At 33.4% G+C, this 113,256-nt stretch overlaps 1 protein-coding gene across 3 annotated transcripts; it reads left to right on the plus strand.

Annotated features, from left to right (window-relative positions):
- Positions 1 to 207: 207 nt before the first annotated feature.
- On the plus strand, positions 208 to 107,093 carry LOC106056136 (uncharacterized). 3 transcript variants are annotated; one of them, XM_056021501.1, is made up of 123 exons: positions 208 to 332; positions 29,852 to 29,959; positions 42,694 to 42,787; positions 43,398 to 43,527; positions 43,722 to 43,864; positions 44,381 to 44,511; positions 44,624 to 44,821; positions 45,855 to 46,072; positions 46,565 to 46,712; positions 48,517 to 48,674; positions 49,135 to 49,268; positions 49,438 to 49,571; positions 50,280 to 50,462; positions 50,826 to 51,061; positions 51,415 to 51,545; positions 51,702 to 51,811; positions 52,068 to 52,256; positions 52,770 to 53,008; positions 53,362 to 53,504; positions 53,640 to 53,767; positions 53,949 to 54,140; positions 54,350 to 54,573; positions 54,695 to 54,846; positions 55,098 to 55,234; positions 55,790 to 55,981; positions 56,153 to 56,385; positions 56,774 to 56,910; positions 57,260 to 57,375; positions 57,493 to 57,684; positions 58,055 to 58,260; positions 58,474 to 58,616; positions 58,737 to 58,858; positions 59,005 to 59,196; positions 59,346 to 59,524; positions 59,877 to 60,013; positions 60,904 to 61,019; positions 61,113 to 61,304; positions 62,381 to 62,580; positions 63,603 to 63,745; positions 63,948 to 64,069; positions 64,336 to 64,527; positions 65,010 to 65,188; positions 65,507 to 65,643; positions 66,324 to 66,442; positions 66,561 to 66,752; positions 67,270 to 67,469; positions 67,575 to 67,714; positions 68,177 to 68,298; positions 68,465 to 68,656; positions 68,953 to 69,140; positions 69,773 to 69,909; positions 70,116 to 70,234; positions 70,662 to 70,859; positions 71,136 to 71,332; positions 71,464 to 72,334; positions 73,222 to 73,425; positions 73,556 to 73,794; positions 73,958 to 74,076; positions 74,236 to 74,357; positions 75,187 to 75,378; positions 75,560 to 75,786; positions 76,115 to 76,245; positions 76,394 to 76,521; positions 76,679 to 76,879; positions 77,639 to 77,829; positions 78,000 to 78,136; positions 78,277 to 78,398; positions 78,953 to 79,174; positions 80,048 to 80,241; positions 80,612 to 80,739; positions 80,935 to 81,059; positions 81,653 to 81,847; positions 82,067 to 82,266; positions 82,414 to 82,544; positions 82,811 to 82,914; positions 83,027 to 83,211; positions 84,346 to 84,473; positions 84,610 to 84,734; positions 84,969 to 85,166; positions 85,493 to 85,695; positions 85,881 to 86,017; positions 86,193 to 86,311; positions 86,408 to 86,596; positions 87,754 to 87,934; positions 88,040 to 88,198; positions 88,505 to 88,644; positions 88,924 to 89,040; positions 89,156 to 89,414; positions 89,703 to 89,859; positions 90,407 to 90,583; positions 90,789 to 90,906; positions 91,208 to 91,398; positions 92,234 to 92,372; positions 92,756 to 92,954; positions 93,103 to 93,219; positions 93,465 to 93,636; positions 93,780 to 93,899; positions 94,065 to 94,148; positions 94,617 to 94,813; positions 95,115 to 95,287; positions 95,495 to 95,531; positions 95,741 to 95,958; positions 96,313 to 96,433; positions 96,535 to 96,793; positions 97,391 to 97,498; positions 97,680 to 97,895; positions 98,331 to 98,494; positions 98,614 to 98,674; positions 98,797 to 98,974; positions 99,201 to 99,316; positions 99,439 to 99,586; positions 99,703 to 99,821; positions 99,915 to 100,049; positions 100,168 to 100,294; positions 100,787 to 100,855; positions 100,947 to 101,053; positions 101,235 to 101,376; positions 101,603 to 101,737; positions 102,683 to 102,786; positions 103,506 to 103,598; positions 103,779 to 103,878; positions 103,963 to 104,100; positions 104,987 to 107,093. In XM_056021501.1, the coding sequence occupies exons 2-123, from the start codon at positions 29,894 to 29,896 to the stop codon at positions 105,284 to 105,286; spliced, it is 19,914 nt and encodes a 6,637-aa protein (XP_055877476.1). In that variant the 5' UTR covers positions 208 to 332; positions 29,852 to 29,893; the 3' UTR covers positions 105,287 to 107,093. The 3 variants fall into 3 exon arrangements, with proteins under 3 accessions (XP_055877476.1, XP_055877475.1, XP_055877474.1); XM_056021500.1 differs by lacking the exon at positions 208 to 332 and adding an exon at positions 16,549 to 16,636; XM_056021499.1 differs by lacking the exon at positions 208 to 332 and adding an exon at positions 23,251 to 23,625.
- Positions 107,094 to 113,256: the final 6,163 nt, after the last annotated feature.

The following is a 113,256-nucleotide window of genomic DNA, read 5'->3' on the forward strand; positions in this document are numbered from 1 at the left end:
TTTTGTATAACTGTTCGCCTCGTCTAGATATTCTTTTGACTACATGTCATTTATTCAATGATTGGAAACATATTGACATAGTTTCACACACACCCCTCCTCCCATAGCAAACACATCTAGCCATTGTTACAAAGAAAGTCCCTATTGTCAGAACAGATCTTCCGTATAAGCAAACGGATTTTACTTTTTTCATTAACCGAACTCGACATGGGGGTCAGTGCGCATGCGTGTCTTCTGCTTCTATGTTTAAGCAGATTTCCCCAAGTGTTCAATTGACCGTTTCAATATATTTTTTAAAAAATTTGGAATTTATTGCGGGCATTTTTGTAGCGGTAAGTGACAATCAAATTAAATTGAAAGTACTTTAAACTAGTGTTTCAAATGGGTTTTCAAGAATAAGACGATCATGAGACCAAAACTAAACGACATTTAGACATTTCAAAAATTCTAGACAAAATATTGTTGTAGGTAGTCTTCCGTTTTACGTGTATAAAATACATTTTCTTTTTTTGTTTGTCTTCACATTTTTTATGCCTGGACTGTTAAAATTTCAACTATATTTTAATTTTATTTTATTTTCTCTTTTTTTTTTTCCATGCTAATTTTTTTTTTAAATTTTGGTATGTAGATATTTTTAAAAATCTATATTTTGTTCATTACAGTAACACCGTGAACGCATGTGTGTTGATTTCATGTCTATCAAAGAATTGTGTTACTATTATCTGTATACCTTGGGCCGCCACACTCACACCCAAAAACTGATCACCCTTTCATGGCGACCCATTTTATAACATGGCGTGATCACAGATTAAAATATATATAGTTCCATTTTTAGACGGTGTCATTTTGCCGACGCAACGACCTACTACCTTTATTTTTCCCCAACTAATGTCAGATACCCATTATAGATGGGTGGACTCAAAGGCGTCCAAAGATCCAAAATTAAATCGCCCAGTCTTCAAGGGGATTCAAACCCGAAATCCCCGGTTTGGAAGCCAAACGCTTTACCGCCCAATCACCGCACCTCTTTCAATATATATAGGGGTTCAATAAAACCCGAAACTCATATCATTGAATCACACAAAACTACTTTCTATTTCAAACCTGTTACTCTGCATCAACTATTCACTTTAAAGCTTAAAGAATAAATGACCAAAACTTATATTTGTTGTGAACTATTTGCTAACAAATTGGTGACAATACTTCTAAAATGCTTTCTATAGATTATAAGCTAAGGCATTGGCAATGTCTTCCATTCCAAAGATTAATTTTATTTACATGATACATTTTTGTGTAATTTTTAGCAATGCAGAATCAAATATTTTGTACGCTTTCCCGTTCGTAGCTTTTTTTACATTTCGTTGGCAACATTGACAATGTAGCACCATAAAAATCCCGAAATTCTAAATCCCAGTCTTCACTGAAATTCGAACCCAAGACCCCAGATAGGTAAGTCAAACGCTTAACCACTCAGCCATCGAGTCCCTTAACATCATTTTCATTTTTTAGTTGTCATGAAATTCCAAAATCACATTAGTAAGATGCGATCAAAAACAATAACCTGTAAGTGTTTTTAGCGGCCCCCCGAAAGGACGCTATTCGTTTTGTGTGGCCTGTCCGTCCGTCCGTCCCGTTTAGATCTCAGAATTTAGAAGAGAAAATGAAAATCGGACATCATGATATTTTAGATCATTCAAAGTTCTGATGCAGCGGCAACTTTTTTCTTTTTCGATAGTGAACCATCTAATTTTTAAATTATCTATGCAGACTGGTTTCGAGATATAAATTAAAAAATAACACCACTTTTTAATGAAAAACTTCAGTGTTTTAAAAAGGTCACAGATTTCTTCATTAATAAATCAAGCTTCATTCATAGATTCGCGCTTTGGTACAAAAAATTTGCATCTAAGGTCACATTGGATAAAGTGTCAATGGATCATTATAAAATATATTTTCCATTTATTAATTAACTTATTGAATGGAATACTGATTCAAATGATGTTTAAAAAAAAAGAATTTTGATACGAACTTCGTTTTTATTTATAAGTTTTAAAAATAACAAACTACTTTTATAGCGTGCAGTTTGGACATATTCTCATTATATACTTGACAGTCTAAATAAGACTAAAGAGAGTCGAGATCTAGATATATTTATAGTATATATATATTATAAATGTATTAATAATTTGAACAAAACTTTTAATCATTAAGGCAATAACATCTTCTGACAGCTTTGAGGTGCAGATTTATTTATTATGTAAACAGTAGTATCTAATTAAGGAGTGAATCGGATACGAAACTGCATAGTCTGCCATTAGGCCTACCTGGTATTAAAAGGCCTACTGTTCCTGATTATAACATTGGCCTAAGGCTAGTAATTTTAAGATTAAACGCTTAAAATCATACGAATTCTAGTATAGATCTATTTCTGGTTCTAGATGTAGATCTAATTCTAGATATAGACTTAAATGTAATTCTAGATGTACACTTAGATCTAGACTTAAATTAGATCTAAATCTAGATCTATATCTAAAAAGAGCCAGATATTATCGCGTCACCGATCGGATATAGCCCACGGTCCGTAGTTTGTGCAACACTGTACTAGAAAACAAGTTCAATACAGAAGCATATTCTTTCTCTGTTTTTTATATACATGTAGGATAACTGTGTACGATGTTTACCTCCCTTTGTTTTCGCAAATGTTGCCCGTAGATCAAAAGGAGAAAGGGGAGGGTTGTAATTAAAACCAAACATAGTTATTGACTTTGGTAATTATATGGACAGTTCCAACTAATGTATGGGTTTTGTATCAGAAGGTGTGGTGACTTCCTTGCTAGAGCGCTTAGGAGAGGGGGAAAAAAAGGGGGGGGTCAATCTAGAATGTATGCCCATAATTCTATACCTACCACCTTAGGTTGACTCAATATTTTTAAATAGAATGCTTTGCCGGTGCTGTAAAGGATTGCGAAATTCGATTACTTGATTGAAATAAGAAACTTTTATTAGTGTTTCAGTTTTTACTTATAGGGGACCGTGTATTAAATCTTTTTTCTCTCTCTGCAAAATATTATTGACTTGAATGTCACCTCGTCTCAAAGCTCATTTAGAAAGTATACTTTTTATATAGATAATTGCTATTAGAGCATGGTATGGGTTTCCTGATTCAGCCAGGAAAACCAGTGACTTTGCAGTATTTAAGTCATTGGTTAACATGCATAACTTGATGCATGAGCGTAGGACTTAATCACCTTTTTTTTTTATTTAACCTCTGCATTATATAAGATAATAAAATGTTTTCCATAAGATACAGATAAAAGTAAATTTCTTATTCCATATGCTAGGACAAATTCAAACAATGCTTCTTCATCCATAAGAACTGGTTGCCTCAATCATCAAGAAAAACAAATGACATAGCAGAGTTGAAGTCTCTTAGAAACGTACACAACTTGATTAATTAACACTGGAATACGCGTAGGACTTATTTATCTATTTACCTTCTGTTTTGAAGGCACCTCTGTAATTTATATGATCAGATAATGATAAAGATAATGAGACGAGGACTTTTAAACTCAAATTTTCGAAATGTTCGTCACTTTCAAACTTTTACAATGCAATGTTTTTTTTATTTTCATTGAACTTGTTGTTTTGTTTTTCTGGCTCGCATGCTGAAAACATATGGCGTAGAATGTCCACCTTTGTTCGCCTAGATCCTAGTTGTATTTCTAGATCTTTGTTCACATTGAAATATCAATTCAATTGCCCAGCTTGAACAAGTCATGATGTTTTTCGTTGGATTCGTTCAAAATGTTATTTTCTTCGTGATAAAAAATCTCATTATAATATGGATATGTAGAACATGTTAACGGCTCAGAAGTCAATAGGCAGCGAATTGTATCCGTCTAAGTCACCAGGTCTTGACGTAGGGATGAACGCTCCATTGCACATCTCGGACACTGAAAACCTTTTAACGCTTTCTTTCCATCTCCTAGACTACGTCCATTGTTAAGTCAGTTCTTCTAGAACATTCGAGGATGGTCGGTGGGGGGTGGTATGGAGAGGGTTCCACCTTCAAAGTTGTTGATTGGGAAGACATTCATTTTATCAAAGATGTGTATCTCCGTAATGATTGGAGATGTGGCTGAGATAGAACTTCATAACAAGTGTCTCTGTCAGTATCTGAAGCAGATCCTTCTTTGCGGTGCTCCAAAGTACATAGGTAAACATGTTAGTGGAGCGTCTCTGTCTACTACCAATGTTGGTATAAGCCTTTGTATGTGGGCGTATTTTAGTGAGGTACAGAGTCAATGACTTTTAAACTGTTGCCTTTCAATCCAAAGTTTCTTATCAGATGGATAGTGATCAAGGCACAAAAGAAATGTTTTTGTTTGTTTGCTGCATCATATTTTTGTCATGATCAGTTCAAGAAGACGTTTTACTTGACTGAAAATTAAATTGATAGAAATAAGATTTTCTGATATCATTGGGGCTGAATCGATTAACAAATGTTTGGCTTTTTTTTTTGGCATAAATAATTTGCGAAGTTAACAATGGATTTTAGAAAACAACAAAATCTTTGCGATATACTAAAATAATGTATTTTTTTTACTGAGATTTAATAGTCATTAGTTATTACTAATTACAATTCATATAGAATAGTTTCTCGAAACATTGATAATTTTACTAAAGTTTATAATAAGAAATATATAATTGGCATTGTCTTCAGACCTTAAAAAGATATAACAATATAAATACAACGGTAATGACCCATTACCCAGACACTATACAAACACAAACCTTTAAAATTAATAACTTTCGAAAAATTAATTGTTCATACATATAATTGTATTTAGCCTAAGAGTTATGACTTAAGTCAGCTTTATCCAACTTGAGTTCCAGCAAAAGTTTTTCAGGCTACTTACGTTGAATCTCAAAGTATACTTTGTGTTACGGTCGTAGCGCAGCACGGTGTGCATGAATAATGGTGCGAATTTGTGTAATGAATGGAAAGGATGTTGAAAAGGGGAAGCCGGGAGTAATTGACAGGAAGAGGAATGAAATGTTCGGATTTACATAACTTGTTGTAATATTAAAGTATTTATAGAGTAATAACCTGAGAGTCTATTATTATTTCGAAGAGTCTTGTGTCGTAACAAGTGGCGCCCAACGGAAAAGGCAAGACCTGCGTTATAACGGTATCTAATTCCTGTCTACGGAGGTATTACTAGTACTACAAAGTGTAACAAAATCTCTAGATCTCTAGATCTATTAGGATTGAGAGAGTTAGCGTCATCTAAATCTCTAAAGCTATGTACTAGACTCACTGGTAAACATAAACCTTTAGTTGAAACTTAACTAAAAACATTATTGCTGAATTAATCAACTGGATTAACATTTAAATCTAGATTTATATCATTATAATTATTATGACGGCACATTCTCTACATTCACCAATGTGAAAACGTACATCTTCATTGGTCTGGCGGGTCATAGTTCTCAACAATAACCTTTAACATTCAATATTAATGGAAATTTGTACGATTATTAGCACTGCTGTGGGCAACACTAGTGAATTTTGACTACGGTGGAGAACAGTGCCCATTTAGAACCAACGGATATACACTGACCACGGCATATAGACAAACAACGAAAGATTCATATCACCGGCGGAGAATATACACTAGCATTGGAAGTTATACCAGCAGGAAGAAGAGTATTACGGGAAGTAGATACATATTTGTATTCGAGTAACATTAAACGTTTGGTTCATTACATTACATTTAGATATGAACATTGTTTCCAGGCATTAAGTATAGGAGAATCAAATATATTTAATGGATATGGCCAGATAACTCGATAAAGAAAAATTACAAATGGCGGATAAAGCTGAAATAGTTGCTTTGAAAGAAGAAGGGAGACTATTGGAATTAGAAGGAGCAGAGCTGAGAAAATATGTACAAAAAAGATTAATAGAAAGAGAGAAACTAGGCAAGGAAAAGGAAATAGAGAAAGAGAAGTTAGCCATGGAAAAGGAAATAGAGAAAGAGAAGTTAGCCATGGAAAAAGAAAGAGAGAAAGAGAAGTTAGTCATGGAAAAGGAAATAGAGAAAGAGAAGTTGGCTATCAGTAAAGAGAAATTATTTACGGATAAAGAAATTGAGAAAGAGAAGCTAGCTATTGAGAAAGAAAGGTTAGCCATAGAGAAAGAAAAGTTGGAAATAAAAAAAGGAAAAGCTGAAGAGCAAGGTACTGGAAAGAAAAATGACGTGTCTGGAAATAAATTGTCAAAATATAAAGGTACAATGTTTGATGAGAATAAAATAGACATAGATATTTTCTTAAAGAAGTTTGAAATTGAAATGAAAGAATTGGCTTTTCCTGAAGATAAATGGACATTTTTGTTATCGAAGTCATTTGCAGCGGAGGTACCGTCAAAGATCTGCATGAATCAGAATAATTACCAAATAGTAAAGGAGCAATTACTACGAACATTTGGAAAAACTGAGGCGTTTTATCGTCAACAATATGTTAATTGCACCATTGAAACCAACGAGGATCCCCAAACATTTTTAGACAAGATGAATAGCTACTTTGACAATTGGACAGAGTCATCAAAAATAGAGAAGACGTTTGATGGACTAAAGGTATTTCTTATGCTGGATAAAGTCATTTATGAGAGTCAGGACGAACTAAAAATATTCCTGCTGGAGAGAAAGCCAAAATCTGTAGATGAGATTGTAAAATTAATAAGGGCTTACAAAGTGGCACATCCTGAAAAAAAGTTAAACAGAGGTAGCGATATTGAAGAAATAGTAGCATTTAATAGAGCTAGAGAAACACAAGACAGTTATAGCAACAATAGAAGATTTAGATATGAAGGACAGAATAGGTTTAGAGGACAAGGAAGGAGCCAAATAGATAGTAGACAAGGCCAGTATAATAGCTACAGAGGGAGATATCAAGGAAACAGACAGGGAAGATATGATGGCAGAAGAAATGGAAGAGATCAAAGTTTGTCGTTATTGTCGAGTTCGGGAAGTCTAGATTGTTTTCAAACATTTGTAGGAAATAAGGCTGCAAGAACGATAAGGGACACTGGAAGCACTATTGTTGGAATAAACCGAAAATTGGTTGAAGATCATGAATATACTGGAAAAAACAAAGCATGTATTATGTTTGATGGTAAAACAGTTCGATTACCCGTAGCCCGAGTGAACATTAAAACACCGTATTATACCGGGAGCGTAGAGGCATGTGTTATAGACCATGATCAAATTGATTTGATTATTGGCAATATACCAAACATAAAGAAGTGCACGGAAAATGAGATAGCAGTTTGGAAAAATTGTTGTGGAATGGCCACTACTCGATCCTGTAGTAAAGATGTAGAGGAAGGAGATTTGGCAAAGTTGTTCGAGTTATCAACTATGGAAAAAGAGCAAGATGAAGAACAAGATGAAAACACAGAAACAATTGAAATCAAAGACATAGGATTTAACAAAGAAAAATTTATCACAAAACAAAAAAATGATCCAGAGTTACTCCAATTAGCAAAGAAAGGAGGTAGAGGAGGAAGATTCTATGTAGAAAGAGGAACTCTTGTTAGAGAGATTGAATGGCATGGAAAAAAAGTAATCCAGTTTGTGGTACCCAGAGAATTCAGGCAGCTTGTAATGGAAAATGGGCACGATATAGCACACACAGAACATCTGGGATTACACAAAACGAAACAAAGAATATTTCAGAATTATTATTGGCCATCAATTAATAAGGACATAAAAAGTTATGTGACTTCGTGCCAACTATGTTCTAGAAAAGGAGCAAGAAACATAAAAGTACCATTACAAAGGATGGATTTACCAGATAGACCATTTAGTAAAATAGCGATTGATTTAATCGGTCCAATGCCAGTGGTATCAAATAGGGGTCACCGTTATATCCTAACTGTGATAGACGTGTGCTCCAGATGGCCGGAAGCTATCCCACTCAAACGAATTGAAGCCAGAGATATAGTACAAGCATTATATACGTTATTTACAAGATTTGGATTTCCTAGAGAAATATTGTCAGATAGGGACACTCAATTCAACTGTCAATTGGCTACAACATTCTTGAACATGTTTGGGATACAGCAAAGGTTTACAACCTCGTATTATCCACAGAGCACTTGTGAACGTTTTAATGTCAATCTAAAGAAATCATTATATAAAGTAATGGATGATAAACCCAAAGAGTGGGATATGGCAATACCGTCAATACTATTTGCATACAGGGAGAGTCGTAATGAAATAACAGGGTTTTCACCATTTCAAATGATTTATGGAGGAAATCCACGAGGTCCAATGACAATATTGAAAGATTTGATAATCCCACAGGATCATGTAGTAACTAATGACAGTTATGATATTGTGACAGAAACTAGAAATCAGATTATAAAGGCATGTGAAGAAGCGGATAGACAGATGCTAGAGAGAAATGAATTAGCACATTCCAGAGTGAATGAACATAGAAAAATGACGGAATTAGAGGTAGGACAAGATGTTTTGGTCTTACATAAGGATAACAATAATGCTTCGGGCACAAATTGGCTGGGACCATACAAAGTAGCAAGGAAAATTAGCGATATGGATTATGAAATAGACATTGATTCGATGTTAAAAATATTTCATGTGGATTTGTTAAAAGAATTTACACCAAGACAAAGAAGTGAAGAAAGGAGTAAGGATGAGTCAATGACAATGAGTGCCTGTGTGACGGAAGAAATGGAGACAGAGGAAAGGTTTAGACCAATAGAGACAGTGGCAACAGAAAGTAGGCAAACATGGAAGGATGTCATGGTGGATGGAGTTTCTCTTGATAGAGCTAAAGAAATCAAGGCACTAATTGAGGAGTATAAGAATATTTTTACGGATTTACCTGGGAAAACAAGTATTATAGAACATGATATCAAGTTAACTGGCAAAGTACCGAATAAACTGCCACAATATACGATCCCATTACACCATAGAGAAACATTACAGAAGGAAATTGATGAGCTACTAACACTTGGAGTGATAGAACCATCTAGTTCACCATGGGCTGCACCAGTCGTGCTTGTTAAAAAAAAGTGTGGCAACTTAAGATTGTGTGTGGATTATCGACAGTTGAATAAAGTCACACAATTTGATCCATTTCCAATGCCACAAGCAGAAGAAATGTTTACTAAGCTAAAAAATGCAAAGATTTTTAGCACGTTGGATCTGTCAAGAGGATACTGGCAAGTACCTCTAAAACAAGAAGCTAAACCATTATCGGCATTTAAGACACCTTCGGGCATATATCAATGGAATGTGATGAGCTTTGGCTTGGTAAATGCTCCAGCCACGTTTAACAGAATGATGGCCAAATTATTGAGCCATAGAAGAGACACAATTTGTTATTTAGATGATATATGCATTTTTAGTGAGCAATGGGATGAGCATATACAAAGCCTTGGAGAGGTTTTTAAAATTATCAAAGAAAACAATTTAACATTGAAACCAACAAAGATAAAAATTGGCCTAAGTGAAATTTCATTTTTGGGGTATAAGATTAAAAATGAGTACATTACACCATTGGAAGAAACTGTATCAAAAATATTGGACATTAAGGTACCAAAGACAAAGAAGCAAATTAGAAGCCTTTTGGGGTTATGCAACTTTTATAGAAAATTTATCGCAAATTTTTCAGAAATAATTGAACCACTAACAAATCTAACAAAGAAAGGAAAACCTAACAATATAGTGTGGACGGAGGAATGTCAAGAAGCACTGGACATAATTAAAACTTTCTTTTCTGGGGCACCGATTTTGAAATTACCTGACAATACTAAGGAATTTATTTTGGCTACAGATGCATCAGCCATTGCAATAGGAGGCTGTCTAATGCAAAAATGGAATGGTGTCCCACATCCTGTTTTATATGTGAGTAGAAAACTGACAACATCTGAGTTGAAATATGCTACCATTGAAAAGGAAGGACTAGCCATTGTATGGGGTATAACAAAATTAGGGTTCTACCTAATGGGAGCTAAATTTGAACTATGGACGGATCACGCTCCCTTGGCCTTCATTAATACAAATAAACTAGGGAACAACAGAATAGCCAGATGGGCATTGCAACTTATGGATTATAACTTTGAGGTCAGGACAATACCAGGGAAAGACAATGTGATAGCGGACACATTATCACGGTGTACCTAAGACGGAAAAGAAATGGAAGTAAGGAAAGGAGCTTGGCCACGTCAATTTTGTTTCTGTTGGTTGGTCAAAATAATAATGTCAGTAAAATCATTTCGGTGAGAACACAATGAATAGCAGTGTAATGAATAGACATCTATGACAGATTGGAACATTTTGTAAATATACACATATTACATGTATATGTAATCGAAGACTGTATGGATTGACGAAGCTTTGTTACATGTGTGAGGTGTCGAGATATTAATATATGGTGTTATATTGAGAATTTGATGAAACCATTGTTAGAAATGTAAAATATAGTATTACAGTTACCAAGTTAATTATAGTTATAATTGTGAATTATGAGATTTACTCTGATTGATTCGTTGGGGAAGTCTGGACATTATACATTGAGATGGATATAAGTAATTTTGAACCTAAAATAATAATGTAAAGAATGATGATATTTAATTTTGCTGTTGGAGGGTTTTGTTGTCGTTGGTTTTTACCTGGTTTAAAAGAATGAGAATTAATGAAGATAATATAATTATATTGAACAGTGATTTATAATTGTATTTGATATTTAAAAGACGTTCGATGTACATCGAACTTAGCAAACAAGGGGGGTGTTACGGTCGTAGCGCAGCACGGTGTGCATGAATAATGGTGCGAATTTGTGTAATGAATGGAAAGGATGTTGAAAAGGGGAAGCCGGGAGTAATTGACAGGAAGAGGAATGAAATGTTCGGATTTACATAACTTGTTGTAATATTAAAGTATTTATAGAGTAATAACCTGAGAGTCTATTATTATTTCGAAGAGTCTTGTGTCGTAACACTTTGCTTAGATCTAGATTGTTCATACATATAATTGTATTTAGATCTAGATTGTTCATACATATAATTGTATTTAGATCTAGATTGTTCACTCGTACTGAACGTCCTGAACATGAACACACGTCAATAGTGCTCGACTTCATCAAAATAGCGACAAAAACATGAACACATGAACAGTTTATGGAAGAGATAATTTATGTTTTAACTTTGGCTAGTGTAGTGTTTGTTTCGTTATAACAGTTCAATTCTATGAGCTATACTTTTCAACAATACGTTCATGACTTCAATCCAGATGTGGGTGACAAAAACAAACCCAGACAGAGTTGTTGTGTTTCTCTTTGTGTAAACGTGTGAAATGTTTTGGAGTGAAGAAGTTGGAGTGTCCAGGGAGTGTCCAGGGCCGGCCTTGGGCATAAGCAAACTAGGCAGCCGCCTTGCACCTTCGATTAGTTTGGGCCTCGCACAGAACTCTAAACATATGTTTAGAGAAGAAATAGAGAAACGTTTGCCCAGTGTTATTGTTGAAGTACACAAGGTTTTAAAGAAATTGTGTCATTTTATCTTGTCGATGTACATTTTTTTATTTTTCTATTTCATTTGTGGCCGCCAATTTCACTTCGCCAAGGGCCTCCGATTATCATACGCCGGCCCTGCGGTGTCAAGGAATGACTCATTTCTAGACTTCGAGGTCTAATTCTAGAATGGTGGTCAGTGTTGATCCTATAGCTACAAGCTTGAGCATTATTTTATTAGAAGCTATGGATCTGGAGCTGAATCTTCTCTAAATAGAATACGAAAGAACAAATCTTATTCGGTGCATCCTTGAGAAAGTAGTGCAATAAAAAATAACATTAATTATAATGCATTTCATCTCCATCTTATGATAGGTGCCGCTGCATTAACATATTTCACCAGGCAATTTTTCTGGAAAAAGTATAAAAATGAATGAGAAATGTACAATTAGTTACAATTTCAATAATAGTAATCAAAGGTATATTGCGCTATTAATGACAAGGACTTTAATAATAAATGGAAAAGTTTGTCTTTTAGTCCCATTGCTACGCAGCCCCAACTGCGACCTACATATTCTTACACATTCAGAGCAGACATAACCATTGTCCTCCGGTGGTCGATTTAGATTCTCCATTCGCTGTGTACGTCTGAACTAGGCAGTGGATTTTCTTTTGGTCTCAAATTTGCATCCCGCGGTCTTCGTAAGTGATCTCCAGCTTTTTCGTTCCAAAGCCGCATGCCGCCAAGCGCTCTGTTTTATGTCAGTTAAAGTTAGCGCTAGTCTTTACAACCTTTCGGTGTAGCCCCTCTGTTACGACATTTCAGCTTTCCGTAAAAGACTGACTTTGGCATACGTTCGTCCCCAATACAGGATACGTGTCCTGCCCAGCGTAACTGTCGGACTATAAGAAGTCCCTCTATACTGTCCATACCGGCATTCGCAAGAACATCGCTGTTTGAACTGCGGTCTTGCCACCGTATGTCCATGTTGGAGCGCAAACCACTTTGGCGAAAGCGTTCAAGAAGTCTTTACTGCATAGGGCCCATGTCGCAGATCCATATAGAAGGGTTGAGAGAACCACTGCTTGGTAGTAACTGCTTTGCTTTGGCATGCGGGGCGATTTATTCCACCACACTCTCGCCTGTAGGCGTTTAAGAGCACTACTTGCCTTATCAAAACAGTTATCCAACTCCATCATTGGATACTAACCTTGCCAGATATGTGAACTGGTCTACCACGTTAACTGGGTGTCCATTCCCGATGATCTTTCTGGCTAAATAGATTTCAATCGGGTGACTTCTGGGATATGACTTCTGTTTTTCCGAGTTTTATAGTTAGACCAAAACAGGCGGCATCCTAAGAAACTTCGTTGACCGCGAGCTGGAGATGATGTTCAGTGTGAGCAAGACATAGAGGTGAGCCAGACGTAGAGGTGAGCCAGACATAGAGGTGAGCCAGACGTAGAGGTGAGCCAGACATAGAGGTGAGCCAGACGTAGAGGTGAGCCAGACGTAGAGGTGAGCCAGACATAGAGGTGAGCCAGACGTAGAGGTGAGCCAGACATAGAGGTGAGCCAGACGTAGAGGTGAGCCAGACGTAGAGGTGAGCCAGACATAGAGGTGAGCCAGACGTAGAGATGAGCCAGACATAGAGCTGAGCTAGACGTAGAGCTGAGCCAGACATAGAGCTCAGTTTCGACCATTTCCTTTGTTTAGAAAGTCAAAGATAATAGAATCTCAGTGCGCTTTGTAAACAGACATATAAACACCAAAATAACGAAGTAGGTGTTGAGATAGTAGTCCAGCGCTAATGCAGCAGGAATCTAATGAGGCCTGTACTCAGAAAGAATACGAAAAACAAGTTGTTAGAAAAGGTTATGTCAATCTTGTATCAGGGCCGGCCTTATGCATAGGTAAACTAGGCAACCGACTAGGGCCTCCAATTATCCAAGGCCGGCCCTGTTTGTATGCATTACGCATCACAACAGCAAGAGAATTGTTTGTAAGGGTGTTTATTGCTCATGTGTTGTACAAGTTTGACTGAAATAAAATTCTAGAGACTGAAATAAAATTCTAGAGACTGAAATAAAATTCTAGAGACTGAAATAAAATTCTAGAGACTGAAATAAAATTCTAGAATGCTACTTGGTAGCAAGTAACAAAACAAACAAAAAAATAAAGCTACAATTTATTTGCGACGAACAAGCAAAAAAAAAAGTGTATGGTATGTTTACATTTGATTGATTATGTAAAAAAAACTGTTAGTGATTTCAATGCGCCCCATGGAGAAGATGATATAAAGATCATCTTTTATTAAGACATACGTTTGACGAGAATGCTGTGTGGCCAGCACAAACCAACTTGACCATTCGCCAACTCAAGTCGGAATTAGATGTACGTTCTAGTCTTCACTGGGACTCAAGCTTGAGGTCCAGAAAGTTTTCGCTCTGCCACTCAGCCGTCAACCTCAACCATTGCTCGTGCATTGTATCTCTCCGTATGATTCCAGGCAGATCTAGGTTCACCTGAAGAGAAGAGTTGAAGAACAAGGAAGAGGACGTAGCGAAGATTTACCAGGATACTTGACTCTCATGTTCTTCATCCCACGCACCTACTTGTGTATGCCTCGATGTTAAAGTCGAGTATTTCATTAACAATATATAGCAGTGTTTACGCATGAAAGAATTCAAGTGTCTCCCCTGGAAAACATCCATTGCCTGTTCCTGAACTTGATCAGGCTAGTGACAAGGCGTAATGTCTTTTTTTTTTTACAAAGGTAGGGTTTTATAAAGGGAAACAATGAATTTTTTTACATGTTCAAATTACCTCCCATATATGTAATACACACGTGTACAGAAGATATATTAAGTTTGTAACATTATGGGCCGGGCTAGAGACAGGTAGGATATGTATGAGGGATTAGGAGACTCTAAAGATTACATGAGACGGACAGCGAGTAGCAAACATGAAACTGAGTTTAAATTATCCCCACATCGTGTGACATCTTTTTAAAAATTGGTGTCAAGGATTTTGTAAAAAAAAAATGTTTGTTATTTTCTATCTTATTTGTCAACAACGCCCTTTCAATTATTTAATTGTCTGCCTGGTCGTGCGGTTTGCTCGCTGGACTGTAGTTCCGATTTATCAATGGTCCAGGGTTCAAACCCTACCCGCTCCCATCCCCCGTCGTCCTGCGGGAGGTTTGGACTAGGAAGTAATTATCTTCAACTCTGAAGGAACATCCGAAACATGTAAAACAAACAAACAAACATTTTAATTTGGATCCTTTCAACCAAAGGTTCAAACAACATAGCGACTCATTTCATTAGATATAATTGTTGCATACCATTTTCGGATGTATCTTAAAAAGAGACACATCGTCTTTTATAAAGTACTTCTTAAAATCTACCACAATCATATTTGTGTTGAAGTAATAGGCAAGTGATCAAGAGCGATTCTATTACAAACTAGTGGGTGATCCCAATAGGTCAATGGATTGGTACCGAGTCCACCCGTTACAGAAGGCCTTAACACTGACTTTTGAAGTCGCAACTTGTGGACAATATAGACCAATAGCTTGTTGCCATGGCACAGGTCAGACGTCACGAACTGTGACGTGGCGACGAGCTATTGATCTAAACTGCCTACAGGTTTCAAATTATAGAAATAAATAAATACAAATTTGGCTAGAGAACTTGAAAATATGTATATTGGGTATTTTTATATATGGCATTCATATTTAACAGATAAAGAAATTAATGTTCAGGAACAGTTTACGCATCTTTTTTCTAGGCCTAGATCTGAAGGTCTATCATCAGAATATTATAAAGTGTAGTAGATTTATACATTCGCTATCAGGATTTTTTCTCGGGGAAAAGGTGGGCGGTGGGGATAGGTCGGGGTAGAAACAATTTCTTTTCATTACATCTAACTTTATGACATCTTTAGTTATGAAGAGCAAAATAACCGCTTGATCAGTTGTATAATAGAGGTATTGTCTTCTTTGTTTAAAGTATTTTTGTTATTGTTTTTCTTGTTAGCGTCATTTATTTCGCATGTATAAACTTTTAATATCAATAAGTTATAGATGAAAACAATTAGCATACAATTCTTTTTTCTGCTATTTATTTTTCACACGCTAAGGTGTTATGAAATGATAAGATCAACATATTATCTCTCACGCTATCAGTCTTTCATTCTCTTTCTTTCTTTCTCTCTCTCTCTCTCTCTCTCTCTGTATCTGTGTGTGCGTGTAAAAGCCTCTCATCTTTTCTTTGTTCAGACCACTGCCACATTTGTCTATTTTGTTTACTACAAAGTGGTGTAATCAAATCTCAAGTAGATAAGGGAAGCCACTTGTAGAAAGTAATTTATTCTCTTCTTATAATATGTCTATGCCCCAAGGAGATTATCTACTCCGTAGTTTCGAACCTAATAAAATAACGTCTGTCATACAAATACATCTAGTACGGTATAACGGTTCTAACTTTCACTATTATCGGTATTCTATTTTGCTTAATACACAGGAGAATAAAGTTTTGATTTTTTTAAATATAACTTTTGGAAGTTCCATCAGAAATGAAGATAATAACATCCTAGTCCAGACCTCTGCAGGACATGGCAGGGCTCAAACTCGGGACCACCGTGACGAGAGACAAAGCGTTTACCTCACAACCAGGCAGCCATCTTTATAAGTGTACATAATATAGGCCTACATCGAAATCTGATATGGAGGTCGACAAAAACGCGGGATAGAACTAAAATGTAAAACAAATGGTACACTATAATTTTAAATGTCTCTGGAGGCTTTGTGGAGACTATCGCTGGTCCAGTTTACCTTTAGACAAGAGTTAGACATCCAGTGACCAGCATTGGTTTAACCCAAACTTATCAAATCCCATATCAGCATCAAGCCAAATCTCCCAGCGCTAATATCTGTCAGACCCATTTGTCTGATTTCATTATCCATTCTGACTAGATTGTAAAATACCCACTTCAAACTTTGGTCCTGATAGTCAGTACTTGGTCGGGTCTATAACTTAGTCAGTTCTGTTCAACCCCAATGTTTACCTGGACATTTCATTCTGCTTGGTGAGTTACACGCTTTGAGCTCTATACTTTTTAAACATACGCTAGTTTTGATTTTTCAATAATATGGTAAGATGGTTACCTTGAGGGCTGGGAAAAGAAGTTACAGGTTTGAATTCAGTCCTAGCCTTCCAGTATGGACAGCTTTACGTATCCAAAAGTAAACCCTCCGTGAAAATACTTTCGTATTTTATTTTGGTTTATCAGTAGAGGTTTAGGTTAAGGGCTGGCGATAAGAAGCTAATAGTTTAAATCCAATTATGGCCTTTCGGTTTGGAAAAATGTTTATTTTTGTCTTACTCTTGTGAAAATACAAGGCTTATATCAACTCTGTCTGTCTGGGTGGAATCTTGTACACGTTATTTCTCCATTTCCAACTCTCGGATCAAGTTGAAACTTTGCACACAATAATTCAATGTTGATGAAAACAAATGGATCAATTCAATTTAAAAATTTGGCTGAACCACCTTCACCTTTACCTATCCCTTAGTCTGTTAGACTGTTGGGGCACCACGCGAGATTTGTTGACCGTCTTTCTCCATTTCTCTGTCTTTTGTCTTGGATAAAATCTTTTTCAATGGCAGGCCCGTCCAGTCTTTCATGTCGTCTTCCCATCGCTTTCTCTGTCTCTTCTTCTTTTTCCTGGTACTGTTCCTTGAAGGAAGGTCTTTGCGAGCCCCGAAGACCTTGTAATACGGCCATAGAGTTTTAGTTTGCGTTTCTTACGATAGTTAGCAGGTCATCGCTGCAGTAACCCTGTCTCTTTTTTCTTGGTTTGTGATGCGGTCTTTGAATGTGATACTTAAGATCCTTCTGTAGCATCTCTATTCCATTGCTAAGATCCTCTTCTCTAGCTCTGCAGTCAACGTCCAAGACTAGCTAGAATATAAAATGTGGCCATGACCAGGGAGCGCATCAATCTGATTTTGGAGTCGATGGCTATCACTTTGTCTTTCCATATTATTTTGAGTTTTGCTTATAAATAATTTTGCAATAAATAAATTTTGTTTTACATATAGAGACAGTGTAGACAATTTTTACATTTCTACTTTTATAATTACTTGGGTAGCTCAGAGGCTAACAAGTGGACATTCCATCGTGGAGGCTCGAGTTCCAATTCATATTTTTTATTTTATTGTTTTTGAAAAGTCAGCACGGAAGCCTTCTTCCAGATACCCCCCCCTCCCCACCCACCCCATTAGAAAAAAGATTGGATCATAATGCTCTGAGCATTCTAAAACCATCGCAGTTGTATTAAATAAAAACTATAATAAATTGATTCAAAATGATTGATGCGATCTCACTCAAGGCTAATTTTGCTTTAAAAAAAGTATTTGTTACATCCTATTTCCTTTTTTTTATTTAAATATATTCAGTAGAGATGTTCGCCTAGGTCGGCTGACAAAACGATACCAGTTTTAATTTACGCATGGTCCTCGAGCATAGAAAAATATTTTAACACACTTCTGATGACAAAATATTACGTCATGTTAGACCAGTGATTCTTAGTCTCTGCATCCGGTTCACAGGTCCATCCTCTTTTCCTGTCCTTATTTTAACACGAAAAAATGGTCGCGGCTCTCAGATTTTAAAACACTCTCCAATTAATGTTTGAAAACGTATTCCTTTACCTAAGCCAGGATCTAAAACAAAATCTTGGTGCAATTCTATGTCAGGATCTAGTTATAATTTTAGATCAGGATCTAGGTTTTAACTTAAAACACACATAACGTAGCATTACAGAGTGACATCATTGAAATGTTTCGTCCGGCAAATGGAAGAAATGCACTCCACTCCGGGTCGTCAATCCTTCATGAGCAAATAGATGTTAGATTTAGATGAGAGATTTCTAAATAGAAATATTAAAACATTTTCTGAAAACAGAACTATTAAAACATTTTCTGAAAACAGAACTATTAAAACATTTTCTGAAAACAGAACTATTAAAACATTTTCTGAAAACAGAACTATTAAAACATTTTCTGAAAACAGAACTATTAAAACATTTTATGAAAACAGAAATATGAAAAGACAAATTCATCTCTGGGTGCGTGAAAACGTCTTTGTGTGACACAAATCTCATTATCTTACAAGATGAAATAGCAATTTGGATAAACACGGGAACATATTATTACAATGGGAACATATTATTACAATGGAAACATATTATTACAAAGGGAGCATATTATTACAATGGGAACATTTTATTACAATGGGAACACATTATTACAATGGGAACACATTATTACAATAGGAACACATTATTACAATGGGAACACATTTTTACAATGGGAACATATTATTACAATGGGAACACATTATTACAATGGGAACACATTATTACAATGGGAACATATTATTACAATGGGAACACATTATTACAATGGGAACATATTATTACAATGGGAACGCATCAGTTGAAAGACTTCTTTTTTTCTCCTAGTATAATTATGCTGTGGTTGAATATATATATTTTTTTTTAAAGTGCTGCCCCTCATTTCTTAATGCATCAGATTGTAGATTTTCATGATAAATTTTAAAGACAGACATCTCCTTTAACTTAAGACTTTTTATAAGATGCAGTTTACATTATTGTAGCAAGAAATTACATTAACATAGAAAAACAACGTGAAAGCGGTATAGAGAAACATGGGAGCGATATAAGAAAACCGAAATAAAAATGTAAGTAATAATATCTTCATTGTAAAATTTAATGACACTATATTGTAAAAAACAATGTTGCAAACTAAATTATTAAAACTAGTTTGTTCAAGAATCCCAAAAGCTTTGAAAATGTCATCTTTAGCTCGCAACATTGAATTTAAATGTATCGTCTTGGTCAATGTTTTAATCGTGACCATTCTCAATGACACAAGGATCTAAGTAGCACAGTCTTGGAAGACTTAGAAAAAAAGAGAAATGGTTAGATGGTCACAAAGCAAAAACTATATCAAAATAAATATGTGCAAGGGTCTTCAGCTTATAAAGGAAGAGGTCAGTCATATAATAGTTTTATTTACAAAGCTAATATTAAATCAGGGGAGCGGTGGCTTTAGAGCTGGAATTCGAATTCAGGTCGTTAACCTTTTTCTTTTAAAATGCACTTAAAAAGCGATCACCCGAATGTCGCCCTCCCTTTGACCCCTTCTCGAACCACTTTCCAACTGGTCCAGACAAGTAATAGGCTCATAGCGTATTGAGAAAGCTAAAAGTATGAGCTTGCGCTGAACAAATGGTAAAAAAAAACATAAAAAAAAAAAAACTTTTTAAAAACAAAATTATATTAGGAGCAATTGTAGTTGGTATAAGTCATGTGATTATGCACATGACCGATCTAGACATAATAAATGTGTGCGATGAGACATATTTGTACCAATGGACCTCATTCACCAACCGTAAACAAACAACATTTAGCCACGTGGTGCTCTATCTCTTCTATAGAATTTACGATCTCATGTTTAATTCATGATGGTTGTCACGTGACAGTTTTTTTCCATTGTTTTATCAATAAGATCACGTGACTAAATGTTGTTTGTTTACAATTGGTGAATGAGGTCCATTGTTTATATTAAGATTTAGCTTTCTCACTGCGCTAAGATCCTATCACTTGTCTGGACAAGTTATGAAAGTTGTAAAAAGTAAAAAAAAAATGTTCAACATATAGGCTCTACCCCCACATCTTTCAAGTACGATTTATTTCTGTTGTTAAAAATACCAAACAAAATAATAAATTAGCAATAATTAATTAATTAATTGTTTTTTTTTTTTTTATTGATTCTTGTGTTGTAAGGTAAAATAAATAATTGTACAAAATTTTTGTTTAATCCGAGATTGGGTGTGGGAGAAATAACGTGTACAAAAATTTTATCATACAGACAGGCAAAGAGTAGATATAAGCCTTGTAAAAAATATTGTAATTGCGTAGATTTATTCTGGGTAGTCTAGAAACTACAGATCTATTACAAATTTAAATATATGACTGATTCAAGCTACCTGATACAGCTAAACTTCGGTTCTCTTTTTCTTTTTTTTTTTTTTTGTAAGTATTTTTTTCCTCTTTTATCCTGATTAAAGAGTTTTGTATTACATTTTCGCTCTCCTAATTTAAAAAAAAAATATTTTGGAGACTAAGAAGTCATTCAGAGATAAGTTGGTGTAGATATACATCCTGTAGTTTTATAACTGTCCTTTTTATACAGACTTGATTCTTGAAGCTGTTTGTCTGTTGTTATTTTGTTTCTTCTTTTTATATTTATGGAAAACATCCTCTTTGACCCAGCGGCTATCCACGGTACAACGTCAGGTATGTCGAGTCTATTTGGTTCTTGTCAATATAGCATTTGAATGTCAATATCTAAATATAGAAGGGAAAAAAAAAAGAGACATTTCTTTCCATGTGTTGCACTGTGAAAACTTTCTTAAATGTGTGTGTGTGTGAGAGAGACTGTGTATGTGAGAGTACATGCAAGTGAATCTGAGTGTGTGTGTGTGTGAGAGAGAGAGAGAGAGAGAGAAAGAGTATGAGTGTGTGTGTTAATTGTGAGATAAAATTAGATTTCGATAACCTCTGCTCTCTCCACTTATTATCTCCCTTTATTGTTCGCCTCCCACTTCCCCACCTTCACCTTATCGCTAACTCTTGAAAAAAAATAATTTTTTGTTGTTGTTGATATTGGATGGTATCTATTGTCCAACCAAGGCACTATTATTATTATTATTATTTTTATTATTATAGGTCTTTCCTTCTATATATTAATTTCCATTGTAAGTATATACTAATGTGTATTTGGCTAAGGGAGACAGGTAGTGAGCTCTATTGAACTAGAGAGAATAGTACTTTATCTATATGTACATATAAACTATTTTTGTTCCAACTTTAAGTTTGAAGACAGCTTGTTTCTCTTTACTGGTCATTCGTATCCATTTAAAAACTCTCCTCCTGAGTTTTGGTAGTTTAGGTAACGACATCCTCGGCCTCGAGCTCTGTTATAATCTCCCTTACTGAATGTGACCGCCAACTGTCATCACGATCGTCTCTCTCTCTCTCTCTTCTCTCTCTCTCTCTACCTCTCTCAGTGATTAAGCTAAGACAAGTGTTAATGTTAGAGCATAGCTCTGAGTATCAAATTAACCTTGAATGTGGCAGATTTTTTTTTAAAGTCATGACACTGGTTGCTTCCTCTTTGGTTTCCTTTTAATAGTTGTGAAGTATATGAGGGATTATATTTATTTTCATATTAATAGTTGCTAGTTGTGCAATAATAAGAAGGATAATATTTGGTTTTAGATTACTAAATTGTTTAATAAAGAAGGACTATATTTAGTTTCGAATAGCTAGTTAAGTCAATTGTAAGAAAAGTTATCATTTAGTTAACTATATTAGTTTGTTTAATTATAAGAAAGATTATATTTAATTTTTTATCACTTTTTTTTTGTTTAATTAAATGAAGGTTTATAGAACTAGTACAGCCCTATGTTAATACTCGCGATATAATTGTGATATAATTATAAAAATATATATAGATGTGTGTTTTTTTATACTCTTCAATTTATAAATAATTTTTTTTTTTAATTTAAGATACCCCAGTTTTGCTTGTCACATCATTGGTTGAGCTGTTTACATCCTTGCAATCCTTGGGCTTTTGCCTCTTTTGTGGGCTTTCTTAGCCTCTTTTGTGGGCTTTATTAGCCTCTTTTGTGGGCTTTCTTAGCCTCTTTTGTGGGCTTTATTAGCCTCTTTTGTGGGCTTTCTTAGCCTCTTTTGTGGGCTTTCTTAGCCTCTTTTGTGGGCTTTCTTAGCCTCTTTCTGTGCTCTCTGACTCTTTTTCGGGCTTACTTTTTTATTTTAGTTGAACATTGTTGTGTGATCTATTTAAATCGCCAGTATGCACCGATATTTGTCCTAACAGAGGATATACAAATAGGGTAGATAAAGTTAACAACAGAACGTGCCAATGTTTTGTCCAGATAGAGGTAAGACCAAACTTGGTAGATAGGAAGGAGTTGAACTAGTCTAGTCTTTCTTGTTATTTGCAACAATTTGTTTCCCATAACAACTTAAAACAAAGAATCTCCATCCAATATTATCTAGTCACATGGGGTTCTGTTAGAGTCGCATTCGAAACATATTTTTTACTTACAAAAGTGTATAACTTATGGAGCACATTATTCGAGTAAAAATTTAGACCATTGTAAGGACTATAATTAAGTTCTTAAAACGAGTTTAATAAACTCTGCATAAAGAATAATAAACCTCATTAGATATTTGAGACACCAACACCTTCTGTCCTTATTGCAAGTCGTTAATGTATCAATCAACAGCTGTATCGATTTTCACATTTTTGTATGATAGATAGACCCTAACTGTGATTATCGGACAACAGCCCAATAGTATAACTAGAGATAGCTAACATAATCAATTCAATATGAGTTCCTTTGAGGAAAAAAAAATGATTAGAACTCACTGCACATGGTTTTTATTATAAGATACATTTCTAGTGCTTTAGTTGTGGCCAACTAGTGTCCTGTGTACTGTCACTGTGTAGGAACTATCAACCCATTCCTAGCCTAGAAACTTCCATATTGAAGGAGAAAAGCTTTGGGGGAGGGGGTAACGCTTGGTATACATTGTGCATTGTACTCTACTGAATAGGAGCAATGACCCGTGATCTCAGTGCTTATAAAAGGTCTGATCGCTGTGCACTGACTGTGAAAGAGATTTATGCTTAGCTTTTAATCATCTACACTTATTTATTTCGTGCGCAAAAGAGTTAGTGACCTCAACGCAGAACTCATTTCTGACATGCTTTTTTTCTTATTGGCAGTGTTCGCTTAAAGGGATTGATTCGTTTTCTGCCAAACTGGATTCAATATTTTAGATTTATCGCAGTCAGTATTTTAAATGTGTTTAGTTTTCTTATAGGATTCCTGTGGATTATTATTACACATATTCATTCGGAGTTTCTAATGGATATCGTTGTTCCAGTCAATTAGTAAGTTCTTTTTCTTTTATTGCTTCGGTTCGTAGATGTCACTGATTATTATGTAGTAGGTTCTTGCGGGTTATTTTCATTTAATACTTTCGTATGACAAATCTAGAAATTAATTTTATGTTAAAATTTACCCATGTTCTTTCCAAATGTGACGATTCTTTACATTTTTAGTTTAAATTGTTTACTTTGACGAGACACATACAAGGTACACAATGTGCTGAGTAATGCGACTTTCTACTACCTTCTAACGAAGTGCTACTTTTAAATAATATATTTCCCTATTCATGCATAGACTATATAGTTTACATTTAGAAATACTAGAATAAGTCCCTTTTTTGTTTTTTATGAAGAAAGCATGATTCCATGTTTATGACCAAAAATAAATAAATAATTTCTAAATAATTAAGTACCAGGCGACCGAGCATCGCTGATTGAATGATTTTTTTGTGTGAAATCATTTTGGAAATTAAAATCCAGAAAAAGATTTCTTAGAATGAATGTTTGAGAACATGTGTTTGAAATTATTTTTACAAGTACTATTAGAGCATGAACGGGTTGCCTGAATCAGCAAAAAAAAAAAAAAAAACAATGACTTAGCAAAGTTTAAGTTTCCAATTAACATGTATGAATAGATAAACACATAGACGCATTATTAACTTCTCTTTTGAAGGCACGTCTGTAATCTATAAGATAAGATTATATTTATAATGTCCAGAGACATCATGTTACAGCAGTTTAAAATCAGTTCTTTAGTTCGGCAGTTTTAATTACTTCAATTTGCGAGGTTTTTTTTTTTTATCTGCGTTAATAGTTAATTCATGAAATCAGATAGACCAGTGATAAATGAAGCTATTGAAAATATTGCGAAATCAAGATGAATGATTTAAACACCACCTCACTGTTTATCTTTCTCTGTCTTGACTTGCCCACATCAATAATTTTGTGTAACAGAATTGATTTCAAGATTCGAGGTCCAAGTTATGGACGAGACGCAGTAAAAATCCAAATACATTTCAATCTTTGGTTCTATGAACATTTTATAGTTTTGACTTTTAAAAAAAAAATAGATTTTAATAATTTAAAAAATTATATATTATCTATATATATTACAGTATATCTTCTATATATTATCTATATATATTACAGTATATCTTCTATATATTATCTATATATATTACAGTTATCTTCTATATATTATCTATATATATTACAGTATATCTTCTATATATTATCTATATATATTACAGTATATCTTCTATATATTATCTATATATATTACAGTATATCTTCTATATATTATCTATATATATTACAGTATATCTTCAAGTCGAAAGATTAAGGAGTCGTTCTGTAATTGACGTGACTTTGCAGTCCTGGGCTTAAACTACTTATTATGCACTATCCTTAGGTTGAGAAACACTTATCTTATCTTATATAATACAGACGTTACTTCAAAAAAGATGATTTCGTCCTACGAGTCATGCATTTAGTCATGCATATTAACCAATGACTTAAATTCTGCAAAGTCACTGGTTTTCCTTGCTAGCTCAAGCAACCCATTCCATGCTCTAATAGCACTAGGGAAGAAGGAGTATTTGTACAAATTTGTCCTAGCATATGGGACGAGGAATGTGCCTTTATCTTTGTGTCTTTCAGAGTATTTTATTAAATTTTGTTTTTGTATTTGAAGATTCTGGTTCAGTGTTTCATGTATAATTGCTACTTTACTTTTGAGTCTTCTGTCCTGAAGGCTTTCTAAATTTAGTGATTTACATACATACATGCATACATACATACATGTATATAAATATATAAATATATATGAAAATTCTAACCCTATATATATATATATATATATATATTTAGGGTTTTGAAAAAAAAAAAAAAACTTTTCCCCACTCAGTTCTGCTAGTGGGGTCATCACGTGACTAAATCACGTTCTACCAAACAGGATGACGTGACACAAGCCAACACCATTCTGTACAATTAACCATAATGCAACATTCTGTACAATTAACCATAATGCAACATTCTGTACAATTAACCATAATGCAACATTCTGTACAATTAACCATAATGCAACATTCTGTACAATTAACCATAATGCAACATTCTGTACAATTAACCATAATGCAACATTCTGTACAATAAAACAAAATACGAATTATAAGCTGCTTTTCTGGTCTTCTTGTTGAAAACATTTCTCACTTGAGAATATGTTAATAAACTGCTCCTCAATAAATTTGGATTCATCTGTGTTTGGAATCTGACCTTGTTTACGCGCACAATTGTTCAACACTCAGTCGGGAATAAGAAGTAATTTTTTTTTTTTTTTTGAAGTAACGTCTGTATAATAGAAGATAAGAAAATAAGAATATCAAAGTGATGAATGTGTTCAGCAACAGTATAGTACAGCCACATGCTAGCAATAGCCAAGAGTATAGCTTTTTAAATCGAAAAAAGTTTTTCAGTTCAATAAAAAATGTTTCACGTATCGGTTTCCAAACATTTAGCAAAGAACATATATTCGCATATAAATCTTACTAGCTAAAAGTAACTGGTAAGTTCTTCAAATATAAAGACAATACAGATGTTCTTAAGTACTCAAATAATTTTCTACGTACTGAGACAATTTCTTTGTACTGTAGTATTACTAAGTGGAATTATTCAATAATATTGAAAGGTGGTTTGTGCAACAGGGTATCACCTCGCAGCTATACATACGTTCTTCGTGTGCGGCTTTCTTGACTTGGCGAGCAATAAAGAAACGTTATTAAAAGCATTCAGTCCATCGTCATCTCGCCTAGACACAAATACAGAATTGTATCAACCACCCAACACCAGCGTCACAGATCACAATTTTATTATTTTATATTAAACCAAGCGCGGAATTTGGGTGTTGTTCAGGAACCACAGATGAATTTTAATTTTTTTCAAGGAAACCTGAATGATACCGGGGGACTTCCGGGGAGCACTAGGGACCACTTTGGGAACCACTGAATTAACAAAGCGTCTTGTTTCCGGAAGATAAAAAAAATGTAGGCTAAGCGCATTCTTATGTCTACTGGTTTTGGGAGGCAAGGAAATAGCAAAAGGTGGCGCCACTAACGCTCTCTGTTTGCCGTCACCTCGTGTGTACATCGCACTAGGACGTGTCAGTTGGATTAATACAAACATTTTTATGTACCAAACTTGTTCACATCTAGGCCCAACACGTGGCAGTAGCAAAAATTGATAATTTGTTGTCCCGACCTATGAAAGATTAGCAATGTGCCCTCTGCCCTTTAACCTTTGTTATAGTACAATAGGTATATCTTCTTAACAATAAAATCATTTTGGTATTATTGAAAAAAAAAACTCAAACTATTTCCATAGTGCAGAAATGCACGAACATAGGGTTGCAAAATGTAGGATAGTACCCAAATAAAACCTCGACCATGAAAGAAGTATTGCGGTTTGTCTCCTTTTTTTTTTTTTTTTTTTGGGGGGGGGGGGGGATTTAGTAGTGTTTTAAATATACAACCGAAAAGCCGCGACCATAAATGGGGCTCTCCTTTTTTTTTTTACGAAGAAGTCAATAATGAGGGGCAACCTCGCAGCTTTCACAGTCCAATTTTACTAAAAGCAAAGATTTTGTATTTCGCATAATCATAAGTTGTACGAATTCTAATCTCTTTTCAGTCCCCTATATTTTTCTTTGTAACAATATAAAACCGTCTGATGTTTCTAGATCTAGTATTAGAAAAGGATAGGGAAATGGTCACTTCACCCCATTAAATCCGATTGAGTTTCCTCAAATAATAAGTACTGGCCTATATAGGAGTAGCACGTTTGATTAGAGGGCGAGATGTGAAAAGATAGATGTCCAAGTTTTAGTCAATGTTTTGAAACGTAGGCCCTATCTTATAAGAAGCTTATTTTTGAAACAGTGGCTTAGATAGGGTAGGGGAGGAGGGGGAAAATTTGAAAATCCCCCCCCCCCCCGGGGCCTCCACTTTAAGGTGGGGGGACACCGAAATGAGCGTTTTTACATTAAATATTAAAATATTACGCTCAATGCAGGGCCCCACAAAGAGGTCAAGCTCTCCCCCTCCCCAGGCCCCCAAATGATGGGAAATTCCTAGCTACGCCCCTGGTTTGAAACTATAAAGTTTAGAGGGCTACATTAAATCGTGTTTATCTGATTGTCTTAACCAGCGCTGCTTCAGTTCTGTCCTGTACCCAGATTCGATACAGCTATGCCTAAGACAGAACAACATTTGACAAAGACAATGTACAGGATTTAACATGTTTCTTTATATTGAAAATATATATATACTCGTGGGCGACCCCTGAAGTCAATTGTACTAACACATGAAATTATGATGCACAATAACAACAAAATTTCAAATGAAAGTTGCCGATAACACAAAGTGGCAATTAAATCTGGACTTGTACCGTTGTTTGTTCCAAATAGATAATAATATTAAACGTTGATTTTTTTTTTACATTCATTTGTCTCTCGCTTTTCTTTGACTTCATTCTCTCTCTCTCTCTCTCCTCTCTCTCTCTCTCTCCTCTCTCTCTCTCTCTCCTCTCTCTCTCTCTCCTCTCTCTCTCTCTCCTCTCTCTCTCCTTTCTCTCTCTCTCTCTCTCTCTCCTTTCTCTCTCTCTCTCTCTCTCCTCTCTCCTCTCTCTCTCTCCTCTCTCTCTCTCTCCTCTCTCTCTCCTCTCTCTCTCTCTCTCCTCTCTCTCTCTCCTCTCTCTCTCTCCTCTCTCTCTCCTTTCTCTCTCTCTCTCTCTCTCTGAGTTTCTGTTCTGACACTGTGACTCTCTCTGACTTTTTGTCTCTCTCTCTCTCTCTCTCTGACTCTCTTACACTCTGACTCTCTCTAACTCAGTCTCTCTAACTCAAAGTCTCTCTCTTTTTTCTCTCTAACTCTCTGTTATTCTCCCTTACTCTCTCTTGATTCTCTCTATGATCATATTCGATTCAAATTGACACTTTTCTTTTATGTTAACAATATTTTTGTTTCCGTAGACTTTAGGAAGGTTGACACGTGATCAAACTCGATACTTTTTTTTACCTTAAAAACACGAGGTTTGTGTCCTTGAAGAAAACTTTCCAGTTTCGTTGAGTTTCGGTGTTTCAGTGTACACAGAAAGCAAACTGATATGCATCCTTCTTGTTTGTAAGACAATCACTTGACTTTTTAAGGGCGATTCTGGATACCATGACACATCCTTTCATTCGGAATACTGGGTTCTTTTTTTCATGCGTATTGTGTCTTGTTTTGTTTGTGAAGACATCTAGCCGATAACCAGATTCATGCGCTGCTTCTTCTTCTTCTCTTGTTTTCAGGTCATTTTGCTGACATACTCCGTTTTTCTTTCTTTGCACACACACAGACACACACACATACATACATATATATATATATATATATATATACACACACTCTCACACACACACTTTAATACGCTCTAAAATGTACGTAATGAATGTTCATTACAGCCAGTTCGTTCATTTTTGGTCGGCGGCCTTCTGTACCATAGAATTAAGTTCTTTCTTGGGTTAGTGTTATGACAGTAGATACCTTTTATGGAGCCCATTGGGGTCCAGGTCAGAGCCTCGGGGGGAAGAGCGTTATTTCCTTTATTCGGAACTTAAAAAATGCATTTTTCTGATGTGCCCACATCTCAATATCCAGATATTTGAAAAAAAAATGCATATGAAATATCAAATCAACTATTCCCTGTACTTTATTAATTAATGGAGTCCAGCGACTGGTAGAAAATTAGATCAATGTGTGAAATGTTTTATTTAGAGTATGGTTGAACCTCAAATGAGTGTAGTTTGCTTTTTTTTTTTTATGCCGCGGCTTGATCTCTTGTCCATTTATTTTATCTATGGATTCCAGCTACGATCATGGAATTTAGTCATTGTAGTTTTGCTTTAATTTTAAGTTTTTGTTTGTTTGTTTTTTTTTTTTTGTTATTTTTAGGCAGGAAGCAGAAAAAAAAAAGGGCTACAATCATGGAATTCGGCAATTGAAGTTTTTATTTTTTTTTTATTTGGGAAATGGGGGGGGGCTAAAAAAACATTTGTGATGTCCAAATTAAGATAATAACAAAGAAACTAAATATAACATAAGTTTTTGCGTTCTAAAACTGTTCTAATTTTATTTACATATATATATATATATATATATATATAAATGTTCTTATTCTTTAACATTTTTTTCAGAACTAAAAGGATTACAGCGCCACCTGCCAGGCGCAAACAACCATGGGAGCACTAAATCAATTTTGGCTGCTCTTGTGGAAAAATGTGATTTTTCGGACACGTTATCCGGTAAGTTACGGTAGTTGTACATACTTTTGTTTGCTGCTTTTTTCTTTTTAAACTCAACACAAATCTCTTTTGTTAGGACGTTGTCTTATATTTAAATATTTTAAATATATTCTCGTGCACCGATCAGTCTTGCATCTTCGTTCAGCACTCTCGCTGGTAGAGAATCTGTTTGATTTTGTTTTATAAAAGTCTCTGGGTTTCTTCAGAAATAAATATTAACTTATTACCTCCAAGAAAAAAACCTTCTGCAGGAAGGCACTGAAAGCTCGTACCACATGACCAAGAGCAGGGCATTTGTTGGCGTTGATTTTTACAAAGATACTATCAACTTTGTCAGTCTGTTTGGTCAAATGTTTATACACGTTATTTCTCACACACTCCCACACCCAATCTCAGATCAAGCTGAAATTTTGCACAATCATTTCTTTTAGCAACACAAGAATCAATTTTTAAAAATTAACCAATTAGTTATGGTAGTAATGATTTTGTAATGATTTTGTTTGGTATCTCTTTAAAGTAAGTTTGTAACTATACAATCAACTATTAGCAGAATGGTCAGTAGTAGGCTTAAGCCATGAGTTCGAATTCAGGCCGTTCCCTTCCCCCTTTTTTAAATAATTGCTTTGTCTCACAGATGTAGTACTGTTGGTCTAGATCTATGGACTGATCCAAACTGATTGATACAATTAAACTTTGTATAAGCTTTTTTTTTTTGTTTTAATTTTTAAAAATGTTTTTCTTATTTTGTTGGGATTTTTTTAATTTTTTTTTTTATCTTTAGTTTTAATATTGAAATATAGTAATATTTAGTATCAAAATAGTTAGTATTAATATTTAAATATAAGACAACAAAAGAGATTCTGAAGCTCAGAAGTAGCAGCACCTTAGACGACTGCCCCAAATGTTCGCCCCTAAGGGCCGACATTGCTCTTCTTCACTCTTTCTACTCTTTATCATTGCCCTCCTTCGGCCCTGAAACCACTTGTTACTCTCGTGGAGCACTTTTTCATGTAACTGTAGAGCCCTATTCTGGAGAGACATTCCCATCCCGATGCAGGTAAAGCTGGACCTTGGTTTGGTGCTAGAGGAACCAGACATTTTTGGTTTGGCTCTCTTGTCTTCCAGAGCTGAGGTCATTACTTGAACTGCTCTGTTCACCTAAAGCGGTCTTCCCAGCAGTGAACTTCGATGTCCACTGTTTAAATGCCCCGTTTGATTATATCTAGGTAATGAAGGTGGGGGCGACCAATTTTTCTTGTGCCAGACGTAATTTCTCCATAGAGGATGACTTTGATGATATTCTTTTAAGATGTGTACAATCACTACAATGTATGGTTATATATGTTTATATTACAGCTTTCTTTCCCAACGAAAACATTTCATTCGTACATCGGTTGAAGATCTGAAACGATTAAAAAGTCCCATTAAATACCCTCAGTCCATACACCATGCAAGTTTGCCCATGCTCAATTTTGTTAACCGCAGCGGTCTGTTCTGACTGATCATCAAAACTGGTCAATCCAAATGTAAGTTCAACTAAAATACCAGAAAGAGGCTTGTCTAATATTGACACTGACACGGAGTATTCAAGCTTCAGCATCCTAAGGTCCTGGTGGGGCCAACCTTAAGATGTTTGCTCAGATGTTAAGACATAGTGCATGCCAAACAGATCGTGTACATTCTCATGAGATTCAATGGTATTTCAGCTCTAGTCAAGAGAAAGTTCATTAAATTAAATTAATGACCCACGTTTTTGAGTATAAGAACTTCATTTTTTTATATTTCTACGATCAGACTCTCTTTTCATTGGTGATTTAAGTATTTGTTCATTGGTTGTAACTGTGATCTCACATCTTCTTGGCTGACTCAAATATCATGACATTAAAAGAAAATATTTCAATGTTTATAACCCGAAAACACATTTAACCTTATAGACCCTGGGAAAGTACTGGATTCGATCATGGAAATAGGCCTGATAGCCAAAATTCAATTATTGAGAAACCATGAATGTTTAAACTCATATTTACAACAGATTTATATGGCAATGTTAGAATTATTTTAAAATAATTTAGCTTTTAGCAACTCGTTGGGTTTTTATGTCAGGTGAAGAAAATAGATGGCTTAATGGACATGAACTTGTATTGAATCTGCCGATGAATAAAAGTTAGTTATGTATGTCTTATCTTATAAATTACAGAGGTTGCTTCAAAAGAGAAGATAATTATGTCCTACGCGAGTCTGTGTGTTAATCTAGTCGTGCATGTTAATTATAGACTTAAAACTTTGTTTTTACAATACCTCTATTTAAGTCAGAACTTTATAGAACCTGGAACCTGGACGCGTCCCGGATCTCAAAAACAGCTCTAACGATTTTCCTGAAAATTTAACAGTTAATGTATTTCGCTGAGAAAATAATTACTAGCTCGTTGGCCACACGGGGAAAACTCTAGTTTGACCGTTATAATTTTTCGAAGTAAAAAGTTATGGTTTAGTGTTGTATGTTTTCTTGCTTCGTTACTTTTTAGTCTTCTGTCCTGAATAGTCTCTAAATATAGTGATTTTACTAACGGTGTAACTCTTGTCAAACGTGAATATTCGTATCTCACGGCGCAATTTTTAGACATTTTAGTTATAGAAAGAAATCCGCTGCTTTTGAATTCAAAATATAAATGTGAAAGTCACACATTTTATGAGAAATCTGAAGTGCTTGTCTTAACTTTTTACAGTTGTTCTAAAATCATTCGCTTTTATTTCTGCTTCTTTTAAATGCCTAGGATAATACAGAATATAGAAATCTCAGTTTGTCAATCTAAAGTCTAAAGTCTATGCACAACACAAGCTAAGTTCTGACATCAATGTTGGTGTTGTGTTTTGTATGCACTTCACAGATAGCAAGCGAAGTATGTCAGTGTAAAAATACATGTTTGAGGTTAACTTGTTTCCTATGTCCATTGTTGACCCAAATCTTCGTCATTTATGCTTTAACTAAGTGGGTCGATTGGGTACAATTAATAACTCTTTCGTTACTTTGTACTATTTATTTCGGTTTCTACTATCGAGGCAGCTGTGTAGATCTTTCTGTCGTGCACTTGTTTTACTTTGGTTGACTGGTTCACTTTCTCGCTTCGGCTGTTCATGAGTAATGCTAGTCCTTGTTGTTTTAGAAATGAATCACATTATGACTTAGTTTTAGAAATGAATCACATTATGACTTAGTTTTAGAAATGAATCACATTATGACTTAGTTATAGAAATGAATCACATTATGACTTAGTTTTAGAAATGAATCACATTATGACTTAGTTTTAGAAATGAATCAGACACTACTTACTAATTGAAGACTATTTATTGTAATAAATTGGGCGTGGTAGATGCTTGGTTAAGCGCTCGGCTTGGGTTCGAATCCGGTGAAGACTAGAATTTAGAATTTCGGACTTCGTACCTGAGTCCATCCAACCCTAATGGGTACCTGACATTAGTTGGGGAAATTTAAAGGTGGTTGGTCGTAGTGCTAGCCACGTGAAACAGATGACCTTTACATCATCTTCCTCATAGATTGCAAGGTCTGAAAGGTGGACTTATAACTATTATACATATAAATGTTTCAGAGTTGCGGGCGTAGACAGCTTTCTCCCATCTCAAAGTCCATGTAAACCTTGTCTTCTGTATTCATTAAGTCCGCCGCTGAGCCGTGTTAATGTGATTGCTTTCACTTACCCATAATAAAAGCAATGACTCATTAGCTAGTGTGATGTTGCTTGTTCAGGCTGTCTTGAGGTCAACTATGGATGACTGTTGAATCTCAACCAATTACTCTGCAAGCGTTTGGGTGTAATTGTTCGGGTGTATTCCGTGTAGTTGATCAACAATCCAGACAAAACAAACACATCAGTTTTAACTAGTGAAGAGATGTAGTCAACACTGATGAACAACTTCACATATATTTATTCTAATAAAAGGCCACAGTAAAAGTCTCTGTTACTAAACACGTCGTTACCCTGGAGTATTCTATCGCTAACTGATTTTCCGGTCTCTAACCCAACATATCCCAAACGTCACTAGTCCCGTTCAATATGCGTCTTCTATGGTGCGTCGCTAAATAACTAAACTATAAATAAGGTGTCTAACACTAGTCAGTGTTTGTATAGTTCAATGAACATTTCATACTCTCTTATCACTCTCGCATCAGCACGTGTACACCTTGAATCAAACTATTAGTGTCGGTGAAGGTTGTAGCCTAGATATGCAATTAGAAGGTTGGAAGTAGTTTGTTTTCATTACTTTCTATACCACTCCCTCTTCCCGATGAAATCTGCGAGTGTTTTAATGCTAACATTCGGTGTCCTCATCGCTCTCTGTGGAGAAACTGAAGCAGCAACGAAAGATCACAACAAATATTTACTCTAAGCCATTATGTGTTGTGGTAAGGTCTGCCATACAAATAAAACCTAAAATTTCTTTCTATGAATATTCCATTGAGGTCTTAGGAGAATAGAGTTGTCAACACGAGATGTTATTTTTCAATTAGATTTTATTAAGGGCGATTTTTCTTTTTAACTGCAAAATTTAAAGATTATTATTAGAAAATAACATTTTTTGTAGAATATTTAATAATAAGATACTTTTCGTTTCAAACTTACCCAAAAAGCAGTCTGAACATAATCAAAAGAAAAAAAGAGACTTTTCTCCCGAAACTCGCCATTTTACAAGCTTACATTACCTCCCTCCGTCTGTCTGTCTGTCTGGACGGATTCTTTTATACGTTTTTTCTCCCAGTTTCAATTCTTGGATCAAGTTGACATTTTGCACAATTTTGCAGCCACCCAACCCGAAACCTCATTAAATTGTTAGCAACATTAGGCATTCAACAGAGATCTACTGAAGAAAATGTTCCAATTTTAAAAGGAAATATTATCCCTGTTATAATAATAGCAAGAGTAATAATAATATCACAACGGATTTTATTTTATTTTTTTACAACTGTGCATTCTCTCATCTTTCATCTGTTCTTTGAGTTTCGTCGTAGAAGACCTTTTTTCGTGCTCAGTCCACTGTACCTTGAAGGATGACTTTTGACAGTGAGTCATGTCTTACAATTTAACCAAACCAGCTCAGTTTTTGTCTCTGCACGGTAATTAGTTTTTCCTTTTTGACAGCCAGGGTGTTGACTTGTAAATTTGCAAACTCATTTGTCTTCTTTTCCCGGTATCAGATACCGGTACCCAGCATTTTTCTGTAGCATTTCTCTCAAAGTCTTGAATTATTCTTTCCCAACCCTATGGAGGCATGGAGACCACTAGCGAAGAATACAACTTTAATTTTACTTGGAAGCTGATGTTACTCTTCCAGATTTTCACAGTTTGCTCATGGCAGCGGATGCCAAGCTTAAACTGAGTTTATCTCTTTTATTGATCCTCATACAACATTTTTACTCAAAGGGCTTTTGTTCAATACTTTAATTAGCAAGGAACAAACACATTCTTGGGTCTGTTTTTTTGTAATTGTGAAGTTTGTTTCTTTTACGGGATGGTAAAATGTTAAAATCGTGTCCCAAAAGGTTTTAGTTAAAATCGTTTTAGCTTTCTTGAGAATATTTTTCTTGAATAGATGTCAAAGTGGAGATTGTTGCATGTATATGTAATGTAAATCAAGAGCACAATTGGTGTTAACAAACTGGATCATTCATACTATCGTGAATGAATCTGTTCCCCCCCAACTGTACAGGCTTGTGTCTGTGTAACGCTAGCACAGAGGACGAAGACCGAAGTTGGCAGACGTACTTCACCAGACGACCTTTATTTATTAAAACCTTTTTTAAAAATATGGTTCAAAGGCATGTAAAAGGGAATTGGGGTAAGTAAGCCGACCTCGAATGATCAGTGTTGGATTAATGCAGTTGTGTATTAGACGTCTGGGTACTGCTGTAGGGTAAAAATGTAACTTCTACAGAAATCGTTCACTTATTGAATTTAGAATGGATTTTATGTTTATGTTTATGTATATGTATATAAATATATAAAAATAAAACAAATTAGAGACAGAATTAGTACAGCGATTGGATCCCACGATAACCTGCTATCTACTGTCAAAAAACGCAAACTAAAATTATACAGCCATATCAGGGCTCGGAAAGACCTTCCTTCAGGGTACAGTGCCAGGAAAAGAAGAAGAGGCAGACAGAGAAAGCGATGGGAATACAACATAATGGAATGGACGGAAAGGGAGATTCTGTCATAGGCAAAATGGAGCACAGGACGGTCAACAGATCTTATGTGGTACCCCAACAGTCCAATAGACTAAGAGATAGGTGAAGGTGGGGAAGAATATAAGAATATAAAATAAAAATATTATAGTCTTTAGGAAATGTAGAGTATAATTATTAAGTTTAATAAATGTGTAAATGACAGTAGAGATGTGAATAAATTAATGTAAACTGCTGGTGTTCGAACCTTTCCCTTCTAGTGACTCTTTAAAAGCTGACTTTTAAAATTCCTTTTAATGAGCGCATTACTTCATTGTTGTTGATTATTTCTCAATTAACTAAATACAAGGTAAAGATTCCTCTTGTGTTACAATAAGCATTTCGGTTCTACAATTCCGTAACCTAGCTTTAGGATTTTAGGACTGCCATATCTGACTATAAAAGTCATAGCAGCGTGAAGTGTGGGTGTTGGATTTTTAACAACATTGCGAAATATTAATTGCGTCATTGTATTCTCTAGCTCAGTGTTTCCCAGAATTGTTCTCTAAACGAAGCACTTCGCACATTCTGAATATTTAGCGGAACACTTGGTTTACTTTGTTTAGAGAGATTTATTCCCGTGGTGGCCTACTAGTTAATCATTCCAGTAGTTCGCGGAACACCTATTCAGGCCTCGCGGAACACCAGGGTTCCGCGGAACATAGTTTGGGAAACACTGTTCTAGCTTTTCTAAAATGGCTGATACGTTTTATAACATTCTTCATTTCTTAATTTTAATTTCGTTTTATTAGTACATGTGTAACACTACTGTTCATCGTTCTCGAAGTTTGTCTGTCTCTGTCTTCTCAAATTAGGTTTCTTACTTTCTGAATATATGATAGATCTGTCGGTGTATTGATCTAGGGAATCTAGGCCTTTATGATTTTTTTTTACATATTTGTAAAATTAAAAAAATGATTCAACTCAACCGTGACAATGTCAAGGTTAATGTACTTTGAAATAAACAACTGACATGCTAGTTCTAATACGAAGTTTCTCAACTTTTTTTATCATGTGACTACCCCTTTGGAGAATAGTCATTTAAAAGCACCGCTTGCCTCTCCCCCTCGCGACTCTAAACACTCATGCATACGCATACACGTTTTTTATAGTAGAATAGTATAGGCCTACTTATGTCATTATCTGGTCCGCCAAATACCCCACTCACTGGGGTACATTTAGCCAGGAAAGTGAACCGCTGATCTAGATTTTCTTCTTGGACCTATCTACCCTTACTGCGTCAGATATATTGAATTGCATCCCCCATCCCAGCTCCTGCCCCAATACATGAGCAGACTTCATTTATCAGCCACGTTCTGTCTTGTCACTAGGGAATGGGGGAAGGTGTAAAGGTTACACACAGCAAAACGAATGTAAAATTATACTCCATTCTTATTGTCAGAATATAGCGATCGTTTTGTAAGCCTTTAATTGTAAGCTTTAGAGAATTTTTTCCCACAAGGCTTTCATCAACACAGTCTGTCTGTCTGGGTGGAATCTTGTACGCGTCATTTCTCCCGCTTTCGCACAATTATTTATTGTCGATAACAACATATGAATCAATCAAAGAAATATTAGTTAATTAAAAAATTATTAAATTTCGTTTTTTAAAGAGACAGTAATGCTTACTAAACTAAGGGGCTATAAACTTTATTCACACAATTTTTTTAAAAGTAAAAATAGACTATGACTAACAAAAACGTTTTATTTTTATAAGTACTCAGTGGCTACTCATTGGCTAACAATTAAAAAAAAAAAGACTATAAAACCTATTTTTAGAAGTACTCAGTGGCTAAGCATGTCGGCCTTCCATCGTGGAGGCGCGAGTTTGAAATCAAACTCTGCAACTTTTTTAAAAATTGTTTTTGAAAAGGCAGCACGGAAACCTTTTCCAGATACACTTTCTGGCTCACGCTGAAAAAGGTGAATTGTCTTACAAAAAAACATTGAATAAATGAATAGTTTACTTATGACCCAGTAGTGCCCCTTATGGTTATTAGTGTTATTGTGTTTCTGCACAGCTTGTTAAAATAAGACAACTTTGTTACTTAGTTGACGAAAGTCTCGTGACCAAAATGTCCTGCGCTGGATTTTTTTTTTATTTGTCCAGCATTGTTTCCTAAATGTTTATTATATACCTCTCTCTACTTAGTTTTATTCATAACTTTATGACAGCACGCCAAAGTATCTTTTCACCCACACTTTCGATAACGATATGTCCAGCTGATTTTATGCTACTTACATGATACATTGAATGTTTCTAACTTTTTAAATGTAAGTTTTCAACATAAGGTCCCAGTCATTCTCTGCAATTATAGCGTCATAGAGTGGAGGAAAACTGACCTAATATTGACAGATTAGTTAAATAGAAAACTACTGCACAAATCTTGACCTCAATAGTTTTCCACCATAAGGTTTACTTACCTACGTAGGAAAATATTGAGGCCACGAACATTTATAAGGTGTAGTAGATCTACTAAATAGAGATTTTAAGTCAGTGATTAACAATAACATGCATGAAATGGATACGCGTAGGGCGTCAATATCTCCCCTTTTGAAGTGACGTCTGTAATGTATAAGATAACGATTCATACTCTTCCCTTGGTATTTGTGATTCTGAATTCCCTCCCCCTAACCTGAAATATGTTAGTGTTTACTTTTGGTTTGGATGGCATTGGTCTTGAGATACACAAATGGAAAGATAAAATAGTGCCAGATGTTATTGCTGGTCTTTGACTTGTAGCACCAAACTGCTGGTAGACAACTAAAACGCTGTAAGCAAGTTGTGTTAATTTAATATAGGCAAAATCAAGTAATATGGAGAGCTCCCTGATTTGGAAACCACTGCGCAGTTCATCTCATGTATTGGTCTAATCATATGAACACTCCAACATAACAACGAGAACGATGAAGAAGAAGAAGAAGTAATATGGGATAAAATAAATGTACTAGACTTAATTAATAACTCCGTACAATAACACAACCTTTCAGTCTTATATTCTGGAGTCGTCTGTCCTAAGACCAAATGTCGACAATGCCACCTATGTTGCATGATTCACAACCCAACCAATCGCTAACCACTTCCCACCGTCACCATAGAAACACACATACTCCATAACACTCGGTAAATACAGTCTTGTTTCTCGGCGACAAGGCTGCATCCTTAACATGGTTTAAAACTAGAACCTTCGTTAACGCTAATCTTAAAACAGAAGGCTTTGTCACCACAATACAAGACCGAGACAGAAATTACGAAACTAATATTCTGAAACTTGTTGACAGCGCAACAAAAAAAAAATACGGGTGAATCGATCGAGCAAATATTGGCCAAATGTCCATCATTAGCTAGGTTGCCATAACCTTAGTTGCGAAACTGTTCCATTTGCAAATAGTCTTGTCACGTGATCTAGAATCTGGTTGAGAAAAATATGTATTCTTATTGGAAGTACGCATCGCAGGAAGTTTTCGAGTTTACCAACTATCTACTCAACTAGGGCACACCAGCTTCTATAATAACAGACAAGAGAGTTTGATTTCAATCAACCAGATCTACTTTTCACTGACATATATACCATTTATTTATCTATCAAAGGATCTCATTTGTGAAATTTATACACAAATTCCTTTTACCTCTAAGGTTCTCGTTAGTTATATTCCCTATCTGAGCTAGGAAAAGCACAAGCCTTCTATTAAACCTTTGTATTTATTTTGCTCGTTAAAATGGCCGAGGTCTATGAAGCTTAAATACATTTTTACAAACATAAATTATACTTGGAAGTAAATCTGTTGAATGATTCGCCGTTATAGACATTGTACAAAACAACCTGACAATTCCTTTTTTCCCTATAATTACTAACTAGCTAAACAAACAAAAAATGTGATCGAAGTTATATAAACAAAATATGTTTGTAGAAGTGTTTTTTTCGCGGGTGGAGGCAAGGAATACTAGAATTTACGGTGTTGTGAAGCGTTATAGTGCCGACCGTTACACTGGCCAAATAATTAAACAATGTATTACCTATAAACTATTTCAACGCTGAGTATAAAATAATAGAATTTAAAGGCCAGGGTATAGTAGGAAAGTGGTATAATATATTTTACACCAACTTTTTTCACCTTTTGGCAGGACAAGAGAGCGACAGGCTTATGTTCTCATCTTTAACTCTGGATCACTGCCTATTTACTTTCGAGTAATAAGATGTCCTATACATATACCTTGAATCCTGACATATAGGCCTACCTTGACGCCCTGACATATACCTGACATATACCTGACATATAACTTGATGTCCTGACATATAACTTGACGTCCTGACATATAGGCCTACCTTGACGCCCTGACATATACCTGACATATAACTTGACGTCCTGACATATAACTTGACGTCCTGACATATAGGCATACCTTGACGCCCTGACATATAACTTGACGTCCTGGCATATAACTTGACGTCCTGACATTACCTTGACGTCCTGACATATAGGCCTACCTTAACGTCCTGACATATGCCTTGAAGTCCTGACATTATGAAGTATCGTGTGTTGAGTTTGAGCCACGTCTGGTATTTTATTTCCCCCGTAACTATCATATTCCCCTATCCGTTACGGGGGAAAGAGGGCGACCTCGGTGACAGATTAATCCACACGATATAAAAAGAAGAAACAGAAAACAATAATCTTCTTTAAAAGATAAAATTTGAATGTACATTGCGATGCAAGATCTGAAAGGGGAAACTTACTTAACACACACTATACGATCAATACGTAGCTGGAAATATCTATAAGCATCTCTAATGGCTTTAAATAAACTTCAAATTTTTAGCAGCATATAGGCTTGCATAATACAGTTTTACTAAACTTTCGATGTAGGCCTATATTTTTACATAGGCATATTGCTTCACTTGCCTATTAGGCTAATAATAAGCAATACGAATCTATCATATTGTTTGACAGATTCGGTAAAATATTGATTTGATTTGTGTTGGTAAGGACATAAAAGAAGACAAACTCACTTGAGAGACAAATTTTAACGTCAAATAGCCATATATTGTCGCAAGCTAAATATTGCTATAATTTCCTTAACTGACACTGACAAAAGGGATACAACCGGAAATATAACAGGGTCTTTATTTCCTGTTGAGTAGCATATCTTGAAAGACATACTTTTAATTTTTTTTTTATACAAAAATGTAACTCAAAAAGGCTTACTTTATTTTTTCTGTCATGTTTTCAAATACTTTTTCAAGTCATCTCTGTTAGCCACTTTATAGATCTGCCTAGGCCGAGTGTAAAATGTGAACCTACCCGTGTAGAGGATTATACAAAGTAGTCTGCGAGTAGACAACAGTGTTGACAGCAAGGCTCAAGATTTAAATAAACAAGAGGGGACATCATTCATTTTCCCTTAAAGCAGAATCTGTCACTCCGTGGGCATTGCGAACAAATTGAAGAAGAATTATAAGGACAAAATCAAAACAGTATCTTGGAGGGATGACTATCCAAGTACCAGCCACTCCCAAAAGGACATGTGCTTCAAACCAAGCTTAGTTTAAGTAGGCCTAATTAAAGACCAACACTTTAGTTTCCCAAATATGCGTATTCTAGAAGTCAATGTCAAAGCACAACCCATTGCCTGTTTGAAGCATTCTCTGATTTTGACAGGAATTCGAGCTGAGAAGCTGAAGTCCGATCAGTGACTTTTTGTTTTGGTAAACTGGACACACCTTTTTTTTTGTTTCAACACATCGCTGAGACGCAAATTGAAACTTGATGGAGCGCCAGGGGAGAGGTCGTTAAGATGGTAGTGGGATATATTCTTTAAAGTTTTAGAAATTCTGGAGTCATTGACACGTAGGCCCTACAGATGAAAATTCAAGATCTGAATCAGGCGGATTGCTATTTGCTATGAAGTATTTTAATTTTGTCCCACTTTCCTTGTGTGCCTCTTTTAACTGAAGTTAACGACGCACAAATCTACCTACAAAAACAGTGAATGTCGATTCGAGACTGCGCATTCAAACTGAAATCATTCAACAATTTTAACTACGAGTCAGGTGGACATCGCTGAAACCAGTTTTACTTTGACTGAGCTCAGATTTAGGAATAAATGCAAAACCTTAAAAAGCATACTTGCCACAAGAAAAAGATGTCAGGCGAAAAAAAAAATGAAGATTCTATGCTAACACAAGAAATAATATATATATATATATATATATATATATAAATTGTTTGTAGATGTATTAGATTTAGAATGTAGATGTATCATTCCATAGGATTGCCTGGTCATGCGGTATGCGCGATAGACTAGATCTTTGCCGTTCGGTCGTCTCGACGGCCCTAGTTCCATACCCTGCCTGCTAGGTCATCTCTAGTCGTCCTGTACGTTTGGGCTGGGATGTAGATTATCTTCAACTCTAAAAAAAACTACAACCCCGAAACGTACATTTAATATTTTTTTAATTCTCATTCTGTTTTTACAATATTTTTTTTTCAGGCTGTTGTGTTAGTAGAATTACTATGGCCTGTACTTATTATTGGTTTGGTCTCTATAATGAGGTCTGGCATACCTCCAGTCAAGTACAAAGATTGTGAGTATATTTAAACAACGTAGATCTATAGGCCTATCTATATCCGGAGGCCTGTATTGTGTGTATATATATATATATAGGCCTATATATATATATATAACTTTTTTTGTGACGATATAGGCCTACGCACTGGTATAGCGTGCCGGCACCTCTTTCAATGTGGGGGACAAATTATTACTTTTCTTGTATTTTAACGTTTATTATTAACTTATTATAGTATTTAAAAGTAAGACAATCCATCACTGAGTACCGGCACCTATTTTCTTTTTACAAAAAAGCACTGGCTCATACAAACACTTATTATAATGCCAAAGAATATCTGAGGATGTCAATGAGTTGAGTAATTATAGATCTATATTACAGAGCTACAGCCCAACCAGAAGACGAGAAGATTACCATCAAAAATTAAAGCTCTAGATCTAGATTATCTAAATTCTGTATCATTAATATTAGCTATAGACAGCCTATATACTTTATTAAATTATTATTGGAAATTATTGTGATTATCATTAACTCTCAATTTTTAGGCTAAACTACTAGTTACCTATTATGTATTATTCGTCCGTTCCTTTGTACTAATAGCATAATTCACTTTTCTTTTCCCATTCAGGCCACTATCAAGGGCGTTCTATGGTCAGTGAAGGTGTTGTGCCATTTCTTCAATCATTTGTTTGTAATTTAGACAATCATTGTTTTACCAAAGAGGAAATGTTACGAGAGGCGGAACAAAATTCTAGAAGGTAGGCATGACATAATGATGCTTTAAAGTCTATTATATCCCATGTAGCCTTACTTAGATTCTATCTCAGAACAATGTCAATAAGTAGGCCTATTGCTAATTTATCTTATTATTAAAACAATTTGTGAATGTTTTATTAAAAGTCAAAAGAAAATTTTAAAAACTTTTCAACATGGATATTTTTGCAAATTTCAGTTTTTCTGCTTTAACTCAAGAGCTCAGTCCTATATTTGGATCTAATGACACCTTGAACATTCTAACCATGAGTAATAAAAGCACTGGGGTGTTTAAATCTATCAAGAAAATGATCAAAGACAAGAAACTTCTAACTGGTCTAGGTGAGATCATTGTTTTTATACAACTGTTGCATTCAAAGTTTTCTTGCAGTCCTCATAAGCAAAGGATGTCTGCCTGGTTGTGTACTGGATTGATGTCTGGTTGTGAGGTCTTCACAATGTTCCTGAATTAGACCTTGCCCACCACCTTCTTTGTTGTTCAGCTGGAGATTTGGACTAGGATATAATATTCTTCTTGTCTGAAGGAGTGTAAAAAAAAAATAAGAGACAATGTTTAAGCTTGACTTGATGTAATGAGAGCAGCTTCTTGTGCTCTCTTCTTTTGTGCTTACTAAAAAGATATTGCTTTTAGCTTCCTTGCATTCACCATAAATAATAATCTCTTATTGCATCATCTACAAACTTGAACACCAAAATTAAAATTTCTATAAATATTTTATCATGTATTAGTTTTGTAATTGTTTTAAAGTAATGTTTTCCATTGCCTTTAAGTATCTGACATATTGATCACTTCTCCACTTTTACCCTATGGTTCATCAGCTGAATGTCTATTTACAGAAAGAATAACATATATTAATTCTTACTTCCGTGACGAGTCCAAAGTGAAAGATATACTTGTGAATCAATTCCATATTCTTTCCAAAGAAGAAGCAGATGCTCTTTTCAATTCAAAAATCAATGTTGCTAAGGTAAATAAATCTTGAATCTGAAATTAAAAAAAAATAATAATTAAAAAATATTTAACACTAACTCTTGCTTTTTGCTTATTTAAACATTTAAACTTCTTTCTTTTTTTTTAAGTTGCTGAATTTGACAGGTTATCCCGAACTTAAATCTATAGCCTGCAATCCTAACCAACTTGAGTCCTACATTTTGTTCCCTCCTGACTCAGACGTTAAGACTATATCTGCATCCCTGTGTGCCTTGAATGAATCAAATATTTCAAGTCTCTCTAACAAGATCATAGAACAGTTGAACATATCAGCCATCTTAAGAGCTGTAAGTTAATTTAAAACTAGCACATTAAATCTGGTGTTTATAACTGTCTACATGTTAAAACTTTAGGTGTCCTTTAAGTTATTTTGACACAAAATATTGATTTCATATGTACTATTGTATATGGCCTTCTTCAGTGGCCAAGCGACTATGGATCATATCATGGAAATGAGATTAGTACCTGGGCCACACAGCAGTTACCCCCTGTTTATGCAGCTAATGCTTTCTTCTTTTTCAAATACTGTTGTTAGTAGGCACTGGTAAGGAGTGGTGCAGCATGAACACCCTGCTCTTTTTTTAGAGTGGCCAAGCTACTGGTTGCTTGCTATGGTGGGTGAGCCATCAGCGGGTGTAATAGTACATCAAAGGGGTTATGTCCAGCCCTACATTCCCCCATGGGACCCTGGGGTAATGGTAAGAGACCTAACAGGATCGCCAAAAAAAAGACAATGCTGGACACCAACTCGAGGGTTGGTCAGGGGTACTCCTGGTGCTTGGCTGATTGGCTAGTCTCTCCAATGGTCAAAGTGGCAAAGTTGGACTGACTGGCATGGCCATCATGGGCTGTGTTGGGCAGTCTGGCTGCAATCATGAGCTAGGCTCTATCTTATCCATTTCACTATAAGATAGTAGAGGAACGCGTTGACCCAGTGACAGTTTTGGGATATTTAAAAAGCTTTGTTAAGCCGCTCCTCACTGTGGAGAAACTCTTGCACTACAGTGGTAGTGACAATCAGGGTGGGCTCTGGAGTTTTGGACCCTCTTGTATGCCCTCTTAGGTAAAGAGGGAGGATAGCAGTGGCAAAAATGTTTTCTCAAAACTGTAATATTTTATTAGCCTATATCAAGCCTGCTGATGGATAAGGAGGGACAAAAAGAACTCTAGCCCCCAACAGATGAATAGCCCACACATACCCATTTGTCTGCGGCCCAAATATTTCTGGCGAAGTGCCTGACCCATTTTTTTAAAAACATTTTTTTAAAGTTCATTTGAATAATTGAATAATGTTCAAACTATTTTTGTTTGTCTTTCCAGATAAAACTAATTGAACAAGTGAAAGAAACCTTCGATACTAATACAATTTTAAGTATCGTTTTTGAGGATGTAGCACAATTGTTTGATATTATAATGAACTCTGAATCTGTTATAGAAGTTATAGGGAACTTTGCAGGGATACCGCACATTGAAGATCTTATAAGAAAAATACCTTTCTGGATTAAAAGTTTCAACAATTTCAATGATGCTATGGTTACGTAAGTAAATACATGAATAGCAATTAAATTTTATTTTCATCTTTAGTTCTTCTGTAAACATTTTGTTAAAAAATAAATTAATTAAACATTATTGTTAATATCTTATCTGAATCTTTAAATTACTTAATTACATAACTTTAGAAGTAAAGTTGGTTTTTGTTTTTCTTCATTACATCTCTTGATCCAATATAACCTTGTACTCTTGCTGACATTTATCAGTCTTTTCTATTGTATTCATAAATTCTTCTTTCTGGTACTATGCCTTGAGAGTAATTTTACATAATACCACTGGATCCTATGGCATGACGATACCGTTCAAATTTAAAAAAAAAATTTGTAAATGATGATTAAGAGGGTCAGAACTTTTCAACTTTTGTATATTCTATGTATGAAATCTTCTTACCTTGCTTATTTAGAAAATAGGAGAGAAATAAAAAAAAATGATACTAAAAAAAGACTGATATAAACATTATTTATTAAATGTTTCAACAGTGTTAGGGACATAGTATCAAGCATACAGCCTCTAATGGTTAGTCTTAAGCTTGAAAACACAACCGCTTGGTTAGCTGTGAAAAATGTGGTGACTATGGGAGTAAATATTGTGGAGCTGAGTGAAGGAAGATGGAATCGCTCCTCAGAGGTAAAGACTTTGTTGATTCTTTTCATAGTTAAGTTTATATTAGTGGCATATAATTTCAGGATTAACTTGTTCTTTGCCTTTCAGCACAGAACTAGTTTATGGTTAACAAAAACTATTACTCGCTCTATGTTTTCATTAGGTAACTAAATGTTGATGAATAGGTGAAGTATAGTGTAACCTTTTCTGGTCAATAGTATATTGCAGGTGAATCAATACCATAGTGATATGAGAAATGAAGTAGAGTTAAACCTTTTATGGTCATGATAAGTGAAGTAGAGTAAATAATTTTTATGGTCAATAGTATGATAGGTGATGTTGAGTGTAATCTTTACTGGCCACTAGTGACATGACAGGTGAAGTAGAGTTTAAACTTTTATGGTCATGATAGGTAAACTAGAGTTTAACCTTTTCGGATTAATAGTAATATGTTGGGTGAACTAGAGTTTAACCTTTTTTGGTCAATATTAATGTGACAGGTGAGATAGACTTTATTTCTGGTCAATTGTAATATGCCAGGTGAGGTACAATTTATTTCTGGTCAATGGTAATAAGACAAATGAGGTAAAATTTATTTCTGGTCAATAGTAATATGACAGGTGAGGTACAATTTATTTCTGGTCAATGGTAATAAGACAAATGAGGTAAAATTTATTTCTGGTCAATAGTAATATGACAGGTGAGGTACAATTTATTTCTGGTCAATGGTAATAAGACAAATGAGGTAAAATTTATTTCTGGTCAATAGTAATATGACAGGTGAGGTACAATTTATTTCTGGTCAATGGTAATAAGACAAATGAGGTAAAATTTATTTCTGGTCAATAGTAATATGACAGGTGAGGTACAATTTATTTCTGGTCAATGGTAATAAGACAAATGAGGTAAAATTTATTTCTGGTCAATAGTAATATGACAGGTGAGGTACAATTTATTTCTGGTCAATGGTAATAAGACAAATGAGGTAAAATTTATTTCTGGTCAATAGTAATATGACAGGTGAGGTACAATTTATTTCTGGTCAATGGTAATAAGACAAATGAGGTAGAATTTATTTCTGGTCAATAGTAATATGACAGGTGAGGTACAATTTATTTATGGTCAATAGTAATATGACAGGTGAGGAACAATTTATTTCTGGTCAATAGTAATATGACAGGTGAGGTACTATTTATTTCTAGTCAATAGTAGTATGACGTGATGTAGAAGTTATTTCTGGTCAATAGTAATGTGACAGGTGAGGTACTATTTATTTCTGATCAATGGTAATATGACAAATGAGGTAGAATTTATTTCTGGTCAATAGTAATATGACAGTTAAGGTAGAGTTTAACCTTTCATGGTCATTACTATAAGGCAGGTAAAGTAAAGTGTTATCTTTTCTATATCAATATGATGGGTAAAGTTGAAAGTAGCCTTTATGGTCATGACAAGTGAAGTGAAGTTTAACCTTTTATGATCATTGGTATATATATATATGACAGGTGAAGTAGAGTGAAGCCTTTTATGATCAATAGTGATTTGGCATTTAAAGTTGAGTGAATCATTTTGGTCAATAAAGATATGACATATGAAGTAGAGTGAAACATTTTAGGGTCATCAGTGTAATTACAAATTGATTGGAGTGTAAAATAAATCTTCTCTGGTCTGTAGTGATTGGGCAGGTAAAGTAGATTGTAACCTTTTCCAGTCACTGACCCATTGGGCTCCAGTATTAACTTGATAGTCAGATTGGTTTACTGGTGGTAATTATGCTAGTATATGTTTAGATTTCTAAAAAAAAAGTATGCTTCTTCTGTTACTACAGGAATTTGTAAAGCCTATCACGGATCTTGTAAATAATATTGAAAACTTGTCCAAAGAAAATACTGGCAAAATAGCAATGGCTGTGCTAGAATTTGCTTCAAAAATAGACTGGATTGCAGTCTATGATGAAATTACAAAAACAAGAACACTTTCATCAAGGTACACAATGAAAAATAAGATAAAACCTAAATTAACATAATTCTTCAAATTAATTGTAATGTCAATGTCAAACAACATTTAACATGAATAGATAAGTTTAATTTACCTTTTTCAACATTGCTTTGGTCTTGTTCTAATATTAATGTCTTACATTTAACAGGCCTTCCTCCCCATTCTTTCTTTGTTCTTTCATTGGGAAATAGTTAACTGTCTTTGCTCTAACCGCATTGTATCTTAAAACTTAAAGAAATAAAATTTTTATAGTACTGTTAGAAATAAAAACTGAATACATGAAATTCTTTTTTTTTCCCACCATTTTGTAAATGAGTCAGTATATATATGCACGATGTCCCTTTTCACCATGGCCTTTGAAATGTAAGTGTTTTCAAAACCTATTTTAAACATTGGTTCAATGCATGTTCTTATCATATTTATATGTTTCATTTATTTTCTATCTTAGAACAATCATTAGTATGACAGAAGCTTTCCAAGACATGATGGAAAAACTGCCTTGCTGGCCAGTGGTGAAGAAAATTGCCATTGTTTTGAGCCATGGAGTAGACATAGTGACTATTGTTACTGAAAAGTCTATAGGTATCAGAACCACTTTTCTCACTGTTTTTTTATTAATCATTTTAGATGATTTATTAACACAAAAAATGTTTATTATTTATAGGTACCATTATAATATATCATACTATTGTATAGAGTATCATTCTTTACATCTGTAATTGGCATAAACGTTATGAATCCTATTTTCTAGAACTAAGGCAAGCTATGAAACATTTATTTGATACTAATGAAGTACTTGTCAAAGATTTGAACAAGATATTTGAGTACGGACCAAAAGTGGTAAAGGCTCTACTAGAAGGACTTTTAGATCACAATCTTCTATCAGTGAGTTTGAATTCATTGTGATATAGTTGACATTTGTTTAAATTAATGTAGATAAGTCTTTTTGACATAAAGTGCAAAGACATAAGTGACAGAAAGACTTTCATTCTAAGGTCACTCACCTCTTTCAGGGCATACAACTCCAATAAATGTTCACCTGCATCTTGATTGTGTGTTACTTGCTCTTGTTGACCTTTATTAGCTTCCTATGTCTTAATTAATCATCTAGTTTTTTTTCTCTAACCATTATAAATTCATTGATATAAAACTGTATTTAGAAATTCTATTGGAAAGAAGTTTAAGAAGCAAGGCCTTTATAAATTTCAAATAATTAATATTCTTTTTCTTGCCAATTAGGACTAATACCAGGCAGTTTGGGTTCATTTGCATTTGCTCAGAAAATATCCATTTGCTTGCTGTAAACAAGTTACAAATTATACAAAACCCTGTAAATATGAAGAAAATGTATCTACAAGTTTTTAATAATACACCCTAACCCCAAGTTTTTGTAGATATGACTCCACACCTAAATTGTACCGACGTGCCAAATAATATCTTCCTCCACATCTTGAATCCATTGCATTTGAGATCTGTCTTTGGGTTGCCTGCCTTTTGATTTAAGAAATCATCTCTTCAAAATTTTAGCTTTGATGTTCTATTTTCAATGTCTTGTATTTGCTGTAAATATTTATTGCTGAGTATCTTTTTTAGGACTTGATTCTACACAGCACCAGCTACAAGTCAGTGTGTGAGAGAATTACAGCTCAACTAGAAAACAACACAGACATTAAGAATGTTTCCAAAGACATTCATGACATTTTATGTGCAGACACAGTTACTAATGCCTTTGTGACATTAACTGACAAGCTGAAACTGACAGAACTTAGAGATGTGGTATGTAGTTTTTATTTCTGTTTGTACGTAAATATTTTGTTTGAAAAGAAGAAAGTCAACTTCCTTATAAAGAAATAGCAAGTTTAGTTCTATGGGGTGCTTCATCTGTCATTCTTCTCTGAACAAACTTTTGTTTGTCTAAACAAACATACATTTTGAAAAGTTTACATTTGTAAAAAAAAATTATTAAAAAGAATAAACTTAATTTTTAATTTTTTCAGCTAAAAGATTTAAAGTTCTAATTTCCTAAAAAAAATATATTAACATATTTGTTTTTTACTAAATGTCAAAAATGAACAAATTTGAATAAAAAATCAAACCCTTATGGTTTTATCTTTAACCTATTTAATCTTTTATTAACAGATCAATGACACAGTGAATGATATAACACTTCTGTACAAGGGAGAATTATTTGACAGGCCTGTGAACTTGACTAAGACTTATCTTGAAGTAGATAAGTTTGTGAATGACCTGGAGAAATATCGCAATGACTCATGGAAAGACATTTTCTCTAGTTTTAATGTAAAATCTTTCAACTTCCACCAAGAGTCTTGGGACATAGTTACTGACATGCTGAATACAGACTTTTTGACTCAAGGGTATGTGCCTGTTAGTATTAATGTTTAGTGGGCTAAATAGACCCCCAAACTTGTATGTTTTTAAAAAGTCTTACAATGCATGTAGTCATTTTATCTTTTAATCTCTTTTTTTTTTCTACAATTTAAAGTGTTTATATTTTCATGAAAGAAAAGTTTCTGGTGTAAGATTATTATATACAGATTTCAAACAAGAATGAGTTAAAGTAATTTAAAAAGGGTTTAGGCATTAATGTTATGTTAGGTTGAGATCAAGAAAAGTTGTTGACATAATTCAGTCATAGATTTAACTTCATTCATTTCTTGCACCTGAAAAGATAAAAGAAATTATATTCCAAAATGTAACTATATTCCAGATTATTCAGTGCATACAAAGCTTTTGGAGAAGTTCTGGCTAACTCTGAATTTGCAGATGATGCTGCACCATATGTGAACATGGTCAGCCGATTAGTCAGCCTGGGCTACAATACAATGGTGGACATCACTGGTCAGATATATTTAGTATATTAAGGAAAATTTAGTATAAGGAAAATTATGATAAAATCTGCTTTTTTTTTTTCTGCTAATCAATTATTCTATTGGACAATCTTAAGTAGATATACAAGAGCCCATAATTTGCTTTATTTTTCTCTTTCTCTTACAGAAGTGCACCCAACTGATCTTCCTTTTTTAAAAGCTTTGGATTTATTAGCATCATACATGCCAGAGTTAGTCAAGGGCATAAATGACTTATGGAAGTATAATATCAATGATGTAAATATTATTGTTAAAACTAAAGCTTGATATTAGTTTAATGTAAAAATACATGTTTAAAAATGTATATACTTCTCTTACTTAAAAAAAATATTTTTTCCATAAAATATTATTTTTAACATGTTTGTAGTCATCCAATCAATGCAGTTAATTCAATACTTTCTATGCTATGCACTACCCCCCCCCCTTCCATTCCACTGTGACATACATTCAGCAGTCTTCCATAACAGTTGGACATACTTTTGTTTTTCATTAGATCTACAATCTGATTTCTGCAAAAGATTCTTTCTCAAGATTTTGTGCCGGTGATTTCATGGCTAAGCTAAACCTGCCTGCCTATGTTCCTGTAGATAATATAACAAGATTGATTTGTGACACTAACTGGACTGTGGCTGTCAAGCAAGTCTCAAAGCCATTCAATAACCTAATTAGCAGAATTTATCAGGTAGGCCTAATTAATTTTTTGTTTCTTTATAATTGTAATAAAATATGTATTTTAGTCACTGAATCTAATGACATTGCCTGTTGTCCAGTTTTCAGTTTCCAGTTTTAAATGGATTACAACTTTCATTTTATTATTCACCCACACAGACATCAAGGCATAGTTTGCTGTTAGGCATTGCCTTTGATTCCAAAGGTTAAGGATGAGTGCATTAAGTTTATTGTTAACCAATATTTAAAGGCATTGTCTAACTGAGGCATACTGATAGTATTATAAATTCTGACTGCCAATACACATTTGTATCTTCTGTTATTGTCCACTCTTAAAATCTTACTTATTAGTGTCCACTAAATGCTACTATAAAGAAGAATATTTTCAAAAATATATCTTGTAATTTTGTGACAAGTTTTAATATTGAAATACTCTTAGTTAAGCAATTGTAAAGGACTTATTTGAGTTTTTTTTTATCACAACACTATTTACCAAGTTAAGCCGTCTTTTTTTTTCTCTATGTAGCTAAAAGATACATTTACCATACAACCTGCTGGAAGTTACAACCTAGAGACTGATTGGCTTGTTATACTAGACATTGCTGACAAACTCAAGGACAGATTCAGTTCAGATCATATAAAGGAGTTTGATTTCACTATGGGTTTTAAAATTTACTTTGAACACTTGAACTTTACAAGACTTGGCTCTGGGTTTGATGCTTTGTTTCAAGAGCTGCGTCATATAAATACTGGAGATATAGAGAAGTAACTAGAAAGATTTCTTTAGTCTAAGTAAATTGTTAGTGGCACTATCAAAAGCTGCTTAAGTATATTAATAAATACTAACTTGATTTGAATTTTATACGCAAGGAAAACATTATTAGCTTTAGTGATTAGACACTTTAAAAATGTGTATTGTTTTGCATTTTTCACTATCAAATTTGCTACAAAAAAATTTTCCTCTTAGTTAATGTAATGCAGATCTTCAATTGAATTTATCGATTCATTTTTTTAATTGAGTAAATAATCATTCTCTTAAATTAGCTTTAAATATTTAATAATTATTTTGTATCATTATCAGTAGATAAAGAAATCTAAATCTGTTTGAATATTTCCAGGTTAACTAATGTAACATTCAAAGTCTTAGAAAAACTTGATAGCTTATACTCTTATGACTACATGTGGAAAGAAGTGAAAAAGATTATTTGGCTATTGGACGCCTATCTGGATGTACAGATTAATATGACTCAAGAATTTGAAAGTGAGTTTGAAAGACAAAATAAATGATACAATTTAATCTAAAGGACTTGTATTTAGTGACAACTCCTCACAGGAGTGGAATCAAGTAAGAGTGTGTTCTTGTTCTCTGAAGATTCTCATGTGTTCTGTATTGTAGATGCTAAAACCTTGGAAGATTTCATCAAGCTGTACCCTCCAGTAATTAGGAATGCTGTCAATCTTTTAGCCAAAGCTTATCCTGAGTTTGTGTCAGCTCTAAGAAATATATTATTGGATCCATCTAAGGTAATCACAAGTAGTCTACTTCTAGTGATGACTACACATTTATTGGTTCAACTTTGTATTTAAGACAAGACGTAGAATTATGTTTCTTTTAAAGATTTACTAATGTGAATTTTTTTTACCAGAAGTAGTGAGTAAAATTAAAATAGGATACTAATAATTTATATTTGTTTCATTATTTCAGCTTATTGATAAATTCTTGACAGATGGCTTTCAAGCCCCTGATTGTAAATCATACTTTGTGACAGATTATATGTTAGTCACTTCTCAAAGCCCTTTGTATGCTTTTGAAAAATATTTCTGTGATTTAGATTATCAGCAACTTTTGAATAATGTGAATGACTATCAACCATCAGTCAAAATATTTTCAGAAAAGGTAATATTTGAAATAAGATTTTTTTTTTTACTTTTTTTTTTCTTTGCTCATAAAATATAAAAAAGAAAACTACAAAAAAAAAATAATTGCTCTTAACTGTTGTTAAGTTAATCAATTGAATAAATCGATAAAGTTTTGACTAGTATAATAATCTGATCTGTAAATAAATATTTCATTTGTACATGTATGCATGGAATCTTGTTTTTCAGTTGGTACAGGTGATTAATGGTAGCGCCAATGTTGTGTCTGTTGACTGGAATCAGTTGTCTGCAAAAGCTGATATCTGTATAGAGCAACTCAGCTCCATCGCAGACTCTCCTATCTTTACTAACAGTGGTTTTGACTACTTTCCTTTCAACCTGACAGCCATCAACTTAAGCTGGGAAGAGTTTTATAAAGCAGCTAAAACTTTGGAACACTTTGATGTGAACAAGTCAGTAACTTGTAATAGAAAGATTATCAAACAACACATTAAATAATAGATAATCTTTCTTCCAATTATTAGCATAATAAACTTTTTTTTTTAACTTTAACCTTTCTGTTTGCATTTTTAGATTTCAATCTATAGCGCTCAAAGTCCAAGAACTGGCCCTAAAACTGATGACCAATGGAACAAATTCTGACCTGACATTTGGCATACATTCATATATGTTTGTAACACACCAGTTTCTTCAGCTGGCTAATACTGAATTGGCCTATTTTAATGGTAAATGTAAAACTTGAGAAAATGTATTTCCATATAAGAAGAAAACACTAGATCAAGAAAATCAACATAATGAATATCTCATTGTTTATACAATCTTTAGATAATGTGGTTAGCTTTAACTATATGCTAATTTAAATATTCGAAATATATTTATTAGTTTGATTTTAACTGGAATAGAACTGTTTGTCAATTAAATGACTTTATAAAACCTAGGCCATACATTTTTTTTTTATAAATTATCTCTTGAATAGCTTCATCAGAGGTGGTCATATCTCAATATCTGTGGTCAAATGAGCTGAATAAATTAATAGAACTCATGGTCAAAAGTCCAGACATCAATGCCATAGTGGCTGCAACGGTCCAGTGTCTTCTTATTTCTCCAGGAGATGTAAGTAGGACTTGTAGTTTTTTTAACAAGATAACATTGCAAGAAGTCAGAAAATGTTCAAAAATCTATCTCAGATTTCTATTCATTCCTACATGTTAGTCATTGGATCCCTGGGGATTGTATGCTGTTTATAGAAATGCCTAAATGTTAAGTATTTAATACATTTTGAAGCAGTATGTCAATGACTTTTCTGCTTTCAAATGTGGAAGAGTTCAGATAACTAGTCTTTTATCTAAATGAACTATGCTGTGGTCTGTAGATCTGGCAGATCTCAATACAGTTTATTCTACCATAGGGGTGTTTTGGCATCACTATCTTGTTCGGACCTCTCAATTAAGCATGCAACTTTGCAGCTAATGACAAATTAAAATGATCAAATCCTAATGAAAAGTGACAGTGGAGTGCAGAGGAAAGACTTCTTATCTGACTTTTATTACTCAATTGCTACACAGATAAAACTTGTACTGAAATTTGATCACATTTCAACATTGTAATTCCAAGAAATGTAAATGACAAAATCTAAAGTCTGTGTCAAATTTTTTTCCCACTTTTCAGATCATTGTACCATCCAACTTTGAGGACCTTTGCTCAGATGTAACACTCTTCAGTAAGGTATTTGCTGTTGAAGCTACCACACTCTCACCAAAAGTCATTCAGTCAACAGTTTGTAATCTCAACCTGAACTTTTCCCTGATGCTAGATCAGATTGAAAACAACAAACCAAGTGTCAAGCTGTTTGTTGATGCTGTAAGTTAGACTTGCTCATTTGATTCTATTCATAGTATGTATTTAAGTATCTAGTTTCATGAGAAATACTTACTTCAACCTAGATCCTCCCATGCCATTCAGCACATGGGGGGGGGGGGGCAAGTAGTACTGAATTTAAAACAATTCTTATCTTATCTACAAACTTTCCAGATGAAACTTCTGTCCTCCAGCAATGTAACTGAGCAAGATCTTGAGGTCAATGTCAATTCCATCAGCAGAGACTATGAAACTCTGAGCAGTTTAATACAAGACATTGTAGCAGACCCACCCAACATTAAGCTGACACCAAACCAAGACTGGATGAATTTGACTCTATACACTCAGTCTTGGGACAAATTTGTTCAGAAACTGGATGTCTTGAAAGCTGATTTACAGGATAATAAGTAAGAATAGTTTTTTTATGATGAAAGAAACATGAGTTCCTTTGTAAAATAATGCTTTGAAAAAAGATTTTGATAGAAGAAAAAAAAATATTCAATTCTATTTCAGTAGCTAAAAAAATAATAACAAACATCTTCATTAAAACTTGGATATAACTACACTAATCTTTCTGTAATTAAATGCATCCAGTTTTTACTTTACAAGGTAATTGTTTTAATGCATGACTAGATTTTAAAGTGTAACCGTTACAGGCACAGTTTATAAAAGTATTGCTCTTAAGGTCTTTGAAATAAACATAAAAATATATTAATTATATTATAGCTTACACTTACTAAATTAACTACCTTTTTGTATGTGAAAAAGTAAATAATTTGTATTCCACCATCTTAGCAAACTTTTGGATTGGGAATCTTCTCTTCTAAAATTGCTGCTGACTTCATTAGAAAAATTTCCAGCCACAAAGCCTGCTCTGAAATACATTGATGAGATACTCAGCTTACTAGAGAAACAGTTGGATCTTAATGAAGGTAGAGATTTTCAGAAACATGATTAGATTTGAGCTTGCTGTGTGTCTTAGTATTTGAATGTATAATAGATTTTAGGCACCTGCTATACCTCTGTTTAGATCATGATTAGTACAGTCTCATTAGCCCTCCCATTCCTTTGACAAGCCTATCTCTCCCCTACCCCACCAGCCTCTGTTAATGTGTTTGGTGATGGTTAAAATTTTTTATTAAAATGTATTCTGTTAATTAACAATTGGTAATTAATTATTTTGTTGAGCTCAAAAAAAGGTTCATATTAAAAGTAGAAGCTCAATGATATTATATTGATCTTGAAGGTTCTTTTCATGAGTGTAATCTTATGTCACTACAGAAGGAACCAATGTCTTGCTTAACTACACAAATGTCAACCGAGTTCTTAATTTGATTAGATCTGCCCCTGAAGCTATTCAGACAATCTTGTACACAGTTTTAATGGACCCAATCAAGGTTTGTATGAAACTGAGATCGTTGTTTAAGTTTTAAAAATTTCTTTGTTTTATTTTCAAACTATTTTATTTATGTAATGTTTTGGGGAAAAATATAGTTTTCTTTTTTTTTTTAAAGACTACAAAATGGGCAGATGCTTTTCAATCATGGAATACTTTCTGTAGCACATCAGCAAATGAAATACTTACCGTTCCACCCAGCTTGGACTTTAGCATGTCAGATTTCCTGCATGAAATGTGTAGAATTGATGTGGAAGATTTAGTCCAAGAACTAAAGAAGTATGAAGGAGTTGATAAACTACAGCTTCTGGTGAGTAAACATCTTAATTCTTATTTGAAAGTGCATGTTATGTTTAAGTTTTGGAAATTTCAGAAATAATGGCTAGTATGACCTAGCTCTAACTGCCTGCAGGATAGTAGAGGGAAGTGAACAGGGTTTGATTTTGAATCTTGGTGTCGATAACCCCATGTGCATTTGTTTAGTCAAAGACATTTTGCATTATTTTCATTTCATCGATTGACTTTTGAGTAACTTAAGTAAATATTTAATTTATAATGCTCTTTTACCTATCATTTTAGTTTTTCTAATGTGCTAATTAAAATGACAATTCTTATTATGCTTGACTTGAGCTTTTACTAATATTGCAATTAAATGTCACCTAACTGTATCAATGTTTCAGTTTGAGAATCCTGATGCTATCAGTGATGTGAATGTCACAGTTCTACTTGGAAGAGCTCATTCATACTTACAAAATTTCATGGACTACATCAAAGATGGGCCAAAGTCTAATGACAAAACATTTGGCAGACTAGTAAATGAAACACTTTGGGTTGAAGTTGGAGATCGTATCAAACAGTGGTCCCATTCATTTGAAAAAACATATTTGTAGGTTTAATTCATCAGTATTTAATTTTTTTTAAAATTGTTTAAATCATTTATTTCTAGGGCTTTTTAAAAACAAGATTTAAACACTTAAATTATCAAGGACATTAAAATATGGTCTGATAAAATATATATTGTAAAAGTTGATTGAAGTTTATAGCTTTTTATATTTTACATTCTATTGTTTGTTAATGTACCAATATATTTCTTTTCTAGAACTCCAGATAAAATTGCTGGCATTGTTTTAGAAATAGTGGATATTGTCTTTGGAAAGACACCTCAAGACTACAAAGATATGTATAGAAAAGTTGTAGGTGTTACTGACATAATTTTGGGACAAGTATTAAAGATCTTAAATAGTAAGTCAGCCTAATTTACTAAATAAACCATTTTTTTCTTACATTTGACAATAATAATTCTTCTTCTGGTTATGTATTTGAGTGTACTTTACCAATAACTATTTGTTTCTACTTTTATAGCCACTACATTGAGCGAGGCTTTCTCTGACCTACCAAGACTGAAAACATTAGTTAATTTAGTTGAAGATTTACCTGAGCTGTATGAAGCAGCGCTTTATACCAGTATATACCACCCTGAAAAGGTACTCTTAAAAAGAAAGTTTAAAAAAAAAATTCTAAATGTACATAGATAAAGCCAAAAGAAATATAATTTGATAAGAATTAGAATGTTAGTTTTTCCATTGTTAATTTTGTCCAAAGATTAAAATAAATAATACTTTATTTTCAGATTACATCTAAACTCTCCAACTTCAAGTCCTTTGAGTATTTCTGTAGTGATAACCCAGAGGATTTATTTAGTTCTGCACCTAACTCTTCTTTTGATATGAAGCATTGGTTTCAACAGTTGTGTTCTGTCAACTTCACACTTTTGGTGGAAGATCTTTGCAATTACACTGTTGCTAAGGATATTGAAAGAATAGTATGTTCTTTCATTCATGTCTGTATAAATAAATGGCAGTATTTATAGTGCTTACCATTGCTCTCTTTGTCTTTCTTCTACAAATACATAAATGAAATAAATGAACTTTTGGTTGTATGATTAAAACTGTAATGTGATTTGAATCTCAGATTAACAGCCCATACACAGGAACAATCAACATCTCAGCACTCATTGACAAAATGGAGAAAATTGTTAGCAGATTTGATCATGGCTTCAATATTACAGAGCGTATATTCAAAGCAGATGTTTGGACTCAATCTGTGGATCACATCAATAAATGGATATGGCCATTCAACTCTGCTAATGAGTAAATACTGATGCTTGTTTGATAGTTAGCTTTCAGTAGAAGTAATAATAATAGTTGGTAAACCCTTGAGAGCTATTATAGTGTGTTTGAGGAAATGTCTCAGATTGAGGGAAAAGCTTTTGAAATTTTTTAAACTGCATTATTATCCACACAAAAAGTTCAATTTTTCTAACATTATATTCTGGTTCTCAAAGTTCATTATGTTATTTTTTTGTAACAAGGTAATATATTAATGGTCAATGGAAACTCCAGTGTAATTTTAATGTTACTGTTGCTCATAGTTTTTATATATTCTGCTTTTGTTGTCTTGTTCGATTTGTATAAGAGTATAAAATGTATACATTGTTAACAGATTTCTTCAAGACATGCCTAATCGCTGGATGAAGGCAGTATTAGCTTACTTTGATACCTCACCTAATCTAAGCAACATATTGGGATACATCGATGCAGTCTTAGACTTTGTAATGCATCAGGTGGTAGAAGTCAAAGGTAAAGGTCATCATTAATGATATATGCTTAACAAATACTAGACTGCTTGCAAAATACAATGACAAGAGTTAGGAAAACTAAAGTTTAGTTTCAACTGTTAATTCCAATACTTGACACCTCTGAAATAAAAGTTATGTGATATCAAAACAGTGTCTTCACCAGGTTAACAAGTATTATGCAAAAGAGCTGATTCTCTAACCACTCTATGATTAAGAAATGACTGGTTAAAAATGAAAACAAATGTCATAATCTTTCTGATAGTGTAGAGACACTGCTAGGACATCCATTTGATTTTAATGTCATAATTTAAAGAAGAATTCTTAATTTCCTAAAAAAAAGTTAATAAAAATTATTTTATTTACTTAGCACTGTTAATAAGCATAACACAGTCTCAAGGTTTTATGAGAGTATAACAGAAAATAGATGGACTTAAAAAATCTAAGAAATTTAAAAAATCTAAGAAATCTAAGCAATTTATGGTCTAAACCTCATTTCTATACAGGCTCAAGTCTTGATGTAAGACAACTCTTATCTTATATAATACAGACGTTACTTCAAAAAAGAAGATGATTACGTCCTACGCGTCATGCATTTAGTCATGCATAATTCTGCCAAGTCACTGGTTTTCCTGGCTAGCTCAGGCAACCCATTCCATGCTCTAATAGCACTAGGGAAGAAGGAGTATTTGTACAAATTTGTCCTAGCATATGGGACGAGGAATGTGCCTTTATCTTTGTGTCTTTCAGATTATTTTATTAAATTTTGTTTTTGTATTTGAAGATTATGGTTCAGTGTTTTATGTATGATTGCTACTTTACTTTTGAGCCTTCTTATATAGGCTCTATGTGTAATTAAAATCAAGCCAAAATATGTTTTCTTTTGGTCTACAGATGGCATGAAAGGTCTACAAAATTATACTAATGGCAAACTTTTGGTTGAAATGATTAGCTCAGCACCAGATGTTGTTCAAACCGTGCTGTATACTGTCATGACTGAACCCATTAAGGTAACTTCAATTCTTTTTTTAAACTTAAAACAAAACTTTGAAAGAAGTTTTATATGTCAAAGGTAATAATTTTCATATATTTTTTCCATACAGTCTGCCAGATGGGGTGTAGTCTTTCAATCCTGGTCTGTTTTCTGCAATACTGATGCAGATGAGATCATGACAGTGCCCCCTGGTGTGAACTTTAACATGTCTGATTTCTTATGGAAAGTGTGCAATATTGACTTTGTTGAGTTGGGCAAAGAAGTGTCTCAGAACAATGGTGCAGACAAGTTAACAGAACTGGTGAGTCTATAAATGTAGACCATTTTATACCTTCAGAACTTAGAATGCAGTAGAATCATGTTAAATTGGACCAGCAGCTTACTCAAACCAAATCCTAAAATGATGTAACAAATCCTATTAGAATCAGACTTAGACAGTTGTTAGGATCAAAACCTTGTGTTCCGATGTTGTCTGATAACCAGAATTAACTGTATTTTAATGTGCATCAAATCTTTCTTAGTGATTTATCCATTATAAAAAATATCTCATTAAAATAACAAAGGAGGATATACAGTTTAAAACAGAATCTACAGCAATCATAACTCACTTAACATCTTCTATTTATTGGGAAAAGTAAAAATGGGGTAACTTTGGTACATTCAGAACATAGAAACAGTTCAATTTAACATCATCAGACCTGAGGATTTTTAGGTCTTGTAAGAAAATTAAAATGAAATTTATAGCAAAATTCAAAGGCAATATTGATAACCTTTTACACTTACCTGTTGCTATTTCAGATCAGGTTTGATTGTTGCATTATATGTAACAATATTATATAGCTCTTTCTGTCTCAGAAAGCAATAGATGTGCCCAGATGAGTTACTGGCTTTGGTTATGTCTTAAGATGGGGCAAAATCTGGAGTGACTGATCAAGCCAATTCTGGAGCAACAGAGTTTGCCACAGTTTATGCATGTATATGCATCTGTCTTAGGGCTAGCAGACAGGGCAGCTTTCTTTTTCTTTCTCTTGGCTGACGCAGCTTCATTTCTTTTGCACTCGGCAAAGTTTATACCAGTCTGTCTCTGTGCTGTCCTGTCTTGGGCTATCTCTTCCCACATACTTTGGTCAATGCTTATGGCTCTCATGCTGCCTTGCTTGCAGACATATCTGTAGGTTAGTCTTGGGTGACCCCTGGGTCTGACTCCCTCTGCAACCTCAGCGTATAGGTTGTCTTTACGGATGTAACTATATTATATGCTTGAGTAATATGAGGTACCATCTTTTGTTCTTATTTTTAATGGAAAAAACAACAACAAATTTCCTATAAAGATTAATTAAACAAATTTAGTCTTAGTCTTGTGTATTTTGTTTTCAGATTTCAGGGAACATCTCCTCTGGTTACAGAAACACTTCCCTAGTCTTGACCAAGTTTGACAAGATCATCACCATGGTTACTGATATCACCACCTATGGTGTAGAAGCTGATGTATTCACTCAGCTGATCAACATTACATTATGGGAAGAAGTAGGCAACCGGGTCAAACTATGGTCTAAGTCTTCTGAAAAGATATATAGGTTAGTGTATAATGTATGATCAAAAAGGTTCAAGGAAACCTAAAAAAATGATCTGTCTCAAAATCAATCTCCTCAATTAAATATATTTGTAAATTTACCCACCAAGTAATTAAAACTATTCCTTTAAATATATTTAAAAGTTGTTTTTTTTTAAAGATTGCAGTCTCTAGTATTAAAAAAAAGGAAAAAATACTTAAAATAATTGTATGTTCTATTTAGTTTTCTAAAGATCTCTTCCTCTCATGCCACATGACTTCTGAATTAAATATTTCTCTTATTGAAATGTTCACCTCAATGTCAGACACACTTAATTTACTGAACACTGAGCATCTTAGTTTAAGTTTGCATAAGGCTGAGCAGGCCCACATGTCAACTTCAGAGTTTAGATGAATCAATGAACATTGTATCATCACACTTGATTCTGTTCAGACAGCATGTGTTTAATTTACTATAAGCTTATAATTAACTTTAAAATGATCACATTTGATTTGCCTTCTGTTGAGTTTGAAGTGTATTGCAATAATATTGAAGCATACACAGGATTTAACACACTTTGGCACCTTAACATCATTATGTGTAACACAAACAAGCTTATTCGAGTATTATTGAAATATTTGGATAAGTTTTCTCAACTTAAGATAACATAAAGAAACTACATCAAATCTAGAAAAAAGAGGAAATGAGTTAAGCGACTAGACTAAGCTAGAGACTCTCCATGGACAGAAGATTAAAAAGTAAAGTAGCAATAATAAATAAAATTTTAAACCATTACTTACACACACAAAAACACAGCATCATACAAAAAATACTTAGACACAAGTAAATAAAATGTCTTATTTCCATAAAACAGCACATGAATAAGCATTTGAATATAATTGTTTTCATCTTTAAAGGAAAGTCTCATCAATTATAATACTACTTTTTTTTTAAAAGAAGACTTTTATTAGTTTAATTTTTGAGTATATAATTCAATCAAAGTTGGTCTATTTAATAACAAATATTGTTTTCTTTCGTCATGTTAGTGACCCAGATAACTTAGTTGGACTGACTTTGGAGATGTTGGATGCTGTCTTTGGCAGAATGGGAAAACAGATTGAAATGGCCTTTGATAAAGTTGTTGGAATAACAGATCTTGTCCTGGGACAAGTGATTGATATTTTAAACAGTAAGTTTTCTCAAAAAGATGTTAATATTTTCATAGAAGTAACCACAAATGCCAGAAATAAATAATTACACATAAGCTAAATCAACAGTTTTTAGATTACTGAATGACCCTATGGTAACTGTAACTATTAGACCTCATCTTGAACAAATACAGAAAATGTTGCTGGTTTTTTTCCTCTAACAAGTTCTTCTTGTCACTACAGGTACATCTCTGAAAGATGCACTTAAAGACCTTCCGAGCTTACAGACACTGGCTGAACTGCTCCAGAATGCACCAGAACTATTTGAAACAGCCTTATACACCTGTATATACCAACCCGAAAAGGTGAAACATGAAACTATAATATTATCATTAAATGTATTCAAGCAATATTTTAATCAGTGATAGTTTATAAAGTTTCTATATCATAAATATAGCATTCATTTTTTTGAAAGTGAGAATTATTTTGTATAAAGTTTGTTTTAAGTATTCTTTAAAGAGCCAATATCCACAACCTTGAGGTAAATAGTTCATTATTATTTTATTTTACTATTTAATCATTTTCATTATGCATTTACCAACCTTTTTTTACATGTTGTTTTTATCTGTAGATCACTGCCAAGGCTTCTGATTTGACTTCTTTAGAAACATTCTGTTTAAACAATCCTCAAGATATATTTGTCCTGGCCCCTAACTCTTCCTTGGACCTTAAGACTTGGTTCACACGCTTCTGTTCTCTCAACATCACCAAAGTGGTCGAAGAGCTGGAGAATTACAAAGTTACTAAAGAAATCAACAACATTGTAAGCTTAAATACTTTCAAAGAGTTTCAGTATTAAACTTGGTTTTAGCCATTACTATTTCATCTTTACTTTGGAAGTATGGTTTTAATATTAAGTGACTTAATGTGTAAAGTAGCAATTATACATAAAACACTGAACCATAATCTTCAAATACAAAAACAAAATCTAATAAAATATTCAGAAAGACACAAAGATAAAGACACAATCCTCATTCCATATGCTAGGACAAATTTATACAAATGTTCCTTCTTACCTAGTGCTATTAGAGCAAGGAATGGGTTTCCTGAGCCAGCAAGGAAAACCAGTGACTTAGCAGAATTTAGGTCATTGGTTAATATGCAGGACTAAATGCATGACACATAGGACATAATTTTCTTTTTTTAAGTAATGTCTGTATTATATAAGATAAGGTAAATATGTTCTATGTCTATGTATATTCTATGTCATGACATTTGTGTGATGACTGACTTTTGTATCATCAGATTAATGCTTCCTCTGCCCAGCCTGTAAAGATGTCCTCTGTGATAGACAAGATGGAGACTGTCATAGCTAAGTTCAATGCTGGCCTAAGTGTAAAGGATCGTGTTTTCAATCCAGACATTTGGAAGGGAGTTCTAGACCATGTAAACACCTGGATATGGCCATATAATAATGTTATTGAGTAAGACTTTTTTTATTTTAGTTGCAATACCATTATCAGAGTTTGTCCTTTGGTTTTCTGATGGAGCACAAGACCTCCAGTAGAACATGTTAACTTTGCTATTAATATAAACTCTTTCCAATCTTTATGTATTCTAAGCTTCATACAAGCCAATACACTTATTGATATTTTAGATCTTTGTCTGAGTTGTTTATCATGTTGGTCTTACTTTGAGGGTTTGTAAACTCTTTAAGTATTTATTTATTTGTAAGTATTTATCTTACTGCCTTTTTCTTGTCTTAAAGCAATACAATGAAACAAATCACTTTTTTTGTTTAGTTTTATGAAAGATGTACCGCAGCGAGCTATGAAAGCTGTATTGGCCTACTTTGAACACATGCCAGGCTCTTCAAAAGCTGTTCAGTACATAGATGCTATTCTAGACATAGTAGGCAATAGGATTGAACTAGCACATGGTATGCACTTATATTGATACAATTTTTAAATCTGTCTGTCTGGGTGGAATTTTGTGCACGCTAAATCTCCCACTTTCCAGTTTCAGATCAAGTTAAAGAATGACACATAAATCAATGAAAGAGTTAACCAATTGGTTAATCTATTTGTCATAATTAATTAATTTTCTTTTGTATTGAAAATGTACTAAGCTAAGGGGAGATAAGTCTTGTGTAGAGAATTAGGTCATTTGCTAACATTTTTAAACTTACAATAGATAACTATAAACCTTCTATTTTTACAATAACTTGAATAGCTCAGTGGCTAACTCTTCTGCCTTATATCACGGAGGCTCGAGCCTTTAAGTTTATATTCACACTCGAGCAACTTTTTAAAAATTAGCTTTTGAAAAGGCAGCACAGAAACCTTCTCCCAGATTCCCCTTCACCCCTTTTTCCAAACTGATCCATAAAAGTAATAGACCCTAGCACACTGAGCATGCTATAAGCATGAAAGTTGTGCGAAACATAAAACAATTAATCAATATTTCCAATTGCACAAATTTACTCTTTTTAGTGTAGTATTTTTTTTTATTTTACTTGTTTATAATTTAATTAAAGGATTCTGAAAAATAATGAATACAAAAATATTGTGAATTTATTTTTTTCATCCTGTTGATATTTTACAAATGGAAATGTTGCAGTGAACTTGCCTGAAGCTTTCCAAGAGTTTCCCACACTGAGAACCATTCTAGAACTTGTGCAGGAGTCTCCAGAAATCATAGAGACTGTTGTTTATACTGTATTAACACAACCTGTACAAGTAAGTGTTAACATTGCTACAATACTATAGGTATATACATATATATATAGCAGTAGCAGTAGCAGTGTCATGTGATGATAATGAGTATTGTAATATTTATGTTTCTCTCTTGCTTTAGACCGCCAGATGGGTCAATGCCTTCCAGTCATTCTCCACATTCTGTAGTACCAAGGCCACTGATCTTCTCACTACTGCTCCAGGCTCTGACTTAGACGTTAATGTTTTACTCAGAAAAATCTGTAGCATTCAAATTGAAAACATTGGCTCTGAGTTTACTTCCTATCAAGGATTTAACAGAATCAGGAACATTGTAAGTTTATCTAGTTAGAGCTTAGTACTGTCTGAAATAGTTGTAGCTACATAATTCTTCTAGCTATTACTTATATAATACAGACGTTACTTCAAAAAAGAAGATGATTACGTCCTACGCGTCATGCATTTAGTCATGCATATTAACCAATGACTTAAATTCTGCCAAGTCACTGGTTTTCCTGGCTAGCTCAGGCAACCCATTCCATGCTCTAATAGCACTAGGGAAGAAGGAGTATTTGTACAAATTTGTCCTAGCATATGGGACAAGGAATGTGCCTTTATCTTTGTGTCTTTCAGAGTATTTTATTAAATTTTGTTTTTGTATTTGACTATATTATAATTGTGCACCATTGACAGTCCCTTTTTAGTTATCAATTGTAAGATTGGAAATGAGTACACATAGAATAGTAATGACTGAAATATATATATTTGTTTCGTTTATTTATTTTTGTTTGTTTGTTTGTTTGTTTCAGTCAAAATGTTTTGAAGTTTAAAACACATATTTATTGTTACAGGAATCTGGCAACACAACCTACACCCTAAATGTCTCAACACTACTAAACAAGTCTGACCAAGTGTTCAAGTCACTCAGCTACTACTATGACCATCCACTAAGTCTTGCCACATTCAACTTAGCAGTGTTCAATGAAACTGTATGGAAGGACATGGGTGTCAGAATTCAGAATTGGTCCAAGTCGACATCCAACATTTATCTGTATGAAAACATTTTGTATTTACTTTTTTACTTTATTTCACTTTGTGTCGATGTTTTATTGAAATCAATAATTAATTTATTCTTACTTTGTTTTTCTTTATCTAGAAATGCCAACATAATCTCTCAGATGTTTGAACTGATCTTTGGTTCTCTGATTGATATGAGCCCAGAGTTAAAAGATGCTTATGACAAGGCTGTTTCCATCACCAGTATACTTGTTGATGAAGTTTCGATCATCATCAATGGTCAGTTTTAAAAACAATGCTTGACATTTAGAAAAATATGTTCAACAGTTACGTAGCCTGAAATAGTAAATTTTAAGTCAAGTGTTTTCTTCTAATGTAGTTTATTTTAGGGAAAACAGAAATTAATATTCAAACACAACTGTAATGAGAAATACATTAAGACTGAGATCAGAAATAACCTAATAGTAGGATTTATTGTATTAGGTACCATTTATTAAGAAAACTACACACATCTATGTTACAATTACATCCTCACAATATTACAGTCATAGAAAAGTACTAACAAACTCACCACTAGATCATTAAAACTTCACTTTTAATAAAACAGTGCACCACCATTACAAGTTATCTAAAAAAAAATACCCTTTTGTCTGTGTGTTGTGGTGGTGGCATTATAGAACTAATTAAAGCTAATTTATTGGGAGTTTTTTTATTGAAGATTGTAACTTCTTTATTTTCCAGCATCATCCCTCACTGAGGCCTATCACAATGTAACAGTGATACGTCATCTTATCAATCTAGCCAATCAGGCTCCAGACCTTCTTGAAACTCTTCTTTACACCAGCATGTATCATCCTGAAAAGGTATTTATGAAAATATTGCTTGTAACAGGGTGAGCTGTTTAAAGTATGTAGATAGTTGTATGCAACCAAATATTTTGAGTTGGGATTGTTTTCCTATTATACATAAAGTTATAAATTCTTTTGGCTGCAACAAAAAACAAAATAAAAGATTTGATCTATTTTACAGGTTGCCAGAAGGGCTTTGTCTTTAGTTTCATTTGACAAGTTCTGCAGTGTGGATCCACTTGAAATATTCACTCTACCTCCAGGGTCAAACTTCAACTTGCAAAATTGGATACATGAACTTTGTAGTTTAAATTTTTCAACAATTGAATCAGAGTTGGCAAATTATACAACAGTCCAAGCAATAGAAAATATTGTAAGAATCTTTTAAATTTCTATTTCTTTTCTTACTTGTGAAAGTAATTTATTAGAATATTTATTAGAGATCTTGTTTTTTGCTTCAGTATTTTTATAAATAAAGTGCATTGATGTTTCTAAACAATGTAGCGTTGACAGCTTAAACTAAGATTCTAAAAAACAAAAAAACAGGTTCAACATAAAGAAAAAATTACCTTAGGAATTCATTAATGCTCTGGTAAAAAAATTGTACATTATTGATACTATACTGACCTACAGCTGTAATGAGATAGATTTTTATAACTATTTGAATAGGTCAATGGAGTTTCTCACACTAATGTGAGTTTAACATCAGTAGTGGACAGAATGGAGAAAATCATTCAAAAACTGCAACAAGATTTCAAGTTTGACGAGCGCCTTTGGAACGGAACACTCTGGACTCGAGTCATCAGCAGACTTGAAAGTTGGATAAAAGATTATACAATATATGACAGCCCTCTAATGTAAGTAAACCAGCTCAAATATGCTAATTATACAAGATGTCTGAAACTCTTAGTCTGTCACTCAAGCTTTAATGCACTATAAATATAAAAACAGTTAGTTACCAGCTCATCAAAGTACACTAAACATATTTTTCATTAAGTAAGTAGGCAATCTAAATTCAGCATTCACTACACCTGTACACCAACATTGTTGATATTAAAATCATAACCCTTTAAGTCTCAGTAGTAAAGTGCCCCTTCAGACTTGCAATCTATGAGGCAGATGATGTAAAGATCATCTTTTTCTGTTGTCCATGGTTTATAAGGTTGTCAACACAACTACCAAATGCCTTTATTTTTTTCTCCCAACTAATGTCAAATATCCATTAGGGTTGAGTGGAATCAGGGGCGTCCTTAAAATCCCCAAATTAAAAATTCCCAGGCTTCACCAAGATTTGATTTCAAGACCTCTTGGTTCAGAAGCCAAAGGAAGCCACCATGCCCCATCTTTAAGTATTAATGCTAGTTTTTTAATTAATAAAATTGTCAATGTTTTTCAACTAAGTAAACAACTATTAATACATTTAACTTTTAGCTAATATTTAAAAAAATTATGTTACTAATATTGTCCTTTTTTGTCTCCTAATTTGAAGGAATTTCGATGGCATCTTTCAACTTATTGAACAACTGATTGATTCGGGTCCTGGAGTAGAAGCAGAGCTGAAACCTATTTTATACGTTGGTGTCATTCTAGACAACTTACTAGACACAGTGTTAACTTTAGAGAATAGTAAGTCTCTGTTTATAGTTTCGTCTACATCAGAAGTAATTGATTAAATAGGTACATTGTCAACTTTTAGGCTATGATAGCATGATGATCTATGTAACAGAATATTTTTGTCCAATGTTTTGGTATAGTTGACTTCTGTATTTCTGTATTATTATTTTACCTAACCTTTACATATTAACCCAAGAAATATTATGTTATGTTTACAGAGACACATTTTGGTGCTGTAGACATTGTAAATGGTTGGACTGCTATGCAGAAATTAATCAACATAGTCCAAATGCCTGGTGTATTGGATGTTATATTCTCCTCAGCTACATCAGAACATGTAATAACCACTACTTAACATTTGTTTATATTATTAGATACAAGTTGAGACATGCATTTTATTGTAAGAGAAGATAATCCTTAAGTTTTTAGAAAAACAATAAGAATGGGATAAAGGGGAGGGGGGTAGAAGTCAAGCATATGTTCCAAGTGTGAATTAAAAAGTAAACACACATGTTTGTATTTTTTTTTCTTTCATATTATATGGGGCATTGATAGGGAGCTGGATTAGTGTTGACTACTAGGTCCACAACCTAAATCTAATATTATGAAAAACCATACTTAGCTATTGATTTATGTGCCATGTAGACATAACTATTATTTTATGAAATTTATGCTAATTTGATACATTTTTTTTACTTGTTTTATTACTTTAAAAAAAATATTTAAAAAAAAATATACAATATATTGACTTTTTGTATTCTCAGTTCCTGTCCCTGTTTATCAACACATCTACTATCAATGACTTCTGCAATGCCAGCACTCCAGTGACTAAATACTTAGTACAACCAGCAAATGTTTATGTTGACCTTCAGCTACTCAAAGCGAAAATTTGTGACATTGACTTTAAAAACTTTATGGGCACTTTTGACAATTTCTTTGATACTAAGAAACTGGAGAGAGTGGTAAGAAAATGATTTGTACATTTTTGTTCTTCTACTAGTAATAATTCCAATAAGTCCATGTACTAAATATCTAGCAACTCCTTTTACACTATTATTGGGATAATAGATAAAATTAATATTGTTTGGGGATTGTCCTTTTTTTTAATTAAACTTTTGATTGGTCTTTACACTATTGGAGTAGTGAGTATCAAGGTATTGTAAAACTTATGATAAGCTTTTTCCAAATAATCAAAGTTTTTATTTTTGCTAATACATGTTCTCATTCCCCTCTTACAGATTCATGATACAGAAAAGTTGAACTGGACTCAACTTGAGCTGAAAGTAAAGCATGTCACACATTTGATCATTGACCAGTGGATGGTCAGCACACCTAAATTTGATTTACCAGAACATTTAACCAATGTTACTTACTGGACCAGTCTTTTTGAAAATAGCATGACTTCTCTGGCAGACAGACTTCAAATGAAAGATCAGTAAGTTACTCTGTCCATAGATCAAGTGTCACTATAGATAATGGATATCCTTTCTAGCAGTTCAAATGTTATAAATAACTTTTTATACTAAATGAGAAAAGTTTAAATGACATTTTTGTTTCCTTCACCAGGATTGAAAATATTATACATCAGTTAAGTCCTTTGTTAAAGATGGAAGGTTTGAAAGAGACAGGTATAGTCTTGAACACAGTTCTGGATATTCTCAATGAAAACATTAAGGCTATGACAGGCTCAACTTTTACCTTGGGAAATGCCATTGACACTATTCCAGCCCTCAATGACATCTTTGTTGCCTTGGGTGTGGACTACAACACCATGGAATCCCTTTTGTTAGCGCCAATTCAGAACCTCACCAAGTTTGTGGAACTCTTCTTATCTAAAGATATAAAAGGTGACTTTTGTTCAGAAGCTAAGTGGAAACAAGTTTTCTACCTCCCTGACTCATTTAACACATCAGGCCTCTACCTGTCTGTCTGTAATGAGAATTTGACCCCACTACTGAATAAACTCAAACAAGTGTATAACATCCAGTCCATGTTGGATGCATTACATGATAACAGATCACACATACAGGACTGGGACCTGGCAGTGGACAAAGTTTTCACCCTGGTAGACAACATGAAGAATCTGTTGAACAATCCACCCAAGGTCAGTGAAGATGAAACCCTGGAGCTGCTGAGACGCTCTTACACCAATACCTCTAATCTCTGGGACATGTTGAAGGCTCTCAGTGCCCTGCATCAGGCTTTCATCAATGACTCTGCCTACACTGGACCTTTTGAGGGTGTTTTTAGGGTGGCTAACGTTCTTGTCACCTACCTTGATGAAATGGTGGCCAGGGTCAAAGTTCAAAGTGGAAGGCTAGACTTGGTGTCTCTGTTTAAAGAGTCCCCAGAATTTGTAAATGTTGTTAATAAGTTTTTGGACATGAAACCAGACCCTCTGACTGGCTTGTTCTCAGTGCAGCTTAGACCAACAGCTGTAAGTTTGTTTTTTTTTAATAATGTTTTATTGTAGGCTACATTACTAGACTTAAGATTTTGTATGATGTTGTTTTTTTTCAACAAATGAGATGGAGTACTTTTTGTAGCTCAACTGTATTTATCTTTCTGATTGTCTTGTATCTAAAATTCTTAAAATTAAGCTTTAGGCTAAACAGAAAATATCAATTGTTACAAACTTGTTTAAAATAATTATCTTTAATATTTAATTTAATAATTATTGGGTTTGTTTTTTTTTTGGTAAGGTTTATGAAGAACTCATTTAACTATCTAGAATAGCTTAAACAAATCTAAAACATTGAAACATCAAAATTGTATTAGTCACAGGCCTGATGAGTACTTTCGTTACAACTGAGTATTTACAATGAAAAAACCTAGATCTAGTTGTAACTCTTAAGCTCTTACAAAACCTCCTTTTTTTTTTTCATTTCTCATCTGCTCCTAGAAGTCTTTAAATAGGGTAAATCTTCATTGAAGGAGTTAATAAATTCTATTTTATAGTCCAACAAACCAGGTTTAATTTATATTGGTATTTTAGTTAGTGTCATCTTTAAACTCTCCAATTATCATTTCCTCCCTTCCATGAACATTACATTTTAACATAAGATTGTTTCAGTAGTTTTTGTAATCTTCTTTTTGGTTTGGATTTAAAGAACTATTTTACATGTTTCTTTTTTTTTTTCAAGATTATAAGTAATATATAGGAGCTATACTATTTTCACCTTGCTAACATTAACCCTTAAAGTGCTGATCCATTTTACTATGGGTGCATACAAAATGGAATAAACTACCACATGCATTTTAAGGGTTAATAATTAATTTAATATACTAATGTTTAGGTTAACACATTAATGCTCAACTTTCCAGGTGGATAAATTCATTAACATAGTTCAAAGCAGTTCAGAGTTGAAGCAGCTGACATGTAGTCGATCCAAATTCCTTGAAATATTTGAAGTGCGATCTGACATTGCTGACATACAGTCTTTGTTGACTGCACTGTGTAATCTTGATTATGACTCCATTGCAGAGAAGTTAAAAGCAACATTCCATGTTAATACCATTGGAAATGATGTGAGTTCTAGAAACTTTAAAGACAACAAAATTTTATTTTTGGTTCTTAAGTAAATGTGTTATTTTTTTCTGTTCCAATGAGAAAATTTTGTAGTACTTTCATTTATAAATTGAACTTTTATGATCTAAGGTCACGAGTGCTTGGAGTTCCAAAGATTCATTTGATGTTGAGAATTTTATCACCAAGATGCAGGACCTGATTGATAGAATAACTAATCTTACAAAAGTAAACTATGTCTACTTTGGTGAGCATGACCTTGGAAATGTCTTGATGATCAATGCAACACGTCTGCTGGAAGAGCTGAAAGCTCAGTACAGCAATATCAGCAGCATTTTTACGGAGGAATATATTTCATTATCAGCATCATTGTAAGTTTATATAATCTGCTACTAATGTCAAGGTCATTACTAATTTTTATCTTGTAGCAGATATAATGTTTCTCCCACTGTAATTGCATAAAGGCTGTGTCTGATGTCTGCTGGAGTCTATCATTGCTGTATAAAATATTGAATTCCCTTTGCTTTGTTTCAGGCTGAATAGTCTGTTGAAAAGATTCAACAATGTGACAGACATGAAGACCATGACACTAAGTCTACAATTTGCTCAAGCGTACCTACACAGTTTGAACACATTTCTCACATCATTGAAGGGTAAGGATACACACACATTTCTTATTGTTCCCAAAATATATATTTAAAAAAAAACAAGCTAATTACCTTCATTTGAAAATTTGTTTTTTTAAGAGTAACTGTTTTCATACAATAACAAGTTGAATGAGTTGACTTACAATTTTGATTTTTTTATTTCAGATCAACCCATTTCTTTAGTGACATTACTGAACAACACAGAAATTGGTCGAATCCTCAACCCTATATTGACAGATCCACATGCACTGGATGGCTTGGTGAATGCTACAGTCAATGCTAGAGAAGTAAGCATGAACTTGTATCATTTTAATGTTATATAAACTTTCCATCAATGTTAGCAAAACTTCCTTTTTCTTTTTTGAAAGTTAATTTTTAGAAGTGAAAAAATGAAACACTTTTGCAATTTTACTGACTTCTGTTTAAATAAAAGATAGGCTCTTTATTTCTAATAGACTTGCACTTAGATTTTTAGCTCAGGAAGTGTAATTAACACAAGCTGTAGATTCACCTTCACCTTTCCATTAGTCTGCTGGACGGAGCACCAAACAATATCTGTCTTTTTGCATTCCTCTCTATCTTTAGTCTTGGAAAAAATCTCTTTCAAAGACAGGCATGTCCATTCCTTTGTCATCCCATCACTTTCTCTGGCTGCTTCTTCTTTTCCTGGTACTATTTCCTAAGGAAAAGTCTTTGCAAGCCCAGAGGACCTTGTGATATGCCCATAGTTTGCATTTTTTTTTACAGTAGTTATCAGGTCATTGTGGGGTACAATAGCTGCATTAATCCTGTTTCTAATCTCTTTTTGTGATGTGATCTTTGTATTTGATACTTAGGTTCTTTCTGTAGCATCTCAATTCCATTGTTATAGGATCCTCCTTTCCAGTTCTGTAGTCAAGAGTCCAAGATTCGCAAGCATAATGATGTGGCCTTGACCATGGAGTGCATCAGTCTGATTTTAGCTGTAGATTGTATGCTTAGAAACAATTTCTTTGGATCACTACACTTTTATTTCTTAATATTATCTAAAAAAAAATTATTCAAATGTCTATTTTCCCACACAAACGTTTATGAGTAAAATGTAGTAATTGCTGTAAAACTTGATTTTTTTTATAGCTAAGTAACTTGCTTCAGCAACCAGATTCTTCTCAACTACTTTGTACTGATCAACTCTGGAAAGCCATTCAAATAACAGGTGAGACCCAGCCTTTTAGAACACTGCAAGAGAAAGCATGCTCCACCAATCAGACTCTGCTACTGTGGCAAACTGTAATGCTACAAGCCAATGGTTACAACTTGTACAAGCAGGTAATGAAACATTAGTAGTCCTAGCATTTGGTATTCTATGCAAATATACATTTTAGCTAACCTATTCAGATATGAAACATTGATATATGCTTGTAATAAAATAAATTATTTATTATCAATATTTGTAAACCTTTATTTAAGTACCAATACTTTTATTACTGGGATATTTTATCTTTGGTAGATTGATGTTCTAAAACAAGAAATAGATCAAGGTCAGAGTAGCCTGAATGCGTCTGCTGTGGCCACTGAAATGAAGGAGTTTGTCTCACTGATGGATACCATTATCAAGCAATATAAAAATGGATCAAGGTCAATAAATGACCTACTTGATGTCAAAGGTTTCCAGGAAGTGCTAAATGAAGTACAAAGAACTATAGCACAAAAACTTATGAACTCTGCTAAAAATTGGTAAGAAAAAAAAAATCTATTATTAATGTAGCTTGGATTTAGTTAACATAGATCTAAATAGAAAAACTGCAAAAATTAATTATAAAAGTACTAAAACTATAGAATTCTAAAATTATAATTGAGCAAAATGAGAAAGATAAAGTAAATTTCAAACTTTGGAATAAAAATAGGCAAATTATTTTTCATTCTTCTGAAATACAAATGCTCAGTTTTAGACTTTTTTTTTTAGTGATGCGCCTACTTACATGCATGTCAGAAATTCTGAAGTCACCTTTTTCCAAAAAGGATTGGCACCACTGGTTTATGATATTCATTTGTAATTCTCTAGGTCTGTGGACATAGCTGATCTGATGCTGCCACAAGTCATGGATCCTAAATCTTTATTAAGTGTGGCCAAGACTGTCAATTCTGTGAATCTGTTCATGAATCTCTTCATAGACAAGCTGCAGGGGATTAGAAGTGAGTGCAATAAATATTTTACTTTAATAAATTTGTTTGAAAAGACCTTTTTTTTTTTAAGTCAAAGTGATTAAAGATGTGTTGACAATAATACATGTGGATTTCCATGGAAGCTAATCAAACAATTCTTCTTTTATCTTCAACCCAGATGGCACAATCAGCACAACCACATTGTTCTCCAATGCTGATACCTTAGCCAATATTATCAATGCTTACATCAGTGTCGGAAGAAATATTGCTCAAGCCTGGCTTAACAATGAATTTAACCTCTCTAAAGTTTGTTTCATTTTTAGTATTTTTTTACTAATCTGTTTAACCATGTATTTCTGTTTAGACCATTTTAAAATGTACCTGTAGACATTTTTGTTAATGATAAAACTTATAAACATTTGGTGTCAGCAGTATTTCTGAAATTAAATTGCCTTTTTTTTAGACACTATCACTTTTTGTGAACTCAACATCAAGTCTAGAATCATTGTGTAAACAACCTGATGGACTATCAAAACTTATCACAGATAATGTAATACCATCTCAAACAGTGAAAGACTTCTCAACTGTAGTCTGTTCTGTTGTAACAGAATCCTTGCAAAATAATGTTTTAACATTTATTCAGAAAGATTACATTGCTAAGCAGGTAAGCCCTACTGAAACTTAGTTACAAATATTTATCCAAAGCATTAAGGATGACATTATTTATGATATGCATTGTAATGAAAACTTTTTTTTTACTTTTGAAATAGACCTTATAACAAAGTTTATATCAACTAACTCTGTCTGTCGGATAAAAATTGTATACATATTAATTTTCACACACCCAATCTTGGATGAAACAAAAAATTTTCACAATTATTTCTTTTACCTGACAAAAATCAATATAAATAATAAACCACAAAGTTTATTAACTATTGGTAATTAATTATTTTGTTTAGTATCAAAGAATGGGAAAGAAATTTTACTTAATGATGTAGTGGTATAAGTTGAATTATTCCCCTTTATATTTTGTAGAGAGAATTAGGTCATAACTTTAAATCTGGAAACTTAACAACAGATAACTATAAAATCTTCCATTTTCATAAGCACTTTGCTGACACAGTTGCTAGTGTGTTGCCTTAGGAGGCTGCAATGGAGTTTAAATTCAGGTCTTTCACCTTTTTTTTCCCCCACCCCTTTCCCTACTGGTCTAGTGATAGGATCATAGTGTATGAAAGTGGGCTAAACAAAAACCATAAATAAAAATATTTCTAATCGCACAGATTTATTATAGTTAGTCTAGACCTATTACAAATTTACTTGACTGATCCAAACTAATTAATACAATTACTCTTAATGTAAGCTTTGTTGTTTTTTAGTATTTTATTTATTTTTCTTGTTTTAAATTTCTCTTTTAATGTAGCTGGATGCTATTTGGACTGCTCAGCAACTTTCACCCAATTTTACTGAGTTCTCTAGTAATGTTGAAGAGTTTACAACTATAATTAAAGAACTGGCCAGCAAATCTCTAACCATTAGTTCTAATCTTTCCAAGAATTTCACGTTTACCTCCATTTTGGATGTATTGAAAGGACTAGCCTCTGATCCAAAACTGTAAGTATTAAAATATAATATTAGGAAAATTTCCACTTATGTAAGTTGTTATCGGAGGAATATTTTCTTTTCACTCTTTAATTCAGACCCTTTGGTAATTCTTTTTATCTACTCTTTAATATACTTTTGGGTATTTATGTTTTCTTCATATTTTTCTTTACTTCTTTCAGGATATTCCGAATGCTAAAGTTACTGGGTATCGTTGTTGAAGCTCCTCTACACAAAGATCAGAATGTGGTTCAGGTTTTGGCTGATATAAACACATTTGCAATTATGCCATTTGTTGATGTACTTCAGGCATTGCAAGGCAAATTCTCATTTGATCTTACTTTTTTTGCTGTCTATACACTCTGTTGTATATTAATTTTTTTAAAGTTATTATATAGTAATATTAAAATTTGGGATCCTTTTATCATTGATTTTACTGTTTTTGTCTTTGTTTTCCAGCCAAAGGTATAACACTGCAGACATTGAACAGCAGCCCTGAGACTATGTTGGATGTTCTGTCCACCTTTCTGGATTTTGATGTCCACTATTCTGTCATGGAAACTGTATTTTTAAAATCTCAAGTAAATATATTCTGTTGTTTACCTCTGCATAAATTTTTTTAATGTCAAAATTTGTCTTTTGTTGAGAAAATAAAATAAAATTTGTTAGCAAAATTTGATCACAATCCAGAGATATAAAAAAAGAGTTTCTTTCAATACTCAGTAATCTACTTAGCAATTAGTGAGCATTTTAAGTATCAAGCATATCACATTCTCTGACAAATTTCTGTGAGTGTGATTCATTCAGGCATATCTCAAATAAAACAGAGAAGCCTTCACCATCAGAGTCTCAGTAGGATAGCCAAGATTTTCTATTATTCTGTTGTCTTTTTAGTGAGTTAACATGATATTCCAATAATAAAGAAATATATAAACAAATGTTTTTAAATGAATGATTTTATATTAACTCCTTTTAAATTTGAACATTGTAAAAAAAAAAGTAGCAAGGCCATTGAACATAAGAAAACAAAATTAGCATTGGCCTTTACATTTTTAACATTATAAACTGTAGCATTGCCTTTTAATTTTGAAAATTATAAACTGTAGTATTGCCATTTCTTCTTTTTCATCTCTAGTTGAATTATTTCATCTCTGTAAGAGATCGTCAGAGCATGTGTAATAGTAGCAGTTACATCTCCTACCTTTCAACTGTAGGACTGGATCAGGTGGAGCTGCCCATACCATGGAGAAACATCTTCAGTGGCCTATGTTCCTCTGCACCCAATGCTGACACCATGCTTCAGTCTTTGAAAGATATGAAACTCACCAAAGTCCAGATTGCTGTGGTTCTAGACAAAGTACAAAATATATAAAAATACAACTCACTTTAATTATTTTTTTTTTCAGACTTGTCTAGCTTCACTGAGTCAATTTGATACACAATTCAAACTATTCTCTCTACAAATTAAAAGCATGCTTTCTTTAGTTTGTGTAGAAATTGTCAACTTTTTTTTTAGACTTGTACCTTGTGGAAGTTTAAAATTGGTCTGTCAAAGAAATTGTATTGATAACTGGATGATTTAAAAATGTCAATGAATGTTTCTATTATAAACTGAAGATGAGCACTTTCTCATTTTCTGTGTACATGAAGATAGTTAAAAGAGTCCAAATGGTGTCTTGAAAAGTTAAAAAGTTGTGGGTTTTTTTGCATGACCAAGCTGCTCGGTACAGCCTGGCTTATGATTGTTCCATGGCTCTCTGCTGACTCTTACCCTGCACCTTTTCATTGGCCACTAACCTGGCCCCAATTTTTTTTATATCTTGTTTGATAGTGAAAGAAACAAAACCATATTACATTATAGTTTTAAATGTGTTGATAATGGAATGGTGAAATACAAATGTATAATTCTAAGTAAAAAATAAACTACACAATTCTTGTAAACTGAAACTCTACTTCACCTGCCTTGTTTAAAACAAAGTTTCAAAATGAAACTTTAAACTCTGAAAACCAATGTGTAAAACAAAGTTTCAAAATGAAACTTTAAACTTTGAAACCAATGTGTAAAACAAAAAGTCTACCTGGTTATTTTATGGTAGAAAATTTCTTGCCAAATTTTTTTTTTTTGTAAAAGTTAAAAACATCAACTAATTCCTATTCCATAAAACGTATGGCAATATATTTTTTATTGGTTAATTGAAAGTTATGAACACATATTTCTTTTTCTTGCTAGATGTTTCCTATCAGTCAAATTGAGGACTTGCCAAACATGTATGATCATAATTTTGGTTGGATTAACTTAATGTCAAGTCTTGAGCAACTTTCTGATCTGGTGACTCAGGCAAAGATGGACCAGTCCAATGTGAACAGCATGAAATCTGCATGGGAGAATGTCCGAGATATTGTCTTTGACAAGTCATTGAAGAGGTTAGAAAAATACATTTTTAGTATTCTGAACTATTGCCAGTCTCATAATAGGGAAGAAGAAAGGTGGAGAGGGGCAAGCATGATACTGTAAACTCATGTTTTACTATGGAATATTAGTTTCTTTTTTTTTTATTCTCAAACTGAAAATATGCAAGAAACATCTGATAATAAAGCCATTCATCAAAAACTCTGTTTCTACTAACCTTTAGCGTATGATAGTAGCTTACCTGTATTTTTCACTTCAATGTAAATAAGACATTTTCATATTATCATTTTGTTACCAATGTTAAAATGTATGCTGAGTATAAATATTGTTTGCTGAAAAAGTTAAGACTACAAATAATATATTTATGTATTTCCTCTGTTATAGTGTACTTTCCTATCTAAACCTGATTGAGAATAAAGTTCACTTTGATGATGGTTGGATTAGGTTCAAACAGTTTTTGAGATTTTTTTCATCCACTTTGAATTTGATAGATGGCAGTATGGCCAAATTTGGTGAGTATAAGTTTGATTTGTAAATGCATTTTGATTTTGGACATAAACTCAACAACAATCATATAATTTTTGTTGGTTATTAAATTTTAATATTTTTCATGCAATCTACTTTTAGTTTGGAGTAGTAACAATGGTAATTATACATAATTAATTATTCTGGTGAGTATGTACACAATCATTATTTCTTATAACTAGCCAACGGAAAAGTGATAGAACTCAAAGATATATTACCAAGTTCAGACAGAGTGGCAGACCTTATTGAGACTGTGTTTGGTGGAGATGCTGCTGAACTTCTCACAACTAGTGTCAACCCTGACATGGTAATAAACTAATAGCTATAGAGTTTAGTGTATATGACTATATAGAGGTATTTTTGGTTATAAATATTATAATGAAAACCTCAATGCTGGCATGTTTTATAGACCTTTAAATATAGACCTAGTCATTGGCAGTACAGATAATCTATCTTGCATTTGTTATGGCATGATTAGAAATTAGTTATTTGTTTCATAGAAGGGGAAAGTTTTGACTTAGCAACAATGATGCAATAAGTAAAAACAAGACGAGGGTTTTAGGAAGAATAGCAAAATGTAAACAGACTACTTTTCATGGCTATAGAGAGAGGCAGTTTTTATGGACCTAGAGATTTAGCTTGATGGCATTAGATGGTTTACTTCATTGTAATTAAAGTTCTTGTTTGGCATTTGCTATCAGTGTTGACTAACTTATATTGTTGGCCTTTGACCTGTGTTATTTGATTTGAGTGTTACCTCCGTTTGACTTATCTGCATAAGACACAGCACGGAAGTGCCTAACACATTGGTGTATTTGAAAAATATATTCTAAACTTTTTTCAATATTTACTTCATTCAGAGACATTATTATTACTATTGAAATTATCATTTTGTTCTAGTTCTATCGACTGACTATAAGAGATGAATGGGATAATGTCTGCAAAGTGAACACTACATTGGATTACTACTTTCATTTCCCATCTGGCACTAATGTCACTGCAGTCAAACAGAATCTTTGCAAAGCAGTATTAAGCAGAAGCTCAAGTTTCCAAGAGTTGTTGTCCTTGTTTGATGCTCAAGACATGGTCAAACAAGTAAGTCCCGCTATTTTATTGCATACATCTACATTATAAGCATAGAGAAGTATTTTTTCAATTAATGCACAGTCATAAAAAGTCCTTTATTTGGCTACCTATGGAGTCATAAACTTGGAAAAATGTTTTGAACTGTTAAAATTTCAGTTATGTTTAAGTTTTTAAAACTTGAATTTTTTTGTCCATTGTATTCCAATGTATAATGATTATTTGTTTCAGCTTGACATGTTGATTCATAATGAGTATGATGCCACTGGTCACAATGACACTGTCTGGGATGCCTTCTATACATCAGTTATGAGCATCATACACACAGCAGAGAGTCTCCAGAGCTTGGAGCTTGACTTCTCTACCCTGGATGGATGGTTCACACCCATTATCAACAAGCTTCATTCATTCTTGCAGTTTGAAAATTATAGGTTAGTAGTAATACTTTCCTTATGAGTACATTGACATTGTCAGACTCTGATCTTTTTTTTTTAGTTTAGTATAAAAGTTTGAAAGTCTGTGATTATGTTTTCTAAAGAGTTGATGTAATTATTCTTAATGATATTTATTTAAAACAGGTTGACAGGCATGTGCAACTCTGTCATCAGATATTTAAATCATACTGAAGGATTTGAAAAAGCCAGAAAACCTTTGTCATTGGTCATCACTGGAATAAACCTTTTAACTGACCTCACCAAACTTCTGCCTGGTCAGTGACTGTGCGGGTTTTTAAAATAGGCTATCTCTTTTTGCATCAATCGGTGTATTTATACCTGTTAGTAGTTCAATAATGTTGATGCAGAACATTATTAGCCAATAATATAACTTAGAGTTTAGTAAAGATTTCTTTAACTAAAACATTGCAACAATTTAAGATGTATATGGAAAAAAAGGTTAAAGCCTGCTGACTTATCTTAATCTTTGCTTGAATAGAAAATATGTTGATTTTAAAATATTCCTTTCTTTTATTTTCAGAACTTGACGACCTGGCCTGCATATTAGTAGATAAACCTGGAATTGATGTTGTGGGGCTAATGAATAGGCTCATCAAGTTAGGCATATGGGAAGATTTACAAAAGGTAATCAAGATACAATGAAAATTATTCTAAAAAGAAAATCTAGAATAAATTATTTTATTGTTCTAAAATGTCATTGATTTCTTCTAAGCTCAAATTTTTTTTTTATGTCTAGGCTATTGATCAGTTTTTTGAGCCACCTTCAACTACAGACTGTCCAAATCTTGTACTAGATTTATCCAAATTAATGGAAAGGCTGAATGCTACCTTGAGAAGTGATGGCCTAGAGGTTGACAAGATGACCCAGTGCCTAGATACTGCTGGTGAACATTTCAGGACCATGTTAGGTTCATTCACTAAGTAAGTTGGTGTGTTAGCCTTGCCTAGTAAGCTCTGTTACATACGCCAGTTTAGTTTTTTTTTTAATTTAATGATAACCTATACTGCTTAGCAATGACAGTGTCTGGGAGGATGATACAGAATGCCTCAAATCACATTAAGTGTTTACTTGTATTCTTATTGCAATCTGTTATTTAGACAAATGACACAACTTAATGACCCACTTTGTGAGTGCTGCATAGAAGTTTTTGTAACATTTTAATATTTCAAACTTATTTCTTCTGCTTTAAACTGAATAGACTTTTTAAAATAGGTATATTTTCAATTGTGTCTTCAACAATCTCTAGCTGGTCTCTGTTATTATAATTATTATTCTGACAAAGTCTTCAATACATTGACAAACAGATTATTTTTATGTCTTAGGGCATGCTTAGGTATTCTGCTCAGTTTTATGCTGTCCTCTAGTTCTTTGTGGCATTTTACATCTTGAGAGATGATCATTTCCTTTTGCAACTTTTCATATGGCTGAAGAGGCCAATCCTTGATATACAGCTGTGGTCACAGCTTGAGCATCTGTAATCACCAGGCGCTGTTCCACTGTATGCCATCTGCAATCCACGACCCTTACTTTATGCTTGCTTTCCATGTGGATCTACCCAGTGCCTCTTTTTCCCAACTGTTAGTGTCAATTTTGAAGAGCTTCATGTTGTGTTAGCATACATCAGTATACCGTAAAAGTGGGTGACCAGCAGCTCACCTAACTACTGTTAGATCACCATGCAGAATGTCTGGTGGGATTTTGACCTTGTGGCATTCTGGGAACAACACCAAGCAGCCAAGGCGTCTGCTGTTGATAACAGCACTGATGTCCTGCCATCATACTCTTCCCAGCACTTCCTCATTGGTTATTTTATCTTTCCACCCTATTTAAAAAATTTGCCTTTATGATTGGAGGTGGAAGGTGTTAAGCTTTTTTTTTCTTGCCAAGAGTAGGTTGACCGTGTTTCACTACCATATAGTTATTGAAAGATAAATAGGCTAACCTTTACTATCATCTGCCTCTCCACTTATGTTTGTAATTTCTAGCATTAAAGTTTTGTTTGAACTTACATCCGAAAAACTCAAGGACTGTCAAAACTTTTTTTAAATTTTAAGCACCACACTGTTTCTGCGAGACATATTAGGTTTACTTCAAATGCAAGAACTACAGAAAATTTTAAAGGATCCTAATGTGACACCAATGTTGGATTTTATTCTTGGCACTATCAATTCTAATGAAAAAGGTAAACTAGATTACATCTTTTAAATAATCTCTAAGTGTACATAAAATATTTTTAAAAAGGTTTTATGTACATAATTAGAAATACTTTTTTTAAATTTATTGCCAGTGTTTATATTCTAATATTCTATTATCCACAGTAATCCTGGCAATGTCTGATTTACTCAATGATACCATGAATGTAACAAACTTTATGGGGCATATCCTTGGGCTGTCCCATTCTGTCATTGATGCCTTCATCAATGCAACTGTCAACAGTAATGGAGTGAGTTGAAACAAACAAAAAATGTTTATTTACTGAACATACCAAGACCAAAGAAACATACATTATAAAACACTCTAACCTAGTTTGTGTTTGAAACATTGTTTAAATGAACTATGTTCATTAAAAATCCTACTTTTAGTATTATTTTAATTTCTTAAACCCCATATTAAGTTTAATATAGATGAGAATAAAGTTATGCTGTCCTATTCATTAAACTTTGTTCTGTATTTGTAGACCAACTTCCTCCTTCAGTCTGTGCCTGATATAGTGGACACTTTGTGTGCACCAAGCAAACTCTCTGGTGTTATCAGCCTACCCACTGACTCACTCATCAGTATGTCCAACCTGAGCAGCCTTCTGTGTGACTCTAAAATCAATTTCACCGCTGAATACTTACAGAATGCCTCAAAGTCTGCCAGTGCCATTAGTAATGTAAGTTTTTTGTAGTCTTGTGCTGCATAGACCTCCTTGATTTTTATGTGGAAACTAATGATTCCTTGAAAAGGTTTTTAAATAATTAACTGTTGTAGAAGTGAAGTATTTTCTTCTAAGTATAAGCATGCTGCTTTGTCAATAATATTCCTGATTTATTAATACAGCTCTGTAAATTTTGATGACAAATTTAATGTCTCTTCAAAAGCAAATTTTTTTACATTGATCTGTATAATTTAGGCCTTCTGTTCTTGCTTTAAACATAGTTAATATGTTTATACATTTTTCTTGTCTTAGTCATTTATTAAAACCTGTTTCATTCTCAGCTTCTGATCAAGCCAGTCATTCACATCAGTGATATAATAGAAGAGTTACTTCCCTACCTGACTGAAGCTGTTGTTGAGTTCTCTGACATTATCAAACTAGCCACTGCTATTCTCCCAGATATTAGTATTGATGTTTTAAAAAACAATGTTGAGGTCATAGACAAACTCATGACCAACAACAGCCTACGAGAACTCTCCCGAAGGTAAGCTTTATTCTGTCCTTTTTTTTTATTAATACTTAACTTATTATTAAACTTGCAGTTGTAAATAAAAAAAACTAGGCAAAAATATTAATTGGAAAGTATTTTCATGTCTAAAGTTGTTGTTTTTTTGTTTCTTATGGAAAGTATTATTTATTCTGTACTGTTTATTCATCTCTCATCTCCAGCCTAGACAAAATATTGGATATAGTGGCCAAGCTAGTTCCAGCTACTAGAAAGAATAATATGATTATGAGTGATGTTAGAAAAGTTGTACACGGACTCTTGGAGCTTGATATTCTCAGAGGATTTGTCGTGAATGAAAGTAATTAATTTTTTCTATATATATATTTTATGCCTTTATAAATAGACTAGAAATAAAAAGAATTTCTGTTGTTTCATTTAATCATGTTACTTAGTGTTAGTTAATGTTTGTTTTAGTCTTTAATGCAGTCTATGACATATTAAAATCTATTTCTCAATTATTTCTTTCCTCATAGTTCGAGTCAGGAATTTGATAAAGAATCCAGAGGGTATGATTGATTACCTAATGGAAAACTTTAATTTTAGTGACAATGTGGCACAGGCAATCCTTGATGCAGCTTTTTCTTCACGTATGGTAAGTGGTGAAACTTTATTGGTGAAAATCTATGAGTATAAAGTAAATGTCCAAGCATAAACATTCATTTAAACCTCTATCATTATTCTGTTACAGCTACTGGGGGTGACAGAGAAAAGTCAATATTCTTGTAATGAAGTGCTCAAGATGCTCATCATTATCAATGGGACAACAGAGGTGTTGCAAAATATCACCAGTGAAATGTGTGCATTGAGCTATGCACAACTTGAGAAACTTATGGCAGCTATCACACCTGAATTGAACATAGGCTCATTTATAGCTAAAGTAAGTAAAGTCAATGTCAAATAGAGATGTAAGTTGAACTCTTGTGAGTTCATGGACATGTCAAAAAAAGATATAGAAATGCATTTTGTTCACTAAAAAACTAAAGTTGGTCTTAAATTAAAAATTTAAACTTGTGTACACATTCAAAAAAAATTATGTATGTACATTTTAAAGTTTTTAAAGTATTTCCATGCTGTGCTCATTATTTTGGATGTGTTTTATATAAATGGTGTTTGTATTGGATATATTTTCCTGCTATTACACGTTGATGTAAAGTTATCAATAAACATTCATTGAATGAATATACCTTATCCTTTTCACATGCGCTGAAACTATTGTGTAGTTATCGCAAATGGAAAATAAATGCTTGTGTGTGCAATTCTTAACATTCTGGACTTCAGTATTAAATTTTGTCAACATTTCTTACTTAAAATAAAGAGATGTCTCAAAATTATTGTGATTACATAGTCACTTTTGTTATAAGATTGAATAGCCTACTTAAGACAGTCCTAGAGTGCTAATTAGAAGAAAAGAAAGCAGACAGAAGATATTATTTGATTTACATTAAGGAGGAATCCAGGAAGGTGTGGTGGCCAGGTGGTAATGCACATGGCTTCCAAACTAAGAAAGTCTTGAGCTTGAATCCATGTGAAGACCGGGTTTTCTAAATTTTGGGTTTGTTAGAGCGACCCTGTTTTAATGGATACCTGACATTTGTTCTGGAAAAGTAAAGGTGGTGGGTCTTTTTTCTGGCTACATTACATCCTCATTAAGTGGGCTGCAGAAAGAGATGAACTTAACATCATCTGCCCCCATAGAGCACAAGGTCTGAAAGGGGTACTTTACTCTTTCTTTAAGGAGGAATGCAGCCTATCCTTATAGACTTGTTTATAGCAGTAGAGGATAGAAACAAATAGTATTGATTTGCAAATTAAAAAATTCAGCTCCAATCATCATGAAAAGCATATTAAGCATATTGTCAAAGAGAAAAATAGTTTTACAAAGTGGACAATTTTGTTGTTGTGTTTGGTGTATTGAGCTAAATATCTGACACAAGTCTGAAACAGCCAAATGAATAATAAATTATTCTTTCTTCTTCTGTCTTGTTTGTTTGTAATGTTTATCAACAATGAACTGAGCTATTTGTGTATCTCCAGTATGTTGAAAACACTGGGCGGGACATACTTCGTGCCACCAACATGACAACAGAGGAGCTAAATGACATGGCCAACAAAATCGATAAAGGAATCTCCAACTTGCAACGTGCCTACAGCTTGTTGGAGGAAAATAAAAGTGGGAAGATGATTATGAGTGAATTGTCCAATGCCACAGCCAGTGGTAAGAACTATTGTTTACATTTTAATAGTTTATACTTGAATATTGTTATTAAACACAGAACTAGTTTAAAGGAATCTACATGTTTTTTAATTTTGGTTACCACAGCTCTAACAAGCAATGAAATACTGACCCAGAATGCCTGTGGAAGAACAGTGGACAACATCTTTTCATTCCCCTCAGCCCCAGGCTTTGCAGTTGGTGACCAAGATGACCTCATGGAAAAACTTCATCAAGACATACAAGATTCTGAAAAAGATCTGCCTGGTATTCTCATTCATAATACTTAATTGATAGACTGCTTTTAACAACATAATTACTTAATTGCAAACCTAGTTTGTAATTGGTGAAATGTTAAGTTATCAAAAAAAAAATACTGGGCTTACATTTTGTCCCTATTTGTACTAGCTCAAGCTGTTTAGTTGCTAATTGCAAACATATTCATTTTTTATGTTTCTATAAAAATTCTCCTAAGTGATGTTTCTAACCTAACCTATATATTATATAGTCCTATTTGTTGATATGATATGTATGTCATTACAGTAAAGTTTTTGTTATCAAATTTTTTATTAGGTACATTTTGTAAAGATGTTTATTACACAATTAGAAGTATGGAGTTTGGCAGTATTATCTGGACATATTTAAAACCTATCATGAGAGGCAAGATTTTGTACACACCTGACAATGAAATAACTAGAGCTATTTTGGCAAAGGTAACTCTTCGGATTCATGAAATTTATAGGCTATAAGATGTAAAAAAATTATTAGCTTAAAATGGTTACCAAAAAAGTGTTGCTTAATACCTGCATACATTTTTCATTCATTATTATATGTACTATATATACTACAATATAATATGAATATACTTGAAATACTGTACCAAATAGTTTATTATTAATATGATTTTTTTAGATAATAAAACATGTGTATTTCTTGTTGCAATGTTTCTTCCACCATGGCAAAAGGAACAAAATAAATCTTTGTTTCCATAGGCTAATGATACATTTGCAGTTATAGAAGAAGTCAATAGAATAGCAAACATATGGGCCCAGCAGTCTTCCAATCTTCAGACTATGATGGATCTAGCTAATGACACGAATGATCTAACGGTAGTCATTTTGATTTGTTTCTGCTTATCATATTTAATTATAATTGTTTTTTTCGTGCCTGAAATTTTACTGTTAAATGTATTACTCATGCAAATTATTTTTGTGTTTTGTACAGGACGCCTTAAAGAATGATTTCATCAGAGGAATCATTGAGGCCACCAGTGGCATAAAGTCCAATACACTTCTCTCCAGTCTCTTGGCTGTCCAGAACCAGACATTCAGCAGTAAAAACATAGATACGCTACAATCAGCAGCTGAAGCCATAGCTAACTATACCTCATGTGTCTTGACCGACAGATTTCAGCCAGTGGCTGATGAAGCAGAACTGGTAAAATCCGCTTACCAGCTGTCACAGACTAAAACTTTCTTTGCAGGTGTGTCATTGATATTACTAAGGACTTAATTTTATAATTAACAATTTTTATAAGTTAGTTTTTAGTAGGATGTTTTACATGTGAAAAATATCAATTTAATTCAATTCAAAAATCTTTAAAGCTTAAACAAAAAAAGTTTAGGTATGAACATTTCCATGAGTAAAAAAAAAAACAGACATAAAAACAATAGTTTCTATTCTGTCTGCTTTTGCTACTATTTTAAATTCATTCTGGCCATTAGATTTTATTTAGAAATTATTTCATTAACTTCTTTGTTTTATGAATTAGGCATCGTATTCTATAACGTTAGTGATAATGATGGCAGCCAGAACTCGACAGGCAGAAATCGCAGGCAAGCCAGTGGTGGTACTATTCCTAAGCATATAAGCTATAAGATCAGAATGGATGTTGATAATGTAATGGACACATCTAGACTTAAAGAATCGTAAGTTCCTTTTTTATTCAAATTACTGTAACCCAACAGCCACTGATCTTAATTAAGAATATTCTCATTAGTTACAAGGGGTGTGGTGGCTGAGTGGTTAAGTACTTAACTTCCAAACTTGGGGTCCTGGGTTTGAATCTTGATGAAGCCTGAGATTTTTTAATTTCAAGGCATCCAGGAGTCCACTTAACTCTAATGGGTACCTGACCTTAGTTGGGGAAAGTAAAAGCAGTTGGTCATTGTGCTCGCTACATGACACCCTGCTTGTTAACCATTGGTCAAAGAAATAGATAACCTTAGCATCATCTGCCCTATAGATTGCAAGGTCTGAAAGAGGAACTATACTTAACTTTTTTTACTCATTAGTTACAAGTTATGTCAAAGATGAGTTTAGAGTGTATTTTGAGGACATTGAGATAAGACACTAGGAATTTATATAAATCAGCTCATTTTTTTCAATTTATTTTATTCTTTCTGTTAGCTGATAGTTTTTAATATTCATTCCTCATGCATGATAATACAACTTTTACATTTTTCTGTTATCCAGAATATTCTCAATGAATGCTGAAGCTAACTTCATTGAAGATCTGCGCTACCTGAGAGGCTTCATATACATTCAAGACATGCTGGACAGAGCTTTCATAGACATTCACAAGAATCAAAGTTTGGAAACACCTGGAATTGTCATCAAACAAATGCCCTTCCCTTGTCATCATGCTGATAGGTCAGTTTAATTTGGTTATCTTATCCTAGGTAACAAAACTTAAGACATTGAGAATTGTTCACTATTTTCACAAAATAAATCTCTCAAGAAGTGCACATCAAAGTTAACCTCTATGATATTTGAAAATTGTGCAAAAAGAATAAAAGAAAGTTTTATGTAAATGAAACCTTGTAATATTTCTTTTTTTTTCTTCTTTTTTTTTCAGTTTCATATTTTTATTGGGTTCTTACTTTGTGCCCATCATGATGACTTTTGTCTTCTTGATTCTCATTGGTGTTGCTACCCACAACCTAGTCTACGACAGAGAGAATGGACAAGATGAAGTAAGGGAGGAAACAGACGCAATTATTTTTGTTTATTCTAGCAGCTCAATATTAATTAGTTCAAAGAGTGTCACCCAAGTAGATCATTAACTTACTTTCAGCTTACACTTAGGAATGCTTCATATTAACTAAAAATTATTTTCAAATAGCTTAAGCATTAGTTGTTGTTACCTAGACTAACTATGAGTAACATTTGATTTTCATAAGAGTACTTCTGGTAGGTTTAACATTTTGTTGGGTTTTGTATGTGTTTTATTTTAGGTTTCATTATTAAATAAAAGTAACTTTACATCTGTTTCAGAACTTGTATGTGATGGGAATGATTCGAGGTCTGAGTTTCATTGCTTGGGCTGTTAGTACACTGGTCATCATGGGCATTGTTTGTATAATCATGGCAATCATGCTCAAGTACACCAATATCTTCATCTACAGCAATGTGCTGATCATGTTCCTGATGCTCCTTGTGTTCTGTTTCAGCTCAATGATGCTCTTGTAAGCTTATCTTTACACAATCTTAAATCTCAATGATGCTCTTTTAAGCTCTTTTTTACACAAAGTTAATAATTTACTCATCTGAATATTTATAGTTTACAACTTACATCTTTTTAATATAATTAAATTTATGAGCAAAAAGATGTCGGAATATTTGAACTGCGAAGAAAAGATTTAATGTATGTCCCCCTGTGTTTGTATTTAGGTCTCTCTGAAATGGTTTAGAAGACTTTTTTTTTGTCATTTTTAAATAAATACAATAAATTGGTGGGGGGTGGGGGGTTATAATTTATCTGAGTATTCTGAGAATAATTTTCAGTGAAGGATTTACATGTTCACTAGAGCTGTCAGAGTAGATAGAATAGACTTTTATATGGCTAACTAAATCCATATTATGTGTGGGTAAACAGAAAATAAAAATCTTTTTGATACAAATGTTTTTTTTAATCCATTTGGTTGTTAACATTGATGTCACTTTCATCATCACCATCATCATAGTCCTTTGTGTTCCTCATGGAACAAATGGCCCGAGTAAAAACATACCATTCTTCTGGTCTCTTGCTACTCTTTTAATGGCTTCCAAGCCATTTGCAATGGAGTTAATATTACAGTGTGTATTATGTTAAATGAGTACTACATTATCATCCATTTTTCCAGTCAAGGATTTCTATAAAGCTAATGTAACCAACAAAGGTCTTTAAAAGGGAAGGCATTTTGTTTTTAAAAAAAGAAATTTATTTTTATTTCAATATTTTATCTCCATGTTAATAAAAGCTTTCAATAACATCTTTTTTTATTTTTGTTTAAACACTATAATGTATTCTTAACTTTTCAGGTATATGGTGTCAGCATTCTTCACCCGCACCAGTATGGCAATCTTATTTGTAATTATGTTTTACCTGATGGCTTACCTCCCCTACATCCTCATCTTGGGCTTAGAGCTCTCCTTGAAATTCTGGCACAGAATACTAGCAGTAAGTTACATGATCGAGCTTTCTGTCATTAACTGTTTGTGTTTGCTGGTTAAAGTAAATTTTTAATGTTTGTTAAGAATTTTTTTTAGTAAAAGTATTTAGCTCTTTAATTTAACAAGTTGTTGAATTTTATTTTATTTTTTTCCATCTAATGATATCACTTTGTACCATCCTAGAAAGGGGATAATTTTCATTTTTTAAATTCTGGATTTAAATTTTATTCTATAGTTAATGTTTGAGGGTTTTCCCTTAAAACTGTACATTGATTTATACACTTTTACCTATAACCTAGTTTCTCAATCATCTAGATGAGTGCTCCTAATTAAAACTATTCCAAAGATGAGATATGAAATTTAACACAAGATTTTTTTAATCACCTTCAGAGCTTGGCCTCAACCACAGCATTATGTTTTGGTACACTGAGGATCTCTTATCTTGAAGAGAGTGGAGCTGGTGTCCAGTGGTCCAACATTGACCAGTCTGTGAATGACAATATCAGTGTAGCCTGGTCTCTGTACATGATGCTAATAGACAGTGCAATTTACTTCCTTATTGGCTGGTATGTTCGTCGTGTCAAACCTGGTAAGTCTTAACATACTTTCACAATTTGCACACTTTTTGTTTAACTAAATTTTCAGTGACAAATATGAATACATATTTTTTTTTTTACATATGAAATAATTTTGCAAATTAAGAAACTAATTTTTCTTTGACTACAATTTCGTTTTAGGCAAATATGGTGTAGCCCAACCATTTTATTTCATACTGAACCCATTCTATTGGACTAGCTGCTTTAGATGCAGGACATCAACAGGAGAACAGAGAAGTGACAACCCACAGACTGAAGGTAATAGTTTTGTTTGCCATTTATTTGTTTGTTTTTGTTTTGTTTTTCCTTTATTTATTATCCTTCATGTTTTTGTTCAATCCGCCAGTTTTTTGATAACATGATAAAAATTATGAATCATTCATTCAAAACACTTGTATTTGCCATTGACTATGTCAAGATGGGATTTATAACCTTTTTCTCTTTAAAAAAAAAATTTTTTTTGACTGATTAAGTCATTGGTATTTACATCAATGTAAACATAGGTGGACTGTTTGAGAAGCCTCCTATAGGACTGAAAGTTGGTATTGCCATTGAGAATGTTTGCAAGAATTACAGCAGTAAAAAGAAAGCCCTCATCAATTTGTCCTTGAACATTTATGAAAATCAGATCACCACACTTCTAGGGCACAATGGAGCTGCTAAAACAACCACAATGTAAGATACTGATTGCAATAATAAAACATGAATTTATATTTTGATGACTAATTTATTTTCTGCTCTTATGATTATCATTAAAAAAAAGAATGTTGTTTGTAAATAGTCATATGGTACAAAAAATGTTTTTTTCATCTTTGCAGAAAAATTATTAGCGGTGTTATCAAGCCAACATCTGGTCATGTTTTCATCAATGGTCATGAGTCTGGCTCATGTAATACATCACTTGGAGTCTGTCCACAGCATAATGCTTTGTTTGATTAGTAAGTCTTCTTTTAATTCATGCTTAGATTTTTGCTAGTATGGTTTATCAACATTTAGATTTACTATTGAATAGTCATCTGAAAAAAAGTTAGAAAGATCAATACAAAATGTTATTGCATTAGACCATGCAACTAAATCTGATTGTTGTTGGGTTTCTTTCTTAGCATGTCAGTAGAACAGCACATGGAGTTTTATGCAGGAGTTAAAAGTAATGCTGACAGAGTGGTCAAATTAGCTGAAATCAATAGGCTAGTAATTTTACACTTCATATTATTCATAATTATTTTAAACCTGAGAATTTGTGCTTGGTTTATACCTAATTTTAAATGCTCAAAACTGGTACATTTGTTTGAATAGGTTGACTTAGTTACCACATTTCCACAGTTTAAAAAAAATGAGAGTTCCTTGTACACTATGATAAATGGTTTTTGTAAAGATTTCATGATCCTCAAAATCTAAACAATAAGATTTCATATTACTAGCATAATAAATAAAATCTTGATCTAATATACTTCCAATTTTGGAAATTTTTAAGCTTTTAGATACTTAATTTTTAGAGGACTAAAACTTAATATGCTATAAATTTACTCGATTCATAGTGCTCTGGTATTATTTATATTTGACTTGAACAGAAATGTGTCTGATGTATATATGATTAAGTTCACAATATATATAAATAATTATATATATATAAACGTTCTATGTATTATCTTCAGATTGTTGAGAGATGTTGACCTCTGGCATGCTAGAAATGTGCCTGTCAAAAATCTGTCTTATGGCATGAAACGTCGTCTCTGTGTTGCTCTGGCCTTTGTAGGAGGCTCCAAGACTATCATTTTGGATGAGCCAACCAGTGGAGTGGATCCTCATGCTCGGAAAAACATCTGGAACTTAATCACTAGAAACAGACCTGGTAGCTTTTTTTTTTATCATTTTTGTTTAAAATCATTTGTTAATCTCACAATTAATTTGTATAAATTTCTTTTATGTTCTGATTTATTCTGATATACCATGCTAACAAGTGGCAAATTGTTTTTCATTTATATTTTTAGAACTCTGAATAAAGAAATTTTTTTTTTCTTTAGAAAATATTCAATTTGTATTTATTTCATGAATTCTGTATTAAAAACCAATGTCTTTGCTCTTTATTTACTCAAATTAAATGTTAGTTTACTAAACACACTAAATTATTTCTTAAAAATATCATCTTACAGGTCGCACTATTCTGCTGTCGACTCACCATCTTGATGAAGCAGATTTCCTGAGTGATAGAATAGCCGTGATGCATCAAGGAAAACTCCTCTGTTGTGGTTCTCCATCTTTTCTCAAATGGTCTATTGGAGGGGGTTACAGCTTAACTGTTGTTAAAAAAGAAGTAGAGAGCTCGGTAATATATTTTAATTTAATACACTTCACATTTTAATTTAACACACACACACATATATATATATATATATATAAAATGTAAATGTTAGCTATTCTAAATATAATACTTTTTAAAGTGTAATATTAATAAACTTACTGTATAAAAAATATCATTTACATGCAAATCAAATTGCATTGTTATAAACACATTTTTTTTTATTTTTAACAGGATGCCTCAAATGAAACTCAGGAACTTATTGATTTGAGTAAGTGTCTTTCATATGGCTTGATCAAAATCTGCTTATTTTAATACTATTAGTCATGACAACAATTTTAATCTTATCTTCACATAAATATTTTTATAATGCATAAAAATTAATTCTATACAATAGTTTCATAAGGTATTAAAATACCACAGATAAGGTATATTGAATTCAACTATCTGTACATCTTTGTTTCTATAATATATCTCCAGGATCAAAGAGTGCCAATGCTGCTATTCTTGCTTTCATTCAGTCTTTGTGCCCAAGTGCTACTTTGGTAGAGCAAGTTGGATCAGATTTAACATTTAACTTATCCAAAGATCCCAACAACATGCGTGTGCCATTCCACCAGTTTTTTAGACAGTTGGACCAGTCAGTTGAGCAGCTCAACATTGCCAGTTATGGATTGTCTGACACTTCTTTAGAAGAAGTAGGTTTAGCAGAGCACTTTCTAAGATTTTTGTTTTCAATTACATTTTCATTCTTGTAATACAACTAATAAATATTTGACACTCTAAACATTCTTTTAATATGGGAGTTGAATTTTCAAAAGACTTATAGCATTGTAGTGTAACTTGCTGAGTTGTTTATTTTCTGCATGTGTCCAGTGTATCAGAAAGTCATTTCCAGTGCATGTGTTTATAGTAATTCAACAATGTGATTTGTGCTTGTATTTGTTCACTTTTTACTGTAGCATAATCTTGTTGAATAAAGCTAAGATAGTGGTTTTCTAGTATTTGTTATTTCATTAAAAGTATTAACAAATTTATTTTTAATTTACCAGGTTTTCCTCAAACTGACCCAAGATGCAGATGATGCTGCAGATACTGAATCTATTATCAATCCAGTGTTAAGTCACAAAGATAGAGCTACACCATCGGACCTCCGTGACGCAGTGGATTCAGGTAAATGTGAAGCTTACACTAAGGCACTACTAAAGCTTCTTACAAATCTAGTTTAAAACTTATTAAACAACTTACTGGAAATTTTTTTTTTTAATTTACAGGTCGATCTCATTCATCTGTTGATTTAACCAAGAGGAAATCTGGGACCTCCCTATGGTTCACCCAGGTATCAGCCCTGCTGATCAAACGTTTCCACCACTACCGTCGAAACTGGCGAATCATCATATCTTCAATCTTCCTGCCACTTCTGTTCCTGTTGGCTGCCCTGGGCTTTGGCTCAGTCAGAGTCAGTGAAGGTGATCCTAAGGAACTTGTTCTAGATCCTTCAATATATGGACCGAAGACATATTCCTTTATTCAGTAAGTGTTAATTTAAGAGATTAGGACATTTAGTTGGCTTTGCTACTTCTTGAACCTTTCGAACTATGAGAGTAAGCGATTATACAATATTCTCTAAGAACTAAATATTTTTATTTGATACTTAAAAAAAATTTCATAGCAAGTCCACAAGTCATTAACTACCCACAAGCATCTAAGTATTTTTTTTTTAAAACCATATGTGTCAGTTGTCTAAGTGCTGGTCCAATGTTATCTTTGATGCTGAGGTCTATTTAAATGTAGTAAAATAGAGCACAATACTAATAGAGATGAATACTTAAATTGTACATAAAAATTTACAAGTTGGATCAAATGGGCACAAAAAGAACATGAGATTGGCAACAATGTAATAGTCAAGGTCAACAGAGTTTTCCCTGAAGTATGTAACCACAAGAAGTATGCTTTCAGTCAATGTCATTCTGACATTTCTGACTCGTTTGAGCAGATGTTTATGTCTTATTTTAGTTATACAATTAATTAATAAATAAATATACAGAAAGAGAGAGTGAGAGAGAGGCAAACAGAAGGAGAAAGAGAATATTAGTGTTTCATACTATCCAATAACAATTTTTTTTCCAGAGACTGGGCCAAAACCAGCGGGTCAAATAATTATGTAAATCAGCTAACATCCAGCGATGTAGGTTATGGAACTGCTTGTATGAAAGACGGACCTCGAGAATACTTTAAGTAAGAAATTTTTAAATTGCCATCTTAAACATTTGTAGTTAGTTTGATATACGTCTTTTTGCTGTTTATGTACTTTAAGAAATAACAAAGTATATAAATGTTTTTCCATGTATGATTGAAGAGATTTTTCTAAGCTTGTAGTTTTATGACTAATATTAATAATACTCTAATTTGCCACCAGGAACCTGAACTGTGTAGGTAACAAGCCATGGTACAACTACTCAACAGAAATTTATAATGTGCGGTGCTATGATGCTCGTCAGGTTCTCACACCAATGCCTGAGCCTTACACAATGGTGGAGAAAAATGTGCAGGCTGACAACTACATCCAGGACATCAGGGACTGGAGTATATCTTTCTACTTGATGAGTACCTTCAATGAGTACAAACAGAAAAGGTAATCTTTCTCCTCTTTCATCTGCCAGGCTGTCATATGAACAGTTTTGGAGGGGAGCGTCGTCTCCAGTTTTGAAGGTTAGGGCTTTGGATAAACGAGATGAAAGCCTGGGCATTATTTATGGTTAGAACAGTTTAACTCTAAGATAAAAATATAACTCTTTAATTACTATGATTTGACTGACATTAGTCTATAGCTCGAAGTAACTCTAGGCTCATTCATTGGCCTTATGGTCTAATTAATTACCGGGTATATGATGCAATTGAGATAAATTTATGGTTTTATTGAGATAACTCAATTGGAGGTAAATATATGGTTCTATTGAGATAAATTTATGGTTCTATTAAAATAAATTCATGGATCTATTGAGATTTGACAAGGATTCCATCAATAATTGATTTTCTTATCATAATGTTTTGAAATCAATGTTTTTAGATATGGAGGTTGGTCATTTGAAAAAGATTCTGAGACTTCTCAAACTGATCCCTATGTTTGGTTCAATACTAAAGGCTATCATGCAATGCCCTCTTACTACAATGCTCTGACCAACTCAATTCTAAGAGCTCAGCTGCCCTCTGGAGAGAACCCTAATGAATATGGTAAATGTTGAACATGCTACAAGTTTATCATAGGAATAGAATTCATGAAAGCTAGGGAAAAAGTATTGAAATATTAACAATTTTGCTTTAATTATGTTTGCCATTATCTTGACCCACAGGTATAACAGCTGTGACTCATCCAATCAGACTAGACCGTGCAGCATTAAATGTGAAGACTCTGTAAGTAACTCTTCAAAACTAAATACCCTTTTCTTCAAAACTAATGACATTATTGAATGAATGTCTTTAAGCAAACTATGATCATAAAATATTATATCATTTTTTTCTAATGTCTTATCTAGGCAAGGTGATGCAGCTGATGCAGGTCTGTCTATTGTGATAGTCATAGCCTTCAGCTTCATTCCATGTGGCTTCATTCTGTATGTTCTGAATGAGAAGTTAATGAAAGAGAAACAGCTGCAGAGCATTAGTGGCATTGGAATAGTCACCTACTGGGTGGTTGCTTTTATATGGGACTTGGTTAGTTGTCTGATATCTTGAATGTCTTCAAATTGTCTATGTTTGTTATTTGCTAAATTATCATTTAAAATGTGTGAACTGTTGGATACATTTTAACAGTTAGTCATGTATATTTTATTTGGTAACTCATATTTACGAAGTATTTTATTGCACAAAAAGCTTTACTAAAAGAAACTTTTAGATTTTTGCAAGTTTAAGATTGTGTATTTATGTTGCTTTTCTTCAGATTGTCTATACATTCACAACTGCATTGGCTGTGGCTATTGTAGCAATAGTCAAAACAGACTCATTTTATTTGAGAGAAAACCTGGCTGGATTTTGTGTCATTCTGTTGCTCTATGGGTGAGTATTTATGGATACATTCTTGTTTCTCTTTTTGATATAAAGATTAACTTACCTAATGCTTACAAATTTTCTTGACTTACGCTCAAGTTAAGCAAAGTGTTATCAACTGCTATTTTCAGGTGGGCAATACTTCCATGCCTTTATTGCTTGAGTCATTTATTCAGTAAAGGAAGCACAGCATATCTGATAACTTTCTGCATCAACTTGTTCCTGGCAATGGCCACAGTTTTGTCTTTGTTGGTCATGCAGTTGTACAGAGATTCAGATGTAAGTTTACATATTTTTATGAAGTTTTCTTTTTTAATGCTGCAATTTCATTAGAATTTAGTTGTATGTTTATAGAAACAGTAGATATTGATTAGCTTTTTCTTTCTCCTTTGCAGATTGTTTGGTCAGCTTACAAAGTATGCAAATATCTTTACCTCATCTTCCCACAATATTCACTAGGTGAAGGTCTTATGGAAATGGCATCTAACACAATTGTGTATAAACTCTTTTTAAGGTAGGCAGACAACATTAAAAAAAAAAATTTGTTTTTTTTACCATCTCAATACCATTATTCCCTAAATCATAACAATTACTTTGTCTATTTTAGATTTAATGATGACAAATATGAGAGTCCTTTTTCTGCTGATGTCTTGGGCTGGAAAATGGTCGCTTTGGCTGCTGAAGGATTTTTATTTTTCCTATTAAATCTACTTTTAGAAGCAATAAGAAGTCCAACAGTTAGGTGAGTTTTTAGATTGCTTTGAGTAATTTGGAATAAATAAATTTAGTTGTTTATTCTTATCAAGTCCTGAAATGTCCATTAAATTTGAAATAAATGTCTAATTTTGTAATAAAAATAGTTTGCCTCAGAGGAAAACAAAGTTGAATTACATACAAGAAACAGAAGATGAAGATGTTATCAGAGAAAGAGAAAGGATTCAAAGTGGAGCATCAAATGATATGCTGATTGTTAACAATTTGTCCAAGGTATGTTTTAACTTGTGCAGTATAACTCCAATTATAAATATAAACAAAAAAAACAGAATCTAGGTAAGTGAAACATAACAGAGTCAAGTTTCTTATAAAAGCTAAGCATATTATTAAGTCCTTCAATGAAGCAAAGAAACCTACCTATATTTATTGTCTAGTCACTCTACTAACTAGTATTATTTAAATATATAAATATATATATAAATATATATATATATATAATATATATATATATATAAAGAATCTTTTAACATTTTGTAGTTTGTGTAAGACCTTTTCTTCCATTGCCTACTTTCAATATGTTCAATATATATCTTTAACAGGCAATTTATATGAACAATTTTCAACACTCCTTAGATATTTTTCATTGTGAAAATTACTTTTTTATGTAAAATAAATCAGCTTCAAAATAACAAAAACAAATAGATTGGAATTATTGATTATGAAACAAAGTTGCTTAATTGTACACAACTATTGTGTATTGTACAGGTGTACAAAAGAAACTGGAAAAAGTTTGTTGCAGTCAATCACATCAGTTTTGGTGTTCCTGAGGGAGAAGTAAGTGATGTTAATATTGAAAGAAGTTATGTCCTCTGCTCATGTATGTTGATGCTAGTTGAAACTAGGTTGTTTTGTCATTTCTTTTTAGTGTTTTGGTTTACTTGGTGTGAATGGAGCAGGAAAGACAACCACATTCAGAATGTTGACAGGAGATAGTATTCCTGCTGGTGGAGAAGTCACTCTCAAAGGGAAAAGGTATTTATTTTAGGTTGTCATTCTGTAGTAGGGCATCAGAGTCAATTAGGGACCTTTTTGAGTTCAAATTTCCTTTTTCAAGATATTATTAATAAGATGGCTAATTTTTTTTTTTTAAAGAACTGCTTAAAATTTTAGCTTTTAACTCTCACTGACTTATTTTTCTTATTTTTGTTTTTAGATTATCCTACAAGGACAGAAGTTTTGGACAAAATGTTGGCTACTGTCCACAAGAAGGAGGACTTGATGAATACTTGACAGCAGAGGAAATGCTTTGTTTCCATGCCAGGCTACGTGGTTTTAACTCAAAGCAATCCAAAGTGGTAAATATTAATTATTATACTGCTTGTTTAAAGGCAAGCTAGTGCCAATTGATATTAATTGATATTAAGATGTTTACAATGATTTGTAAGAAATGAAACCTGACTTATATAACTTCACGACTTACATCATATTTCATGATATCATTTTAAACAGAAACTAAGTAAATAACTATTGGATCTTCTTCCAGTGGTATATTTAAAATATGAATAAAATATTTGCTTTCAGATTGTACAAGATCTTCTAGAACAACTCAGTCTGACTCAATACAAAAACAGTGCTGTCCATACATACAGTGGTGGTACTAAGCGTAAACTGGCTCTGGCCATAGCTCTACTAGGCAATCCACCCATTGTTTATTTGGTAAGTTCATTTAAAAATGTATGTGTAACTAGAGAAGAAATTGACCAGTGAGTGGTGTTAGGTCATTTGTATTTATCCATAATAACCAAACTGTTGGTCATAAAGCGCATGAACATTGTGAAGCTAGCTAAATACTCATAGGTTAATCACTGAAAACTATTGATGGTGGTAATTGTCTTGAGAACTACAGTAATGGTACTTGTCAAAATTATTCTGAATATGCTTCAATGCTGCTTAATCATCTTTTGATAGACCCTTTTAGTTGATCCTATAAGGAAGACATATTTTCTCATGGATAATAAAGAATATTATTATTATTCTGTGGCATTTTACATCTCGAGAGACGATCTTTTCCCTTTGCAACTTCTTGTGTGACTAAAGAGGCCAATCATTGATACACAGCTGCGATCGCAGGTTGGGCATATATAATCACCAGCATCACAATTATTATTATTACATTTCTAATAAGTGTGTCATTCTAAGAGTACTACTATAATATGAATTTTTTTCTTTGTTAATGATAAGTATATTAAAAACAGGAAATATTTGTTAACTGATATTTCTATCCTATGTAAATACAGCATATATTTCTATACTTGTAACTAAACAAATTGTTCTATGCCTAGGTGGGGTGTCAAAAGCAGAAGAATTACTAAATGTTACCCTCAATGTAAACAAATCCTTGTTTCAGCACTATGCTTTCAATTCATATTTATGCTTGCTTGAGACATTTACAGATTTTTAAAAAAGTTACATCAAATAAGAGTCTTGAAATTTGGACAAATAGACTAGGATACATAGAACCTTTTATATATATTTGAAATAAATGTTGATTAATGTTGAAAATTATTTTTTTTCTTCTATTTATTTATTTACCGATTATCTTTTTTTAAAAATAAAAACTGACTAACCTGCTCTCTATTTCTAATGCTGTGACATTTTTAGGATGAACCAACTACTGGTATGGATGCTGCAACTAGGAGATTAGCTTGGAAATGTATTGCTAGAGCTAACAGAAATGGTCAGTCAGTTGTGTTGACATCACACAGGTAAAGTTATATTTATTGATCTATTGTGTCTTAAATTAGAGAGTAGCTTGACACATACAAATTAATGAACAAATTGTGTAGACTAATAGTTTGAATAAATGAGCAAATTGTGTAGACTGATAGGTTGAATAAATGAACAAATTGTGTAGAGTGATAGATTGAATAAATATACAAATTGTGTAGATGTTAGGTTGGATAACTCAACAAATTGTGTAGACTGATAGGTTAAATAAATGACAAAATGTATTCTAATGAAATCAAAAGGATGTCAACTACAAAGGGCTGTAGCATTGGGCAAAATAGTATAAATTATGTTTTATTACAACTGGCTTTACCAACAATGGCAAGTGTGGTAGCTTACTGGTCGATCATGTGATTACTAGCTGGTAAAAACAATCAGTTAACCTTATTAACCAAAATTCTTTTATGAAAAAGTCCATACTTATGAAAGATGATAACCTGATCACTCTTGCTGCTAGGTGTTGCTGTAGAGTCAGAAGTTCCTAGTTAGTGCTCTAAACATGACTTTTTTTTAAATACTTCATTGTCTCACATTAATAATGATGTATCCTCATGCTGTCATTGTATCTGTTCCATGTCTTGCATTATCATTACTCATTGCCATTGCTAAGCTTCTAAGGTCTCATTAATAATACATTTGGACAAGACAAAAAAAAAAACATTGTAATGCCAAGTTTTTGTTTTATTGTATTCTCCAGCATGGATGAATGTGACTCCTTGTGTTCAACTATAGCCATCATGGTGAATGGGGAGATCAAATGTATAGGAAGTCCACAGCATTTAAAACATAAGTGAGTTTTAGTCTCTCTTTGAACTTTTTTTTATTACTCATTTTATAAATTCAATTAAACTTATACTTCGTTATTTGTTATTGAAATCCATACTTGAAACAAAAAGCTTATAAGAATGTTATGTTTCAAGTGTAACATTGAATGAATTAATCTTAAGATAAAATTTCTTTTTGGCTGCAGGTACGGTGATGGGTACACAGTTGTCATGCATGATGAAGAGAAACACCTCAAAGATGTTACTCAAGATTTCATGAACAGATTCCCTGGAACAGTCATAAAGGTATTGATATATTTACAGTGTCATCTAGACTTACTGCTTTTGTTGTTGCTGCCTCAATAGACTACAATTTTTTTTTTCTTTCAGGCCAAGAATCACAACAGTGTAGAGCTCAGTGTGCCTAAATCTTCTCGCAGTGTGGCTGACATCTTGGCCTGTTTACAGTCTGCACAAGAGAATAAACTCATTGGCTATTATTCAGTGTCACAGACAACTCTTGATTCAGTAAGAGGAAAAATATATTGTTATCATTATTATACCTTTTTAGGGGACAACTTTTTTTATTGCTTACTAAAGCTGTAGATAATTGGAAGCATTTTTTGAAAAAAATATTTTTTAAAGAAAAAGTCTGGCATATACAAGTCTTCAATATTCAAGTTTAAAGGTCACAAAATCAGATATAGCTGTTAGATTTTCATAGTCCAACATTTAATATGGTATTTTTCTTTACCTGTATTCAGAAGTTGCATTACTCTGGGCCCTGGGCAAGTGTCATATGCAGAGCCTATCCCTTACCCAAAATATGCTAAGAGTTTTCATGTAGATTGGTTTAGATACTGGAAAGGTGTCAACAATTTTTAGAACAAAGTCCTTAATTGTTTAGAACTGTTATCCAATAGATCCAAGACTGTCTATAGCATATTTTGTAAGGTACATTAGAATGTGTGGTAGATGCTCCATTTATTTTTATGATGTGCTGATGCTGACAAAAGATTCTCCATACCATGGGGCATGCACTAGCGTTGGGCCTTGGGCAACGGTCCCTGTTTGCCACCAAAGGCTGCCTGTGATTTATTAGCATTAGATTAGGAAATTTAAAATTTTCCTGCTTAAAACTTAAGGTAAATTTTATTCTCTGGTGCATCTTACAGATCAAATAAATAGTTTGTTTGTAAAGATGTGACAAATAGTCAGTGCGTTACATATTTACAATGAAATAAATTAAAGTATTTTCTTACCATGTGATAGAATGAGAGGTCAATGAAAATAAATTAAAGTGAGAGGCAATTGATGTTGTGAATTTTCTATAAAATATATCATCCTGTAAGATAAGCTATAGTGAAAATCTGTGCATTAGGAAGTATTCTTCAAAGCTATGAATCTTTTTCAGGTCTTCATCAGTTTTGCTCAAGAGCAGTCAGATGACTATCAGGAAGACTCTAGCACCAGATCCTCAACCACAGAGAGCAAGCGAGCCTCATTCTCTGACACCGACTCTACATCCTCTAATGAGTACACAGCAACACCCAAAAAGGATGGCAAATTCATTTTTAGCAATCCAATGTTCCAAAGTGATGAGGAGCTGGGCATGTCACCAGCTGAAGATTATCATCAGGGTAACTACGCACGCAACATTCAGTATGGTGCTGGCTTTGAGAATGAAGCAGATGAATACAATACCAAATTCTAGAAAACTGCTTTAAGTTAACACATTTATTAACATTGCTATGAAAGCAACAAATTGAAGTAGCCAAGGAAATGAAACCTTTGAGTGTAACTTTTCAGTTTCAGTGAAACATTGTTGCTGTGACTTGTTGATTGAAAACTGGGACAACCTTTTTGGCAACTGTTTAATGACCAGTCAGTTCTATATATTTAAAAAAAAATATGTGATGTTGTTTAATAATTTTGTTCATTTAGTTAGTCATTAGTTTCTAGTATTACAAATTAACCTCTTTTTTCCATATGATGTCTATAAACTATTTTGTATAGTGGCAATTGTAGTATCTGCATTTGATTTAAAGTATGGTTCAATCAGATTTTTTTTTATTTCAAATTTTAATTGATCAAAAATGTATCAAATTAATGTAATAATCTATTCACCACTTACAAATATTAACAGGGTAAAAAACAAATTGATGGAGAGTTTTTTTGTTTTACTGCACACTATTTTTTTTTTTTGCAAACAATGTATTTTAAATATCCCCTCCCCTCCCTAAAATGTTTAAACCAAAGAAAGAAAATGTATTTTTGAAATTGATTTTTTAATATGAATAGTCATAGAAAACTATCAGACGTGTTCAATGAAGAATCACACAGAGTTTTTTTGTTTTTTTTTGTTAAACCTTTGTCACATTTTTTCAATAAGACTTGTTTAACACTGTTAGTGAAATAATTGTTGAATTAATTTTTATTTTATTACAAATTAATAATTTAATAGCAATATCTAAAGTTATTTAGTTATTTGTTCCTGTGGTTAGGGTTAGGGTTTTCTCAATGTCATCTTGACCCAGTCCACTTTCTCATACTGACACCACCACAATGTTCTTTACCATGGTGAATTTGACTTAATGTTATTATCAGCAACTTTCATTTTAAAAAATAAAGCCCTTATTAAAATTGATAAAAACTTTACTGACATTCCTTCAAAGATTTTTTTTCTCATCAGGAGAAGCTAGTTTCCATTATGTGAAAGATAATTTTGACTTGATTCTTGATTTCAAGGTCTGTCACATGACATTTGTTATCTTAACTTTGATGTTGATCATCATTGCTATTAGATCATGTTATATATAAACCAATATGTGATGCTCTCAAGTTTTTGTGCCATGCCTTTTTATGTTTATATCTCTTGTTTTATTTCTCGCTGTGGAGCCAGGGTTTGGAAATCTAATGGGCTACACATTTTCAACATTGTTGTTTTGTTTTAGTCATTAGTTTTGTCATTCTATACCTTAGAAAGTCATTTTTTTTTTAGAATAAAACTTTTCTGTAGGCTATTACTTTTTTAGAAATGAAGATACTAATAAAGAAATCATAATTTAAGATTTTAAAAAAGCATATGTTGTAGTAAACAGTTTGCATTAATTTTCAATAATTAAAGCGGGTGTATATTTTTATTAAATCTTGCATGTTTTATCTAGATTAGGTTTTTTTAAAAAAACATGAATTTTCCTTCCTTTGAGTGTTTGAGCTGAGCATTGTGCATGCATAGCTTCATTCTACTACAAATGTGTTATTTTTTTTTTTTTTTAGTTTTTGTTGTACAAAATCAATGCAAAAAAAAAAAATATTTCCATTTGTGCCTTTCATATTTAAGTAGATTATGTGATGTTATATATTTTTACACATATGTATTTTTAATCGTGTTTATATGCAATCAAAAAACTGTTATTTGTGTTCTTTAAATTTATTGATCTACAATTTTATTATCAGAAAGAAATCTATCATTGTTTCCATTTTGTGATTATTTATACAATAAATATTTCGTGAATGCATCCATTCAAGTTGTTTAAATTCTTTTCACTTTTTATCTTCTAATAATTAAAATTGCTATTCAATATTTGGCTTATCAATGAACATTGTTCGCCTTTGAGTTTGAGAAATTGAAATATTTTTATTACACATTTACAAAATGATTTGAAATAAACACAATGCCATCTCATGAAATTAAAAACGCGCGAATTAAAGATCTAATATCTATAGCATATCACACATTGCTTATCCACCAACATTTATGCCATAATCTTGGCGCATAGATACATTTCCACTACTCTATACTGATCCCTTAGAAAATGTGTATTGAAATAGCGCAATATATTTGAGTAGGCCTATATAACACCATAGACTGTTTGCCAGTGTGTGTTCTTTTGGTACATGCTGACCTTTTGTGAGAAACACGTCAGCCTTCGCTGCTGTACTATTTTGCAATATCGTGTTGTGTTTGGTCGTTTAACTCAGTGGTTCCCAAACTGTTTTGTCTCGTAGACCCCTTGCGCTCTTTTTTCAAGTTTTCGGTAGACCCCCTGCTTAGCTAATTATGCATTTTTTGAAAAATCATAAACTTCAATTGTGATTTTTGCACAGTCATATATTTTTATTAATGAAATGTAAATTTCAATAAAGCAAAATAAATTTCATACACGAATTCACCAAACAAAAAATAAACTCTCTTAAACTCTTTGTGACGTTGAAGCAAACATTTTGTCCACATTTGGGTCTATTGAGAACTTTCTTTGATTGCTCGAAAGTATTTCAAATCGTTTTTCTATTTTATCAGATTGTCACTGTCGTCATCTCAAAAGATTCTCCATTTTAGATGGTTTTATGTTGTGATCACTTAGAACAGGGGTTCTCAACCTGTGGTTCGCGACCCCCTTGGGGGTCGATTGACGATTTGCCAGGGGTCGCCTAGGATTATCGAAACTAAAGATTGTTATTGTCTATTCTTTTATTATGTGTGGGGGGGGGGTCGCGGCAGAGTTCGGGATTGTAAGGGGTCGACGACCTTAAAAGGTTGAGAACCGCTGACTTAGAACTTTGTAGCATAAAATAATCAACACTAAGCTGTCTACATTTCTTTTTGGATTCGTCCATTTTTAATAGGCCTATTATTTTCATTTTGTTTCTTGAAGACAGCATGACAACATATGCGTCGAACGGCACGAGAGGACCTGGGTTTAAGTCTAATGAAGCTATTAAAACAAGATATTAACATTAAAAAATATTTTAAAAAAAAACGTTCGAAAAATAGTGTAAAAATTCAAAGGATTAACTAAGGTAAGATTCATATTTGTCTATGATTTATTATTGGAAAAATAAAATTTAAAGTCTCGACCTGCTTAAATAAGATCCACCAACATAGACCCCTTTTTACTACTCATAGACCCCATTTCATTTTGCCCCTCTCGTAGAGACATGGAGGTCTATATAGACAACATTGGAATCACTGGTTTAACTATACTTCCTGCTTTAGCGTGGCTGTCACCACCGTCTCCACAGAACAGGTCGGAACAAACATTCAAACTGTCAACCTTCAAAACATCGCTTTAATTAAATACGTACTTATGATAACTTTTTTTATATTTTATATATCTGCAGATCTTCTAATGTTGGCGATTCACGCAAGAAGGAGCCCACACACACACACACACACACGCTACATGGATATGAATCAGAGTTCCCCTCCCCGTTACATAGTCCGATACCGTCAATAATTAGCATATCTCGAGACAAGTTCTCTCTTTCAAGTTGTCCAAACTTTAATTCTGGTTCGCGTCTCCCAGTGACTCCAAACCATCCCAACTATCAAGACTACTTTGACGAACTGTAAGCTCCTACCAGATCTGCCATTCAAAATAAACAAATTATGGTCATTGATCGCATTCTAATAGAAAATTTGGTCAAGGCTTTCCGGAAAGATTAAAATGAAATACATTGGCGCACCAGACATCAGAAAATAACCAAAATGAAGCGTTCTATTTTTTTGTTTCTAAAACCTATTAAGAAATAATCGATCGACTCTAGACTCTTTGTGCTTCTATAGTTATTCTAAATGTTTGTATAAACATCTTATTGTTTCACTTAGATTTTTTTATGGCAATTTAAATTACTGTTCAACAATCCAGAACCGAGTGTTGATAAATCAGTTTTGCATTTCGAGCCATTTAAAGTTAACTTTGTAGTGTGTTGTATAGGGCCTAGGAATCTTGACTTCTCTCTTGTATTATAACTGACCACAATTCAACGTTACTTGCACCTGGCCAAACTTTGAATTTTATCAATTGACTATAAAAGTATATATGGGAAAGGACCAATGGCGAACACTTTTGTGCCAGTTTTTAGTTTAGAATTTATAACTCCGCAATGGTTAAACTTATTAAAAAAATGAAAACATCTGCGGACTCCTCAGCTATTGGGCGATAAAACTAAATTTGAATCTTTTTTCCATATCAGCTATTAAATTTATAATTCAAGTCAACTTGCGGTAGGGGTCGGACCTAATCAGCGAACGCAATTTTCGCGGGAGTCATAATGAGCGAAAGGCCGTAAAAAATAGCGAAATAGCATGTTAAAATATAGGAAATTATGCTTCAATTAGTTCTATCATTTAACCTCTTCCATGAAGCATTATAACTATTGTCCTCCTTGTGACATTAGGCCTAAATTTGTTTTCACTTTTCTCGTGCTCCACATCTCCTTTCTCTGCTTGGAACTGATGTTTATATAGCCTACGAAACTTGCGATCAAATATTTTTCTTTTAGAGAAAGAAAGAAACTACAAAATTCTATTTTGCCTCCTCCCTATTATGGGCTAGTCCACGTCTTTTTGCTCCCCATTTTATAAACTCTGGTTACTGTGACTATTTTTAATAGAACACATGTTCAGTGCACTTAATTTAATCAACATCAACTCGACCTCCCCCCCCACACACACACACGCGCGCGCTGATTGACCCAAAGGCAGATCCCGAATGCGATGGATTGATGATGTATGGGAGGTAGATCTACAACAACTAGGGTTTCGGGCATGGAGACGAAAGGCTCAGGAGAGATCTTGTAATTTTATACATGTATATTATATGATAATTCTTATATTTATTACTAAATATATAGTTAGCATTTTTTCCGCTCCTGAAATCGAATATTTTCTCCTGGAAAACTCTTGGAAATCTTCTGAATTCCTAATCTCAGAATGGTGGGGGAACCCTGTGAAAGGAATTCTGATCTTCATTTAAACATCTATACACATATTAATATCATTAATTAGTAACAAGAGGTTAACCAGTCAGTTAAATAAAAAAAGGAGGACGGCAAAACAGAGGCCCCCCCCCCCGTATAAATCGTATAGGCCTAAGCGCTGTTAAGATCAAATGATGGTCGTTTCACCCTCACTGGCATAGAGGAAAGTAACTGCCAGCATATGACTGTTGGAGAGAGAGCTGCGAGTCAAACATTTTAGACGGAAAGAAAATGCGGGAAAATATGCTGGTCGCAACTGGGCGTAGACATGTGAAACATGTAGGCTACTGCACTCATCCTTAATCTTCGAAATCGAAGACATTTGGGTTAAGGTTAAAAATAGGCCTATTATTTTAATATTTCAGTTTACAAACAATAACGATAGATAAGACAAAAAGAAAAACAGATTAAATCAGTAACTAAGTTATTATTAATGGCTTTTTAAGCTTATAATAGGGGTTTCGCTGAATAGGTTTTCAGTTAAAAGGTCATTTTGAGCGAACACCCCATAATATTTTTTTTTCAACGGAATGAATAGCCTTGGCTATTCTAGCTAACTATTTCCTCATCTATTTAGAAGCATAATAGGCGATTTTTTTTCGGCCGATGTCCATTGGTGCTTTAAAATCGCCTTAAGTTCGGACCTATTCTCGTTTATCCGGAAACGTTTTGAGAATGAAATTTCCATGCATGTCAACTTTGACCTTCAGCTATGCTTTTTTTTATGAGGGAAAACGAAAGTGAATAGGTGGAAAATGTAGAAAAATGGAGTCTTTGTAATACCATTTTATTAGTGCTGCAGTTACTTTTTAAATAAATAAGAATGGATAAAAATTACGAGGAGGTGTTCGCTTTATATGCCATTTCGCTGATGGGCCTTTCCTATAAGGTAAGTACACAAAGTACATAGCCTATTAGGCTATATATCCCCAACATATTTGTCTCTCTTGTATACATAAAATATAAGAATACTATCGAATGTAAAGACTGAACTAGTTTCAGAGTAGGCCTCTATTCGGAATTCGCTTTATAAAGTGACCAAGTAGAAAAAGAAATCTTAACGTTTAGGCTGGAAAAAATGTGGACGTAAATGTTTCACACCCCCACCGGAAATGAAATTCCCTCCCTCGCAGATTTTATGACTGTTAAATTGTTTTACTGTAATGTTTTTATTGGAGAGGAGATTTTAATTTTAAGTTATCATTTGACCCAGCGTTGCAGCCCCCCCCCCCCCGGTTGAGGTTAAAAAAACATCTTTTCATTAAAAAAAAACTAAAGCAAACTACAGTCACCAAATTCCATGAGCTTGCCAAGGGGGTTTTGAGTTTAAACCTCCGTCTTCAATAAAAACTAAAGCAAACTACAGTCACCAAATTCCAATGACCGTAGCCAAATTAAGGTGGTTTATAAATATGTATGTATGTATGTGTATCTGCGTGTGTGTGTGCAAAGGAAAAAAAATGCACTCCCTTCGAAAAGAAAATCCTGGCTACGCCTATGACAAGAAAAGTCAAGGTAACATTTGTCTGCTTTTATGAATGTCAAGTTACAATATGTAAATAAATTGAAATCAAATGGCCAAAAATTACATTGCAGGATAGATAACATCGACGTGATTCGTAGATTTTTAAACAGATATGATGACAAATCAGTCATGCGCGTAGTTTGATGTAAAATAATTGTATGTATGTGCGACTGTGTGTGTCTGTGTGTATGTATTCATCCATTGAAAGTACTGCCGAGGTGTTACTTACACATACCTATATCGGTGCATTCCTTTGATTTTATCATATAACCGATACTTAGTATTATTAGTTTTTATATCGACTAGCAAGGCTTGGGCCGAATGTTACAAAAGAGACTTAGATCTATGTCTCTTAAGAATTTTCAAGAATTAGTTTTAAAAGAAAGGGCGTTTTTTTTTTCTGGCATACATAACTAGATCTATTGTTATTGTCTATTTATAACAGGCTTAGTTTCATAATAGCTTAAGTTACTTAAACCAGGGCTGGACAACATTGGATCAGCATGCAGCCTGCCGAAGGTCAATGAGTCTCAACAAAAATGTATTCTACTGAATATACTCACCATAGAGTGAATCAGGGGCGTAGCTAGCAATATGCGGGTGGTGCGGAACAAGATTCTGTTGAGCTCTTGAGTTTTATATTTTAAAAATAGGCTAGGCTATATATTAGTCCCCGAATTTCGCCATCTTGATTCGCATATTTTTTACTATTGTAGTAAATTTGGCTACACGCAAGCGAAATTTTTTTTTCAAGCTTACGTTGATCAAGAACTAATTGCGATCAACAATTACACCTTACGACTCACTAATTTTGATGTGTTGCCGCGCTGGGTATCAAATACCCTAGCTACGCCACTGGAGTGAATTTTTTCATTGTTTCAAGTTTTGTGCGGCCCGACATGAGTGTTATTTGTATAATTTTTTAGAAACACTAGGCCTATAGCAATATCGGTCTCTGCGGCAAAAAAATTATAGACCTAATGCGTCCCATCCACACACGTACAGACGAACAGACACACACAGCATACTCTCTCTCTCTCTCTCTCTCTCTTTCACACACACCCACATTTGATTCACAAAATATAATTGTTTTCTACATTTGTAACAATTTGAATGTGTCGGTAGGTATCCATAGACGTTTTTAGACGTAAAGACGCCTCTTTTCACAAATGTTAAGTTAGGTAGAAGTCCAGGATTGAACCAGCTGCTTCAAAAACTCACGTTCATATCACATACATTCAAAGATCTAAAAATCATTGTTGAAGGGTATCCATAGCAAGGTAATTCCTCTACATAACCTTTAACCCTAATAAGACCTAAACTACTCTTGAAATAGCCAAAATAGATTACTAATTTTGAAATTTAAAAAAAGACATTTTAAACTAAAATTTGGG

Source organism: Biomphalaria glabrata, chromosome 2 (assembly GCF_947242115.1).
Source record: "Biomphalaria glabrata chromosome 2, xgBioGlab47.1, whole genome shotgun sequence".
Lineage (NCBI taxonomy): Eukaryota > Metazoa > Mollusca > Gastropoda > Planorbidae > Biomphalaria > Biomphalaria glabrata.

What these genes read in the sequence shown, in the direction of transcription:
- LOC106056136 (XM_056021501.1), top strand. Translation starts at nt 29,894, where the DNA reads ATGGGAGCACTAAATCAATTTTGGCTGCTCTTGTGGAAAAATGTGATT. An exon ending in CCATATAATAATGTTATTGA is followed by an intron (nt 65,189 to 65,506) that starts GTAAGACTTTTT and finishes TTTTTTGTTTAG; the next exon opens with TTTTATGAAAGATGTACCGC. An exon ending in CTACGAGAACTCTCCCGAAG is followed by an intron (nt 85,696 to 85,880) that starts GTAAGCTTTATT and finishes TCTCATCTCCAG; the next exon opens with CCTAGACAAAATATTGGATA.